Source organism: Phocoena phocoena, chromosome 16, assembly GCF_963924675.1.
Source record: "Phocoena phocoena chromosome 16, mPhoPho1.1, whole genome shotgun sequence".
In the NCBI taxonomy this organism is placed as follows: Eukaryota; Metazoa; Chordata; class Mammalia; order Artiodactyla; family Phocoenidae; genus Phocoena; species Phocoena phocoena.
In genome coordinates, this window is record NC_089234.1 from 29,579,441 (window position 1) to 29,723,619 (window position 144,179).

General features: G+C 44.7%; 2 protein-coding genes across 2 annotated transcripts; one reads left to right on the top strand and one right to left on the bottom strand.

Moving 5' to 3' along the window:
* Nucleotides 1–49,941: 49,941 nt before the first annotated feature.
* Nucleotides 49,942–69,895, top strand: LOXL4 (lysyl oxidase like 4). Its single transcript, XM_065894003.1, has 15 exons — nt 49,942–50,021; nt 54,202–54,513; nt 55,096–55,274; nt 56,196–56,401; nt 57,821–57,859; nt 58,030–58,249; nt 59,031–59,214; nt 59,390–59,544; nt 60,271–60,438; nt 61,494–61,656; nt 63,862–64,105; nt 65,204–65,319; nt 65,932–66,068; nt 66,450–66,561; nt 68,607–69,895. The coding sequence occupies exons 2-15, from the start codon at nt 54,237–54,239 to the stop codon at nt 68,675–68,677; spliced, it is 2,271 nt and encodes a 756-aa protein (XP_065750075.1). The 5' UTR covers nt 49,942–50,021; nt 54,202–54,236; the 3' UTR covers nt 68,678–69,895.
* Nucleotides 69,896–73,072: 3,177 nt separating this feature from the next.
* Nucleotides 73,073–106,628, bottom strand: R3HCC1L (R3H domain and coiled-coil containing 1 like). The gene is made up of 6 exons (XM_065894337.1): nt 104,830–106,628; nt 87,671–87,846; nt 83,021–83,091; nt 82,010–82,105; nt 81,378–81,518; nt 73,073–73,877 (listed from the first exon to the last, which is right to left on the bottom strand). The coding sequence occupies exons 1-6, from the start codon at nt 106,618–106,620 to the stop codon at nt 73,810–73,812; spliced, it is 2,343 nt and encodes a 780-aa protein (XP_065750409.1). The 5' UTR covers nt 106,621–106,628; the 3' UTR covers nt 73,073–73,809.
* Nucleotides 106,629–144,179: the final 37,551 nt, after the last annotated feature.

Sequence of the window (144,179 nt, forward strand, 5' to 3'; positions counted from 1 at the left end):
GCCTACGTAACTAGCCACTCCACGGCTAAATGGCTTAAAGCAACAAGGATTTATTACTGCTCGCGAGACCACGGGTCAGCTGGGCAGATCTGAGCCAGGCTTGGCTGACCTCGACTGGGCTCAGTCTTGCATCTGCGATCAGCTGGTGGGTCCGCTGGAGGCTCTTCACACACGTGCTGGTGGTCGGCTGGCTGTAGGCTGAGGCGATGGGGTGACTGGGCCATGGGTCTCTCATCACCTGGAAAACAACTCATGCTTATTCACTCAGCCGCTCAACAGAGTTCCAAGAGAAAAAGCAGAAATGCACAAGGTGTCTTGAAGTGTTGGCTTATCACTTCCACTGCATTCCATTGGCCAAAGCCAGTCACAAGGCCAGCCCGGGTTTAAGGGATGGGGGAGGAAAAGCCTCCGCCTCTTCATGTGAGGAGCTGAAAGTCACATTGCAAAAGGTGTGGATACAGAAGAGTATGAAGAATCGGGGACATTTAAATCATCAGTTCATCCCGTCCTCACTTCCTCCCCTGCTTCAGTCTATTCTTCCCTCCTTCCCTCCCTCCCTCCCTCCCTCCATCCGTCCATCCAATACACATTGACTAGACACCTACCACGTGACGGGACCATGCCAGGTGTTGGAGGCGTGGCTGGAGAATGTATAGATTGGTGACATGAACCCTAGACTTCGGAAGAAAACCACCACCAAGGCAGATTAGGAGGAGGACTGGTTGCCACAGAGTTGCTTTTACAGGTGTGAATAACCTCTGTCTCGCGGTGGCCACAACAAGATGGTCCTCGGGCAGCTGACTTGTCCACGTGCATTTGCTTTTGCAACCAGGCTGAAGCCACATGCCTGCCCAGGACTGCTGCTGCTGCTGCCAGGATCCGGAACAATTTACGAATTCAGCCTGTCACTGTGCACCCTGCCACGCCACATGTCAATCCAGCCCCAGTGAGGACGTAAACAACCTGATGGGCCCCTTGAGGACTCAAGAGGCCTGGCAGCTTTCATCGGCCACAGAACTCTCCCAGGGTGACTTGGGACAAGGCTGGGACGGCTGGGTCAGGTGCAGTCCAGGACAGAGAGCCCCGTGCGGAGCTGTCGGCAGGGCACCGTGATAGCTCAGTTTTATGAGCTCTTAGATCTCAACGTTTACTAAAATGATGGAGTCCGGCAGGAAGATTAAGCACCGCTGGGCCCTTTAAATCATCAGCACCCACCATCCTGGGGGCTAGATTTGTTTTAGGCCCTGACATGATCTCTGTGTCCAAGACCGAGGGAAATGAGCAGTGGTTAAGAGCTTGGGTTCCTCGCCATGTTCTGTCACTTACTAGCTGTGTGACCTTTAGCAGGTGACAGAACTTCTCTCTGCCTCGATTTCCTCTTCTGTAAATGGGGCTGTGAGCACTTGAAAGAGAATGCCTCTTGAGGTTCAAGCACACTGTTATAGAATCCAGTGACTCTGGGGGCTCGTGGTGGCTTCCAGTTCCAGGAAGAGCCCCTCCACTCCCAGCTCACCCTGCAATGACTTGGAACTACTGGAGGCCTGGGACGCAGGTTTCTGTAGGAGCCAGAGTCTTAACTCTTAATCAGCCAGAGTCAGAAGAGATGCCCTGCTCCATACTTAGACGACCCCGACTCTGGAATACTCTGTAGTCACTCAGAATTGCCTTGGAGGCACTTCATGTGCTAACTTGCCAGGTAACTCTGGACAAGTCATTTAACCTCTCTGAGCCTCTACGAGGTACCATAATGCTCCCAGGGGCTTTGGTGGAACAAATAGTGCATCAGGGATGAAAATCCTTTAGCAATTGTGAATCTCTGTGTCATTTATTCATTTGTTCAACACACTTTTACTCAGCACCACGAACCAAGCACTCTGCCAGGCCCTGGAGAGAGAAAGATGAGTGAGTCTCATCCTAGCCAGACGCTCACAGCCACGTGGAGAAGCAGGCAGTCGACGAGCTCCTCACGGGCACGGGGTCTACAGGAGCCGAAGGAGAGGCAGCAGGTGCGCCTGCATGTCAGGGAGGCTTCACGGAGACGGCAGGAGCAGTTAAAACATGGTGACCCGAAGGGGCCAGCCAGGCCAGAGACGCCTGGAGGCAAGCGTACCCCCAGTCAGAGCAGTAGGGCAGGTGACAGTGTGGCCTATGTGGCCATGACAGGCAACTGCAAGCTGTCTGGCTGGGACCTTATCAGCAGTGAGGAAGGAGGTCAGGATGGGAGAGGAGAGGGCAAGCTCACGGAGGGCCTTGTGGGCCAGGCCGAGGGGGCTGGAGTCTAACCTGAAGGTCACAGGTGTCCATTAGCAGCCGCGGCAGCTGCTCCTGTGGGATCTAACCTGGGCTCACCAGGCGGGAGCAGCAGTGCTGTCGGCCAGGCCCTCCTGAGCGCTTACTCCGTGCAGGACGCCGTGCACCTTCCCTGGCAAGTTCACCTAGAAGGTAGGGTGGCAATTATCTGCATTGTGCTCAGGAAGCAACCTTGTATTTTGCCTGAGGCCATCCAGCGAATCGGAAGCAGCTCTGGCTCTGCCGAAATGCTTTACCTCCTCTCTGGCAGGCTGGATGAAATGCAGCCTCCTCCACTTTCCTGGGACCCCCAGGACAGGTCTCTGTCTCCTCGGGCCCCCAGCACGGGCTTCTCCATCTACACCTGCAGTTTCACACTCCCAGGCTGCCCATCTCCCTCACCGAGAGCAGGCACCTCCTGTTCTGAATTTAACCTCCCCGCTAAGGCCTAGACCGGACCTGCCAGGAAACCCTGTCCCCGGAGAGCACACTTTGAAATCCTCTTTATTGGACTCCTAGTGCAGGAGATTAAAACTGTGAGCTTGGGAGGAGATATGGGGATGTGTGTGTATGTATAGGTGATTCACTTTGTTACACAGCAGAAACTAACACACCATTGTAAAGCAATTATACTCCAATAAAGATGTTAAAACAAACAAACAAACTGTGAGCTTGAAGCTTTTCAGGGCAGCAGCTATTATTTACGGTAATACCATTTTAGAAGATCAAATATTTATAATAGAGTAGACTCCATCATGCTACCCGTTGTCTGAGCTTCTGGGGCTTCTGGAGCTGCATTATGAATGGGCCCAGTCACTAAAATGCTTTCAAAACCATTTGTGCTTCTGGTAGCTCCTCTGCGAGGGGCATGGTGTGGCCCAGTGTGAGAAATGCCACCAAGGGCCGTGTAAGGCAGGATTCCGTCTGTACCAGTGACCATGGAGACGTGCACCCCTAAGCCTATCCCCCCTGCCTAGGGGAGATGCCCCTCCTTTGTTCAGATGCTGGGTTTCCCATCATGACCTTCCCATCATTACACCTGATGTTGTAATTAGCACCTTTCTTCCTGGATTCCCATCAGGGAGTTCAGTGTCTGCCTTCTGCACGGCTGTTTCCCCAGGGCCCAGCACAGGACCTGACACATGGCAGGGACTGAATACATTATAACTGAATGAACAGCATGCCCTAAACTCATAACTTTCTGTAAGAGCCAATTGTGAATCCATTGAAGAGGGATTTTCCTGAATCTTTTTTTTTTTTTTTTTTTTTAGCTGGTTTCTGTGTATGCTTTCTTGTAATCTACTCCAGGTTACAAAGGAATATTTTTTGTCCGCTTGATTTCAAGTCACACTTTCTAAGTCGAAAGTGTATCACTTGCTTACTTGCTTTTTCTAAACCATCTTCTTCTTTCTCATCCTCATCTAATATTAATAAAATAAGAATTGTATTATTTGCACGGTCTAATTGTTCTGTTGATTTTTCTGTCCTTCGCAGTCCAAATCACTACCCCGTTGGTTTTCCAGAAACTTCCTGTTTGAACTGACTCTGACGTGGGCGTGGCCAGTGACCAAGATGCATGCCACACTCCCCTGTGGCTAGTCCACTTCTGGGTTCAGAAGGAGAGCAATGCTTTCTGACAAGAGGTCAGTCAATGTCCAGGCTTCTTGGCCTTTACAGAATGTCGTCTTAACAATAACTGCTGGGCCTCCAGGTCCCTTTTCTAGGTTTTATCTGATAGCTCAGTAGAATACAACGCAGGTCAAGGAGACAATGGCCCTAATCCCAGGAGATTCCCTTCTCTGGAGGGTGCTTCCTAAATCAAGGACGAGAGGTGGGGTGTGTGGACTGTGAGGTTGGGGACCAGTGCCTGTGATGTGGATTCTACACATACAGCATCTATCTGCATGCACTGGCTGGGACAGACGAATCAAACTGTGGCCAGGAAGTCATGAGGCTATGTTTGGCTCATGAAATAATGAGACTGATTTTCTGTGGCTCTGAAGGCCAAAAGAGGTCTTTGAGAGGGTTTTGTATCAATTCTATTAGACATGAAGTCTAATCAAATCCTCTTTGAAAAATTTAAATAACTTACATTTGTCAGTTTGCCCGTACCCGTATTCAGTTTCCACCTCCCAGAATGCTGATGGGTTAGTGACAAATGGCTTCTTTCAAACGTTCTGCTTACTGTGTGTTCAATGATTTTACCCTTTATTATAGATCAGCTGTTCTCAGACTTGTCCCTGTGGCTGAGCACCTGGAAGTTATGGGGCTCTTTGCGGAACACCATGAAATACTGACATATTTAATCCCATTATGTGAGCCAGCAGCAATTTTACTAGCAGAAAATATGACTATATGAATGTGGGCAGTATAACATGTACCACAAACACACGTGTCCTAAAGAAAAGCTACCAAGCTGAGACTGGCTGTGTGCGATTTCTCTCTCATATTTGTTTGCTGCTGGTTCATTCATGCTGTTGTCTCCTGAGGCTGCCCAGCAGTTACGGAGCAGTAGGTACCAAAGTTTTAAGAAAAGAATCAAGAACTGGGATGAGAATACTGAGCAGGGGTGAGCAGGAATCTGGGCCATGAAGGTCAGAAAACCCCTTCCAGACGCCCAGACATGGGGCTCTGTTCTCAGAAGTGTCCCAGCGACTTGGGCAGCCCCCAGCACTGTCCCAGAGCCCTCTAGCTGCTGACACGTCTGGTTGAAGTACTAGATTCCAGGGTGAGTCGGCTGCTGCTGAGCTGATACTGCTGCTAGTTTACGTTCTCAGCATCCTTAAGTCACCCGGGCAAATCTCTTCCTTGTGACCATGACAAGCCAGGTAGACACGACTGAAAGGGTGGAGAAGCAGGAATCAACGGAAGTCACCACATGACCATCCATGTCACCCAGGAGAGGCCCTGTCCATTTAATACAGGATATCTCACCCCTGGCCTAAGCTCGTGCTGCCTGAGGAAGAGGATAAGAGGCTCTTGACCTCTATTCCCTTCTTTCCCTCGACCACCCTGCCTGGGCCTGTTGCCTCTAAAGGTCCTACCTATTTGAGAGCCATGATCTTCGTGGGTTCCAGTCTTCAACCAATGTTTCCACCACTTCGTTCTGTACCCACTGTATCAGTTTCCTAGGGCTGCCATAACAAATTACCACACACTTGGGGTCTTAAAGCAACAGAAATTTATTCTCTCACAGTTCTGGAGACGAGAATCCCGAAATCAGTATCCCTGGGTCAAAATCAAGGTTATCAGCAGGGCTGCACTCCCTCCAAAGGCTCTAGGGGAGAATCCTTGCCTCTTCCAGCTTCTGGTGGTTCCCAGTGTTCCACCAGAACACGTGTCATCAGGTTACATGATTGTGGTATCTGGCCTTCTGGCTCTTATAAGGATTTAGGACCCACCCAGAAAATCCAGGATGATCCTTAATTTGCTCACATCTGCAAAGACTCTTTTTCCAAATAGGGTCACATTCATAGGTTCTGGGGATTAAGACGTGGACATATCTTGGAGGGGGTGGGCCCATTCAACCCACACCCCCCAAGACAAGATCACCCTAGTGGGAAATCTCAAACCAGGCACGAGGCTAGTTCAATTAAATCCCTCCTGGATTTAAAGGGAATTTTAAGGGAATCCCTCCTGGATTCCCTTTCCTCCAATCTGTTTCTTCATCCTCCTCTTGCCCACAGGCTCTCGGCTAAACCGTATGGTCGTGTCTAGACCATGCCTGGACACGACAGGGAAGCAACAGTCCTGCCAGCAGGCAAACCTAAGAGTTACATTTACCTTCATTCCCATCTCATCCTAAGACCAGCACACCTGACCTCTTAAAAGGAAGTAGCTTTTCCATACAGAGTGTGATTTACCCCAAATGATAATTTTTTAATAATTAAAAATTTAAAGCTAGCTCCTAAAGATATGTTCTTTTGGGTATAAGGTTGACAATACGAAAGAAAAAATTTAGAATTGTTTATTTTCTACAATTAGGATCAGAGAGTGAGATTCTCACAAGTTTAATGAAAGCTGAGAATTTCTGGGGCCACTGGAAAGTCTTGTCCCCTCTGCCCCTGGAGAAATATTGTCCTTAAGATCATGAATATAATAAAGCAGGTGATGCTTGAGAACAGAGTTCCACCTCTGGGTGATTCCTCCAGGTGCAGAAAAATGGAAAGACAAGCCCCCTCCCAAGCCGAGCCGGCTGACCCGACCCCCGTCCCCAGAGGAATTCCGCTAGGCCCGGGAGTGAGGGTCCCCAACTTTACCCCATTAATCCCTTTCTGCTTTATCACTTCCAAAATGCTTATCATCTGCCAGAGGGCTATCATTGCATGTGCTGCTTGTCATCAGGCTGTTAAACTTCTTGCTATTATACATTCATTTTGGCCATTTGGATTTTCCATCTCATTGTCTCTTGTCTGCAGTGCAGAATTGTAAAGAATCCTCTGCAACCGTTTCCAATCCCAAGGCGTTTTTTCTCTCCTTTCAGAAGGTGAAACTGAACAGGAGTAAAGTGGCGAGGCTCCCTGTCCTGGATCTCCCCACGCACCGCACGGGCTCAGGGGTGGCCGCAGTGTTTGCAGACGGATGCATCTACAGAGCGAAGCACAGAATAGGACCTCAGGGCATTTCGTAGACAGCAGGGAAGCAGGAAATTTTGACACCGCTACTTGGTGAAACTCAGCATCATTTCCTGGCCCCGAGTCATTAGGAAATTATCTGTTTCTTTTCATGTCTGCGTCTCACCAGACTGAACTCCCAAGGACAGAGATAATAACAGCACTGATAGCCACCATTTATTCAGCCCTTACCTATGTGCCATGCACTGTTCTAAGAATGTAATGTCCCTAATCTCATCTAATCCTCCATCGCAGCTCGGTGAGCTGAGCGTTGCCACTGTCCTCAGTTTGGAGAGGAGGTTGCAGATACACAGAGAGGTTAAACGACTGGCTCAGGGACGGAGCTGGAATTTGAATGCAGTCCAACGTGCTCCAGAGCCTCTGTCTCTTATCCCTGGCACCAGCCGTGGTGCCAGCCACGCAGCAGGCATTCCATACAGTGTGGTGAGAGGAGCGAGTGGGTGAATGAATGAACGCCTGCTCCTGGCTTCCCGCTTTGCCCAGGCTCAGCCTGTACGAGCATCCCCCACCGCCCGGTCCCGCCCCATCAGCTCTGCCCAGCGGGGCGACTGCAGCCTGGCTCTTCCAACCACATCCCTGATCTTTGCTGCAAAGACCTGGGCCTGGTGCCTTCTGTACTGCTATTAGGTACCAGTGTGAGCGTACGATTCTGGAGAAGAAGAGTTGGTCATGACTTTGTCCCATGAAATGCCCAGAGGATGCAGGAAAAAGAAACCTAAATTTTCTGCTGACACTCTGGTGGGTGTGGCATCACAGCTGGAAGGCAGATGATTTGGTTCACCACACCAGGGCTTTTCTCCCTTTCATGGTTACGCTTTTTTTCCCCAACCATCTACCCTTGGGTCTGGGCTGCGAGGAAAGAGGTGGAAAGTAGATGTGAGCAGAGCCCTGGTCCCCCGAGTGTCCCACTGAGAAGGACACGGTGCCCCTGGGTATTTCATGGACTCAGAGCCTCAGAGAGCAGAGGGCTCCTAAGGGTGACCAAGGTGTAGAGGGACAAGGTGGGCTTTGGAGCCAGGCGGGCCTGGCGCCCCCTCCTCGCTGGGTGGCCTTGGAAGAGCCTCTAAACTCCCTCATCTGTAAAAGCAGGACAGTAAGACCTACCTTCACTCTGCGGATTAATAAAACAATACGTAAGGGGCCCACCCGGTTCTCTCCAAGCCTGGTTAGGAACTGGCTGTGTTTCCCCCTTTGGCCCTTCAGTGGGTGTGAAACAGCAGCATTATGCAGAGTGGTGGTGAGAGGCACAGGCCCTGGAGCGGGCATCCTGGCGTGGGTGTCATCTCTGACGCTCACTAGCTGGCTGACGGTACAGGTTTCCTCAGTGCTTCAGCGTCCCCAGCTATATATAAACGAGGAGTCAGTTGCCCTTCCTCACAGTTGTTGTGAGGACTGAACAAGACAAAGGGGTCAATCAACGTTCCTGTAACCAGTAACCTCCCAGCAGCGTAAGCGGCAGTGCCTTTATTACGCCCCCCCCACCTCCTCTTCACCAGGAGGTGGGAAGTGCTGTCACCTGCAGGGCCAGAGTGAGAAGAACCCTCCTCCCTCCCCACTCCTCGCCCTGGGACACCTGACCAAGAAACCTCAGGAAACAATATGAAGCCCTTAGAACGCTGTGGCCTCCTAGAACGTTCAGATCCCTGTCCCCCACCCCCAAAGAGATGCCCCAACAAAGATTCAGAAACTGAGGTCTGGGGCTCTGCACAGACACACCTGGGTGGGAATCGCAGCTCCATTACATGTAACCTTAAGCTAGTGACATAACCTCTCTGGGTCTCAGTTTCCTCATCTGTAAAATGGAGAGAATCTTAGGATCTCCTAAGGGAGATCGTATAGGGTTTTGAGGCTTAAATGAGATAATACACGTAACTCAATTAGAACAGACCTTGGCAAAGGGTGAGCACTCAGCAAAGTTTAGCTATAACCCTTTCTACTGTACAGCACTTTACAGTTTATGAAACTTTCTCACATACATTCTCTTCTTGACAATCCAATCATAATGGCAGACCCGGGGAAGGGGGGCCTTCAAATTCATCAAGCGCTAGACATGCCAAGGCAGGAATTATCCCTGTTTGATAGGAGAACCCCAGGCTCAGAAAGGTCACATGACAGTCCCAAGGCAGGGCCAAACCTGCATGACACCGAAGAGCATCCTTTTAATCACAGCACCAGGGTATTTCCCCACCAAGGAAAAATGGCACCACACCCATGAAGGCATTTAATTTTGTTACAGCCCTAGGCATCTAGGTCACTCCTTTGCATGCACTGGCTCTGCTGGGTAAGCAGCTCTGCTACGTGCCACCCCCAAGAAGAGGCCACTGTTACAAGGCCATGGGTGGTGACATGCTGGAAACAGTTGCCCACCTACAGTTTCATCCTGCAAATAAATGCCTGGATTCTGGCCAGGGACGAGGTGACCTCAGTATAGATGAGAGCAGAGCCCTGTTGACAAACCCCCCAAGCTGGAGGCAGAGGGCCCCTCCTTGGTTGTTTTCCAGTATGTTCTCCTTATTAAAATGCAGGCTGTGTCAATCCCCTGTTGGAAATTGTGCTCTTGCATACGTTATGAAAGCCATGACCATACTCATGTTCCCCAAACACTTGTTTCCAACCCAAGAGATCCCTTTAGCTAAAAGGCACAAAGGCTGAGTAATCCCTCAATTTCAAAAGACACACTTTTAAGAAAGCAGCCAAGTCTAAACCCAAGCATCTGCAGACACATCTTCTCCCCAAGAGAGCAAAGAGTGAGAAAGACCGATAGCCCCAAAAGGTAGAACCTTCTAGTTTATTTTAAAAGATGAGAATGTGTTCATCAGCCTCCCAGCCCCACCATGGAGCTGCCCCAGGCCACCCACTGTGTCCCAAAATGTGTTCCATGGAATATTCTGAGGATGTTCATAAATAATTTACCGGCATCAAGAGAGCATGGGGGGAGGGTCTCCATTGCCAAATAAGTTTGGGAACCTCTGGACTAAAGAAAGTTAAACCAATGTCCTTCCTTCTCAAGCCTTTGAAAATGCTGATGTGGATGAGCTACAAGAGAAGGGTCCAGAACGCAATGCTCCCCAAACATGTTTGGAGACCATCACCCGAAGACTCCATTCAATATGGTGATGCCAGAATCGCCCCCTCCCCCTCCCCCACACCATCCCCCCTCCAGAGAACTCCAAACCTACCTTAAGAGACAAAAGACCTGTATGCAGAAAATTATAAGACACTGATGAAAGAAATTAAAGATGGTACAAATAGATGGAGAGATATACCATGTTCTTGGATTGGAAGAATCAACATTGTGAAAATGACTCTACTACCCAAAGCAATCTACAGATTCAATGCAATCCCTATCAAACTACCACTGGCATTTTTCATAGAAGTAGAACAAAAAATTTCACAATTTGTATGGAAACGCAAAAGACCCCGAATAGCCAAAGCAACCTTGAGAACGAAAAACAGCTGGAGGAATCAGGCTCCCTGACTTCAGACTATACTACAAAGCTACAGTAATCAAGACAGTATGGTACTGGCACAAAAACAGAAATATAGATCAATGGAACAGCATAGAAAGCCCAGAGATAAACCCACGCACATATGGTCACCTTATCTTTGATAAAGGAGGCAGGAATGTACAGTGGAGAAAGGACAGCCTCTTCAATAAATGGTGCTGGGAAAACTGGACAGGTACATGTAAAAGTATGAGATTAGAACACTCCCTAACACCATACACAAAAATAAGCTCAAAATGGATTAAAGATCTAAATGTAAGGCCAGAAACTATCAGGCAGAGACCTGCCTTATTCATCTTTGCTTCCCCAAAGCACTAGGCCCAGCACCCCGTCAGCAGTAGCAGTAATAAAAGTTTGTTGAATTGAATAGAATTCTAAAGCCCCTTAATTCTAAAGCTGTTTGTCAGCAGCTTTTGAAGGACTCTGTCCTTGGAATTCTTGACACAGATTTTAATGTTCTCAAGTGTCCCTGGTTTCTTGGAACAGTTTCTACTTTTGCCTCAATTAAATACAGCTTAGATTCCTGCCCAGGATGTTACTGGTTTCTGAGCACTCCTCTCTGGGATACCAGACCCTTACCCTTAGAGGCAGGAGAAAGGCAATCAGCCCCACACAAGTTCAAGACCAAGCTCCTCCCTTCCGTGGTGTAAGGCCCTGGGCAAGTCTCCATTTCTCATCTGAAACCTTGATTTCAGATGATTGATTACTTGATCACTTCTCAAGCTCAAGCAGAGGATTTAATGAGAGAATGGAAGTGACATACCTGGCATATGGCAGTCCCTTCCTCAATATTAATTCCCTTCCCTATCACACTTCCAAAGTTACAGAAACAGGTTTAGCCTAAAGGCCGGGGAGGGTGCTTGCGGAGGGGAAAATGCAAACGTTTAACAGACAATTATTACTGATGCCAAGGAAGAGCTTAGGAACTTCGACTCCACAAACAGCAAATTTACGCACATCTCAGAACACACAACTCAGACCTAGATTCCCAGCCAAGGAAGCCCGGCTTACAAAAGCCCTCTACTTGAGGGAAGGCGTTTACACTTTGTCAAAACCACAGAATGCCTAGTACTTAGCCTGAGGTTTTAGCAAATAATTCATAACCCCCATCACCAAACTCGGCTTCCCGTTCAGAGCACTTCCACTTATGCTGTGCAGTCCTCAGCTCACAGCCAGCAAAGGGTGATGGTGGGGGTGGGGGGCAAACCTGGCCCAGGGTCCCTACTCAGCCACTGAGTAACTCTGTGATTTGGGACGAGCTAATGTCTTTGAGCCTAAGTTTCCTCACCTATAAAATGAGAATCTTAATATCTACCTCCTGAAAATGTTATTACAAAGATTAAACGAACTAGAGCAAAATGAAGGGACTTTACACACTGCATAGTGCTCAGCCGATGTGGTCTTGGCCCTGCCCTGCTGACAAAGACGTGCGCGGAGAGCCCCTGCTCTTCCCTGACCCTGCTGAGCGATTCTGAAAGGGAACTTCTCGCCCATCCAACCTGGGCACATGGAGCAACCTTCCCTTTCACATTCAATTCCACAAGCGCTACATGAGCACCTACTGTGTGCAAGGTGCCTGGCCAGGCTTGGGGATGACCAGGACCCAGCCCCTGGCTCTCGGGAACCCTGTTCCAAAGGCAGAGACAAGGCACATGCATTCTCCAGAGGACCACAGTGCCAGGGCAGAAGAAAAATGCGGAGGAAATAATTTTAAAAGAAAAAAAGTCTACATGCACAAAATCATTCTTTGAAATGACGTGTTGGGTTAGATATATAGTCATTAATTTACCTCTGTAATTTTTAAGTGTTTTAAAGCACAAAATTTTTTTCCAAATAAAATCTGTCCCAGAGCTCCAATGTATTACAATGACAACAAGAAGGACAAAGAGGCTGTGAAAAAGATAAAATCAGAGTTCCTGGGGTTGAATGAGAGGTCAGATGTCACCCCTTGGACACCCCTAAACCCAGATTGAGAAATCCCAGTCTATATGACAAGAAATCATGGAGCCATTACAAAGAAAATGATCCTATAATGATGAAAAATCAAGAACAAATGCCAGGTGCACCTTGGCTGCTACTGAGTGGCTACACATGTAGGTGTGAGTAGTGGGGTTTCAGGTAGATTTTAACAGTAATTAATTGCGTCTTCTAGTGGGGACTCGCGTCCACTGTTTGGGGCGCGCAGTGGGAGTAGGAAGTAGGATTTCTCAGGTGGGACTGGAGGTGCTTCAGGGCAGGAACCAGCATTTGCAAGTAAAGGGACTAACTGAGCAGAGACCTGAGGACTGCTGAGTCTGGAGGGTTTAATGGAGCACAAAGTAGGAGGAGGGAAATTGGGAGGAATAAGAGGGAGGGAAGTGGAGTGTAGAAGTGCTCCCCCATCACTGGTGTTTTTCTTTGACTTCCAGGTAGCAGAGAGCTGTGCTGGGGGTTGGGAGGGCGTGGAGCTGTCTCTGTTCCCTGGTGGAAAGAGGGTCCAAGGGTTGCCCCCAACATGGTCCCTCGGAGAAGGAGCTCTCCCAGCTCCCCTCTCTGAAGCTGGATTTGAGCCCTCTGTCTCTCCTAGGAGCCAGGGCCCTGGACATCCTTGCCAAGGTCATTGGTGAACCCCGGGGAGCCCTGTAGCAGAGACTGGCTCAGGGGTGGCCATAAGAGGGCAGGAGAGGGCTGGTAATGGGCCTGCGCGCAGCCCCTCCTGGTGTGCTGGCCGGGCCTGCAGCTGGAGGCCCTGGGAACCTGCTCTGGCCTGCAGTCGGTATAGGTGGGGTGTGGGCAGGAGAGGGAGAAGGCAGGAGGAGCAAGGCTAACACTGCCCTCTGGGGACAAAGGCCATGACAAGAACTGGACAACGTCAGACAGACCGGGGGCTGGATTCCCAGCTGAACCACTTCTTGGCTGCGTGAGATTGGATGAGTTAACTGACTTCTCTGTACCTCATTTCCTCTTTGGCAAATTGGGAGAGGTTAATAGCAAAGTTACGGAAGTGTTCACATGAAAGAAGGCGAGGGACAGCCTGTATTAATAATCCTAATACACTGGCAGTGGTTGTCCTACATATGTGTGCATAGACTGAGGGTTGAGTGTGGTCAGGGCTGGAGTTTCTCTCGCCTTTACTGGAAGAAAGTCCCCTGGGGGCCGCTCGCCAACACCTGCAGCCTCCCCAGAGTCTTTCTCTGTGGCTGGACCACACTTCTCTCACCCTCTTTCTCTCCACGCCCATCACTTTCCCAGTCAACACCAGGAAACGACTTGCCCAACCCAACCCCCTGACTGCTAGGAACCTAGCCTCCAACCTGCCGGAATGTGCTACCAGGTGTGGGGTCCCCTCCAGGGTTCCCTCCAGCCTTAGGGCCCCATCTGTGACCTAAGAACCCTGCATGGGTCGCTTCCCCAGAATAAGTTCAGAGTCCAAGGAACGCACGCGTGCACGCACATACACACACACACACATATACACACACACAAACACACAGGGTCTCCAAGCACAGACCCCAGAAGGAGGCCTCTCCAGGGAGTTGCCTGAAACAATCAAGACCCCAAACGTATATTCCTCTACCCCTACCCTTCCCCACTTTGTCCCTTCAGGACTTTGCTCCTTAAAAACTACAGGGTTAGGGAGATGGGCACTGGATCCCCCTTCACTGACTCCCCCAGGGCATGGAGGTGAGGACCACCCTGCGTCACTCTCCTTTGGGTTCCCAGCCCCTAACAGAGGGTCTATCTCTCAGTTCACACTCGATATATATTTGTGGGCCAGAGGTCATCAGATTATGCTCCTCTTACCTTGTGACAACTGGGGGCGGCTATTAGCTTCCCTGAGTCTCACTCACACAGGTGCACCAGCTGCTCAGGCCTCCTCCCCTGCCCTCACCCCAGGTCATGCCAACAGGAGCAGCCAGCCCTGGGTCCTCTCTAGATCCTTACCATCAGGGGGTCACGGACCCCTTTGAGAATCTGACGAAAGCAATAGAACTTCTTCCCAGAAAAAGCCACCATTCTTTTCTACATGCCTTTTTAGAGAACTTAATGGATGTCCCCACCCTCCTGCCCCTGCAAAGGCCACTCATGAGCCCTCCTGGGCAAGAATCCCTGCACCAGCTCCTAGGATAGCTCCCCTCACACTAGAACTGACTCTGCAACCTTAAGCAATTTAGTTTGCCTCTGTGGGCCTCAGTTTCCTCATCTGTAAAATGGTGGTGAGGCTAACCACAGTGCCAGCCTTATGAAGTTGTTTAAGGAGCAGATCAGAAGCACGATGGCTTATTCTTTGGGGGCAGCCTCCCTTCTAGGCTCTGAGGGGGGTGCATAGCCCTTACCCTTGCAGAGCTATTGTTAGAGGTCCAAGCTTCTCATCTAGGACATTAAAAGAAGGACTATATCCTTGTCCCCAATTCCCTCTATCCCTTGAGCTCTCTATCTCTAGGAATGCCACAGTCCACCCAGGCTGGAAGCTTGGGCTCTTTTCTCCCCAGCCCCCCGTAGCCTCTCCATCACCGACGTGCCTGCTTTACCCCTTAGATATCTCTTAATTCTGTCCTGCTCTCTCTCATTCTCTTGTCTGGATGACTCCAACCACCTGCTGTCCACAGCCTTGCCTCCCCAGTTGATTCTCAAAAGAGTATCAGAAGGTGTCCCTAAAATACCAATAGGATCATGTCAGTGCCTTACTTAGCACTCCTCAGTGGCTCCCCATCACCCTCAGAGTAGAAATCACACAGCTTACCCACGGCCCCTGAAGTCTGTCCCACCTCACCAGCCTCATCAGTCCACATTCCCTAAGGCCCTGCTTGCTGCTCTCTCTGGGCCCAGGACCTTTGCACATGCTGCTCTTCTTCCTAGTACGTCCGTCCCCAGCCTTCCTCATCTCCTCCCCACCTTCTCCAGCCAGCTCCTAGGTGTCCATCACCTCTCCACTTAAACCTCACATGCTCTGGGAAGCCCTCCTGTCCTCTCTCCCCAGGGCTCAATTAGGAGCTTCTGCCCTGTGCCCCTCCGCTTCCTCTGTCCCCCTGCCAAAGTACCAACCACTCTCGTTTTAGTCACCCATCAGCCCACTCAGTCACAAGCTCCACAAGGGCAGGGACCAAGTCGGTACTGTGGCAGCCTCAACCCACGGCAGCACCTGGCTTGTGGTCGATGGATGTTCCTGAAGAGGGTGCTGAATGAATGCATGTACACATGGGGTGAGAGAGATACACGGAACAGAAGCCATGGCCTTGGAGGGCTACTGTCCACCCTAGAGTGCTCAGGGACAGTGCAGTTGCCTGTCCCCTTGCCTGCTCCCTCTGGCACGTCCCTTGTCCTATAGAAAACCCCTATCCCAGCACCGAGCTGCAAAGAATCTTGGAATCCAATTAACTGATGTACCAAGAATATCCAGAGCTAACATCTAGGCATTGCGCTGAACTCTCCAGGGGGCACTCTACTTAATCCTCAGCAAAAGCTGTATGAGGCTACTGTCCCATTTCACGGATTAAGAAGCCAGGGCCTGGAGGAGGTAATGGGTTTTGCAGGAATACGCAGCTGGCTCCCACAGCCTGGCTGTTGGATCTGAGAGTCCAATGCTTCTCCCTCCATTCACTCCCTGTTCTTATCCGACCGTGTGTTTCAGATAAGGAAACTGAGAGCCAACCCCTCCGGGACCACACAGAGGATTTACAGAGATCTGGGATTTGCAGCTCAGACGTCCACACTCTGGGTCCAGGACTCTCACCTTCACCACCCTGCCGCCTCTGGGCAGCCCCCAAGCCCAGAGGATGCCAGGAATTTCCTTCTACTAGCCTGCCACCTGGACACCCGGAGGTGCTCCCTGAAAGCTGTGCTCCTCTCCAGACCCTGCAAACACCACAGGCATGTGCATGCACACGAGGTCCCGCATGCCATCCCAGGTTCCTGCCCCCAAGACTGCCGCTGTCCTTGAGCTTCCACTCACGATGCAATGAGCTCAGTTCTTCATGTGGCTTGATTGGGACTGTTTCACAGCCACCAGGATCTCATCCCAAACCCCTCTCCATCCAGTGGCCCTGTTTTGAGCTGCTTCCCCTCCCCCTGTCTTTGTGCGTGCCCCCTCCCCAGCTCCTGCCTGCGCAGTCACTCCCGAGCATGGGCTAGAGGTTTGCCAACTAAACCCTGGGAGCCTGGGAAGGTGCCTGCAGGGGTGGGGGCAGAGAGGGACCCTGTGCCCCTCCTCCACTTCACTCAGGAGGCTCCGCTGTGGATCTGTTCACTTCTCTGTATGCTTTTGTTTAAACAAAGGATTCCTTCCGAATGTGAGAAAAAGCCTTCAAGCCCTCAGCAGGTTCTGTACTCCCTCCAAGCCTCCAGTCTTCACCTTAGTGCCCAGTGAGACAGATCCCATCCTCTCTCCCTTGTTGTCACCTTGCAGATATTTATAGCATTACCCTGTCTACCAGAGAGCGTAATGGGCTTTTTAGGCTAAACCAATTAAACTCTCCTCCCGTAAGTCATGTCTCCTGGATTGCTTCTGCTGCCCTTCTCTGAACTTGCTCTATCTTCATTATCTAGGCTCTTCACGATGGGGGAGGGCAGGGCCTGGGAGTTCACACATTGGTTACTGGAGAATGTCTGCCTCTCTTTCTAGCCTCGCCGGCATTTTTCTGCCCCAACTGCCGCTTCTAATTCCCTGGTGGTGTGGACATGCTCCAGACCTGGGCAATGCTGTCGACCCCCTTGTAAACTGGGAAGCAGAATATACTCAAAGAGGGGTCATTGATCTTTCCCTCCTTTTTATCTTTGCTAGCTCCAATCCACAGCTATTCAGCACCTAAGCCTACAGCAAATGCACTGAGCTGGCACCCACAAAGGGTGAAACGTGCAAAGATGATTGAGTTCTGGGATGTGCCTCAGGCCCCGCAGTCTGATGGAAGCTGCTGCAAAGCATTTCCCAATGGTTGGCTGTGATCCCAAGGGCTCGTGAAGATAGTGCAAGGGACCCACGAGCTTAAAGGTAATGATTCTATGTTCCCCCTTATTTTTTTTATTTGACTTTTATTTTATTTATTTTTTATACGACAGGTTCTTATTAGTTATCTATCTTATACATATTAGTGTATACATGTCAATCTCAATCTCCAGTTCATCCCACCACCACCCCACCCCCCATTTCCCCCCTTGGTGTCCATAACATTTGTTCTCTACATTTGTGTCTCTATTTCTGCCTTGCAAACTGGTTCATCTGTACCAATTTTCTAGATTCCACATATATGAGTTAATATACGATATTTGTTTTTCTCTTTCTGACTTATTTCCCTCTGTATAACAGTCTCTAGGTCCAACCACATCTCTACAAATGACCCAATTTCATTCCTTTTCTTTTTAAAATAAATTTATTTTATTTATTATTTTTGGCTGCGTTGGGTCTTCGTTGCTGTGCGCGGGCTTTCTCTAATTGCTGCGAGCGGGGGCTACTCTTCGTTGCGGTGCGCGGGCTTCTCATTGCAGTGGCTTCTCTTGTTGCGGAACACAGGCTCTAGGTGCGTGGGCTTCAGTAGTTGTGGCACGCGGGCTCAGTAGTTGTGGTGCATGGGCTTAGTTGCTCCGCGGCATGTGGGATCTTCCCGGACCAGGGCTTGAACCCGTGTCCCCTGTATTGGCAGGCAGATTCTTAACCACTGCACCACCAGGGAAGCCCCAATTTCATTCCTTTTTATTTTTTAACATCTTTATTGGAGTATAATTGCTTTACAATGGTACGTTAGTTTCTGCTTTATAACAAAGTGAATCAGCTGTACATATACATATATCCCCATATCTCCTCCCTCTTGCCTCTGCCTCCCACCGTCCTTATCCCACCCCTCTAGGCGGTCACAAAGCACTGAGCTGATCTCCCTGTGCTATGCGGCTGTTTCCCACTAGCTATCTATTTTACATTTGGTAGTATATGTAAGTACATGCCACTCTCTCACTTCGTTCCAGCTTATCCTTCGCCCTCCCCATGTCCTCAAGTCCATTCTCTACGTCTGTGTATTTATTCCTGTCCTGCCCCTAGGTTCTTCATAACCTTTTTTTTTTTTTTTTTTAGATTCCATATATATGTATTAGCATATGGTATTTTTCTCCTTCTGACTTACTTCACTCTGTATGACAGACTCTAGGCCCATCCACCTCACTACAAATAACTCAATTTTGTTTCTTTTTATGGCTGAGTAATATTCCATTGTATATATGTGCCACATCTTCTTTATCCATTCATCTGTTGATGCACACTTAGATTGCTTCCATGACCTGGCTATTGTAAATAGTGCTGCAGTGAACATTGGGGTGCATGTGGCTTTTTGAATTATGGTTTTCTCTGGGTATATGCCCAGTAGTGGGATGGCTGGGTCATATGGTAATTCTATTTTTAGTTTTTTAAGGAACCTCCATACTGTTCTCCATAGTGGCTGTATCAATTTACATTCCCACCAACAGTGCAAGAGGGTTCCCTTTTCTCCACACCCTCTCCAGCATTTGTTGTTTGTAGATTTTCTGATGATGCCCATTCTAACGGGTGTGAGGTGATACCTCATTGTAGTTTTGATTTGCATTTCTCTAATAATTAGTGATGTTGAGCAGCTTTTCATGTGTTTGTTGGCCATCTGGATGTCTTCTTTGGAGAAATGTCTATTTAGGTCTTCTGCCTATTTTTGGATTGGGTTGTTTTTTTTTTAATATTGAGCTGCATGAGTTGTTTATATATTTTGGAGGTTAATCCTTTGTCCATTGATTCGTTTGCAAATAATTTCTCCCATTCTGAGGGTTGTCTTTTGGTCTTGTTTATAGTTTCCTTGTTGTGCAAAAGCTTTTAAGTTTTATTAAGTCCCATTTGTTTATTTTTGTTTTTATTTCCATTACTCTAGGAGGTGGGTCAAAAAAGATCTTGTTGTGATTTACATCAAAGAGTATTCTTCCTATGTTTTCCTCTAAGTGTTTTATAATGTCCGGTCTTACATTTAGGTATTTAATCCATCTTGAGTTTATTTTTGTGTATGGTGTGAGGGAGTGTTCTAATTTCATTCTTTTACATATACCTGTCCAGTTTTCCCAGCACCACTTATTGAAGAGACTTCCTTTTCTCCATTGTATATCCTTGCCTCCTTTGTCATAGATTAATTGACCATAGTTTCCCCTTTCTTTTCTAAATCAACAAAATATTTACTTTTTAAGATGGGATGGTGTGAGTGCTCTGAAGGCGTGCCATGAGAGGGCACCCACCTCGAGTCCACTGAGATCGATAAGTCTGCCCATGACTCAGACTCCAGATCGTTGGCTCGTCACTCAGCCGATCGCTGAAAACCATCCTGGTGGTTTTCACTATCATGCAGTATTCAATTCTTTTTATGTTTAGTCATACTCAGTTTAATTTACACCCAGTATGGACCATTGGTTTAAGACAAGAAGCATAAGGAACTCCGAGATGGAAACACCATATCAAGTTAATGAGGAACATAAAAAACAGAATAATTCTCAAAATTCTCCTAGGACTCCATAAACCAGTGCTAAAAAGGGAAAACACCCTATGGCAATTATAGTCAATTTGGTTTTTTACTTATTAAGAATAAAGATGATCCGCTTCTATAACGCGTTTTTGAAAAGCGCTTACAAATAGCACTTTCAAACTTTCTCTTCCATCTCAATATCCGATGGAAGAGAACTCTTTACATTTAAAAAACTAGCTGATTTTTCAAAACACAAAAATTTCAGTAACTCCAAATAAGAGGTCCTAAGGACGGTTTTTTATACTGCAACTATATTTACAACCTGCATTTTAAAATATATTTGGTCCCCAAATGAAACATATAATATATCAAATTAAAATGTGTCAATAAATCACCTTTTCACATAATTAAAGTAAATTAAACAACATTTATCACTTGTTCAATGGGGAAAATGCCCAAGCTTTAAACATAATGGATATAACTAAAGAGTGATTAAAATAAACTTTATAATACAACCTTTAATAATACACTGAACTAAAATTACATTATTACATTTAAAAATCACTCTCTTACATATCACAGAAAAATTACAAAATGATTTTAAAATATTCGTTAGTGTTGTTCTCTAAATCTTTCTGTTTTTCCTCTTCCTGGTTCCCATGGGAGAGTTGCATTTTTGGGGCCCCTATGGTTGAATAAGGCTGTGTGTTTACTTCTGGGCAATGAGGACAGAGTGGAAGGTTCTATACCTCCCAAAGCTCCTTTCCCTCTGGCACAGTGACTGGCAACATTTGAGCTGGTGGCTGTTCCATCAGCCCAGCTCCCTGAGCCAGAATGATGAGCATAACATCCTGTTGACCCGTAATGGACATGCTGACCCAGCAAGAAAGAAAACTCTTTTAAGCCACTGAGATTTTGGGGCTTGTTTGTCACTGTATCTTAACCAAGCCAGTCCTGACTAATACAATTCCTACGTGGGAATATGTTAGGTTACCTATCACTTTATTCCTAGTGATAGATAATCTCTATCACTAGGAATAACCAGGCAATGGGTCAAGCTTGGGCCTTGGGGGAAAACACACCTATGTCTGAGTCCTGGACTAACTACTTACTAGCTACGTGGCTTGGATAAGTTACTTAACTTCTCTGAACTTAGTTTCCTCATCTTTAAAAATAGGGTGCACCATACTCGCCTTGATTGGCTATTAAAAGATTAGAAATAGCAAGTGGAAAAGGTCTTGCACCAAGTCTAACACATAGACACTATAGAAATAGAAGCCATTATAAGATTATTTTAGTAAACTTCTTTTATCTGCCCAGCACCCCTTTTCCATGTCCCTTTCTTTGGCAAACTTCTCCTCCCCGTCTCTGATCATGTGATTCTAGTGAGGTTGCCAACAACAGTGGCCTGTGCCTGGCTGAAAGGATGTGCGTGTAACCAAGGCCTCATCAGTTCCCTTCCCCATTCACAGTGACTGGTCAAAGGGCTGGGCATGTGACCCAAGAAGGGCCAATTAGGATATTCTGGGGGATTTGATATAAGGACAATGAGAGAGAGGTTCATCCTCCATGGACAGTGACCGATGATGAAATAAGCCTGGCAGTGACAGTGGTCATATTCCCTACTACAAAGAGAAAACTCTTCAGTGAAGAAGAATGAGGTCCCTGTACAGAGAGAAGAGCCAAGAGATGGAGTAACGAGGAGAGAGGTGGAGAAGAAAAGAGAGATGTAGGAGAGGAGAATGAGAGAGACAGAGAGACAGGAGAGAGAGAAAAGAGCTCCCCTCATAGTTGCCCTGTATCCATCCAGCCAAGTCCAATGCTAGCGGCTCCTCTTTATTCCTAGTTACGTGAGTCAGGAAATTCCACTTGGGTTATGTGAGTTTGCATTGAGTTTCTGTTGTTTGCTATCAAAAGCATCCTGATGAATTCAGAGATGCACACATAACACATAAGACATGTGCACACAAATGTAGCACAATCCAGGCAGAATGTAGTAAGCACCACAGAAGACATACCAGGTGAGAAAGGTGAGAAAAAAGATACAGGGGAACGAGCAGTCATGTCTGACTGGCTAAGGTAGATGGTAATCAAGGAGGACTTCCTGAGGGAGGTAGCTTTTCCAACAAAGCCTCGAAGAAGAGTAGCCTGTCAATGGTGTTGTATTTATTATTCTACCTTTTAAGGACCAGCAAGAGTATACCTCTCTTCCCCCACGTCATCTCTTTCCGACCCGGACAATAAAACCAGAAGGCGATGTGAACTTTCCCTACTTTCCCATGACTGAAGATTGAATTCGTGTTAAAGAAAATGTTTCAGAAAAGTTCCCAGAGAGGTTTTTCTTCAGCCTTGCAGCTTCCCCACATCCCCCACCTCCCCGAATACTAATCAGGTGCCAGCAAAGTGGGAGGTGCTAAGGATATACAGGTAAACAAGACTGACTCATACCCCCAGCCTCACGGAGCTGATAGCCCATTGGGAATGGGCGGGGGCAAGACCGCACAAATACTGCTGAGAGCCATGAAAGAAAGCAACGAGGAGAGAGACGGAAAATGGCTGTGGGGTAGAGAGTGCAGGCAGCCACCTCAGATAGGTGGTCCAAAGCTTCGTTCAGGACTGGACAGAGAGAAGGAGACTGTCACTGATTCATCAGGGTAAAGGACCCGCGTGTTCAGAGGCTCCGAGGTGGGGAGGAGCGTATAGTAGGGGAACTAAAAGAAGAGCAATATACGGGGTTTCCCTGGTGGCACAGTGGTTGAGAGTCATGGCCGCTGAGCCTGCGCGTCCGGAGCCTGTGCTCCGCAACGGGAGAGGCCACAGCAGTGAGAAGCCCGCGTAACGCAAAAAAAAAAAAAAAAAAAAGAAAAAGAAAAAAAGAAGAGCAATATGGATACAGCAGGACAAGGATGAGGAGCCTGAAGGGGGACGAGGCCCAAGGGCTCGATCACGCAGCAGCTTGACGGTCATGGAAGGTGACTGGGTTTATTCCGTAGGTATAGGGAGCCCCTACAAAGTTTTAAGTGGGGAGATGACACTTCCAGCCCACATCCTAACTTTTGCCCCATCAGCCCCATGTGGCGGGATCTGAGGACCTCGCTCACCTGGCAGGAGGCACCTCTTGGAGGCCCAGTGCCACTGTCCTGGCGGCCGGCCCCTGTCTTGCATCTCGGGGCTCCAGCTTCAGCCTTTACTTGACCCAAAGCCCATTTTCTCCGAGATTCGGGCCCTCCCAGCTCTCATCACTTCTCCTGGACTGGAGTTGCCAGAAGTATTGCCATCCCCCGCCGCCCCCTCCCAAGCATCTGAATCAGAATCACCCAGAGGAGCTTGTGCAAAACCAGCTGTAGAACCCTCTCCCCAGAGAGGCTGATTGGACAGGCCCGAGGTTCTACGTTTATAGAAGATCTGAAGGCTTTAGAAGAATCCCCAAGTGTGAGGCGGGGCTCCCCCTCCTGGCATCCCTCCCCAGGGCCGACCTCTGCTTGCTGGCTCACCTGTTTGCTGTCCTGCTAGACGTCCAAACATGGACGACCTACCCAGAGTTCCCCCGCCTCTCCAGACTCCAGATAGCCGAGGCCATCTGCCAGCCCCGTAACCTGGTTATTTCCTGCAGGACATCCCCCCGAGTGCTGGACATCTGTCTGAGCCACCAGCACCTGTCATCACTCTGTCCTCCTCTCCATGGCCCCTGGCTGCTCAACTTTCCCCCTTTGCAGCTTGGGATCCACAAGCCCCACAGGCAAGTCTGCTCCCCTCACCACCAGGTGGCTAAGCACGTGGGCTTTATGGCTGCACAGACATGACTTGGAATCCCGGCATCACTGCGGACCAGGTGGGTGGCTGCAGACAGTTACTCTCTTTGAGCTTCCATTTCTTGTCTGGGAAATGGAGCTAATAATAACAGCTTATACTTTTGCTATGAAGATTAAGTGAAAAATACATTTAACAGTTCCCAGCATATAGCCAGCACTCACTAAATTTTAGCTACTATTGCTACTATTACCATGGTTACTATTATTATTCCCGGCCAGGGGTGATCTGCTTGACAACCGCTCTCTTAAATAGTGATAGGAGCCTTCCTCCTGACAGGAGCTTCTTCTCCCTGTTGTCCCTCCCTGAGTGAGGATGCTGGTCCATGCACTGTCATACCTGGTTCAGGAGATGGGAGATGGCAGGAAACTATTGCTCCAGGAAACAGATGTCCCCTTCCCCTGGCTGGGGCGCATGACCTGTGCTGAATTCTCAGGAAGGAGAGGGTCTGAGCCCCTGTCCTCTCTTCCCATTTCTGCTGCCCTGGCACCTCTGTGTACTCCAGCTGGGGGACCAGCTGTCTAGGAGTGGGGGCCACTGAGCTGGGCTGAGGCATGCCTGGTCCTGGATGAGAGAGGAGTGCATTTTCTTCCAACCCAACTGCCTGAGGGTGGCCAGAGAGCTCCAGGGACAGCGCCAAGACAGACACAAACCCACATGTAAGCCATCCCCTTACCTGGCACCTACAGGCCATGTCAGGAAGAGAGCTGCCCAGAACCACACCTATTAGAGTTGGCAAGGACAACAGAGATCATCTCTTTCAACCCTTCCATTGACCAGCTGGGGAACTAACATCCAGAGGGGGAAGGCACTCTCTTCTCTGCGTTCTCAGTGAGGCAAAGCCACAGCTCCTGGCCTTACAGTGATCTCCCGGGGGACTTGCTGGCTGGGCTGTTCAGCCGGGTCATCTGTTGCCTGGAGTAACGGCTCCACACTTGGCTTGACCGGCACTCCCTTCCGGCCATATGGTTGGCCCCTGGTCCCACTCTGTTTACTGCCAGCATTGCCTTCCTGTTTGTTTTCTTACGGGAAGAGCCAGAGGGGCCAGGCAGGGCCACAGCTACTGAATGGCTCTTCTGAGAAGCAGACTGTTATTCCAGCAGCTCTGGAATGTCTAGAAGGATGAAATGGAACTGCTGTTTGTAGCGGTGGGGAGTGACCTGGCCCCTGCTTCAGCTCTGTGTATTATAGGGTCAGAGTTTTTAGACAATGCCAAACTCCAGATTCCAAAGCACGTGTGTGTCATTTTCATGCCTGCGCCTCCCAGCGACCCTGGGAGGTCAAGGTCAGTGGGCTTTACAGCCACCACAATCTGTAGATGATCAGCTGAGTTTTGCCCAGTCAAGTGAGCAGCCCGGTCTACAGCTCCCATACTTCCTGCACTGAGTTGAGGGTTTGGAAACCAGTTTAGTACCACGTTCCCAGGGCCAGGCACAATTGGTGGAGTGAGATCTTCTCTACGCATGGTACGGCAAGTCCCTCAAAACTTATGGGGTTTCCAAATAGAGGACACTCCAGCCTACACAGCATCCTTGCGCAAAGTAGAAAATAGTTCCCCTTCCACGACCTGTTGAGAATTGTGGTAACATATTGATTTTGTTAGTACAAGACACCTGATTGCCAGGAAACTGTCATAACTCATTTACAAATCTGTAACGTATATGATATGAATGGGGCCTCCACAGCCGTGCGATGCATCACCTGCGTGGCAGTGTGAGGTGGCCTGGGCTGATGGTCCTGCTCTGCCTCTTATCTCAGATCCTCCCAAGCTGGCCCCGTCAAGACCTTTGACTGTCTCCTTCCATCCCCTGAACAGTTGGCTCAGCCTGGGATGGACAGCCTGCAGTGCCCCATAAATTCAGACAGTCTATTGATGGGGCCCTAAGTGCCTCCTCCACCCTCCCCAGCACAAAGAAATGGCCTGAGGCCCCAGGGCAGAGAAAGGAGCCCAGGCCAACATCTGCTTGGAACCAGAAGAGCTGGGCAGGAGCCTGAGAGCTGCCCCTGGCAGTGTAAATAGAGGATGCTGTTGGGGGTGATAGAGGTATAGGGAGGCAAGACAGCGTGGGAGAGAAGTAAATAGAAGCACAAAGCCAAATGCGTCCAAAGTGCGTCCCTGCCTCCAGGGTCTCTAAGCTGGGAAAGGAAAACTCTAGCTAACTTCCCCTCCAGAGGGAGAACATGAGAGGGGAGGGCCGGGAGAGCTGACTTCTGGGTCTCATTCTCCTACACAGGCTGGGGAAGAATAGCCTAAACTGTTGGATACTCTCCACCAAAATCTCTCCAAATGGGGGGAGAAGAGAAAAGTCAGACCCGGGCGGGTGCAGTGGTTAGTTAATTTTCCCCTTGCTTTAGGAGCCAGAAATGTCTCTCATTCACCCCACGCCCCCCCCCTCCATCTGGGCCCTCACCCCGGTCACCGCCTCTGGGCTCATTATCTGCCCATTGATATTCAGAATGATTTCATTAACGTCATGGCAGATGCAGTCATGGAGAACTTATTAAGGAAGCTCGAACTGGCCAATGCTTCCCACAAAAAGCCAATTTAAATACCAAGCAAAGGATCCATTCATGGTGTCAAAGACAAATCCCAGTGCATAGGGTCAAAGAAATATCGTTGCTTTTGGTTAATGCAGATGGTGCTGCCAGAAAGCTGCAGTAAAACTGTTAATATCTATTTTGGGAAAACGTGGATTAAAAATAAACAGCCTTAGCTGAGGGCAGACATGTGCCGATGGAGCAAATGTGAAAGGCAAGTGCAAGGATGCTGTCACAGATTTCGAGCCTGAATGATCAAGCTTTATTTGTTCCCTGTACGGTTCATAATTTTATTACACAAAGCAGCCAGTTTGGTTTTACACTGCCAAAGGAGGCTTGGCATGACTAACAGATCATATTTGCCGATTACTTCATCTATGAAAAGGTGGGTTAGCTTGAAAGAGATTAAGTTATTTTCAACTCTTTAAACATGGAGACATGGGCAGCCTAAGTCATCATTCTCTCCCGAAAGCTGGCGCAGAGAAACACTTACGGTGGGTATGGGAGTGCATGGGCTGGCCCAGGATAATCCCTGGGGTCCTGAGGAATAAACCCTCCCTATGTAGCCAGTGAACAGCCTTCAGCCTCCAGAGGTTCATGACAGAGGCTGAGCTACCAGGCAGAAGGGGTTAGGCTTTGTTGGTCCTTGGGAGCTCTCCAGGGTCCTGGACAGCTTCTGCTAAAACTCTTTCTGACCTAGTGGACCCTCAGGCCTTGAGCTGGGTCCACCACCTCTGCCTTCCTGGATTTGCCGTCCAGATACCAGCTACACCGACCATGAACAGCTTGCCAGTGTCTGCATCCTCCTTAGTCTCATACCACATGAAAAAGCTGCGAGGTGTAGTTGGAAGAGGCTAGATTTTCAAGTCAGGCAGACATGGGTTTGAATCTGTTCTACACTCATTGTGTGAGTTGGGAATGTTATCTCTTCTCCTTGAGCCTTGGCTCCCTTTACTGTAAAATGAGATAATAACATTTGTCTTTTAGGGTCGTTGTAAATGTTTTAAAAGTTGGTGGACATAGAACACTTATCTTGTGTCTGGCATAGAGTAGGGGCTCAATAACAAATGCCTAACATTATTATCCAGTCAGCGTCAATGCTGTGCTTAGGCTGCTTTAGCAGCCTGTCAATCCCTGGACCGGTGACCCTTTTCCCTGTTCATGAGTTGGGACTCAGTGGTGGCAAGGATCAGAAAATGGGCATTGGCTTACGTAAGAAAAAAAAAAAGTCGAGGTTGCATTACAAGGACATGGTGGTGTCTGGTGGAAGCCAAGAGCCTGATGCACCGACCTCACCAGGATGCGCCACCATCTCCCATCTCTGCTCCTCTCCTTATTCCATCTGTAGGCGGTTGTCTCTGTTATTCCATCTACCTGGCAGAATATGCCCTCCATCGTTTATGAGTATTCACTTTGTAGGTCCAGAGTAGAGACTGGTCCAGACAGGCTCCATTCTCTCAGTCCCAATTCCAGTTTATTAGAGAGGAAAAAAAAAACCAGATCAAGGACTTCCCTGGTGGAGCAGTGGTTAACAATCCACCTGCCAGTGCAGGGGACACGGGTTCGAGCCCTGGTCCGGGAAGATCCCACATGCCACGGAGCAACTAAGCCCGTGTGCCACAAGTACTGAGCCTGCGCTCTAGAGCCCATGACCGCAACTACTGAAGCCCATGTGCCTAGAGTCCGTGCTCCGCAATAAGAGAAGCCACCGCTCGACACAACTAGAGAAAGCCCACGTGCAGTAACGAAGACCCAACGCAACCAAATAAATAAATAAAAATTAAAAAAAAAAAACCCAGATCGGACCAGTTTGGAATGACCCTTGACCCAAACAAGCCAGACTAGGGGCAGGTCACCCAACAGGAAGATGACTACTGGGCAGGGAGAGCCATTCCCAGGGGAGACAGGGTGAATGCACATCCAGTAGTATCATTTGGATTTCCAGTCCAAACCACTTTCAGATGCTGGTTGATGCATTAAAGCTGTTAAAATGTTGTACCATAGGTACATAGATAATAGATGATGATGATAGGTAGATAGATAGGGCTCTAGGTGTGATAGACACAAAGGTACTTTAGTCACATATATTTTACATGTGTTTTTCTTATCATCAGACTCACGCAAAATAAAAAGCTAATGGTCTTGTCAAAGTGGGACATACCAATGCCGTCTGATAACTCTCACTATGTAGGGGCCGCAGAGGGAAACATTGCAACCTTGTATTTTCACAGAAGACCCCAGAGTCATCCTGTGTCCCTGGCAGGGAGGATGTCAGAGTGACTGGGCCTCTGTCACTGCTCCAGAGGCAGCGTGACCCCAAACGAGATGCTCCTGATCAAGAAGGGCTGGATCCACCTAGAGAGACCCGAATCTAGCATCTGCCCCCATACAGCCTGTTGTAGGAGAAATGTTCAGCCCGAAAATGCCTAACTGCATAGCTTCATCCTCCAGGTTCTTCAAACCCTTCCCTGCATCCTTTTCTCCTACCAATGAGTCCTAACAGCCTTGCAGCAGCCTCTGTTATTTGTCTAGGCAGTGCTTCTCAACTTGGCTGAACATCAGAATCATTCAGAGAGTCTTTAAAATATAAAGATCCTGGGACTTCCCTGGTGGCACAGTGGTTAAGAATCTGCCTTGAACACGGGTTCAAGCCCTGGCCCAGGAAGATCCCACATGCCGCGGAGCAACTAAGCCCGTGCACCACAACTACTAAGCCTGTGCCCTAGGGTCCGAGAGCCACAACTACTGAGCCCGTGTGCCACAACTACTGAAGCCCACGTGCCTAGAGCCTGTGCTCTGCAACAAGAGAAGCCACCGCAATGAGAAGCCTGTGCACCGCAATGAAGAGTAGCCCCTGTTTGCCGCAACTAGAGAAAGCCCGCAGGCAGCAACGAAGACCCAATGCAGCCAGAAAAATAAATTAAATAAAATATAAATAAATTAAAAAAAAATATATAGACAGATCCTAAGACCACTACCCCTCCCCTTCCCAAGGACTGTTTTGAAAGCTCAGTGGTACAGGGTCAGGGGGTAGAGGGACAGAAACTTATTTTTAAACAGCATCCCCAGTGATTTGGATTTACTTCAGACTTGACAGCCCTGAACTAGGGTAAACGGTCTCACGGCGCAAACATAAGTTGAGGCTCTATTGTGCTATGCCCGGGTGTAAAAGCTTTAGATGTGATTTCTAAGAACTGCCTCTGCTTCACTCCTCAAAGGAAATGCTGGCTTTCCTTTTTCTGCACTGGCAAGCTCGCCAGAAAACAACGCCTTGGGGAGCACCCCAGGCTGACCCACAGGAGGATGGCATCTGTACTCTTAAGGGTGTCATCCCATCTTCCCAAGAACCTTCAGAAGAATGGTACCCACAAGCCTGCAATTTGAGAAAAAACAGCTAAATCAATGCCCATGGGGCAAAAGACAGCTAAATCAATGCCCATGGGGCAGCGGGGCAGGGACTTGCTGTGATTATAGGGTTATACTCTGCGTTGAGCCACTGTTTACATAAATCAGCAGCCAAGGCTAATTGCTAAGAGTTCATTGGGAATGGGAAAGAGAGAGCTCCCAGCCCCCCTAAGAGGGACAGAGAGGCCTGGGCCTGGGTGGGAGAGGGCAGTTAGGACCATCAGAGAATCAGGAGAGCTGGACCAGAAGCAGAGAATAAGAAGAAGCTAGAGGGACAGGGAAGCTCAGAGGAAACTCAGGGCTAAATCAGGGGAAGGAGAGAACTAGATGGAAAATGCTAATTCTCAGGAAGTCTAGGAGAGAAGGATACTGCGAAGAAACAAGCTAACCTTAGCTGGCCTGCAAAGACTTGCAGGCTAAGTAACTTCAGTGTAGCTCATGGAGAGAGGGAACTCCCCCACATAGACAGAGAATTTGGCCTTAGCCATGGGCATGTCTCTAACAAGCTGTGTGACCTTGGGCAAGCTGCCTAACCTCTCTGGGTCACGGTTTCCCCATCAGTAGAACGGCAGGGTGGGAGCGGTTGATCCCTATGTTCTCTTCTAGCTCCAAGACTGTGGATGCTGTTGCCGCCGAGCTGGGAAAAACTCATCCCTGGCTGCCGTGTGTGCTGGAATCTCCCCCTCAGCCCCAGTCTGGGCCCTGTGAGGACCCTTCCACCACACCGAGGGGACCACCTGTAATGACCGAGTGGGAGGACGGAAGGTGGCACTGGGAGGGAACCGTGGGAGTCTCAAGCCTGGAGGGGTGTCACGGCCATCTGGGGAGCAGAGAGGCCTGCAAGAATTAGGAGACCTGAGTCCAGATCGATGTTCCCATCGTGGTCTTCCTCCCTCACCACTGAACCCCCCACCCCAAGGATCTCAACGGACCCTGCAAGGAAGCCTAACCACTTCTAAAGACAGAAGGGAACACATACTCTGCTCGTGATCAGGTTACACAGGCTGACCAAGGCATCGGGTTTTTTCGCTTTGGGCTGGAACGGCCTCATTGCAGCGTGGTAACTGGGTAAGCTGGCAGACACCTACGCCTTTGACGGATGAAAAATGACAGTGAATTACAACTTCCTCGCGTAGTCTGTTGGCAGCCGTGGGTCTGTATCAGTCAGTGTCTGGTAGGGTAAACAGAAACCACAGCAGTCATTTTAACAGAGAGAATTTGATCTAGAGAATTGCTTAAACAGGTGTTGGATGACTGAGAAGGAGGAGACAAAAGGGAGGGGAGACACACTGAGAAAACACAGTGTAAGTGCAAGAGCAGCTGCCACCCCAGGGCAGGAACAAGGAAGGTTTGGGGGTGTGGGGGTGCTGAAGCTAAAAAGAGGGGTTCAGGGGGAGGAGCTGGGCCCCGGGCTTCTGAGGAGGGGTGCTGCCCAGCTGGCCTGGCATATCTGAGTGGGCACAAGGAGGCTGATTCTAGAAGTGAGGCAGAAAAGCTGGAAACTGGAACTGACTTCTGCTGCCAGGATGTGAACCGCCGTTGGTGTGAGGGTGACCAGAACAAGAAGCAAATCCAGTCCGGGAGGAGCGAGTCCCAGCTCGCCCCTCCCCCTGCCCCTTGTTTCCCCCCGGCCTCCCCATCAGCAGAACCTACCAGGGACCCGCTGGTATGCAGGGTCCCAGCCTGGGCGCCCCAAAGCCCCATCTAGAAGAGTAGGGCTGGGCTGAGAGCCTACATTTGGCAGCCGTGGGGTCTGCGGCCGGTGGGGAGAGTTAAGAAGGCTCCGGGTGCAGTGTGAACACGAAGCTACAGTCTGCCGGGCGCCCGTGGAACGGCAAGGGCCCCCCAGTAGCTGGGTTTGGGGTGAGGCTCAAGCTCGGCATGGCCATGGGCTGCTAGCCGGCGTCCCTGGAATTCGGGGCCAGACAACCCCATTCTGGAGACGGGAAACCAAGGCGAGGCCGGCTTGCAGGCTCATCGCCTCCACTTCCAGCACCTCTCCGTCCTTCCTGTGGAGGACTCGATGCGGACGCAGGGAGAGAGGGGCAAGCCCCGCTCCAGGAAAATCTCCCCCTGAACAGCGTCCCCTCGGGGGTGGGGGCACTGCCTCTGCCTCCACCAGCTGCTGTCCTTGCTGGGCCTAAGCCACTCGGCCCACTGGAAGGAGGGACGGGAGCGCTTTTTCTTGTCACAGAGATGCCAGCAGCGTGTTGGGGGCGTCGGCCCATTTCCAGGGCTGCAGCACTGTTGGAGTGTGGAGCCTGGGAAGCAGCTGCTTGCACGGGCCAGGCGCAGAAATGCAGCCCAGTGGAGCGGCCACACTGTACCAGGCCGCTGTCCCTCAGCCTCGTCTGCCTCCGAGCTGGCAGCCCAGCCCCCACGGCTGCCGGCACCGCAGCTGCTCTGCCGTGGATCGACGGAACCGCCCTAACCAATGCCTGATGGAGCATAAATACGCCGGTTCCCTTGCTCCCGGAGGGGCTAAGTCTGAGTGGCCGGTCTGTGCTGTTTCCCAGCAGAATTCAACCCCAGATGCCCACGGTGGTAACTCGCTTGGTCATCCTCTCCTCCCTGCTGTGCCCCTTCCTGCTCCGGCAGCAGTGTTTCCTGGGACCACCTCTAGGTCTGCGGGAATGAAGAGACCAGAAAATGGGAAAAAAGGAGAGGGGCCTCGTGTCCAGACAGAAGCCAGCCCCAGGAGAGGAGCCAGCCGGGGACAGTGTGGTGGGCTGAAGCCTCACCCTCTCCAGGCGGCCCCAGCGGCCCCCTCAGGAAGTGTCCGCAGCCGGCCTGCCCTTTGGCGTCTGGCCTGACCCTCAGGCTTGAAGTTTCTCTGAGCAAGCCTGCAGCTGTGCCTGACTGCTGTGTTTTCCCCAAGACCGTCGTGCCCGTATCTCCATGACACCCGGGGCTTTGAGCTCTGAGTGTACTTTTGAAAAGGAAAAATCTGGGTCAGGCAGTCACCATCCAAGGGTGGTTTCAGAGGACTTTCTATCCCCCAAGGCTTTCCCTTTGAACTTAGCCAAAAGTTTCCTCCCAGGCTGATATTTCTTCCACAGAATTGTAGCCCAAAGTGAAAAATGCAGCGCCTCGCTCACCACCAGCGGGTGGGGTTGTTTTTGAGACTGGTGAGTAAGCGAGGAAAAGTACTGGCAGCTGAGAGGCCAGCGGCCCAGGCCCGCCTGGGGTTGCCCCACTCTGTGCCAAGGCCTTGCCTGTCATTCGTGACATGAGCTGCCACGCACGGAGCCCCCGTCTTGGAACCGCAGCTGGTTAAAAGCACCGCCTCGGCCTTTTCTCCTCCTGCTTCCAGTATGGCCCTGTGGTATGTGGGTCACCCCAAGAGCTCCAGCTCAGACAGGGCCAGAGGACACTACCAACGTCGGTGTCACCACCCTGGGGGCCCTGTCCTGCATCCTTGGGTCATCCGTGCCCACGTCCTCCGGGCTCGGTTGGCCAATCCAGGCTGACTTGATTCTGGAAGTCTTTTCCCATTCGTAGGGTAGAGCGACCGGGAGTCGGTGGCCCTGTGTATGTGTGTGATTTGGGGGTAGGGAGTCGGGTGGAGGGTTGACTTCCTTTCTCCAGGACCCCAGCAGGGCTCAGAGGGACAACAGTACGTCAGTCACACCTCAGTCCCCACGGCCACCCAGCTACTCCCCAGCACCCAGAGGAAAAAGGGCCTTGGAGCGTCTCGGCCAGTCCAGAGAAAGCCTTGGGGCCTGCTGCCCTCACACCACCCCAACCCCATGAGGGGGAAGGAGGTGGACACTCCTCCGAGAGCTGAGGGGAGTGCCACCCAATAGGTCCGAGCCCAAAGCAGAGTCAGAGCCAGAAGCAGGGCTCCGTCCTGCTGGTTTGGAGAACAGAAAGGCAGCTCCCACGAGGATAGCCCCGGAACGACCCTCGTCCACGTGAAATCCCCCTTCCTGTGGCTGTCAGAGCTAGATGTGTTCCAGCAGTGGTGGATCTTCTTTTTTATTTTCATTTTGTTTTGTTTTGGGTGTAGAGTTCTATGAGTTTTAGCACATGTATAGATTCACATACCCTCACCACTCTCAGGATACAGGACAGTCCCAGTTCCCCCAAAACTGGTGCTGCCCTTTGGAATCATACTCTCCCTGCCATATCCCCTGGCAACCAATGACCTCCTGCCAAGGTCAAGGTAGGGAGAGGGGAACCCAGTAAACGGCAATGAAAAGGAAGTCTAAGAAGGAATAACGTGGTGGGCCGGGTGCTTGTGAAGCATCTGGGACTTTCCACTAAATCCCAGGTGCACTTAAGGCTGAGAACACCTCAAGTTGAGGCTTCAGGCGGATGCAGGTGGACGTGAGCATCACGGGGAGAGACTGGGCTCGGTCACGGGAGCACTGGGTCTCAGCCTGGACTCGGCTGTGTGCCTGTCGTCAGGCTTCTTGGCTTCCCTGAGCCTCAGTTTCCTGGATTGATTCTTGTAGGCTTCATAAGGGCGCTTCGATTTTGAAGTGGCCAGGCTTTGTACTGAGCATCAGAAGAAGGTCTAAATAAAGGCTTAGGCCCGGCAAGTAGCTGACCTCCAAACCATGCTGAGGCAAAGAACACCTCCTGGAATATTGAGCAAAAGTTACTTTGTAGCTACACAAAAACTGTGCGGCACAGCTCAGATGTCTCTGGTGCTGTGGGAACTGTTCTCAGACTTAGGGGACAGGGAACCCTAAGGGGACAGATGTGATGCAGAGGATGGAGACCCATTCTGGCACAAGTGGAGAGTATATCTATGGTTGTGTCTGGACTTTCTCTCTGGACCGTGCCATGCCTCTGCCCTTGCCTGTCTCCCTAGGTCTGGATCTCAAGAATCTAAGCCTCCGCCCGCCTTCCCAACTCAACAACAGAGGGCTGAGAGCTTGGGCTTGGCACCAGGGGGACCTCATTCGATGCTGAGCCACTCTCTGGCTGGGTGATCATGGATAAATCACTCACCTTCACTGGCCTCAATTTCCTTGGTTGTAAGTGGGGTAATAAGTGTACCTCCATTGGAGGGCTGTTCTGAGGGTCAAATGAGGCAAAAGGTCAGTTCTGTTTGTTGCCTGGTTTTGGTTATTGTTGTTTTTTAAACTTCAGAGATGGATGTTGGACCTCAGATCTCCAAACTCTCTCCCAGCTCTTGTGTTAATTAAAACAGACTGGGTCCTACTTCAGCCATTCTAGAAATTTAAAGTTACGTAAAATTGATTTACTGGAAACAAGAGCTGCTCCGGAAGAAGGGCTAGTTCTGGCCCCGTTTTAACCACTGAACCCAAACTGACTCAGCATCAGTTTCCTTGAGTGTAGAAGACCAGGAATTCCTCAGCATCTCCTCCTCGCAGGTGGAAAGAGTCACTGCTGAGAGGTCAGGGGCCCAGGGCAAGGGCTTCTGGAGGCTGAGCGAAAATGCAAGAGGGGAGCTGCGTGTTCCTATCTCCTCCATCCCCCATCCACATGTGCATCTACCCCTCATAACCCACTCCGCTCCTCAGTGACCCTCCAAACTCATGTTTTAAGTCACAGAAGTTTGCTTCTGGACTTTGTTTCGGCCACATGAGGTGAGGGGACATTCAACCACCCCCGACCTTGTAAATATACAAACAGACTCCATTTTGTCTCAACAGGTACCTGAAAACTGCATGATAAAATGGATCGTAGTAAAGTGGCCCACATTTTCCCAGAGGCCCAGGGTTGTAATTGGTGGTTACTGGTCTGATCAGTGGTGACTTAGCAGCAAATTTATACCACCACCAGCATCATAAAAGCAAATACTGTATGTCTCCATAATCACCTGCAGTACTTCAGTTATGCTCCAGGTCCTATAAAATGGGCATAAATATACCCAACACTTTACTACATGAGAGGAACCAATGGCCTATATGCAATATATGTGCAGCTATAAAAAATACACCCATGTCATAAATTTGAACTAATATTATTGAACTAAACTAATAATATTGAACAAAACCAATATTCCGGCCTTAATGGGCATCAATTAAATATTTAGTTAATGCCAGTTTTCCCCCACTTGCTTTGAATTCCAAATGAATTTGGGAAGGATGATTTCGGTAGCTCAGATCTCTTTTAAAAACTGCCCAGGGAAGTTTGAGTGGTTACCTTTGTCCCTCAATATATATGAAGGCCCCAGAGGCGGCAGCGGCACCCAGCTCAAGGCAATCGGCTCGGAGCTGAGTGACTTTGGTTGTTAAGAATGGTGTTTATCCCACTGGAGAGTATGTACCAAAGGAAGGGCTGCCCCACGCAACACTCCCCCGGCCTCTCCACCTCTGAACTCCGCCCAGTTCCCCAGCGAGGCTGGGGGCCAAGCGCCCGAGCTACGGGAGGGAGGGCAGCTTTACAGAGTTGCCCTGGGAGTGTTGCGAAGGACCATTAACATGAGAATCATGGGAAGTTGGGTAAAATGCAGATGTCTAGGCCTCACCCTAACATCCTACTCAGTATGGCTGTGATGGGGCCGAGGAACCTGCATTAAACCAGACCGTTGGTGACTCTGGTGCACAGCGGGGTTTAAGAATCCCTGAAATGGGGGTCATTCTCATCTCACCCCTCCCGGCCATGCATTGCAGGCCACCACTGTTCCCCAGCTCTACAAAAAAATGGGGCGTCAGGGCCCTCCTCACACCGTGCTGTAGCTACCCTCCCTTCCCTGGAGGTAACCCCATCAGTCATTGGCTGTGCATCTTTCTGGACCACTTTTTAAAAATGTGTCTGCACATTCACATATGGCAAGAAGTTCTTACCATGTGCACCGACGGCACCGCTCCACAGGCATCGGTATGAGGTTCTTACCATGTGCACCGACGGCACCGCTCCACAGGCATTGGTATGGAGCTTGCTTTTTTTCACTCTACAAAGTGCAGGGAAACCACTCTGCATCAGTGCGTGGAGATCGGCCTCATTCTTTTTCTCTTGCACCATATTCCACACCAGGGCTGTGCCATGGGTTATTTCATCTTCCCTCCGTCCTTTCCTGGTAAACTACCATGTTTCTCTGCACAGGTCCTTGGGCTCATTCACAATGTCTCTCTTCCCAGGCCTGGGCCCTGGGCTGGGGGCAGGAGGAGGGAGCAATGGCCTGAGCTGTTGATGCTCCGCACGTCAATGAAAAACCTTTAACTAATCACCAGGCCATTAGCTCAGGTGTTAGCTTCTCTCGCTAACTTGCCCCCGCCCTAACTGAAGGTCCTCTTCGCTTCACACCTGGGGTAACCTCCCAGCTATTTCTCCACTCAGGGGTCTCAGCCTGCGCTGCCAAACTGCTCTTCCTGACCCACCACTTGATCGTTGCAGCCCCACTAAGCCTGCAGCAGAGGGCAGGGTCCCGAATCCACACCCGGGCTGTCGTGCTCCCTCACCCCAGCACCGGACCCTCCTTTCCAGCCTTACCTCCCTTTGGTCCCCTGCACTGATCTGATGCTCCAGACAGGCCGGGAGTCTCCGTGTTCTCAGGCCTGTGTGGGAGGCTGTGGAGATGCCCGCCCGCCCTGTTTGTATCCGCATGGGAATCCCTCTGGGATTGCTCGTAGTGCAAGACTCCCCTCCATCCTTCCCAGACACTCCCCAGGCGCTCATGTCCCCTCCTCCACTGAAGTTCTTCCCTCCAAACAGGGCTGCTCCCTGCGTGCAGGTCTCCTCTTCCCAGCTGGACGCAGCCCCTCAAGGGCAGGATTGCCTCTGTGCTGCAGACATCAGGGCTATTTCAGCACAGTGCAGACGCTCTGGGCCCCGGTGAGCGGGTTCTGAAGGACACGGATGCTGCACTCAGCTCCCTCACCCCTTCCCACTTCCCGCGCAGGACCTAAACCTACTTGCTGATGAGTAAGTACATCTCCGGCCCTGCATCTCCCAAGGTAAATACAACACTCCTTAGCTGGCTGCTAGAACTATCTATACGGAGGTCTCTGTGTGCCTGAAACAGGATATAGAACCTGCTGCACTCACCAGCCTCCGGGGTCTCTGATGCAGCGAACGAGCATGGCCGCCCAACCCTCTTCTCACCCAGCACAGGCCTCTGAAGTATTTTTATTCTCAGCCTCCTCCGCTGAGCCTGTCTCAGTGGGAGTAAGGAGGCTCTCAGCCTACTGGATCAGCCTTACCAGGGCACTCGGCTGACCCAGAACAAATCCATCAACAAACGACGAGGTGCTCACTCCCCATGGCAGTAGTTCTCCACTGTAGCGTACATGAGGTTCATCCAGGGGATTTGTTAGGACACACATGGCTGGGCCTCGCCAGAGTTTCTGATTCAGGAGGCCTAGGGTCGGGCCTGGTAATTGGCACTTCTACCAAGTGCTCAGGTGATGTTGAAGCTGTTGATCTGAGGACCACACTTTGAGAACCACTGCCTTTCAGGGTTTGGAATTGGTTCCTGCTGCCCTAATTTTGGGTCAGAGGAGCCTGAGGCAGGTCCCTGGTTACTTCACATCTGCCTCCAAATCTTGTCTTTTTGCAGACGGTTTTAAGCAGCTGATAGAGAAGTTACCCGGCAGGGCTGGTGGCCAGGCTCTCTGGCTGCTGAGCTAAAGGAGGAAGGGCCATTTTGTGGGGTCGTGATAGAAGGGCTTCAAGGGACTCCTGGCATCAGAATCACCGTGGCTCGAGTCCCCCCTCCTCTTCCCTGGCTCAGGCCCTCTATCCCCTTTATTTCGGTGCTTTGTGTCCTTTGCAAGGTCACAAGACTGTGAGAATCTGATGAAAGCAATAAATTCCTCTCCCTAGAAAAGCTTACATACAGATAATTGTGCATCAGGGGACATCAGAGATACCCCCAAGGCCCGCCAAAGATCTCAGGTTGAGGACCATGCTAACTCAGTGATTCTTAACCTTCGATACCCAATAAAATGTCACCTGGGAAATTAGAAAATAGAGATGCCCTGAAACGCCCCCCTGCCCCCACCACTGCAGAGATTCTGATACAGTGAGTCTGGGCTAGACTGAGGCATGGGTCTTTTTTAACGTGCAGCCAGGTTGAAACGCTGCAACTTGCCTCCTTGCTTTGACCTAGCCCTTCCTCCCCTTTCTACGCTGCCTGTACCTGTGGCATCTCCAGGCCTTCTGCTCAGTGGGGCTCCTGGACAGGCCTGAGCCCCTGTTGCTGCCACGATGATTATGGGTGGATGGGGTGACTTGGTGTCTGTCCAGGGTCACCTCTTCTCAACTGTCATCCTCACAAGGGTTCACGGCCAATCTCGAGGCTGTGTCCCGTCTCTTCTCTGCGAGGGCATCTGGAACAGCGAACTCCATCCTTCCCACTTGGGAACGTCTGTATGCACCATTAACTGGGCCGCTCCTTCCCACTTAGATTCAGATCAGCAAGAGGAGCTGCTACTTTGTCCTGTCGTCAGAAACAATCAAGATGAAAAAGTATCTCAAGCAACCACATGGAAATGTTGGCTTCAGCACAGGGTGTCCACACGCCTGTGAGAGCCCCAGCGCCTGTGGTAGCATGCCAGGAGGACGCTCTGAGATTTCCAGAAGGCGGGGCTCTATCACCAATACCTGGAGACAGCATAGGCGACTGTCACTGATTAAGTGAAATGCTTAAATAGACCGATCACAGTCTAATTATCGCCCATCGCTGGCCCGAGGTATCCTCTGAAGTTATAAAAAACAGTCTGTGGCTTCTCCTTACTCCTTCTGAGGGACTGAGCAGGAGTAGAGATTGGGGGAGGGGAATCAGGGTGGGAAGAGGAACAGGGGGCTGGCTCTTGCCCCTGGCCTGGGCAGCTGGGGTTTCTGCCCGCCTAGCGCCCTTTCCCCTTTGTGGTATCAGCACTCCAGTTTCCCTTTGAGGAACTACCCGCCCCTTCCATTCCAGGATGCCTTGGTAACACTGTCGAAGCGCTCCCTTCCCACCCCACCCCCTTGCCCCTGAGCAAGCTCTGGCACAGAACAGCATCAGCCCCAATCAGACCTTCTCGGGTTGAATTTAAACTTGAGTGAGACGACCTGAGGCCATTCCACGGGCAGCAGCCGGAGTCAACTGCCCTTTCGTTCCTGCTAATAACCAGGTTCCCTGAAGCTGTTAACCTGCCTTTAACCAGCCTGCGTTATTTAGCTTTTCCTGTTTCTTTCCCGTAAGTCCCTTTCTTGTTTAAGTTAGCGGAAGTTGGTGTCTATAGTCTGAAAGGTCAGAAGGATGACGGATAAGAGGCTGTATCCCATGTCTCTGTCAGGGCAGGGCCCGGGCGACTAAGCCACTTCAGGGTTACCGAAAGTGGGGTCACCGTGCAGGTCAGGGCCATATTGCCTCTGAGTCCTTGTGGGATTTTTTTTTTTATTCAAATGGAAAGTCACAAAAGTTATAATCATCCTCATCAGTTCACTGTCCCATGTAGTTAATTTTTTTCATCTTGATCTTTTGTCGGCACTTTGATGAATTCATCAGTTTTCCACTGGAGTTCTGAAAATGCTTGTTCATTCAGTTCAGCGGTCTAGTCAGTTACCAGAAGCCTGTACTTGTCAGAGTCTTTTCCATGAATTCCTTGAAGATGAAAACCTTTTATAGGAACATTTTCGCAGGTCAAGGCCATATTGAATGGGTACAAAAACCACAGATATGGCCAGCTGAGTCACATCAGGGATGAGGTCCATGAGGCCAGCAGACTACAGAGTGGCCACATCCCAGCAACCAGAGGTGACACAGCAATGGGGTAGCTGCTACATCTTTGGGGTACTTGGTCCTCTCACAGCAAAAGTTTTAGTCCGTGGCTGGTGTGCTAGCTTCCCATGGCTGCCGTAACAAATTACTACAAACTAGGTGGTTATAACAACAGAAATTTATTCTCTCACAGTCAGAGGCCAGAGGTCTGAAATCAAGGTGTCGGCAGGGCTACCCTCCCTCTCAAGGATTCTCAGGAATCCTTCCTTGGCTCTTCCAGTTTCTGGCAGCTCTGGTTTCTTGACTTGCGGCAGCCTAACTCCAGTCTTTGACTTCATTTTCACATGGCCTTCTTCCCTGTCTGTGTGTCTCAAATCTCCCTTTCCTTTCTCTTATAAAGACACCAGTCATTGGATTTAGGGCCCACCCTAAATCCAGGATGATCTCATCTCTAGGTTTTTAACCTAATTGCATCTGCCAAGGTTCTTTTTCCAAACAAGGTCACTTTCATAGATTCAGGGAGTTAGGACTTGGATATATCTTACTTGGCCAATTTCACAGGATACAAGGTCAATATGTAAAACTCGATTGTATTTTTATATGCTAGCAAGGATCAAGTGGAAATTTAAAAAATTTTAAGTGCCATTTACAATAGTACCAAAATGTGGAATACTTAGGCATAAATCTAACAAATGTATGTTATATGTGGGATCTTTATGCCAAAAAGTATAAATTACTGATTAAATAAACGGAGACCTATACCGTGTTCATGGATTAGAAGGCCCAATTTTCTTAAAATACCACTTCTCCTTACCGACTTATAAATTCAGCACAATCCCAGTCAAAATTCTGGCAGGCTTTTTTTGGTAGAAATTGACAAGCTGATGCTAAAATGTATACGGAAAGGCTAAGGAATTAGAATAAGTAAAACAATTTTGAAAAAGAACCAAGTTGGAAGAGTCACTATCCGTTGTAAGACTTACTCTAAAGCGATGACAACACAGTGTGATATTGGTGAAAGAATAGGCCAGAGGCCAGGGAAACAGGATAGAGTACAGGGAACACAGCACAGCCCCGTCCGGGAGAGGCGTTTCCTCACTCTGTGGGCAGGTAGCACCATGGAGAGGCGGCATAGCTTACAGTCTGCTTTATGAGCGCATGTTGCCCACACCTTGAAAACTCCTAGACATAAACTGAGTGAGATTGGTTGGAGGGGGGCGGTGGGTGCTGAATGTGTTACCGGAATAATAGAGAGAAGAATCTGGAAAATATGGCCTTTACCGTTACTGTGACCCCAGTAGTACCCTGGAGCCTGGGAAATTGGGTTAAGTTTACTTCTCTGGATTTCCCAAAGTGGCTACATAAATAATAGGTGCTTAGCAAATATCACTGAACAAATAAGTAAATGAGCCATCTGATCCACACAAACAGATTGCACTGGCTGATGGAATTCACATAACTCACATAAGGATATAAATATAATTCATGACTTATATTGAGGGCAGGAACTGGGTCTTTATGCCTTTGTGTCTGCCCCTTGCCTGTGCCTAGCAATGTGTTCTCTGTGCAAATATGACAGATCCATGCCTAATATTTCGTACAGGATAACGCTCCCATCTCAATGAAACATTCAATTAGCTCCGGTTTACAGATCCTTGCCCAAAGCATAAGGCGTTAACACCAAGCTCCCGTCACACCACCTCACCACAGTGACAGTAATTCAAAGAGGGCTGGTGGGCAGAATCATATGCTCATTAATTGGTAATGAGGAGAGGAAATTATTTCCCCTAAGAAGTTAAGTTTCTGCTGATATCTTGGTGGAATTCCTTCTCTCCCACCGTGTTTACTAGCACTCAGTGCTAAAAGGAGACATTATTTATCTACATTTTTTCTGGATAGTTCAGTCAACACTTTAGGGGTCAAGCTGTCCTAGGAAGAGTGGTTTTCAGTTAATGGCTAGGAAATGAAGCTTTTGTTGTACTTTCTGGGCAGTTTCCTTTGTGAACAAATCAACAACCTTGTAACTGTTTAACTCCTCTCTGGCCACTGGTGTATCCAGAATGGTCCAGGACTAAGAATTATTCCTGCAACTCAGGATTCACTGTGCATTAGGAAAGCCAAGACCTACAAGGGGAAGGAGAGGGCATTTGCACGGGGCTCCAGGCCCCTCTGCCTGCCCAGAGCTGATGGACGGCAATGACACCTGTTGGCCAACCCCATTCAGTCTTATGTTCACCACGGCGTAGATTTTTGTGGGGTTAGAGAGATGTTGAACTTCCTGTCATGGAGGAAGATTCTGCCAGAATCTAGATGCTGGCCTGACCTCCCACTCCTGGCCCAGCACACATAGGGCCTCCTAAGGACAATAACAAGGAATCCACCACCACACACGCCAATGATGTGCTCCTCAGGGACACGGAGGTTCTGGCAGAACGCTACATAGGACAGACGATATGGCCCTCCCACCCCACCATGAAGGGACTGAAATCCCTTTGGGAATAACTGCGATATAGAAGACTGTGACCCTCAAAAATCAGCCCGTCGTACAGGAGGGGGTCCTTCATAATGCAGGAGGGACGCTGAGAGGGCTGACCCACCAGACAGGTCTGAGACTCCTAGGAACATGGCATCCACAGGGCCCCAGACTCCGTCAGGCAAACCTTTTCTGAGGGTGTGGTCTAGAGGTGGTTCTCAAATGTTAGCAGGCATTAGAATTATCTGAAGGACTTGTTAAAACACAGATGTTGGGCCGCATCCAGGGAGCTCCTCATGGAGTGGGTCTGGGGTGGGGCCTGATAACTGGCGTCTCTAACAGGTACCCAGGTGACGCTGATGTTGCTGGTCTGGGACCACACTCGGAGCGCTGCCGGGCTGGAGTTGAGATTGCCAGCCTGCTTCCTGCCCTGTCTGGTGTTGTCTGAACAGGCCCATCAGATTAGCCCTGCCTTCTGGTGCGGCTTGTCTCTCACCCCTAGATCCCCAGACTCGCTGGTTGGGCCTTTGACCGCCCTGATGCCCGTGGCTCCCCGTGTCACCTCTGGCTCTCGGCCCCATCTTGGCTTAGCTCCTGCTTCACCCAGGGATTTCCCTTGACCTCTATCGTGGCAGGTCCCACCCTCTGCCCTGGGGCAGGCCTGGTCAGGGAAATTCCCCACGGGACAGCTCCTTGCTGCCCCCTCCTGGCTCCTGGAAGCTGAACATTGGCTGGTGCGTGGAAAATTAACCCTTCATCGTAGTCTGTCAGTCCCAGCCTTGATCTTACATCCTAGCTGGGGAGATAAAACCAATTCTTCACAAAGAACCTTAAAAACGTGTGCAAAGCTCTAGATCAACAGAGTCAAATGCAACAGAATACAAAACCGTGTTTAGGTTGCGTGTACCTCTCTCTGATCTATAGCTCTGTTCCAGAACTCATTCACATTTCTCACTGACGGCCTCAATTAATTCCAGAGATAATCCACAAACGGTCGATCTGGGGCTGTGAGTGGTAACTAATACTTTCGTCTTCAGTTTGGCTCAGCCCCCAAGTAGTCAACGATCTTGCCAAAGGGGCCAAGAAGAGGCAAGGCCCTGGGTAAGGGAGTGTTGTGCAAACTGCGAGGTTCCCGGTCTAGCCCACTAAGGCCAGCTGACCTCATCTGCCACAGGAAACCTGGAGAAGCAATGAGGTTACTGTATGAGTCATTTTAAGAGATCCAGGAAAATAGCACGGAATAAGAAATGGTTTTTAATTTAACTTGTCTGGTGTCACTTGAGGAAAAAGGGGTTCAATTACTGGCGGGTGAGAAGGTCAGCGTAGTAGACTTGCGTGAGGTTCTGAAGGGACCTCGGGGGCTTCGGGACTGTGGCACTGAGTCTTCATTGCATCTCATTTCCCCCAGAACTTATGACTTTCATTCACCTGAGTAGAAGCACGTCCAGGCACTGTGCCCATGTTTAGCTGCTGAGACAGGGAAACCTGGGGTTTGCAGGTGGAACTGGGGGGGAAGAAGGAGAACGGGATGGGGGCATATTCTTAAGGGGCCTGGAGAAGACCCATCCCAGGCCCTTGGCAATGAGAGCGTGGAGTCCTAACCACTGGACCGCCAGGGAATTCCCTGGGGGAGAGTTTAGAGAGGGGTGTGTGGCTGAAAGGGAAGAGGCAGGGAGAGAAAAGGAAAGGGGGGAGCAGGGCGTGGGGAGGGGTCTAGAGGGAGAGGGAGGGAATGATGATGGGTGGGGAGGAGGACGATGATGAGGATGAGAGCCTTCCTCAGCCTAGGACTTAACCTGAGACACGAGGTAATGAGCTGAGAGCACGTATCTTCCTGGGGAGGGAGGTGGCAGAAAAAAGGCTATGGGGCAAAGATGAGGGAAAACTATTGGTATCAAATCAGATGAACAGCCAAACATCTGTGGGAACTCAGGGCCTTTGTGCTGGGGATGCAGAGGTGGAGGTGGAAACGGGGGAGTCTCAGTCGGGCTCTTGCCTTTTAGCAGTTTACTGGTTACTAAGATCCCCCCTGTCCTCGCCCCAGCTCCCCGCCTTTCCCAGGCCCTACCCCCTCCCACCAAAAGATATGAATCCGTGAAGAGTTATACCAGCTCAAGATAGTACCGGAAAGATTAAGGTTCCTACAGCCCAGCTCTAATCAAACCCGCCCCCAGCCCTCCTGGGAAAGCTTCCATGGCCCCATACCTGCCGAGGTAGGGCGGGGCCCACACCTGGCTCTGGGGCTGGATGGCGCAAGGCTTTCTTTTTATTTATTTATTTTTGGCTGTGTTGGGTCTTCGTTTCTGTGCGCGGGCTTTCTCTAGTTGCGGCGAGCCGGGCCCACTCTTCATCGCGGTGCGCGGGCCTCTCACTGTCGTGGCCTCTCTCGTTGCGGAGCACAGGCTCCAGACGCGCAGGCTCAGTAGTTGTGGCTCACGGGACCAGTTGCTCCGCAGCATGTGGCATCTTCTGGGACCAGGGCTCGAACCCATGCCCCCTACTGCGGCAGGCAGATTCTCAGCCGCTGCGCCACCAGGGAAGCCCGGCCCGAGGCTTTCTAAGCAGAGCTTGAGTGACTTGATACCCCATCCGCAGCCCCAGAGCCCACCTCGAAGCCACATCCCCGCCTCCTCATGGCACCTCCTCCCCCCCGCCCCAAGACGGTCCTTAGACTGGGCAAGGACTCCCTGCTTCAGGAGGCATCACTGTGGCCCTTGTCCAATCATGGTCCCCCAGAGGACGTGGCGTTCACAGGGCCAGGGGACGTGCCCACTGGAGCCCACACCCAAGTTCTAAACCCAGGCTCGGGGAATTCTTGCCCAAGAGGCCCGAGCCAGCCCCCAGCCCTTCCTCCTGAGGGTAGACTTCACCCAGGCTGTGCGCCCAGGCTCAGGGGGCCAAAGGGCCACGGTTGCAGAGGTCTGGACAGGGCCTGGTGTGCTCATGTTTCTGTCACAGCAGAAGGACCCTTGCCATGTGGGATGGAGCAGAGGGTGGGAGAGGGAGGCAGGTGGGCCAGGCTGGGGCTCAGGGCCAGGGGTAGATACTCCCTGTAATAACATGTTTGACACAGTACTCCAAGAAGTAGAAAGTTCTGGATTCACACCTGGCCTATTCCAGGGCTTTCCAAAGGTGTATTTGTCAAGGCAGGAGGACAGACCATGTTTTATTTGACAGTGAGTGAGTTTGATTTTTAACTCTTAGATACATGGACATACGGTATGAGGCCCTCTTTGACTCATGCCCAAGCCCTGCAAATGTTATTGAGTAACAGAGATTTCTCGGAAGTTTTCAGAGGAACAGGGAGGAAGACGACATTCCATATCACAAAGCAAAGCTTGCTAACGTTTCCACTGAGCCAGCTCTTCCCTCACATGTCCTCCCCTTACCCAGCAGACCGTTCGCTCCTGTCTCCCCAGGGCCCATCTCCTTGGTGAGACTCTCCAGCCTGGCTAGATCCACCTCCTCGCTCCCCCATCCCTAAGATTTCTTAAGGTCCCCTCAGCTCCCACTCCCCAAACCCCACTCTAAACACAAGCCTAATAAACAGCTCTCAGCAAAGGGAAAACCTGTCCTCTGTTGAAATGGTCTCTCCTCCTTCATCTGTCCTGCTTTTTGTTATCACGGTCTGCTCTCCACCACTGCTGTGTCTTCGAGCCATCTCGCCCACTAGACGGGGAGCAGAGACTGTGTCTTGTTCAGCTCCGTGACTCGGCCAGCTCCTTATATTTTGAGACCATTTATGCAAGGTTTCATGGACGAATTCGTGGAGAAGTTAGAATTGGAGTTAGGCCTGGAGAACAGGTAGAAGGTGGAAAATGAAGTCAGGAGAAGAAAGGAACAGAGGGGACAGGAGAAGCAACAGTGGAGTCACTGTATCCTGTGGGCAACAGCGAGCCACTGAAGATTCTTGAGCTAGGGCATAACAACACATTAGGAAGATCCATCCGCGCAGGATTTACTGAAGTCAGGGTCAGCCGAGATGCAGGGAAGAGAGGAGAGCAGTTTGGCCCTGGGATGTCAGAGGGCAGGAGTGCAAAGGCAGGACAAATGGATGCTGGAGGCCGTACACTGGCCTCAGCAAAATGGCTTGCCTGATGCCACATGGCTCAGTCAGTTAGAACTAGAATTCAGGTCCCCAATTCCCAAGATGCACAATTTCTTCCATACTGAGTCTCAAGGGAGGTGGGGCTGAGTCCCAAAGGCTGCTGAGGAGGAAGTTTTGCCCAGTGGGCATGGCACTGGGTACTCTAGCCAGGTTCTCCCCGGGCGGCTGCTGGCAACGTGTGAGATCACAGCTTTGTGCAGGAGATTCGGGCCTTCCCACTTGGAAGGAAAGGCCAGGCTCTGATTTGGGCAGGGGTGAGGAACACCCCATGGGGAAGGGATTCGTATTAGCTACTGTTTAATCTCTCAGCTCCTCACTCAGAGGCGTGGGCAGATGGCAAAGCTTACACCTGGGGCCCTGGGGGACTGGGTGAGGGGTGAGGGGACATGGGAAATTCCTGACATCTGTAAAGTGCTCCATGACTTTCAAAGCTTTATTCATGACCACCCCACGTTCCCACCTCTCTAGCTAGTGAATCACAGCCACCCTCCAAGGCTCTTCTTCCATGAAGGCTTCAGTCCTCACACTTCCCTCCTCTGTAACCTCACAGCCCTGTGCTTAGGCTCCAATCTACCACTTGCTACCCTTTGCCGATAGGAGCTGTGTGACTTTGGCCAACTCACTTAACCTCTCTGTGCCCCAAGTTCATCATTAGTAAAAGGAGGGTAATGAAAGTATTGTCCACAGGGATTTTAAGATTAAATAAGATGATCCATAGAACAACAGCTCCACACCTGCAAGCTGTTATGATGACGTTGATGCCTCATCTGTTCGGTTGACTGTGGGTCTGTCTCCCCCACCACTCCGCAAATTCCTTGAGGACAGGGATCTCACATCCAGCTTGTCTGCTTCTCCACCAGGTCTGGCTCAAAGCACAAAGCAGCCCATTTATTCAATCCATCAGCACCTATTGAACACTTGCTATGGGTGCTAAGCCCTGTGATAGAAACTGCGTTTAGAGATAAATAAGGAGCTCAAGGGGGGCCCCAGAGTCGAGGTGGACACAGACCTGTATATCAAGAGTGCAGCAGATGGTTTTGGCGGCAGCTGAGACTGTGAGCACAGTCAGGCACGAAGGAGGAAGCGGACAGTCTCCATCAAGTCAAAGCTTATTGAGATGAACTGAATTGTCCCATTTGACCCCCAGAGCAACAGCATTTACGGATGAGGAGATGGCCCTCAGCTGAGAAAATCCCACCGCTAGCACGTCATGGAGCTGGGCCTGGGACCCGAGCCCCTCACTTCTGAAGCAGGGGGCTCACACTGACCCCCTGGGAAGTCCCTCCTTCCACTGCTCCCCAGCCTCAGCCTCTGCCCAGAGACTTGTAGGTTAAAGGACTTCTGGGCAGCATCCGTTCATTCCCTGGGCTCTAGCCCAGGCCAGGCCCTGGCCTCCAGGGTATTTTTAGTTCTGGGCGGCCAGGCCTGGGAGGGTGATTGGCAGCAGATGGAGCCCATGTTTTTCGAGCTTCCCGTGTTGTTCCTGGCTCAGCATGAGAGGTGGCTGGGCATGGGGAGGGGGCCGAGGCATACCTGGCACCCCAGCCCACAGCGGGCTCATTGTCCCTGGGGGAGGGGCTGGGCCACTACTGCTGCCACTGTCCAAGGCTGGAAGCATTCTTTGCTGTCGATTCATCACAGGGTACTCTTTGAGCCCAGTTGGGGTGGGGCAGGGCATTGGGGGGACATCTGGGGCATGGGCAGCCAGGGGTGAACACTAGTCCTCCAGTGGCCAGGTCAGTGTGACCTGGCTGTCACCCAGGAATCAAAAAGGTCTACTTTGCCACCCTAGCCCTTATCACATTCTGCCTTATAGTGATGTTTGCTTACTTGCATCTGCCTCTGGGACCAGACTGGGAAGCCCCTCCCATCCAGCCCCTGCAATGTCTAGCACTCTAGCCCCCTGTCCATCAAGTAGGAGAAAATCAAAGATGTGCTGAATGATGGAGCCTTTGGAAGACCGTCAGGCAAGGTGGGGGGGAACAAGGGGAATCAAACTGCACTGATCTGGGCCTAGGAGGAAGCTGGGAGGCTGGAACTCTGACCATTTTACAGACCGGGGCACTGAGGAACTGGGAGGAACCAGGACTGGGGGAAAGAATCTGGAGGAACCAGGCTGGGATTCAGGCGTCTGGGTGCCCCCCAAAACTGATGGGACTCCCCTCTGTCAGCCCCTCCTACTTTTGTCTTATTCCACCGGTCTCCCCGCACCCCACCCTCCACATACACTCTCCGCCTACGAGCCTGTCAAGGGCCAGGGCTGCCTCATTCAGCTCTGTAAGGGGTTGTAGTGGAGGATTTCAGCTTGTTCCATTATGGTTTATTACGTTGGGAAGCAAGTCGTGTCTCTTGGGGCTCAGTATTCCCAACTGTACAAGGGGTCTCATGCCCCCGCAGTACTCAATAAACTTCGAGGGACCAGGGCAATGGAGAGGACTGCCTGTTACCCCAAAGACAGCACACCTACACCCCACCATCCCGACCTCATCTGAACAGAGCCACCTCGCCCCCGTGCCCGCCCCCGCCGAAAGGAGCCTGCGTTGTCCGAAGTAAACAAGCCGGTGGGACAGTGAGGCGCTACCACGTGAAGCGCGCTGCGCATCTTAGGGACCCACTGAATGTAATCCCCAGGACAACTCTGGTGGTGGCCATACCACCTGGCTTTGCAGAAGAGGAAGCTGCGCCTCCGACAGGCACTCACGAGGCCACAGCGGCACTCGGGCAAACGCAGCCAGCTGGCGCCGAGCCGCAGTCTTTTCCCGGGAACGCCGATCCTCCCACAGTCCCTCCTGCTGTAGCGCGCCAGTTCCCTCCACGGAAAACAGCTGCCCCGACCCCCGCAGCCTAGCGACCCCGGGACTTCCCGGGCCGGCGGGCTGCGAGTGGGCGCCGGGCCGTCCCGGGCCGCGTCCGGGGTAGGGGGTCGCCGGGCCCTCGTGGGGGCGGGCAGGGCGGGGCGCCCGCCGCGTCCAGGTCCGCCCGGGGGCGGGGCCTGCGGGCCTCCGCGGCTGGCGGGCTGGAGGGCGGGGCGGGCGGAGCGGGGCGGGGCGGGGCGCGGGCGCCCTTGGGCCGCAGCTGGATAAAAGGGCCCCAGGGTGCCCCAGGAGGCCCGTAAGCGCTGCCCGGCCGCGGAGCCCCGGCCCCAGCCCCGCAACGTCGCACTCCAGCTGGTGAGCCCCTGCCTGGCCACTGGCCAGGTCTGCCTCTCGCTGTCCTGCCTGTCTGTCCGACTTCTGTCTCTCTGGGGGTCAGCAAGTCTCTGAGGGTTCCTGAAGGCTGGGAATGGCAGGCGTGGGGGTCCCATGAACAGTGAGCCTAGACCCCTAGTCGCTCACCAACCTGCTGCCAATGGAAGTGACCGAGTTGGGGAGCTTGGCCCCATGGCCACCCAGGGTGGTGCGTCGTGGCCTCGGGGTGCCTGCGTGTCTTGTTTGTGGACACGCCGCGTGTAGTGTAGCCATTTCTCTGGCCTCTCCCGGGGCAGGGTAGGGGGAGGCAGGGGAAGGGACAGGTGGGTTCAGACGTCATTCCTGTGACAGGGGACAAAGAGGCAGGGTGGAGCCGGGCTGTCTGAAAAAAACAGACCAAAACTGAGTATGCTGGGGGTCGGGGGGAGACTGGGGACAGAGATGGAGGGTGGGCAGAGGGCTTCAAACTCTACATGTCCTATGCCTGGACAGGTGGACATTTGCTGGCACTGTGTCAGGTCACCACAATCAGTGGTCCCAGGGAGGCAATCAGGGCTGAGAGGGGAAACCCAGCCCCCTCCTCGAAGAGCTAGAGAGAAGAGGCATCCAGTGATTCCGGAGCCTGGTTCCCACCAGGACAGCACCCCAGTGCTCTTTCCTGAATACCCTTGGGCACTTCCAGCCTCTCTAGCAAGGCCAGGTCAAGCCAGGTGCCAGAGTCCCCTGGCAGCACCTGGATCAGGTGCCTCTCTCCTCCAAGCTGGCAGGATCCTGGATCTGCCACTTGGTTGCACTCAGCACTGGCATCCAGCCCAATGCCCTCACACCACGGCTGGGTCATAAATCAACCAGCAACAGGGTGGAATTTCATTCATCTCCCTGCCTCCCTTCCTTCTTCCCCTGCTCCCGTGTCCATCTCTCTCCTGACGGGGAGCCTGGCGCTGGAGCCAGGCTGCCTGCGTTTGAATCCTGGCTGGGCAAGTTACTTAGCTTCTCTGGACCTCGTGTCCTCACCTATAAAGTGGAGACAAGTATTCAATAAATATTTTTAAATGTATAATAAACTTATTGTGATTAACCTGCCCTCCTCCTCAGCCTCACTCTAGCCCTTTCTCCTTCACTTTGGAAAAGATCCACTTTTGAGGCTGTTTCCTTCTCTGAGGGAGGCTTCTCAGCCTGGTCCTCTTTTTGCTCAGCTCTGGGGGAGCAGTTATGGGAGACACTCCCCTGGATTGTGGAGACAGGAAGCAAAGACACCAAGTGCTAGGAAGGTGGGGGTCCGGGCGGGGGACTTAATGGAGGGGGTGGCATTTGAACTGGGTGTGGAAAGATGTGTAGGAATTTAACAATCTGAGATTGAGGGAAGGGGTACCCCAAGTAGAAGGAACAGTGAGAGGCTGGGAACTGAAGGATGCGTTTGGGAAATGTGAGAAGACAAGTGTGATGTGAGCGAAAGCTGCAGAGCACCTGCAGTGGGCAGGAAGGCCGGGAAGTGGGCTCTCCCTGTATATGACTCGGTTCCTGCTGCCGCCCATCCACCTCCTGGGCGGCTCTCATAGAAGGGAGCTGATCTAGCACCAGGATTCTTCAGCAGAAGGCCACCCCTGCCCCCACGGAGGCCCCTTGGAGGGGAGGGGGCCTGTAGGCCCAGGAGTGTCCACAGCCTCTAATAAGACCTTCACAGTACTCTGGGGATGTCAGCCACAGCTACACAACTGACCTGCCCAGCCCACCCCCTGGCCCATATCATAGATGGGGGACCTCCAGTGCCACCCCCTCATTTTAGAGGTGTTGCACCTGAGTCTCAGAAGAAAGCATCTGAATCATGTCACCTGACTGCTGCTGACAGGGAGCGGGGTCATCTCTCAGGCCAGACCCAATGTGACCCCTGGGTCCTAACAGCTGGTGGGCCCTGAGCCCAATCTTTCTATCCTCTCTTGTCATCTGGGGGAGGTCTCTATCCACAGTGACTTCGGTTTGGCTCAGTCCCTAGCTGTCCACCTCCTCCTTAGGGGTGCAGGAAGGAGGGAATGGGAACATCCCAAGCAGCAGAGAGCCTTCTGCATGCGGTGACAGCCAGCAGGGAGCCTCCCCCGGCTCCTGAGTGGGGAGGGACATGAAGAAAATAGTGCTTAAGTCTGAGAAGGAAGTGTCTCACAGGAGGGTAGCAGTACTGGAGACTTGATGTTGAGTTGGGAACGCGGCCTCCATTCCTTCTTTATCCAAAGAGAGGCGGGGACCAACCTAGACCAATGGTTCTGTAGTAGCTGTTTCACTTGCTGTTAATAATAGCTGTCAGATGAGAGCTTGCTTTTCTAAGGGCTTAATGCATCACAAGAATCTTACCCCCATTTTATAGAGGGGATAGACTCTATGAGAAAACGAAATCACTTGAGATTGAGAAACTAAATCACTTGCCCAAGACCACCCAGAAACCAGTTGGTGGAGGCGGGACGTGAACTCAGGCAGCCTGACTCCCAGTGTGTACGCCGAAGCGCAGTGCTATGCCACCTTGCATCCACGCATCTGCAGATATTTACGGGGTGCCACCTACATACCTGGCACTACTCTGGGCACTGGGGGCGCAATACAAAGTCCCTGTTCCCGTGGAACTTCACTCCTGAGCTTATCATGTGCACTCCTAGGAGCCTACTGCCCCCAGCCCTGGGCTCACCAAATCAGGCGGATGGGTAGCTGAAGGGGGTGGGACTGGGTGCGGCCAGGAATAAGGACCGATTCTCAGCCAGAAACCAGCTTGTGGGGAAGGGAATGGCAGGGGGCCCTGTAAGATGCTCCCTACTGAGACTGACCAGCTAAGGAATCCCCCCAAGAATAGCAGTGGCCATGGGAGAAAGAGGGAGTCTCCCTAGAATGAGCTCTTTTAAGACTCAAGCACCAAAGAGGAAGCCAAGGACCCGAACTTTCTCCATCCACTTCCAGGCCAGCCTCAGCTTCCCATCAGCAGTAGAGCTGGCCGTGGAGGAGCTTCAGCACTGATGGCTGCAGATACTCTACCAGCTCCAACCAGGGATGGCCGTCCTCTGTGCTCTTCCCAACCTTGCTCCTAGGAGCAAGGCTGCTAATGTACGAGGGGGAGCCCCCAACTCGTCCCCTGTAAGGACCCAGAGAGCATATGGCAACAGCTTCCTGGAGATGGGAGCCCTCTCCTGTGTATGGTCACTGCCTAAAACCCTCCCAGGGCCCTTTACTTCCTATAGGATGAAGGGCAAACCCTCTGCATGGTGCACAAGGCCCTTGATCATCTGGCCCCAGCCTGTCCCTCCACCTCAGTCCCCTCCAGGCCCCCAATACTGCAGTACAGGGTTAAGAAAGGGCACTCCCTGCTCTTGCACAAACTCACCTCTTTCCCTGTTTCCCTCTTTCCTCATCCTGTTCTCTCTACCTGGAATTCCCCTTCTCTGAAGGGGAATAAGAGAACTCTTATGCATCCAACAAGGCCCTGGTTAAGTGTCCCTTCTCTGATTCCTCATCTCTGAGCTTCATGAGGGCAGAGAGTAGTGTCTGATGTGTTCACTTCTGTGTCCCAGCGCCTGGCCTAATAGTTGGCCTGAAGCAAATATTTCAAAAATGTTCGTTGACTCAATGTACAAATTATGCATGTAGGTGGACCTAGAGGTGGAGCTTGCTGTGTGGCTTGGGCAAGTCTCTTAAACTCTCTAGGTCCCAATTCCTTATGTCTAGAGTCAGGAAGTTGATCCAAATACCCTCTATCTCCTCCAGCTCGGACAGTCTAGCCCTTGGGGGCTCCCCATGACTCAAAGTGTAGGCACCCCCACCTTCTACATATAAGGCGACATCAAAAACAGCTGTTCATTGAGCACTTACCGTGTGGTAGGCTCGCGATAAGCATTTTATGTAGGCACTTTCCATCCATACTTCATTCAACACTCACAACACTGGGAGATAAGGATTACTACCCCCACGTTACAGATGAGGAGACTGAGACTCGGGAAGGTAAACTTAAACTTCCTCAAGGTCATATGGCCAAGGAATGGTGGGTTTGAACCAGATCGACTAATCTCAGAGCCCAGACCCAATCCATGCCACCACATACACACACACACACACACACTCGGAGGGACCTGCGCTACCCTTTGTCTCTGCTAGCAGAAGAGACCCGAGGTCAGGGGTAGACGTGGTCATCATTGTCGCATTTACTCGTTCCCAGGTGCCTTGACCCCAGCGGCCCTTGGAGTCCCCACAATGTGGTCCCTACCAGCTGCCTTCCCTCCTCTCCTGCTCCTCCTGCTGCTGGGCCAGACCCCTCCCAGCAGGCTGCAGTCACCGAGCATGAAGCTACGGCTGGTGGGCCCAGGGAGCAGGCCGGAGGAGGGCCGCCTGGAGGTGCTGCACCAGGGCCAGTGGGGCACCGTGTGTGATGACGACTTTGCGCTTCAGGAGGCCACGGTGGCCTGCCGCCAGCTGGGCTTTGAAGCCGCCTTGACCTGGGCCCACAGCGCCAAGTATGGCCCAGGGGAGGGTGAGTGACCGGTGCTCCCCTGCAGGATGACGAGGAGATGGTAGCGGGCTTCTCTCGGGGGCTGGGCTCCCTGAGGCTCCAATAGAACCTGTCACGTTCCCACCAGTCCTTTAATACCCTGCTCAAGTGACCACCTCTGTGAGGCATTTCCTGAGTGCTCCAGCTGCAAATGACCTGTCCTGCTCTCCCATTCTCACCTGCAGTGAGGCCACCACCATCACCACCGTCACTACCACTCAACTCTCAGTTCCTTGAATATAGCAATCACACACGGTAGGTGCTCAGCAAATGCTGTTGAGTGAATGACTAGATGGACGAATGAGGGAACAGGTAGAGCTAATTAACAGACCTACCCGGCATTTTCCAAAAGCAGATTCTATGGGACCTGAGGCCAAGAGGAGACACTAGTCAGGGATGTAGATACCAAGCTCCCAGGAGAACCAACTCCTCTCTCCACCCCCATTTTCTACTCAGGCTTTGGAAGAGGAATGTTGATAACTGTGGGGTCCTATCCAGGAGGTAGAGCCCATGGCTTGCCTCTCTGTGCCTGTCCCTGAGCATCACTCATCCCCTCCCACACAGGACCCATCTGGCTGGACAACGTTCACTGTGTGGGCACAGAGAGCTCCCTGGACCAGTGCAGATCTAATGGCTGGGGCGTCAGTGACTGCAGCCACTCGGAGGACGTCGGGGTGGTGTGCCACCCGCAGCGCCAGCGTGGCTACCTTTCTGAGAGGGTCTCCAATGCCCTTGGGCCCCAGGTGAGAAGGCCGTTCAGGCCCTGGCCTGAGCTGAGGAGGGGGTCAGGGGACAGAGGGCCTCCAGGTGGTGAGCCTGGAGGAGAAAGGAGAAGAAAGGGAGCAGAGCACGGGCTGAGAAGCATCCCTGGGGCCCTGAGGTCTGCTTGTGGCCTGGAGCGGGTGCATGGGTAGAGGGCCCCAGCTTGAGAAAGGGCGGGCAGGGAATCAGAGGCTGGGCCCGCTGGGAATCACTGAAGCTGCTCCCCACGAGGGAGGCAGCAGCAGGTAGGGCTTGCCTCACCCACAAGGCCCGGCCACAGTTGCTGTCTCTTCCTGGCACAGACAGCTCCAAGCTAAGAACAGCCCAAGCCAAACAGCAGGAGCAGGCAGGGCAGGTCTCTTGACTCTGCTGTCTGCTGCCAGACAGCCTCAGCCTGAGGACAGCTGGCCGCGGCCACTGAATGGGGCGGGCCCTGACGGGGGGCTTCGCACTGGCCTAAGTCATCCAGGGTTAGGGCGGGGGTCTCGTGGGCCAAAGGATCCTGCTGGTGGTCTCAGGCAGCTGGTCTGTGCCCATCCTCTGCCCTCCCCAGGGTGGCATGAAGAAGGCCCCCTTGTGCCTGGTGGAAGCCTCCCAGACTCCAAGGGCTCCCATCCTGACCCCAGGAGAGCGTGGATCTGCTTGGTCCTCTCTGGAGTTGAGGAAAGGACCCTAAACAAACCGAGCTTCTGCCTAATTCTCACTGTGTGGCTTTCAGCAAATGCCTCCCCATCATCCCCAAGGACGGAGCCACGTGGCCTCCGTTTCCTGGCCCGTCCCATGAGGGCGCTAGGTGGGGTGATCTCTAAGTGCTCCGAGCCCCAGCTTTCCCACGTGAAGACCTGCAGCGGGCTCAGCGGGGGCAGGAATCCTGGGGCCCACGGTGACCATGCATCCCACAGGGCCGGCGGCTAGAGGAGGTGCGGCTCAAGCCCATCCTTGCCAGTGCCAAGAGGCAGAGCCTGGTGACCGAGGGAGCTGTGGAGGTGAAGTACGAGGGCCACTGGCGGCAGGTGTGTGACCAGGGCTGGACCAGGAACAACAGCAGGGTGGTGTGCGGGATGCTGGGCTTCCCCAGCGAGGCGCCTGTCGTCAGCCACTACTACAGGTAGGAGGACGGCTGGCTGGAGGGCCGCGCGGAAGGCGGGGTCGTGGAAGCGTCTGAGTGTGTGTGCGTGCGCGCGCGTGTCTGTGTGTGACGTGGGACCTTGGAGACTGCAGTGAGATTGGCAGGAGTAGTGTCTGTGGGAGGACATTCAGCGGGTGTTGGGATTGGGAGGGAAACAGGCCCAGTTGGAGCAATGTGCCTGGGTTTGCTGGGTTATGGATCCCTCAGTCATTAAGACAAGAGTGAGGATGAACTTGGAGACCCTGGGAAATTTCTAGAAACAATCAGAAAATAAACATCGTACTTGCCGATCAGATAAAAAGAATTGACTATAGTACAGAGTACTCCCCAAGTGAAATGTAAACAAAGGTAAAATTGTCCCAGGTTAAAAAATTAGACCTAACTCGTGAAGACAGAGTGCTGCCCACAAGTACAGATGGCCTGGGTTCTGGTCTAAGCTTTGCCAACAACGAGCTCTGGGCCTTGGTAGGGTATCTGGGCCTCAATTATCCAATCCGCAGGGAATTGTCTGAACTTTGTCTCAGTGAATTTCCTCAACTGCGATCCAAGCCAGGCTCTGACTGGGTTGCGTCCAAGCCAGGCGTGGGGTGGGGCGGCATTTGGGAGAGGAAACATAAAAATATTCTGTCAGAAACGTGACAGAACTGTCCCAAGATTGCATTAGCCTGTAAATGATGACGAGTCATAGTTCTACCAGCTCTGTCAGTGAAAACTTCGTATGTTTCTCATCAAGGGATAAACCTCCCACGAAACATCTGAGTCATCTACCCTTGCCCATCCCCAGTCACTTTTAGTTGGTCTGTCCAGTGTCTCTGACTTAGATGACCCTGGTTTCCAAGGCCGGCCACGTGGCCCCATCCTTGGGGATGACCGGGATCTGGGTCCCTGACTCCCTGCTGCCCGGTAATTGCACATCTGGACCTGGCTGGCTTGCCTACCTCCCCTGAGGAGGGCAGCCCTGATTATAGCCTCAGTATCTCTGCCTGGGCAGCTCCCACCAGAAAGGCCTTCAACTTCCACCTGTCCCCAGAGGACTTTCCCCAGGGCCCCTTTTCTCCGGTTGCCCCCTGAAGGCTGACCTTCATCTGGACTGGGGGAAGGGCGAGCTTGGAGCTGCCTGCCCCAGGGCAGCCTGGTGCAGAAGAGACACCCACTTTGGGCTTAGTCAGGGGAACTTGCTTGCCCTGCTTTCCTTCCCTGTAAAATGGAGATCATCGTTATCTGTGGGGTGGCCACTCTCTCAGGACTGTGGTGAAGCTCAGCATTGAAGTAAGATTAATGAACAAGTTTACAAACTGTGAGTCTAGTACAGACTCAAGGACAAGTATGGAGAGGCAGGGTGACAGCGGGTAGGACTTCTGCACCCACTTGACTCCCCGCCTGTTTGTTCCCATCCAGGAAAGTCTGGAATTCGAAGATGAAGGATCCCAAGTCTAGGTAAGCAGCACCCTCAGGGGAGGGTGCAAAGGGGTGTGGCATGAAGGGCCTGCTTCCCCTCCCTTTTCCTCCCCTCCAGTCCCCTCTCCCCGCCCCAGCGCCTTGGCCTCCCTGAGTCCTGAGCACAGCCCTCAACCCCTCCCCTGCCCTCAGTCTCCCTTGTCTTCCAGACTGAAGAGCCTGACAAAGAAGAATTCCTTCTGGATCCACCGGGTCAACTGCCTGGGAACAGAGCCCCACATGGCCAACTGCCAGGTGCAGGTGGCACCAGCCCAGGGCAAGCTGCGGCCGGCCTGCCCGGGGGGCATGCACGCTGTGGTCAGCTGTGTGGCAGGGCCCCGCTTCCGCCCTCTGAAGGCGAAGCCCGGGAGCAAGGAGTCCTGGGCAGAGGTGGGTCCCATGCAGGCCTGGAGGCACAGGCCCCACCCCACGGGGAGGCGCTGATGGGGAGGCAGGAGAGGAACGGCGCACCACCCCTATCAAGGGGGCATCAGTTCAGACCGGGAGGAGGAGAGCAACTCACAGAACGTTGAACTTTGGGATTTACTTAAAAGCGACATTTATAACCCTACCATAAATGGAAAGCTGGCAACTATAATTACATTGTAGCTACATCCCATTGAGGGCCCCAGGTATGGAGCCCAAGCCTGGCCCTTCGTTATAAAAAGCAATGAGCAAGTGCTGGTGAGGCACTGGGGCAGGGCAGCACCATGTGAGGCGGTCTCCTCGATGAAATCGGAGCGGGCGGGAGGGCGTTAGAACGGAAGTGACTTGCCCACTGTGCGTTTCATTGACACACGTCCCCACGGGTCTCTAAAATCATTTCACAGATCTGCTGCGGAAGTGTTGCTCTGGGTTCAGCCCCAAAGGACAAAGCAGCAGTGAGGCTGGGCAAGAGGAGGGGACTCGCCTAGTGGGCAGGTGGCAGGCTGTGAAGCCCAGGGACCCCCAACTCCTAAGGCTCTTTTGTTAGGGCTGGAATTTGTGATTACTGTGGCCGCTCTTTGTCACGGAGTTAGGGGGAGGTCGAGAAAGAGCTTATTCAGAGGAATAGCCACAGAAGTCAGAACTCCAGGCCTTGGCTCTGCCTGTCCTGAGGGGGCTCTGCCGGGGGTGTAGCCCCTACCCCTGCCTCCTCGGCCCTCCCTGAGGCCGGGTTTTCTCCCAGCAGGAGACGAGGGTGCGCCTCCGCTCGGGGGCCCAGGTGGGTGAGGGCCGGGTGGAGGTGCTCATGAACCGCCGGTGGGGCACGGTCTGCGACCACGGGTGGAACCTCATCTCCGCCAGCGTCGTGTGTCGTCAGCTCGGCTTCGGCTCTGCTCGGGAGGCCCTCTTTGGGGCCCAGCTGGGCCAAGGTGAGCGAGGAGGCCCGGGGTGGGGTGGGAGAGCCTGGATGTGCCACCGGTCCACCCTCTGGTGGTCCTGGGGTGCCAGGGCCCAGGCTGGTTCTCCCCTTCTGTGGAGGGGGAGCTGCAGGTGTGGGGTTGCGGAGATGGAGCCTCCCATGGCCTTTCTCCCTCCCTTCTGCAGCGCTGGGGCCCATCCACCTGAGTGAGGTGCGCTGCGGGGGATATGAGCGGACCCTCAGTGACTGCCCCTCCCTGGAAGGCTCCCAGAATGGTTGCCAGCATGACAATGATGCTGCCGTGAGATGCAACATCCCTAACTTGGGCTTCCAGGATCAGGTGAGCCTTGGGCTAGCCTGGGACACTGCTTGGAGCCAGTGGGGAGCGGTTCATGAGAGGCAGCGGGTGCTCTGGGCCCCAGAGCCTGCCTGGAGCCAGCCTGGAATGCCCTCTCCTCTGGGAGTCTCCCCTGGCCTGGCCTACTTCCCCTCAGGGCCAGGTTCTAGCCTTCAGAGATGTCAGAATATCAGTGGGACTCTTCAGGTGCATGGGCTCTCCCACCCCACCCTCTCAGGTCCCCTGTGAAGCTGAGAGAGACGGTGCCTAGGGCAGAGGGCCACGGGACGTCAGCACCCGGGAGTGGCACTGGGAGGCTGAGTGGGGTGGTCAGAGTTCAAGGGTCACGCTAACATGGACTGTGGGCAAGTCTCTCGCCTCAGACCTTGGTTCTCTTCTGTAAAATGGGGTCAGCTGTCCCATAGGGTCGTTGTGAACGGGACGATAGCTATGAAAGCCCTTGGCAATAGGCACGTTGTCGTCAGTGGTAGGACTTCAGGTAGCAGGAGGGCAAGTACCAGAGTGAGAGGCCCAGGTGCAGGCACTCAGTCAGATTTCTCGAGCAGGCAGGGACGTTAGGGACTATCTGATAAAACGTCCTCACTTTACAGAGGAGACTAAGCCAGAGAGGGGAGCGTCATGTCCAGGGCTGCAGGTTTCCAGGCCGGCAGCCCTGAGCTCTCCCCTGCTAAGGCGGCCCCGCCCCTCACACACCCCTGACCATTGCAGGTGCGCTTGGCCGGCGGACGCAGCCCCGAGGAGGGGGTGGTGGAGGTGCAGGTGGACGTGAACGGGGTCCAGCGCTGGGGGACCGTGTGCAGCGACCACTGGGGCCTCCGCGAAGCCATGGTGGTCTGCCGACAGCTTGGTCTGGGCTTTGCCAACCATGCCATCAAGGTAGGTCCTTGCTGTGCTCCAAAACTTCCTGTGTTAAAGCTGCTGACCCTTCATTCATTCACTCAACAGTTAATTATGAGTGAAACGATGTGCCAATATAATGCTGGGTGCTGGGATACTGTGGTGAACAGGACACAGTTCCTGCCTAACGGAGCAGTCAGTCGCCACGTACAGTCAAGTGAGGGATGCAGTCATTCATAAAACGTTCACACAACAGGCACATAATTGTGTCTGTAGGAAAAATGAATAGAAGTGAGCCAGACGAGGTGGGGGAGGAATAAAGAGCCCACGCCAAGACCTTGTGGCCGGAGAACCCTTGACTCTGTTGAGGAAATCAGGGGCCGGGCGGGGGAGTGCGGCTATCAAGAGGGGGTGGTGTGAAGCGCCAGGGTGAAGGACGAGACGGGCCACACCATTCAAAGCCCGCAATGCAGATTTTTAAAAGATTTCTTCCTTGCTGTTCGGCAAACAGTTGGGGTGGAGATTAACATGAGTACGGAGAAACACACTATTGCAGTAGCCCAGCTGAGAATGGTGCTGGCTTGGACCCGGGGAAACAAGTGGATAGATTCAAAAGATATCAAGGAAACAAAATCAAGAGGCCTGGGGCATGGCTGCCATGGAGAAACCTCTTCAACTTCGCCCACACTGGCCTGCCAGGCAATGCTGGGCATACTTCACCCGGGAGAACTGGGCTCAACCCCGAGCACAACCGACCATCTAGGGTTGTTTGAAGAACAGCTGGGGAAATGGGACAGGCCTGAGTGAACAGGAAGGGAACAGGACCTTCCTCTTCAAACAGCTGAGGTCTGCCGTCAGGGAGAGTGATGGCAACAGGGCCAGTGGCGGAAGCCATAGTAGTGGATTTTTGCCTCGACACATGGAAGGCATTTCTAATACCAGAGGGGTCCAAAGTAGCATCACTAAAGATTTCAGGCCAAGGCTGGGCACAGCCCGGTGTGGGTGGTCTGATGGGGTCCAAGCCTCAGATGGGAGTCAGGTGACTCTAAGAGTACATCTCAGCCCTGACTGGGTGGTACTGGCTGTTTTCTTAGGACACCTGGTACTGGCAGGGGACGCCGGGGGCCGGAGAAGTGGTGATGAGCGGCGTGCACTGCTCAGGTACAGAGCTGGCCTTGCAGCAGTGCCAAAGGCACGGGCCGGTGCACTGCTCCCACGGTGCAGGGCACTTCTCAGCCGGAGTCTCCTGCACAGACAGTGAGTAACGGGAGGGGCCGGTGGGACAGGCTGGCCCGGGCTCCCCTAATTTTGCAAGCCCACACCTCCTGTCTTCAGGGAGGGCCCTGAGTGCTGGTCCCAGCTCCAAGGCCAGCAGGGTTAGGGAGTGGAAGGAGGGCTGCATGCAGAACACCAGCTCCGCCACTTACCACGTGCGTGGCCAAATCACCTGCCACACGGGGATACAAACCCTGCCCTGCCCATCTCATGGAGTTACTGTGAGAATTAAAACAGAGAATATGTGAAAATGTAAGGATACACAACAGTGTTTTCCAATCGTTGCGTCACGACCAATAGTTAGAAAAGACAGGATAGAAAACAATGATGTAATACATTTAGTAAGGGTAATGTTTTTCTCTTGGAATTATTTATGTGTGTCACAACATTAAATATATTTCTTACTACAGTCTGTAGTAAGAAAAGAGTTTGAAAACTGTTGTAGAGGGTATGGAAATGTGAGGACACATGGGGCCTACGGTGAGCTGTGGGACTTACCCAAAAGACTTTAGGTCAAGACCATTTTGAGGCATCGGTCTGCCCCACACCCCCAGATTCTTGGGGTAGAAGCATCTGTTTGACATCTGCCAACCTGGTCTGGGCCAGGATAACCGTATCCAGTCCAAAGGCTGCAGGCTGCCACCAACCTGAGTGGCCACTTGACCTTCTTCCCAGCCAGGCTTCAATGCCAAGACATCCTTAACTCTTGTCAGCGAGCTCTAGGGCTTCCTCTCTGTCCAGCGCACGCTGGAAGAGCACCAGCCCTTACAACACACCCTCCCCTGCAGGGCGATGGGGCTTGCTCCCAGCACACTGGGGCCTGCTTCCCCGTCTCTCCCCTCCCAGGAACCTGTACCGCTCTGTCCTACCGCCTGGAGTGGCAGCTCTTCTCCTAAATGCATTTGATGCTTCACAACGGCTGAGTACAGACAGCCGACCTGACATCTCTGTGGTCATCCCCATTCCTCCTCTGTAATTTTTCTCCCTTCTTTCTTGCCTTTACCCTCTCTTCTTCTCTCTGAAAGCGCTCTTTTCCCTCAGGAATTCTGGGGTCTGTCAGTGGGCATACCCTTAGCTCTCTCCAAAATATGCCTCAGGAATTCCAAGAGCATTTAGTGGTAGTACAGACACCATCCAGCAGACAAGCTCCCACCCTCGACGCCTGTCCCCTGAAATAAACCTGTGTTCCCGTCTCACCACCGTCAGTGCAAGGCTCACCCATATGATAGCTCTGCCCCAAATCTAAAGTGTAACCCAGTTTTTGCATGAACAAACGTTGAGAATTGGCAAATTTCTCTCTTGACGTTACATGCAAAAGCTGTGCATCTCCTCATTTCTGTACTGACACAGTGAGGGACAACACGCTGGCTTCTGAGGAGGGTAAGAGCCCCCGTGACAGGAAGGGAACGGGAGAGGCACTGAACAGCTTATGGAGACACAGGCTCTAGCATGTTGGATTTTTACGCACCAGAATGTCCACGATGCCTCGGAGGAGAATGCACAGGATGCCCTGGTAGGAACACCCCTGATAGCAACCAGGGTAGAACAGGAACCTTGGGAGAAGCACAGGCTTAGGAACTGCAGCAGAATGCACCAGAACGGCAGAACCCAGGGGCAGGCTCGGCGCTTAACTCTACCAGCTCTCCAGCCCTCTCCCTCTGCCCCTCGCATTGCTGGAACTGAGGCCCAGAGAAAGAGTGAGCTGAGGTAACAAGCTAGGGGTCAGCAGAGCTTACTGAGGGGTTATATGAGCTAGGCTACAGAGGCACTTATGGGCTGAAACGCATTCTACAGAAGAAATACTAGCTTACATCAACTGCATGCTTACCGTGGGCCAACCATGATCTAAGCACGTTACAGGTACCATCACACTAATCTTCTCCTCCTCCTCCCCGTCACCCAGATGAGGAAAATGAAAGACAAAAGGCTGAGCAAGTCCCAGAGCTAGTTAATGGTGTAACTAACAACCAAGCCAAGAGAGGAACCCAGGCAGTCTGGCCCCAAAGCCAGCAAGCTTAGGCTAAGGTGATAGATCTTTCCTGCTATTAGAACTCACATCTCCTGACTCCTAAACCGCCCTACTCTTCCGGCACCTCCAATAGAGCTTAGTCTGGAGGCAAGGCTGTCCCCTAGGCCAGGGAGCCAAACCGGCTGCCTTCCTAGCCTCTGGGTCTCCACCGTGCCCAGGTGCTGCAGACCTCGTGCTGAACGCCCAGCTAGTGCAGGAGACGGCCTACCTGGAGGACCGCCCGCTCAGCCAGCTGTACTGTGCCCATGAAGAGAACTGCCTCTCCCGGTCCGCTGACCGCATGGACTGGCCCTACGGACACCGGCGCCTCTTGCGCTTCTCCTCACAGATCCACAACCTGGGCCGGGCCGACTTTCGTCCCAAGACAGGCCGCCACAGCTGGATTTGGCACCAGTGCCACAGGTTAGTGCCTGCTTAGGCCTCGGCTCTAGGGGAACGAAACCAGGGTCCAGGGAGCCAACCGGTCTGGTCTCTTCCGGGCAAGCCTTCCTGGGAGGGGCGTGCGCTCTGGGAAAGAGCCTTCCTTCCTAGACGCCTCACTGGCCTTGCCTCTGGGCAGCAGTGAGGAATCCCAGGAGCATCAACCTGCCCTCTCCATCACTCCGTCGCCTGCCCAGGAGGTACCCACATGTCCATCTCCACCACAGTGTCCAACAGAGCAGTCCTTGCCAGCAGAGCTGGTCTCTGTTAGAATGATAGTGGACAGTTTTTCTGTTGGCCCTGAGGCCTTGTCTTTAAAAGCCAGGTGAAGTGGGGACTCCTAGAAACCTGGAGACCCAAAATAGCCATCCCATCCAGGATGCTGGCTGTGCAGAAAAAGCTTGCTGGTTTCTGCAGCAGCAAAGCGAGGCCCGCAAGGAAGAGCTGCTGGCACTGGAAGGAGACAATGAGCGTTCTTTCCTATCAGGAGCCTCCAGCCCAGACAGAAGGAGAGATGATGTCTGTGACAAAGGCAGAATGGAAAAGGGTGTTTTTTTTCTTCAGGACACAGCCGTGGGTGGGGAAAGCTGAGAGGAACAGGCGGTGACTTTGGGACTTGGCCTTGCTGAGAAAATAAGTACCTTTCCCGGCAGCATGAAGAGCTGTCATTAGAACTGGAAACAATGGTAGCAATTTGGGCCCAGGCTGGCAGGGAGCAGAGGAAGCATCCCTCCTCACTCAGCAACTCCGCTCCTGGGCTGGTCCCTGGACGTGTCTCTTCTTTCCACCTGCAGGCCTCAGGCCTTGTAGCCAGGCAGCCTCCTGGAGCTTTGACCTCTCCTCACCCGGGTGAGACCCTAGGTGACGAGGGCAGCTGTCTTGCTGCCTGGCAGGGGTGCCAGGAAAGTAGGCCACGGGTCACACTCATCTTGGGTTTGGGGGAGAGAAGGGCACTGCCCTGCTATTGTAACGTTCCTCTCTGGGTAAGGATGGGGCCTAGTGCCTCAGCCTTCCCTACCAGCTCCTCTGGGAGGACCCTCTCCTGTTGCCGCCGGCCGGACAGCTCTGCCCCTTTTGCAGGCACTACCACAGCATTGAGGTCTTCACCCACTATGACCTGCTCACTCCCAATGGCTCCAAGGTGGCTGAGGGGCACAAGGCCAGCTTCTGTCTAGAGGACACAAACTGCCCTCCAGGTATGTGGTTTCCTGTTGGCATACCCTCCTGTTCGAGTCCTCGGCCCCTTTGGGCTCAGGATCCCCTCCGCCCTGCTTAACAGCCTCAGGCAGCTGGAGACTCCAGCCTGGCAACAGTCAGCACTGAAGGCGATTCAAGAAGATAAATTTCTTACGCTCTCTACTTCCTCTGCATTCCCGACGTACCGTGTACCACTTTTGGAATGCGTAACGCCTTCTTTTGGATAATAGTTGCAGACCTGTTTCACTTCTAGGTCCTTTGGGGCTTAGCATGGATTGAGAGTCTGATTCCTATTCGCACACCCCCAGTTCCTAGCCCTTAGAAATGGCATGGTAAAACACTGGCTCTCCTCAGGGTTGTATGGGCAAATGAATCAGCGTAGTAGGGCTGGAATCTTCTAATCACATTTCCTAGGCCAACAGGAATTTCCACTAGTGCATCCAAAGAAATAATCTCTGTCACAGATGGGCTTTGCTATGGTGCTGGATTCACGCTTAGTAGGAATTCTGGCTCCAACAGGCAAGATATTTAGCTGAAGCCCAGGCCCCTAGTCTGATTGCATTTAATTGGCAATTCAGGGACTCAATAACTGTCAGCACCCTCCATTACAGGAATGCAGAAGCGCTACGCATGTGCCAACTTTGGGGAACAGGGAGTGACCGTTGGCTGCTGGGACACCTACCGGCATGACATTGATTGCCAGTGGGTGGATATCACAGACGTGGGCCCTGGGGATTATATCTTCCAGGTAAGTGAGCTCAGGGATTCCCCACAGGAGTTCCATTTCTTCCAGATGTTTCAAAAGCTCCCTGAGGTCAAATGAAGAAAGAGAGCTTCATAAATAGGATCTCTGACATGTCTGGCGCTTGAAGGAGCTACACCATAGGGGAAGGGATCAGAATCCGGGACCTAGGTTTGAGTCCGGATTCAGTGAACAAGGGGCACGTCACAACTCAGTCCCCATCTATAAAATAAGGACCTTAATGCCTACTTCCTGGGGTGGCTGTAAGGGTTAATGAAGAAGAGGAGCACAGTTTGCAAGACTACATGAAATGTAAAGGATGTCACAGCCACTGTCAACTCAAGAAGCCAAGTCACCTGTTTTCAGCTGGCCCATCTCTCACTCCAGGTGGTCGTGAACCCCAAGCTCGAGGTGGCAGAGTCCGATTTCTCGAACAACGTGATGCGGTGCCGCTGCAAATACGACGGGCAACGGGTCTGGCTGCACGACTGCCACACAGGTGACTGCGGGCCACTGTGAGACCAGCCCTGTGCGAGCTCGGGGAGCTGGAAGACCCTGTGTCCCTGTGTGTGACTTCAGTGTGTGTACAAGGCTGGGGAGGGGACAGAGATGAATTGCCTTTGACAACTTCATAGAAGTTCATAGATTTCTGGAACAAGCTGCATCAGCCCCACCCAGTAACTATTCCTACATCTCTCTTTGTCCTTAAGGTTGTTTGGATTGTAATCTCAGTCTGCCATCTGTCCTGGAATCTTACCTGTTACTTCAGGCCATGTCAGGATTTCCCCTTTCCAGTCTGTTATTTCTCCCCTTCCTTTCATAGGGTCTTTCTTAGTTGCCTCCATCCCAGGCTGACTGCCTCACAGGCAAACGTAGAAGTCCCCCGGATCCGTGTTGCTACCGCCAGCCCTGATCACTGCTTACAGGACGTGGACCACGGAGAACAGGGCTCAGGACACTTGCAGGATTGGTAATTTCAGGCAAAGAAGCAACAGTCCAGTGGGGAGCAGAGTAAGGAGGTGGCTGCCTCACTTGCCCGTACAGAAAGGAAGCAGTGCCTCTACCTTAGAGTTTAAAGTGCTTGTATTTGCTGTGGGGTGTGTGCAGTCACTCCCACGCTTTGCACACAGAGGGTGGAGGTGTGTTCATTTATTCCACAAACATTTATTAAGACCTACCTCTGTGTTGAGCACTGCCAGGCACTAGGAACATAAATAGGCGTAACAGGCAGAGCTAAGTGTCAGGTAGGGTAAGCAGACATGCAAAAGGGTAACTCCAGTCCTACTGGGTACCCCAGAGCGCTGTGAACTACTGCTGAGCAAGCAGAGCGCTCTCCCAGCAACCACCTGGAGGCCAGCCGAGGTTTCTCACAGGAAGGGACATCTGAGCTGGCTGCAAGGAGAGGCACAGGTCAGAGAGGGGACGAGGAGAAGGCGCATAGGATTTGGCTTCAGAGGGCTTCACTGGGCACCAAATCCAGTTCCACCACCTTCTGGCTTTAAGACAGTCAGGAAATCTCCTCCTCAGAAGTTGTCTCTTTTGTAAAATAGGGCTATGCAGTCACACCTACTAGAGCTCTTTGCAGGGAGCGTTACGGTGGCTCCTGCTGAGAGAATGGACTTGATCCCGTGGGCTTCTGGGAACCACTAACAAATTTCAGCCAAGGAGGCAGGAAGATCAGATCAGATTTTCAAAAGATAACTCTGGCAACAGATGGAAGACAGTGAGTAGAGGAATGTAAGGATTTGAAAATCGTGAGACTGCGTAGATTCCGCTGCCATTAAGTGAGACAGGAGCGTGAGAGCGATCAGGGGTTGGAACCTAAGGCTGCCGGCGTGGAGGCACAGCCTCCGTGATGCTGCTGGCAGGCTGCAAGGGGACCAGGGCAGCGAGGAAGGAAAGAACACTACGCAGCTCTGACCCCTCCAGGGTCCTTGCAGGAAACACAGGCCACACCCAGGTGCGAGCAGGAGGTTATTTAATGAGAGGACTACACTGAGGTGTGAGTGGGACTAAGGAGATGAGGAGTGTTGAGATGTCCAGGGACACGCAAGGGTGGAATGTTGTTATCACCTTGGGCTTGAAGGGGCAAAGTGTGTCCTGGAGCCAGGCGAGCGCTAGCACTGAGGAGGAGGGAGCAGCGGGCAGGAGACCATCACTGCACAAACAGGGGAAGAAATGCCCCGGCCTCTCTCCTTCCATCCTCTAATCTCGTGCTGTTTCTTCCCAGTGACCTACATCAGTCGGCAGTCTCTAGGGGTCAGGTCTCCAGGGCATGAGAGAACAAGGGTAGAGAATGAACCTGGGGAGGGGGCGAGGGAGAGTGACCAGCACAACCCTTTCCACTCAACAGCCTATCTTCCCGATGTCCCTGCAGCTACGCATCTGTTAGCATCTATTTCCATAAAACGGACTGTTCGTGCCCACGACTAACCTGATGGAAAGGCTGAGCTGGGCAGGATGTCTTGGTGTTTGTGAAGTTGTCAGGGAGGGGATGAGACTCCGGTCAGGTCGACTACTTACCTGCCCTCCTCTGGTCCGCAGGGGACGCACACCGAGCTAACACAGAGCACTCCCCGGAACAGGAGCAGCGTCTCAGGAACAACCTCATCTGAAGGCACCCCTGCGCACCCCCAGCTGCTGCCCACACACCAGATACCTCAGCTTATTGGAGCCATGCCCTTCACAGAGCCCTAACTCAGAGGGTAAGGGGCCAGTGCCAAGGGGCACCAAGAACCAGCTCAGGAAGCCTTCTGATGGCAAGATCACCACACCAGGGCGGCACTGCTCCCTCAGGATGGCTCTGGGTCTATCCCCTGAGGGCCTTTGGTCTCTGGACTATGGCCTTCGGGCTTTGTTCAGCTGAGCTCCTCTTCCATAGGAGACCCAGTCCTTCCCGGATCTTGCCCGAGTTCATGGTTCAGGAGCTGTCAGTTCCTTAGGAATGGACTGTGGCCCAGTCCCCCATCTAAATGGTGCTTTGCACATGTCTTGGAGGAGGACCGAAATACACAGGAGGAGAGGTCAGCTCTCTGCTAGGAGCTCTGTGCAACACAACTTGTATCAAAGTCACAACTGGCAAAGAAGCTGGTGAATTCAGTCCCTTGCTTGATAGGTCCGCATTCAGAATTCAGCTACCATACTCTCTAAGAGTCTGTTCTTTAGTGCCCTTACCTTTGTCCTACTGTCCATACGGGTGTTTCTAATATCCCTGGAAGCTCAGGCCTCAGGCATCCCCTCATCTCCTGACGGGCCCAAACCACCAGTTACTGAGTGCTTGAGACGGGGCAAGATTCACAGGAGTGGCCAGATATGGTCTTCCCGCAGAGCAGCAAGAGGAGGCCGAACATAAAGAGTCCCGGGTGCTGTGGACCCCAGCTGCTGCCAGGCCCTCTGCCAAGGGAAGAACACTTGCCCTGACCCCGGCAGGCAAGGTCACTGTGCGCCTCAGGACCGGCCTAAAAGGTCGGGTCCCCCAGGCTTCTGGAGTGAATTTTGGGTTGAATAAAGTTTTGCAGTGGAAAGAACGTGGGTCAAACAGGCCGCTCATCTCTGCAGGAAAAAGAAGACAGGTCTGGTAGAGTGGAGGACAGGAGACTACGGAGAGGTCAGAAGGGGAACATTTAATTTAGTTAAGGACTAAACCTAGGAGAGGCCACCATCCCTGCCTGACCTGGCTGTTGGCAGGCCCTTGCTCAGGTGGTATAAAATCCCATGGTCTTCCTGGACATGATTCTTAATCCTGTCTCCACTAAGACACACTTGCGAGATGATCCTTATAGGTCTGATGCCCTAATGCCAATAAAGGTTGCTCACTATGGACTGCTACAAAGACAAGACTGGCTGTGATTCTTGGCAGTTCCCAGCACCCTGACTCTACCCCTTTTCACTCCTGGTGACCTGGTTACTAAGATGTGTGGAGCCCACATACTACTCACAACAGCCCCACTGCACTTCTCTGACATCAGCCCACAGTCTGCTTCGCAATTCCCTCCCTAGGCTCCGTGGTGAAACATGGGTTGGAAAGGTTAAGGGATGAAAAGTAGGAGGAAAGAAGAAAAAGTCCAAAGATGGTAAACTTTTACAACCAAGGCTGCAAGGCCAGAGCGAATGGTGGTAGATGGGGCAAGATTACAATAGTCCTCCCGTCCTCACACATGAGAGCTGCCCTTCCTTAGCCGGTAAAAAGGGACCCGCTCTGGGGTATCCTCTGTGAATACAAAGAAGCGCGCTTTTCCTTCTCCTCTACCATCCCTCTTCTCAACTCCCTCACCTCCTTCATTCGGGCAGAGGGAGCACTATACTTTGGCATGGCAGTTTAGGTAAACAAGGGAAGGACTGATTTCCTGTTGGATCCAGCAAACATCTCCCAAACAGTAACAACATTATACTCGCACATGCACCCAATGGTCTGTGAAAGAACGCGTAGCTGGCGGGGGAGCGTGTGGTGACTGATGACTGGATTCAGGCAGGGAGGTTACCCACAGCTTCTGGCTGGATCCAAGTTTCCAAGAAGGCCAGAAAAAGCAGGCCAGGCAGCCAGCCACCGGCTACGGTCTCAGTCTTGCTGCCCACATCACACATTTGATAGGTGCAACCAGTTCTAATTCTTGGAAAAAGCTATACAAGGGTTGTGCTGTTACACCTCTGACTTGAAAGGGAAGGATATGGGAAGATGCGGCTGGCATGACTTGTAACTAGATGAGGAATGTTAACAGAATAGCAACGACCAAATTCCAGACAGAACCAAAAATGATGATTTTCACCTCGGCATTCTTGTCTGAGAAACTGAAGAACTAGGAACCTCAGCTTACCATTCAGATGCCTAATTTATTCCTATTCCGCAAAGACTTCCACTCCATGAGGAGTATACTGGAACTCAAGGGGAATGTATCTATCTACTATAAATTCCAGGTGATACTGGGATTCAGAAGTTCAACATACATGAAGCAACATATAACACACAGCAGAGTGCGTTAGCTGTCTCCTCAAATATCTACCAAAGGAGCCAGTGGCAGCTACAGGGTGCTCTCCAGTTAGCTCAGTGTACAAAGGCATGGTGTAGATATGACCAAGGATCTGATTCCTGTCTGGACAAGCTCAAGTAGTCCGTGCTGGGTCAGGGCAGGTGCTCTTTCTTACCTCCAGCCAGTATACATCAATTCCAGCTACTGGAAAAATACAACTAAAAAGCACATTCTCTACTAAGGGCCGATGCAGGAGCACTCCTTAGCTTTCAGTTTTGGCTAAAAAAATCCTTTCTCTGGATCTACTTATAAGGATAAATCTGAAAGTTAGAGGTGGCTGACTGTTATCCGAAAAAAAGTGTAAGTTACTAGCCACCAAGTACACAGCATTAGAATGAGGACAAAAGTAACTTCTTGAAATTATGAGTACTACAAGAAAACTGGGTAATAAACACGGGACTATGTGTTACCATTAACAATGCCCTTGGAAGCCAAAATGCTGCCAGAAAGGGGAAGCGCCCTCAAAGGAAAGTGATAGGAACAATCACTTTTTTTTTTTTTTTACCACCCAAGGCCATTCTCAGCCTTGAAGAATCAAAACAGAGCAAAGGTCTACCTCAGAGGTATACTGTTCAGTATGAAACCTGGCTAGTTTCCTGCATTTCCTTTCAAATGCAGCCATACTGTTCAAACAGACTTCCCTCTGTTCTACGATGACAGCACAAGCTGTACAGCCAGCTGCCCTAAGCAGTGCTGGGGCAGAGGGTCGAGAGGACCTAACGACCCCTCCAAACTTGGAATGGAGGTATTGAACATGAACAAGGGACAGTTTCAGAACAGACAAAGGATGAGAAAAACAATGCTGAGGAACTGTAAGAGGGCTCTAAGACCGAAACAGTGGCAGGGATCAAGACCCACGGCCAGTGTCATTTGAGGAACGTTTGGACGGGGCCCCACTACACCATCTTCTAGGCAATGCTAATAATCCATCATTGTCATGGGCACTAAATCATACAAAAATGAGGCTGCTGCCCTCATTGAAAGCACAATGAGACATCATTTCTTGCTCTCTCAGCATCTGGAGGTCTACCACTACGATTTCTTCAAAAACACTGAGAATGCAGATATGAGAAGGATAAAGCCTGAGCTGACTGCTCTGACTTGTCCACGTCTTTTAGGAAATCTCTTACTGCCCAGAGGTGTGTGTTTGACTCGCTGCTCTTCACTATAATGGACGAGCTGGTATGGCTTTTGCCAAATGCCTCTGGCAAAGGCGGAGAAGATCATACCAAGAACATGCTGTGTGCCAGAGGCCTCCTGCAGGATGTCAGATTGGACAAAAATGGCAAAAGGCAAGAGGGTGGGGTGGGGATGTGCAAAGAGGACAAGAAGGGGAGAGGAGCCACCACATTAGACCAATCCCAGGAGAGTGCTCTGTAGACCAATCCCAGGAGAGTACTCTGTAGACCATTCCCAGGAGAGTGCTCTGTAGACCAATCCCAGGAGAGTGCTCTGTAGACCAATCCCAGGAGAGTGCTCTGTAGACCAATCCCAGGAGTACTCTGTAGACCAATCCCAGGAGAGTACTCTGTAGACCAATCCCAGGAGAGTGCTCTGTAGACCAATCCCAGGAGAGTGCTCTGTAGACCAATCCCAGGAGAGTGCTCTGTAGACCAATCCCAGGAGAGTACTCTGTAGACCAATCCCAGGAGAGTACTCTGTAGACCAATCCCAGGAGAGTGCTCTGTAGACCAATCCCAGGAGAGTGCTCTGTAGACCAATCCCAGGAGAGTGCTCTGTAGACCAATCCCAGGAGAGTGCTCTGTAGACCAATCCCAGGAGAGTGCTCTGTAGACCAATCCCAGGAGAGTACTCTGTAGTATACTCTGGGGCACAGAGGTGAGCAGCAGTCTACTGCTCATCAATAAAACCAACAGACCCACCGAATCCATGCACAGCATTACAGGGGTGAAGATAAGGGAAGAACTGCTCTCTAATTTCTTTAGGGGCATGACAAAACTGACCAAGAGCAGAGTGATGTATGTCATAAAATGGGCTTTAATGTCTTTCTCTTACAACGTGGTAGTACTGCTTAAACTGGAACTGGCACACAGCTCCCAAGACCGGCTTCCTGTAAGGAATGAAGCGGGCGTGCCCCAGGCTGCCATGCGGCTGCAGCAGCCCCAGGCACTCAGCTTAGTACAAGCTCTGGAGTCCAAATACCTACACCTGCTGCAGTTCACCACCTCTGGGGTTCTGGAAGCGGCAGTGCAGATTCTGTGAATACCAAGCACTCCAGATACCGTTCCATCTCCTTGTACTAACAGCTCCCTCCCCTCTGACCGCCGACCTCACCCGCCCCCTGCAATACTGCTGTTCTCAGCTTTGTGAGGTACTAAGGAACACCCTGCCTTTGCGGTGCCTTAATCTCCTATCATCACAGGTTTGAATCCTCTGTTTTGCATTTGCTTAAAACATCTTGGAAGTGTGACTTGCCCTGTCCAGAGGACTCCTGGAAGTCACATCTTCCAAGTTTCTTCCTAGCTGATGGCTTCCTTCCACGTCCAACACAGTTAAGGCAGTTCCAAAGAACTGCACTTAGGAGTGAAGACAAACAGGAGTCTGTCTTCCTCCTATACCTCATCAGCCCTTGTCTTGATGGCTTATCTCTTTCTTTCATTAACGTGCACGTCTGCATGTACACAGAGCTCTGGAAAAATCCTCTGAAGACTGGAAATATTTTCTGAATTCCTGGAATTATCCCTGTCATCAAATGATGTTCAAACTGCAGACTGGTCTCTGCCTTCCCAGATGTCTTCCCGTTGCTTGGCTTCCAATTGTTTTCTCTCTGAAAATAAGGGCAGTGTTAAGATGGTTAAGTATAACTTCACATAACCAGTGACTTTCGCTTAATCTGAATTACAAGGCGAACTTTAATCATGAGACAGGTGAATTCCCTAGTTTTCTCTTACCTGATTCCAAGAGTCAATATCTTTAACTTTCCAAGTGCTTTGTAAGTGGGAACAATGTTTCTCTTACTATATAATAAATAGAGAAAGATCTGTGGCTAACAGAAATAAAAAGCATATGGAATAAGTCAGAACCGAGCAGGATCCAGATTTTTGTCTTGCTGATAATATATTTATTTTAATTATCTTTCTAAACTGTGTTAGTGCTTCAGTAAAATTGCCCATTATTCCCAGTCTACTGATCTATATACATATTTCAACAGGCATCAAGAATATGTTTCAATATTTTTCTTCTACTTTCTTGCTCAAATGGAAATAGTAGCCACTGGGCTTTAGTCATATCTCTCTACTACAATTCTACAAAAAAAAAAAAAAAAAAAAAATTTCACAGGAAAATCAAATTTCAATATTTTCAGAGCACTTTCAGGAGCCAGGAATCTTCTGGAACACCAATTCCAACATGGAAAAATGACCACATATAATGGAGGGAAACTAAGAACTGTTTCTAAAAACAAAAAATGCATAAATCTGGGCAATCCATCTTCAAATTTTAACACAGAAGCTTAGTTTCCATTTAACACTTTCACCAATACCTGAGACAATAAAGACCATACACGGTGTGGTGACCCAAGTACTTCACTAGGTGCCACAATACCAGTTCTAATTTCATGGCTAGTCAGTCATTGATCTTGACACCATAAAATGTAGATGATTAAGCCTAAGTGCTTCCTTCCAAAGGCAATTATTTCGACTAAAAGATTTTGCAAGTCATGAACCAGGGGGATTACAGAAATCAAGGTGAGTTTAGAGTTAATTCTTGCTATTCTGACATATCTTTCCAAATCAGCAGAATCCCTTACGGAATTCCTATACTGTATTTGACTCAACTTTAAGGGCAAAGAACTTGATAAGGAAGCTAACTGGCACTTGGAAATGTGAGAAAGAGAAATTTGCTGCTATTTGGGCACCATCTTGTGGCATTATCTGAAAATAGCAGCAAAGTTACAAAAGGCAAAAAATGGGGGTCAGTAAATTCCAAACTGAAGGCTCAGTGTCATGTGACTCAGCTTTAAGGCAGGCTTAAATTGGGTTGAGATTCTCCAGGGAGATAGCACGAAGGATAACTGGCTTGTCTAAAGGATTCTGGGATTTCTTAGGAAGCCTGACTGTGGTTCTGATTCTTACAAACAGAGAAAAGTTAGGAGAGGATCTAAAGGCAAAGGCAACCTTGGATGAAAACAATCAAAAAGTGGTCCTGGGTTCCAAGAAAAAGTGAAGAAACTAGAAAAGTGAATTGTTAGAACTCAGATTTTTCAATAAACTCAGAAACTTAAACCAGAGAGGCAATATGGAAAGCTTTAGGAAAAGAAATCCGGGAGCAGTAGAAAAACGAATGACTGGTCCATAATCCACGATTTCAAAATCGAAGTAGCACTGAAAAAAAAAGTTTTTTGTTTTTTAAAAAGTTTGGGGTCAAAACTCCTTTGGTGGTAAATATAACCTGAAAGGACATAAGGCCACACAAATATTAACGCTAATGTGTTCGATTTTGGTGTTATGAAACATGTATTAATATATTATCTTTCTAAAATTGGAAAAGTTTAGAATTCTGAAACATTTCCTACACTAATGCTTTCCAACAAAAGACTGTAGATCTGTATTACCAAATATATGTAAATATAAGAGGAAATTCTGGTGGTAAACCATATGATAAAGTCAGCAAGAACAGAGAGACAAACTGAGAAGCACAAAGAAATAGTGAAAATGTGAGGCTTAAATTTATAAATATAGAACATGAACAGAATACAGAAATACAGGTTAGGATGAGACCTAAAAATATTTTCTTCATCTTAAAGAAAAAAATGGAAGCTTGGAGGTGTTAAGTAACTTGCCTAAGATTACATAATCAGTGAAAACCTGAAGCTGGAATCCAGGTCCTTAATTCTTAAATCAGCATACTTTCTACTGTCCTGACCTCTGAAGAGAGGATCTGAAAATATTTACACAGAAAAGGAACAAATGTGGGAGAAAAAAAGTATTTTGCAAAAGATAAAGAATAAACATGTTTCCCCTTTATCAAAGAGAAAAGAAAGTAGGTAACAGCTGGCAGACTGTATTAAAAAAGCTCCTATTAACTTTAACTCCACCAATTACAAAAAGTAAGAGAAAGCCCAACAGCAGCCATAAGGGCAAGGAACTAAAGAAGAATATAGTGTCAGCATGAAATGACTAACCTAAAGCACTAACGTAAGCTGGCCCTGAAGACTTTTATTTCTCAGTACAATATATAAATTGGCAGAAATGATTACATTAAATAAGTTGACTTCTCACTGAGGGAACAGAAAGTGCTAAAGATGAAAAAGGGGCCAGTTTGGTGTCGTGTTTACAAAAATAAAGAAAAGGGATGGAAATTAAAACCTTCAAAATTTACTTCTACACCTAAGAAAATAATGAAGAAAAATCATCACAAAATCCACTTGTAGCCACCTACAGAGTAATAATCAACCTGAAGACTTGAAGTACAAGTCTGGTCAAACTAACCTAACTGCCTTCTTTTACGGACTGACAGACCTGGTAGATCAAGGAGAGGTAACATAAATAACCTCTTCGTTTTAGATTTCAGGCTTACCAAGTATGTATTAATCATTAATATACTGGGAAAAAATAGTCTGGCTCACGTAAGTGTTAAGGGAGCATTTAACTCTAGAGGGTGGAATGATTATCAATGCATTAAGTATAACACGTGTTATTTACTCAGCAATAATTGGTGAAATGGTCAGTCAGTCCATAAACATTTTCATCTCTGATATATGCCAGAGACGTAAGTTTACTAAACAGCAGGTGACACCAAAAATATGGATAAATACTGCATCCCACAGAAAAAGGTCAGATTAAAATGAAAGGAAATGTGGTTAGAAATGAAGGGAACTTCACGTCCAGGGAGAAAAGACACCAAGAAAATGCCGTAAGACCTAGATTATGAGTCAGCAACGCAGCACTGTTCTTGAAGGCAGAATAATGGAATTCCTAAAAAGGATTTCAGAAGGCAGCTGACTGTGATTAAATTTTTATTACAGTTGACTAAGTATCCTATAGAGATGATTTTACTTTTAAGTTCTCAGTGATTTCATTAATCAAACTAAGGGATCAAATTATTGTTTACATAACTCTGCCTCTCAGGCCTATGACCCAAAAGATGGCCTTTCAGAACCAGCCAATTAATCATATACCCCCCAAGAATAAAATGGAACAAAGTTATGAAATAAAATTATGGCAGGCTTTGAAAATGAGAGTGGCTTATTCTGAAAACTTTGATTCCAACTTTAGGTGGGAATCAAATGTTCTGATAAGTGGAACACGGGGAAATTTTACACGTATTCCTGAGTCTGGTCTTTAAAATGTGGTTTTATCATTTAGTGTGAATCCTTGATTTAAAACGTGATTAAGTCAAATACAAAGTACTCAAGGACGATCTATGTTTTCATTTCCCACTCTTAGTATAGTTCTAATCTGTCATGCGCTCTGCTAGACTAAAAGATCTATCTGTTCCTCACACTCAGGGACTTGTGACTAAAGCTCTTATTTTCCAGATATATAAAATATGATTTGCTTAAAATGATTTGAGTACTTCCTTTTTCTCGATTCTCCCCAGAGTAGCTTTAATTTCTTAATCTCCTTTTTAAGGATTAAGACAAAGACTTCTCAATAAAAGGGTAAGAAGACCAAAGTAGGGTAAAGGAAGTTATCAGGAAAGTATTTATACCTCAAAATCCCAAATTCCAAATTCAATAATTAGAAGGGTTCCATATGTAATGTTCAACGCTGGATTTTATAAAGAAAATCATGGAGGACTTGAAAGGGTTCAGAGTAGAATCATGAGTGAAATAAGACATATGAAGAAAAATTAAGAGTAACAAATGTCATTCATGTATTCAGTCAATGAATATGCACACTGAGTATCTCTTTATGAACTAGGCACTGTGCCAGACAGCAGAACTCTTGAAGTGGGAAAAAGAAAGGCTAGGAAATTATTCTATAGTATTATTAATAAAAGTACCTATATCAGGATGGCACAAAGATTTCGATTTCTATTTCTATGCTAATTCTGATCTATTGGCTACGGTCAAGTCAAAACTCATCAAGAGTGTCATGACTGATTAGCACTGTCTGTCATGGATAATGAATGGGGAGCAACAGTACATAGTACACATTTGTCATTACTGGCTTATATTATTATAATGAATACTAATTTCCCAAGAGTCACATAAATAATAGTATTCTAAATACGTAAAGCACCTTTTAAACATTTTTATACATGTTAACTTATGTTGCTCAAAAAATTCTCCATGGTTAGGTAAGTCAGGCATTGCTTTCACTTTGTTGGAAACTGGGGCACAGAGAAGTATAAGAAAATTGCCCATGGTCATATAGCTAGTTAATGGCAAAAACTCTATTATAGCCCAGATCCTCTCACTCCTAAATGATCTGCCCTGATCTTTACAGTTAAAGGCTGTTAGAACAGAATGATGTCCATATGTTCCTGAATTTCTACTAAATAAAAAAGAAGAGGAAACTGTTGTACAGATTTAAGTTAGACCTATGGAAGAATTTTCTGACAGTAAAAGCTCTAACCATTGGAAAGGATAACTAAAAAGAAGCCTGTCATATTTTATTTCCTGAAGACCTTAAAATGTTTTTTTTTTTTTGGAAAAAAATGTTAATTACCCCAAAACTCCTTCAAAAGGGATTACACTATTATAAAAGGAACATGGGTTTTAATTAGAGAGGCCTAGGTTCAAATGTCTCCTTTCAATTTACCAGCTGGGTGACCTTAGACCAGCTACTTCACCTCTCTGGGCCAGCTCTAAACTGGAGATAATACCATCCCCATCCAGAGTTATCATAACATGTTGTATTGCCAGGAATTTCCTTCCAATCCTTTTAATTGCAAAAACCTCTATGTGGCTTTTAATCTTAAAATCTTCAGAACTGAAAAGAGAGGAGAAACAACTGCTTAAAGTATCAGGTTCATACTTTCTTTCTTACTCAAGGCAGATATCCCCACCAGACTGCAAGTCTTAAGGAGAGGAACAACATCTTGCCGTTTCTCTAACTCTCCTAATTAGGGAGCACAATGCCTTGCACAGGGTAGGTACACAGTGAATTCCAAATGTAGTTGATAGTGTATCACAGGCAATTGAAAATAAAAAGAGTAATGACAAGAAAAAAATATGTACTGGAATCTGTGCTGGACTCACCATAAAATGATATTTTGCTACTATCACTAAAAACAGCAGCAGCTCATATTTATCACACACTTATTATAGGCCTAGAGAAACAGGAGGGAGAGTGTTCCTATCGGTTTTAAAGATGACTAAGTATCTTTTGTGGATTATCTCACTTGATTTCCATTTTATGGATGAGGAAACAGGCCTCCAGAGAGTAAGTAATTTGCCTAAGGTGACATAGCCAGTGAATGGCAGAGCTTAGATGTAGACCCAGGCAGTCTGATTCCAGAGTCTATAATGTTATTTCCTATGCTGTACTGACCCCTTTCCCTCCAGTGGAAGAAGAACTGGAACAGAAGTATCTGTTCTGTTTAATACCTAAACAGTACTTTTAATTTCCACAGAAAAAAAATCTTTAAGTGAGAAGTCTTGGGCTCCATGCAATTACAAAAGTATATGCTCAATGCATAAAGAAGCCAGAAAGCTATATCAGGAATTTTCCATACGCATTTTCTCAGATATAAAGAATGGGAGAGTTCTGAAACATAATAAAGGAAGAGTCCTCTATAACCTGTAAAGATTCAGGACCAATGGATAGGAGAAACTTACCACCGTGGGTCTCTATTCACAACTAAACGCCTTCTTTAAAAAAGTAAGTAACAGGGTACCCACTTAGCCAACAGCCTCATTTTTAATTTCATCACTGAAATGTCCTTTGCATAGCTGAGCATTTAAAACAAATTCAAGTGGAACAGTATGCTGATGTGCCTACAGAGAAACAGAGGGGGATACTCAAGTGATAGCCATACAAAACTATTATTGCAGTACCTGTAGAAATACAAGTGATATTACACACATAGGGAAGCAGGAAACATTGCAAAAAGAATCACATCTCCTTTTATAGATACCATTGTTATTACCCTCTTTTGATTTTCTGAGATAACTGTGGTTATCACAGAGAAATCATTTTCCTCAGAGATAACCAATTAATAAAGGGTTAAGGACACTGCACATTCTACTTTAATCTAGCTCTGACAGTGCCATATATAAAAACCAGAGGAATCTTCCCCTGTTTCTATAGTCTGTAGGAAGCCTTTCAGTCAAGAATGCATGGAAAAAATCAAAACTGCCTCATTATAATCATTAAGGTTTCAAAAATGAGTTGGGTTCAACTCTGAAACTCTAGCACCTGCCATGACACCCTCTGTCACTGGTTATCTGGCCAGTGCAGCTGAGGGTCTGCAAGCTGCCTGCTATCACCAAAGCAGAGTGGACAGGAAGTATTAATGGCCTTGTTAGACCGGCAATAAACAAGGAGTTTGAAACTTCCATTCGTTTAATGGAAAAATGAAGTTACTTTTCGGTAAGTGGAATTTTCAGAATAAATTGTCTTCACAGATTCCACAGATCGAGGGCTAAGGCAATCAGACTGTCTAAAGCCTGAAGGCTGATAAAAAGCACTTAAGTGCTAACCGGAGTCCCAAGCCTTTACGTACAAGTCAACAGCCTATAAAGGGGAGAGAGACATTTAACCTCAACTACAAACTATAGGGAAAGAAAAACCCTGCTTGTGGATCAGTTGAAATATTCTGAGGACTCTTAAGTACTGGAAAATAATCAGAAGATTAGGCTAACCTGGATGTGCTCTAATGGAGCCACTCAGGACTGTCTTTAAAGAAAAAATTACCTTCTACAGTTATTATCATCAATGTCAGATGCTGGCTTCTCCTTAATTTGTCTTCTATCTAAGATCTAAACCATCTGATAATATCATGGCAATCATGGCCCAGTAAAACCACAGCAAATAATGTTTTCTGCCTGGGAGACTATTATGTCTTCATAGGAATATTTTTCTGAGAGTCGGGAGCAAGAACTATAGAAATAGCCATGGATAAGCTAAAAGGACTGAACCTATCTCTTGGAAAACAACAGTAGGAACATGGATTAAGATGCCTTGGTGTGGAACAGGCAGACAAATTCTAAAATGTCTTCCTCCTAAATATAAGGCATGAAAACAATTCCAATGTATGTAGGAGGCTTCTAGGAAATGGAAATGCCAAAATGGAATGGGCTTCATTCTTTTTTTTTTTAACACATGCCTTATAGTGAACTCTAAAGGGACTAAAGAAAACACCATCAACTTAAACTCACCGCGGGCTTCTTGCAGTTTCTTAAGTTCTGCTTCCCGTTCGGTTTTGCTTTGCTTACTTCGAACCCCAAGGGCACTGATGACTAACCTTCTGGCTAGGGCTGCTGAAGTCTCAGGACGCTCCTTTGCTGGCTGGAGAAACTCTGAATGGGAGAAAGGGAGGGAGCAGGAGGGAGTAAGGAAGAAAAAGCACTCTAGCTCCAAGTGATTTAACTCAGTAATTAACATACCAAATAGACTAACAAGGGCTGTATCAGCAGTAATTAATACAAGCCTGATAGATGAAGAGCAGAGGAAGTTAACATGGCAAAGCACAAACAACCCTGCCTTCATTATCTGTATTAACACAATTTCTTACAGTGACTCTATCAAACAGCTAAACACAGAGGTAAACTAGATAAGGATGTCATCAGAAAATGGTTGCTGCATTGCTTGCAGTTAGTATCTCCCACTCTCTCCAAGTGGCTACTCCAGTGCTATATTTCCAACACAGCCTTTTCTCCTTAAAATAATATTTCCTTTAACACTAAAAATAAAAGTGATATGTCCTTAGAACTCTGGATGCTATACAAGTGCTGGAAAAAACAATACCACCACTATCAACAAGAAGAAGCTCCTGAGATTATAGGCTTACCAGCATAAGCTCTAGCTTTGGCCTTGGCTGCTCTCGTGGCCTGCGACAAGGGCCGGATCTTCACCATGGTATGTTTACTACCCAGAGCATCACGAGCTGTTAAGAGAATAAATATAAAGAAGTAGAAGACATGAAGAAGAGTGATGTAAAAAAAAAATTTAAGGCTAGTTCTTAAAAGTATTTCCTAGATGTTATGCTTTATTTTTCATCATGAGCAAAAGAAATGGTAAGCTCTAGAAAATCCGTAAGGAACAAAATGGCAGCGATTATTTTAGAACAGGGATCAGTAAACTATGGCTTTGTGACCAAATCCAGCCAACCACCTGTTTCTGTAAAGTTTTACTGAAACAGAGCCATGCTCATTCATTTGCATACTGTCTAGGGATGCTTTCTGGCTACAACACAAGAGTTAAGTAGTGACAGAAACCTTATACCCTAAAATATCTACTATCTGGCTCTTTACAGAATAAGTCTGCAGACCCCTATTTTAGGTGATTCAGACAGGAATCAACATCTCTAATTTCTTTGAATGCCTCTGCATCAGATCTATCATGAGGCCAATGATATAAGTGAAAAGGCTAAATCATATATTCAGAAAGTAGGTATTACAAATGCTCACTGGACAGGTTAAAGGGCTACTGCAAATTCATTTGTCGGGGAGGGGGGTAGAATCAAAAATATTTTAAGATTTAGTCATACTGGTTTCTTAAATCTTTACCTATAATCTGTCTATGCACTATCATAACTGACAGCTATGCAGCAAATAACCTTGGAAGGAGCTCTCTCTCCAAATACCATTGGATTAGGATAAAAAGGGAGAGGGGGAGCAAATGGGTACCAAAGTAACATGCCTCAAAAACCTCTACCTGCCAATTATCTGTATTGACTGAATAAAATGTCAGGTGGCTGGAACAGAAAGCAAATAAGGACAAGCAGTCCTTAGGAGACTACTTGTAGGAGAAAGTAGGAGAAAACGGACAACAAGCACACTGAAATCCATTGGGTGAATACCTGTAATTGGACTGGAGAATACTCCTAGGGCGTGTGTATCATCCACCCATTTAATATCAAATCCTTTCTTTCTGCAACAAAAGAACAGAATTTTATTCCTTAAAATAAAATTTACTTTTAAAAAACATCTTTCAAATAGTCTCATAAAGCATTTCATGATGAGATAGAAACACTCAACAAGCACACAGGTGGAATGGGGATAATGACACACAAAATGGCTTGGGGTACAGAAGAAGCCACTGAACTTTAAAAGCAATAATACCATCATAAAAAACTACCTGGGAGTATTTTACACTGTAAGCCAGTTTACAGACATCAACTAATTAATCCTCACATGTTCCCTGGGGAGGTAAAGTATTTATCACACTATTTACAAGAGATGTTTTTAGGGGACTGGAACTAGAAGAGGTGGAATGAGGAAGCATAGGAGGGGTAGAAGAATATTAGAGGAGGAGGTAGGCAGGGAAGGTCACCTGGATTTAATGCAAATGTAGGCTCAAGGACAGAGACAAGACAGAGAGGAAGAGGGAGACAGGTCATTCAAAGCAAAATCAATCAATCAATCAATCAATCAATCAAATAAGGGAGAAAAGGGACAACTCTAATCAGAGAGGCTGACCTAGTCTTTCTTTCCAGTTGTAGAAGTGAAGTAAGAAAGGGAAACTCAGGTTCTGCCACCTTCAGACCATGGGCGGGTTTAAACTCTCTGTAAGCTAGGTCTGCTCATCTGTAGAGATGGGTACAGTTCCTTCATAACAGAGTTGCTGTGAAGACGGAAGTGAGATCATCCATGACAAGGTAAAGGGCACCATGTTGAGCACTTAGTGGACATCTAATAAATGAATAGTGCCCATTATTTTTTATTATTAATAGCAATATTCATCAGGAAGATGATTAATATTGATGAAGATGTGATTAAAATATGAAGTTGACTCTGGTGTTTGACTCAACAGGCATTATTATTATACGCTTTTGCACCATGACCTTTTCTTTTTTTTTATAAAGCACTATAAAGGAAAAAAAAGGCAACTGCTAAAATATCTTCCCTCTTTAACAACTAGTCAAGAAAAAATTTCCTTTGAAGGAAAAAGGAATAAAGAGGCTTTGAAGGTTAGTTAGACAATTTCCTGAATGTAAGGGTCAGTTTGACCATGGCGTAAAATGACCACAGGGGTTGAAGACTATGAGAAAGTTCAACAGTGGAAGTCTGTATTATAAGATAGTTGACAAAAGAAAGAGAAAAACTTAGATGGGCTCTGGAGGGCCTTTTAGACTTCAGAATTTCATAACCCTTTAAAATTTTTTCCCCTTTTGAGAATGTTTTCCTGTTTCATGGAAAAATGATCTGCAGGTAAGATTAGGAAGAAACAAAGCAAGGGAAGTTAATAATTCTTAAGAAATAACTAATCTTCAGGAAATTCCAGACATCAACAAAATCAATCCTTGGTCTTAAAAGTCATCATTATTAATGACAACCTAAGGTAGTTCTAATTTTGGATTTAATCTCATTGATGCTTTTTAAAACCTATTATGCACTTTATCTGGAACAGACCCTGATACCGAGTCTTAACATAATTGTAATGAATCTACACTATATGTTTAGTGTAAGATCTATGGCAGAGAGTGTTAACTGTCCTCCATGATCTAGTCACTCCTCCTCTCTTTTAGTTACATAACTGATAAGTGCTACTCCTGTCCCCTCAACCAACAAAATTTAAGTGAGATACCTGGCTACTAGTTTTGCCTGTTCTAGAGCTTTACAAAAAAACAGGGTGCTTGTTTTTGTACATAAAGTTTCAATGAATACAGCCACACTCATTGTCTGTAGCCACACCTGTTGGCTATGGCTACTTTTGTGCAACGATGGCAGAGTTGCCTAAAATAATTACTATCTAACCCTTAAGGAAAAGTTGGGAGCTATACCCTAATTCAAGATGTACATGAACTGAATTTTAACTTTAAATTTGTATATCAGACAATAGACCTGGTTCATTGTTAGATCTGGTTCATTGTTAATGTCAGGATTGGAGCATTAAAGTATAATCCCTTCTTGGTAATGACTTTCTTCCAGACCCTGAAAATCTTTTTCTTAATAACTTATTTTTGGGATTATTTCTTTATTCCTGAAGCTTATTTTTTCTTATAAGCTAAAGATACAGAGGTATACTTCTGACTCTTTTACCTTCTCATACATATGTATGAATTACATACATATATAAGAGGTAGTGCAATTATTCTCAAACCCACTTATATCAGTTTTAATTTACATTTTCACTACATAATTTAATGTATTAAATAAAATTAAAATGATGAAATATGAGTGTGAAAAAGAAAAGTTGTGTCTATGGTTTGGAAGACTAGAGAAAGATAAAGTCACTAAAAAAACCAAAACAGCTATTATCAATTATGTTTGGGCAAAAGAGCTTAAAAAAAAAAAAAAAAAGAGAGAGAGAGAGAGGGAATTCCCTGGTGGTCCAGTGGTTAGGACCTGGCACTTTCACTGCTGTGGCCTGGGTTCAATCCCTGGTCAGGGAACTAAGACCCTGGAAGCCATGCGGCACAGCCAAAAAAAATTTTACAAAGAGAGAGAGAGAAAAAACATTTTAACCTATAAGGAATTTGCACTCAGGTAACTCTGAAGGGACATTAAAGTTCTTGCTGGAAGACACAGGTGATATCAGGGTGACATATAAGAACTCAATAGAAGATAGTCTGCCATCAACAGACTAGTTACTTAAAAAAAAAAAGGCCTTGGCACCACATCAAAGACTGGCAAGTAAATGGACATTTATATGTACTGTTAAAATAAACTGGTTGAGACGTATAACGATCATTTTTTTATCATTCTCTACTTGACTATTTCTATCTCGGTGGTCAGAATAACCTCAAATCAATAATTTAATTTACAGCTCTTTTGGACTGTAGGGCCCTTGGTGCCCAGCAGAAGAAAACACATATCCTCTCAGGAGATATCCTCTTCTTTTACTGTAAGCCTCAATTCTCATAAGCAAAATTCCAAAGGAAATGGTCAGCTGTACAGTTTTTTAGAAAAGTAACTAAACCTCCAAAAAAGAAGCAAGGCACTATGAGTGAGAATTTGCAGAAAGAGAATTAAAAGGACTTAAGGTAAAGAAATTACCAGACATAGACTATAGAAGGTCTATGTTCAATATACTTCTTGAAAATATTTGGAGAAAAAAAAGAAACTAATGACCATGCAGATTTGAAAAATAGAGAACTTTGAAAAATGAGAAACATAAAATGAAATTTAAAAATTCAATGGACAGATTTAACAGCAAATTAAACACAGCTGAAGAAATCAGAAAGCGGAAATTAGAGCTAAAAAAATTACTCAGCATGTAATGGAGACAAAGAAATGGAAAATATGAAAGAGATAACACAAGGATTAAATGAGAAGGTTTAATCTACGTTTAACTGGCATCTTAGAGAATATAAAAGAGACTAGTACAGAGGCAATATTTGAAGAGAGAATGTCTAGTCTTCTCCAAAACCAATGAAAAATACAAGCTCAATAATAATAATAACAAAAGAAACACAAAGCCACATCATACTGAAAATGTACAATACCAAAGACAAAGAGAAAACATTAAGAGCACCCAAAGAGAAAAGACAGATTACTCTCAGAAGCAATAGTCAGACTTTCAGCTGGCTTCTCATCCTATACTAAGAAAGCCAGGAGAAAGCAGAATAAAATTTTCAAGTTTCTGAGAAAAACAATTACCAACCTAGGATTCTCTACCCAGCAAAAATGTCTTTCAAGAATGAAGCTGAAATAAAGCCATTAAGAAACAGCGACGATGATGACAACAAAACCCAACTGAGTGTGTTACCAGAGACTGTTACTAAATTAAATACTAAAGAACATGTTTCATGCAGGAGGAAAAAGATTTCAGATGAAAGGTATAAGATGCAAGAAGGTATAAATGAAGAATACAGAAAGTGGATGAATCTGAATGCTGATAATATAAAACAATAATATAACATCAAATGGAATTTAAAAAGAAAAAAAGATTCAAAATACTAAATCACAATAGCGTATTAGTTGGAGGTTCGTGAGACACTGGAATGGAATTGGGGAATGGAGTTTAAAACCCTTAGAATGTTTGGAAAGAGTGTAAAAATATTAACTTTAGCCATTGATAAATTAAGCAGGCATTTTATAATTTCTAAAGTAACCACCAAACAATAGAAACAGGATCATTTCCCAAAAATATGGAAGGAGAAAAAAATACCTCATCAATCCAAAAGAAGGCAAGAGAAAAGAGAAAAAGATGGGACAAGTAAACACACAAAAAAAGATGGCAGGCATACATCCAAATATATCAATAATTACAATAAATATAAATGGAATAAATGTACCATGAAGACAGATTCCAAAGTCATTATTGATGACATTCTTCTTAAATGCTAAAATGGGGTCTAGAAAGACTATTTAGCATTTTTTAAAGGAACTGAGAAGAAGAGTGGTTTGATACGGATTTCTAATGGACTTGGAAAAGACAATAAACAAACTTGATGCTAAAGTAAACACCGGAAATAGAAAAACAAAAAAGATGATCTTTCAGAAGACATTTTAAGAAAACTTCATTCCACCTTCCCTAACATCCCCAATCATTTGCAAGTACTTACTGATAAGTGCAGAAAATCCGTAGAAGATCTTCAGTACGAAATTCTTGGGGGAAGTCATAAATTTCAATGACATGTGGGAATTCACAATCACTGAGGTCAATATCAGGAACTTCATGGTTGTAATAATCAAATATAGGTTCTTGGATGCTTTCTCTATTCTTCATATTCCCTGATAACTAGAGAGGAGGAAGCATATATGTGACTGTTACATCAAGTCAGAGCATTGTAAAATATCCTCCCATATATAAACAATCCTTTTTGTCTCCATGTTCCTATTCCTTAACCTTTATCATTTGTCTCTGTTCACGAACACAATAATGACTCGGCTCTATCACCCAGCTTATATTATACTTGTGGAATACTTTGATTAATGTGGTGAGTTATGAACAACACATCTTAGAAAATGAATTTCAGAAAATAGCTGAAGAGATGAATTAATAACATTTGTTTTATTTGAGCTTATTGATCAGACCCATAGTTTTGTTTCTGAAAGTGAACAAAAACAAAACAAAATTTTTAAGAATAAAAACACTTTGTTAGTCTACCTTTCGTTGACAGTAGCTTACAAAGAAATTTGTTATGACAAATGTAAGTGGCACAAGTAATTATATTTAAGTTCCCTAGTATGAGAGCTACCTAAAGGAATTTCCATAAAGCAGGTTAATACAGGAATTAATAGTAATGAAGAATACTTAAAATTCTACTATTCTATGGTGTGCAGATTAAATGAGATGATGCAGTAAGTGCTAGCACACTACGTGTCACCTAAGTAAGAATTCAATTTCAACCCAATTTAAACATATTTTAACTAGGTGCTAAATCTATTATAGGCCAATCACCATGTTATTTCTACCCTGCTTAGGATGTAGAAATCAGGAAGAGAATATTCCTCACACCGTAACAATGAGAAAAGACCAACTGACCTATAAAATCATAACTTTTCTTGAGTTTACCATACAGCTGAGTATGCAACACAGAGTACACAAGGAAATTGAAATCCACAGGATGACATGTCCCTCCAAAGAGAAACAGAATATATAAACTGTTTTGCCTCTGGCAGATCATGGGAAGAAGTGGCCACCACATGAGTGGGCAAGAAGATATCAGCTAAATGTTTAACAAATTCTTAAAAGCCTAGAGTGGACTGGTGTATCAGTTTAGAATAACTCAGAGCCCCAGAAAGGAGGGTAATCTGCAATTACTTGCAAGTCCATCCTTATGCCAGTGCCACACTGTCTTGATTACTGTTGTTTTATAAGTTTTGAAATCAGGAAGTTTGAGTCTTCGTACTTTGTTCTTTTTCAAAATCATTTTGGCTATTCTGAGTCCCTTGCATTTCCAAATGAATCAGAGGATCATTTTGTCAATTTCTGCAAAAAATACAGGACAGCTGGGATTGAGCTGGATGTGTTAATCACTTTGGGTAGTATCTTAACAATATTAAAGAAGAGAAACATGGGATGTTTATTCAGGTCTTCTTTAAATTCTTCCAAAAATGTGTTGTAGTTTCAGGGTACAAGTTTTACACTTCTTTTGTTAAATTTATTTCTAACTTTTTAATGCTACTGTCATTGGAACTATTTGCTTCATTTTTTAATTTCTGGCATGGACTTTTTGAGTTACTTTGCAAAAACCAAACCAAACAAACCACTGCATGTCCATGCATTTATAAATTGGGGCTAAATAATGCATTGTGAGAGGTAAACAATGCCTAACTACAAATACCTTGGAACTATAAGAACTGATTATAAAGAGGAAGAAAAAAGAGAGGCAGGATAGTCTGGCAAGGAAATTTGATTATGGCCCTTTGCTCTAATCTGGTCAGCAAATTTGAACTTGTATACTTCCATCCCATTTTTGAGGTAATTATTAAACACTTCAGCTTCTGATACTGATTAAATGCAAAGTGTAAATAATAGCAAAACACACAATTCCTACTCTACATTTCATGGGAAAATAGATATAAAGCCTACAAGTAACATACTCCTGACTAGTTTTTCCTATAACACTCAAGACTCCACTATTATCAGGGACTCCTAACTTTTCTTAAGAGGAGAAGAACTTTGTTTCATACTCCCATGGTACTGATATTGTTGGAATCAGCTTGCATGTCTACTGGCAACACATTTTTGGGGGAGGTAGGCTGAGAGGTAGCAGGCCATACTATTAATGGTGTTTTCTCCTGAGAATTTCAACAAAACATTCAAGGGGGCCTTGACAGGGTAAAGAGAAAGGAATACGTGGCACAGAAGGGGGAAATGTCTAAGAGAAGACAATATGGTATAAAGTGAGGATCAGAGCATGATTGTGAGAGGGGAGTGGGGGCGGGCAGGGTAGAGACCACTATCAGACAGGGGTTAGACACAGTAATACAGATGTATTTCAGGAAAGGCCCTAAGATTTGATGCAATGACTTTTTTGCAGTAGACCTGTACTGTCCAACACAGTAGCTGCCAGCCACATGTGGTTACTGAGTACTAGAAACATGGCTAGTCTGAATTGAGATGTGTTTTATGTATAAAATACACATCAAATTTCAAAGACAATACAAAAAATAAAAGATCTCACTAATAATTTCTTATATTGATTACATGTTGAAATGATATTTTGGATATATTAAAAATACGTTCTTGACTTTACCTGTTTATTTTTACCTTTTTAAATGTGGCTCATAGAAATTTTAAATTATATACATGGCTCACATTTGTAGTTTGCATCATATTTCTACTGTAGACAACTGAAACATTTACTGTTGAGAGTCACATGTATTGAGACAATACTTGTCACAACTGTCAATGTGAAACCTTCATATTTTATGACCAACCTTCATATATTTTTCTTTCATATGGCTAATAAATGTTTGATAGAGCAACAATAGAGGGGAAAGGTTTACAATTTGATACATTCTAATCCATTACAGTCCACAGGAAAGGAAAGTTTGCAAACAACTCAGCAAATAATTTTGAGTTATGAATCACAAATATTTTATGATTTTTACCAAGGGCCTGCTTGCTGTTTATAAAGCATAAGTGAAATCTGAGTATTCCTTCATATGTAGAACCTGCTTCCACAAAATCAACTAAATTAAATTATCTTCCCAAAGTGAGGGTTTTAAGACTCTTATAAGCCTAGTAACCTGCTCTTGAAAACAAGTCTAAAAAACAGTACCGCTTCAGAGCTAGGGACACATACAGACTGAAAATGAGGGGATGGAAAAAGATATTCCATGAAAATGGAAATCAAAAGAAAGTTGGAGTAGCAACTCTCCTATCACACAAAATAGACTTTAAAATAAAGACTATTACAGGAGACAAAGAAGGACACTACCTAATGATCAAGGGATCAATTCAAAAAGATATAACAATTGTAAATATTTATGCACCCAACATAGGAGCACCTCAATACGTAAGGCAAATGCTAACAGCCATAAAAGGGGAAATTGAGAGTAACACAATCATAATAGGGGACTTTAACACCCCACTTTCACCAATGAACAGATCATCCAAAATGAAAATAAAAAAGGAAACACAAGCTTTAAATAACACATTAAACAAGATGGACATAATTGATATTTATAGGACATTTCATCCAAAAACAACAGAATACACTTTCTTCTCAAGTGCTCATGGAACATTCTTCAGGACAGATCATATCTTGGGTCACAAATCAAGCCTTGGTAAATCTAAGAAAATTGAAATTGTATCAAGTATCTTTTCAGACCACAACGCTATAAGACTAGGTATCAATTACAGAAAAAAATCTGTAAAAAATACAAACACATGGAGGCTAAACAATATGCTACTAAATAACTAAGAGATCACTGAAGAAATCAAAGAGGAAACCAAAAAATACCTAGAATCAAATGACAATGAAAACATGACTACCCAAAACTTATGGGATGCAGCAAAAGCAGTTCTAAGAGGGAAGATTATAGCAATACAATCCTACCTCAAGAAACAAGAAACATCTCAAATAAACAACCTAACCTTACACCTAAAACAATTAGAGAAAGAAGAACAAAAAAACCCCAAAGTTAGCAGAAGGAAAGAAATCATAAAGATCAGATCAGAAATAAATGAAAAAGAAATGAAGGAAATGACAGCAAAGATGAATAAAACTAAAAGCTGGTTCTTTGAGAAGATAAACAAAACTGATAAACCATTAGCCAGACTCATCAAGAAAAAAAGGGAGAAGACTCAAATTAACAGAATTAGAATGAAAAAGGAGAAGTCACAACTGACACTGCAGAAATACAAAGGGTCATGAGAGATTACTACAAGCAACTATATGCCAATAAAATGGACAACCTGGAAGAAATGGACAAATTCTTAGAAAAGCACAACCTTCCGAGACTGAACCAGGAAGAAATAGAAAATATGAACAGACCAATCACAAGCACTGAAATTGAAACTGTGATTAAACATCTTCCAACAAACAAAAGCCCAGGACCAGATGGTTTCACAGGCAGATTCTATCAAACATTTAGAGAAGAGCTAATACCTATCCTTCTCAAACTCTTCCAAAATATAGCAGAGGGAGGAACACTCCCAAACTCAGTCTGTGAGGCCACCACCACCCTGATACCAAAAGCAGACAAAGATGTCACAAAAAAAGAAAACTACAGGCCAATATCACTGATGAACATAGATACAAAAATCCTCAACAATATACTAGCAAACAGAATCCAAGAGCACATTAAAAGGATCATACAACATGATCAAGTGGGGTTTATCCCAGGAATGCAAGGATTCTTCAATATACGCAAATCAATCAATGTGATAAACCATATTAACAAATTGAAGGAGAAAAACCATATGATCATCTCAATAGATGCAGAAAAAGCTTTCAACAAAATTCAACACCCATTTATGAGAAAACCCCTTCAGAAAGTAGGCACAGAGGGAACTTACCTCAACATAATAAAGGCCACATATGACAAACCCACAGCCAACATTGTTCTCAATGGTGAAAAATTGAAACCATTTCCAGTAACATTGGGAAAAGGCAAGGTTGCCCACTCTCACCATTATTCAACATAGTTTTGGAAGTTTTAGCCGTGGCAATCAGAGAAGAAAAAGAAACAAAAGGAATCCAAATTGGAAAAGAAGAAGTAAAACTGTCACTGTTTTCAGATGACAAGATACTATAGATGCTACCAGAAAACTACTAGAGCTAATCAATGAATTTGGTAAAGTAGCATGATACAAAATTAATGCACAGAAATCTCTTGCATTCCTATACACTAATGAATAGGAATAGATGAAAAATCTGAAACACTCCCATTTACCATTGCAGCAAAAAGAATAAAATACCTAGGAATAAACCTACCTAAGGAGACAAAAGACCTGTATGCAGAAAACTATAAGACACTGATGAAAGAAATTAAAGATGATACCGACAGACAGAGAGATATACCATGTCCTTGGATTGGAAGAATCAACACTGTGAAAACGACTATACTACCCAAAGCAATCTACAGATTCAATGCAATCCCTATCAAACTACCAATGGCGTTTTACACAGAACTAGAACAAAAGTTCACAATTTGTATGGAAACACAAAAGACCCCGAATAGCCAAAGCAATATTGAGAAAGAAAAACAGAGCTGAAAGAATCAGGCTCCCTGACTTCAGACTATACTACAAAGCTACAGTAATCAAGACAGTATGGTACTGGCACAAAAACAGAAATATAGATCAATGGAATAGGATAGAAAGCCCAGATATAAACCCACACTCATACAGTCACCTTATCTTTGATAAAGGAGGCAAGAATATACAATGGAGAAAAGACAGCCTCTTCAATAAATGGTGCTGGGAAAACTGGACAGCTACACATAAAAGAATGAAATTAGTACACTCCCTAAAGCAATACACAAAAATAAACTCAAAATGGATTAAAGACCTAAACGTAAGGCCAGACACTATAAAACTCAGAGGAAAACATAGGCAGAACACTTTTTGACATAAATCACAGCAAGATCCTTTTTGACCCACCTCCTAGAGAAATAGAAATAAAACAAAAATACACAAATGGGACTTAATTAAACCTAAAAGCTTTTGCACAGCAAAGGAAACCACAAACGAGACGAAAAGACTATAGCACGGTGGTTAAGAATCCACCTGCCAATGCAGGGGACACGGGTTCGAGCCTTGGTCTGGGAAGATCCCACATGCTGTGGAGCAACTAAGCCCCTGCACCACAACTACTGAAGCCTGCGTGCCTAGAGCCAGTGCTCTCAACAAGAGAAGCCACCACAATGAGAAGCCTGCACACCACAACAAAGAGTAGCCCCAGCTCGCCGTAACTAGAGAAAGCCCACACGCAGCAACGAAGACCCAATGCAGCAATAAATAAAATAAATAAAATAAAAGAAATAAATTTATCAAAAAAAAAGAATGGGAGAAAATATTTTCAAACGAAGCAACTGACAAAGGATTAATCTCCAAAATATACAAGCAGCTCATGTAGCTCAATATCAAAAAAACAAACAACCCAATCAAAAAATGGGTGGAAGACCTAAATAGACACTTCTCCAAAGACACACAGGAGGAATTAGAGAAATGTACATCAAAACCACAATGAGGTATCACCTCACACCAGTCAGAATGGCCAGCATCAAAAAATATACAAACAATAAATGCTGGAGAGGGTGTGGAGAAAAAGGAATCCTCCTGCACTGTTGGTGGGAATGTAAATTGATACAGCCACTATGGAGAACAGTATGGAGGTTCCTTAAACTAAAAATAGAACTACCATATGACCCAGTAATCCCACTACTGGGCATATATACCCTGAGAAAACCATAATTCAAAAAGATACATGCACCACAACGTTCATTGCAGCACTATTTACAATAGCCAGGACACGGAAACAACCTAAGTGTCCACCGACAGATGAATGGATAAAGAAGATGTGGCACATATATACAATGGAATATTACTCAGCCATAAAAAGAAACAAAATTGAGTTATTTGTACTGAGGTGGATGGACCTAGAGTCTGTCATACAGAGTGAAGTAAGTCAGAAAGAGAAAAAGAAATACTGTATGCTAACATACATATGGAAACTAAAAAAAAACCCAAAAAACAAATGGTTCTGATGAACCTAGGGGCAGGACAGGAATAAAGATTCAGACCTAGAGAATGGACTTGAGGACAAGGGCAGGGGGAAGGGTAAGCTGGGATGAAGTGAGAGAGTGGCATGGACTTATAAATACTTCCAAATGTAAAATAGATAGCTAGTGGGAAGCAGCCGCATAGCACAGGGAGATCAGCTTGGTGCTTTGTGACCACCTAGGGGGTGGGATAGGGAGGGTGGGAAGGAGATGCAAGAGGGAGGGGATATGGGGATATATGTATACGTATAGCTGATTCACTTTCGTATACAGCAGAAACTAACACAACATTGTAAAGCAATTACACTCCAAAAAACATGTTAAAAAAAAAAATAGTACCTGACTTGCTATGACATAATTGCCTGATTCCTATTTGTAGAAGGGGACAAAAAGGGTGCAGAGAGCAGAAGGTCAACTAGGCATGGATCACTGAGCTTTTTATTTTTTGTTTGATACTAGGTTCTTCAAGATACAAAAGGAAAAACAAAAAGTTCTGAAGTCACAAGTTACTCTCTACAAACAAAAAATAAATATATGCTACATTATTTGGGAATAAAGTTATATTTATATCTGTCAGATGGGCATGTTAGATCAGCTGCTACTGTTATCCCAATTATAAGGATGGAAAATTACATCACAGAGAGACTAAAGGACATCCCTAAGGTTACAAATCAAATTACTGATAAAGTTTGAATCATAACTCAGGTCTCCTGACCGATAGTCTAGTATTCCTTCTGTAACATGATGAAATGGCCTTACAGTGAACAGAATCAGAAACGGTGGCTATATCAGTGTTCAGGACAACTAATTCCCTCTGATTAAGGATTTATGGATACAAGCAGTTCTGGGAGGAAAGGAGGGATGGAGGGAGGATCAATGGCAAAGCTGAAAAGAACTCAGGGGTGCTGATTTCTTTCCAGTCCTATATTCAAGACACCATATAGCTTATAGATTAAACTTCCCATAATACTGCTTTGATCATGACGTTCCTTTGATTAAAAATCTTCAATGGCTGTATTTAAAGCTCATAACCTGGACCCAACCCACCTGTGGTTGGCAGAATGACGGCCTCTCAAAGATGTCCATGTCCTAATTCCTTCAACTTATGAACATGATACATGGCAAAGGAGAATTAAGGTAGCAGGTGGAATTAAAGATGCTAATCAGATGACTTTAAAATAGAGAGATAATGCTGGATTATCTAGGTGGGCCCAATATAATCACAAGGGTCCTTAAAAGCAAATTGTTTCAGAAGAGTCAGTGTGTCAGAGTGAGGCAATATGAGAAAGACTTGGCTGGCCACTGCTGGCTTTGGAAATGGAAGGGGGCCATGAGCCAAGGAATGTGGGCAGTGTGTAGGAGAAGCTGAAAAAGGTAAGAAAATGGGTTCTCCCCTAGAGTCTTCAGAAAGGATCACAATCCTGCCAATACCCTAATTTTAGTCCTGTGAGACCCATTTTGGACTTCTACCTACAGAACTGTAAAAGACAAATTTGTGTTGTTTTAAGACAGTAGTTTGTGGTAATTTATTACCTCATTAATAGTGTACTAAAATATATACATTTCTAGCTTTATGTCATGTCATCCCTTAAAATATGCTACATTCCAACCAAAGAGTAATACTATGCCTAAACACATTTTGCTTCTTCCTGCCTATTGCTTTGATCACATTATTTTTGGTCACATGTATAATCTGACTCTTCCTCTAGACTTCTACAGCGTTTACCTCATCTGCACTACTTTTACAGTACTCAGTGTATAACACCCTATATTAATAAGACCTGTCTCTTCCTCCAACCTCAACCTGACCACCTAACCAACATTTAATGTACATTGAACATAACATTAGAGAAAGAACTTGAACAAAGAATTTTAATATGTAATAAAGTTATAAGAATGAAGAAGGTATTACCAGTGGATAGAGGGGAATGAACTTTGTTTCGTTCACTGCCCAAGTAAAGAAATTATACAGAGAAAAGTACCATAGGCAGAAGTGTGCAAAGGCATGCAAGGAGTGTGGTATTCATTAAACAGTTCAGTGTGGTTACACTAAATAATGTGAGGGCTTGGGGGAGTGCTATGGGCTTAATTGTGTCCTCTCAAAATTCATGAGTTAAAGCCATAAACCCCAGTACCTTAGAATGACTGTATTTAGAGATAATGCCTTTAAACAGGTAGTAAGTTACAACAGGGTAGACCCTAATCTGAGTGGTATCTTTATAAAAAGAGGAAATTTGGACACAGACACAGAAGGAAGACCATGTAAAGACACAGGGAGAAGACGGCCATCTACAAACCAAGGAGAGAGGCCTCAGAAGAATCTAACTCTTGCTGCCACCTTGATCTTGGACTTCTAGCCTCCAGAACTGTGAGAAAACAAATTTCTGTGGTACTTCGCCATAGTCAGTCTGGGGCACTATGCTCTGGCAGCCTTAGCAAACTAATACAGGGAGTAAGGCTGGAAAGAAAGGCTGGAGTTTCAGTCTCCTCATCAATATTCTGATTCTATAATTTAACTACAAGGGATGTGTCATATTTATCCCTATATCCCCCCCCGCACATGTTACCTTGCACAAACTGGGTGTTCAAAAAATACTTGTGGAATGAATAAAATGCACATGCCCCAAGTTAATTACTTTGTCCAAATGCATGCTTATCAAGACTGATTCTATATAGAGCCCCCATCAATAAGAACTTGATTTATGAATATATATTTTTTAAATGATTCTGGATGGCATTCTGAAATTTTGGGGGAAAATGACACTTTTTAAATTTCCCTTTGCCAATAAACTTTAATTGTTCTGGCTATATAAATCATGCAGAAAATCCAATTTAATAAATTATAAAAGGAAAACAACAAAATTTCAAAACAGATCATCTAAACTTCTGATAGTGACAAATTCAGGACCTAAGCCTGGGAACGTTCCATATTTTTTACAAGCTCTCACAGCCTGGAATGCCTTGTCTGCTCCTGATCCTTCTCTTTTAAGACCCAGCTTCAATCTTTATCTCCTCTTGAAGCGTTCCCTATTGACTCTATTTTGATGGTTTCTCCATTCCCTATACTACCGTATCATAACTCTTGGCAGTTGGATATATACCGTATTTCATCAGTTCTAAGATGCACATTTTAACATCTCCAACACCAGTATGCATCTTAATCATGCATATTGTCACTGCTTGTCTGAATATGAATGAGCACCAAAAGCACCAGTACCAAAATTTGCACAAAGGGTGGTCAGCAGGGTGGAAGAAAATCTGAATATAAGAATAGCCCTATATAAGTGCAAAGCTGGCTTAAGAATCCAGCAACAATGATTTTTACTTCTTTTATGTATTCTTTTAAGAAATGCTGTATTGTCAAAGTTGTTGATGGAACAGAAGATGGTAACAGGCTGGAAAGACATCAGTATCAATGACTGAGTCAAAAAATTATTAGGACTTCCCTGGTGTTCCAGTGGTAAAGAATCCACCTTCCAATGCAGGGGACATGGGTTCGATCCCTGGTTGGGGAACTAGGTTCCCACCTGCCATGGGGCAGCTAAGCCTGCACACCACAACTTCTGAGCTCACGTGCCTCAACTAGAGAGCCCAGGTGCCACAAACTACAGAGCCCACGTGCCCTGGAGCCTGCACGCCACAAGTAGAGAAGAGAACACCTGCACATCACAACTAAAGAGAAGCCCATGCTCCACAACGAAAGATCCTGCATGCCTCAAATGGAGATCTCACGTGCTGCAACTAACACCCGACACGGCCAAAAAAACAAATAAATAAAATTAAATTTTAAAAAAAGGAAGAAAAAGGAACACTTGGGTTCTAATTCAAAAAAAAAGAAATCATTAGAAAGAGTTGGACTATAAACACACAAAGTTTTAGGAAATGAGAACCAATTTATTTCACCTACATTTTCTTTATGTAAGAGATGATGTGATAAAAAAATTTGTCTAATTAAGAGCTCTTTCAGTATGTATAAAATTAAAATTCTAAAGGGTAAGCATTGTGTAAAAGTTTAATTTCTGGGCTTCCCTGGTGGCGCAGTGGTTGAGAGTCTGCCTGCTGATGCAGGGGACACGGGTTCGAGCCCTGGTCTGGGAAGATCCCACATGCCGCGGAGCAACTAGGCCCGTGAGCCACAACTACTGAGCCTGCGCGTCTGGAGCCTGTGCTCCTCAACAAGAGAGGCCGCGACAGTGAGAGGCCCGTGCACCGCGATGAAGAGTGGCCCCCACTCGCCGCAATTGGAGAAAGCCCTCGCACAGAAACAAAGACCCAACACAGCCAAAAATAAATAAATAAATTTATTAAAAAAAAAAAAAAGTTTAATTTCTTTCTTAGTGATACATAAAATAATGGTATATTTCACAATCAACAGCATTTTCAATTCAATGAGATAGAATACTTCTTTATTTTTTTCTAGACATTTCTGAGAATAAGTTTCATCAGCTCCACAAGACTATAAACTCCTTAAACATTCTTATCCTTCTCTTTTATCCCTCATATCACCAATATCAGAGCTGGGCACAGTATAGCTGTACAATGTCTGTTGATTGGCTGAGAGCTTTAGGTAGAGGCAAAGGCTTACTGTCATGGAAAAAGCCCAGGGTTAGAAACCAGGAGACTGGGATTCTAGTGCCAACTCTGGCACTAACCTTAGCTAGGTCAGTAACAACCTTTCTGGGCCTTACTTGCCTTATCTATAAAGCAAGAGGTAAACATAAAACATTACGTTACAGGTCCCTTTCAATGCTAACATTCCACTTTTTTAAAAAAGACATACAGTTTTCTCTCTTAGACAGGTTAAAGTTCCAGGTCTTAGTCCTTATTGTTCAAGGCCTATGTTATAATCCTGCCTCTGATCTTGGAAGGTAGGAATAAGAACACTTCTGTAGGTACTTTTTTTTTTTTTTGCGGTACGCGGGCCTCTCACTGTTGTGGCCTCTCCTGTTGTGGAGCACAGGCTCCGGATGCGCAGGCTCAGTGGCCATGGCTCAGCGGCCCAGCCGCTCTGCGGCATGTGGGATCTTCCCGGACCGGGGCACGAACCCGCGTCCTCTGCATTGGCAGGCGGACTCTCAACCACTGCACCACCAGGGAAGCCCCAGGTACTTTTAATTAAACATAATAAACCATTTTAAACTATAGTTGTGGCTATAACAAATTTAAATATTAGGGATATCAGGTTACAGGGACATGGACAACAGAGACTTGACCAGGAGTTAATGGTATAACATTACTGCGGTTGCTTCAAATATCACCATGTCTATTCACATAATTACTTACCGAATTAACCCATATAGGTAATTCTCAATTATGTAGGTTAGGTTATTCAAACCTTTTGCTTCTATTTTCTCTTCCACTATTACCCTGTAGCTACTTAACTGCTTACTAACTCAGTTTCTACTCTTCAGTAGAAACTGAAGAAAGTAAATTTTTCATGTTTGTCCTTGGTAATGTGAATAAATCAAAAGCTAGAATTAAAATGTTTCACCCATTTAACTTCCTATTTTTGGCAAATAGGGAAATAACACTATCTTTTAAAAAGTATTTCAAGCCTTTTCAAATTTTTCATGACCTAAGTTCCAACACATCCAAAAAGAGTTCCCTTAAAAGATAATAAAACTACAGTGTATAATATACCGCATAAGTTATGGCTTTCATCCCTTTTCTATACTGCTTTGGGCATAAATCCTTTACAACAGCAGAAGGATAAATTCAGACTTTTAAACTCCAACTTTTTTTAAAATTAATTTTTATTAGAGTATAGTTGCTTTACATAACATTTTATACATTAAATATAAGAGTAGATAATGTCTTCAGTGGTGTTTCCTATCTGCAAATAAAGTTATCTAATATATCTAGGCTATGCCTCCACTGACCTTATCAAGAAACCAAGGCCAGAAATGCAAACTCTGACTTCATAAAATTTATTAACACAGAATGAGTAGAATGCCATTCAAGGTGCCATCTAAAGATTTCTCTAGGGACTTCCCTGGTGGTCCAGTGGTAAAGAATCCGCCTTATAATGCAGGTTCGATGCGGGTTCAATCCCTGGTCAGGGAACTAAGATCCCACATGCCGCTGGGCAACTAAGCCTGCGTGCCACAACTACTAAGCCCGCGTGCCACAACTAGAGTCCACATGCCGCAAAGTTCCAGAGCCCACTCGCTCTGGAATCTGCGTGCCACAAACTACAGAGCACATGCACCCTGGAGCCTGCGTGCCACAACTAGAGAAGAGAAAACCCACATGCCACAACTAGAGAGAAGCTCACAGCCCGCAACGAAGAGCCCACGCACCACAAGGAAAGATCCTGCATGCCTCAACGAATATCCCACGTGCTGCAACTAAGACCTGACGCAGCCAAAAATAAATAAATAAATCTTAAAAAAAAATTTCTCTACAATAGGTATCAGCAACATCTCAATATCACTGATTATCATCAATGAGAGAAATCCATGGCCATAGCTTTGGATTAAGGCACAGTAAAAGAGAAGGAAGGGCAAAAGTGATTAAGAATGCAGAAAAGGAGAACCAAAGGAAGTAAGAAAAAAGAAAGCTACAATAATGAAGCATGTCAGATGATCACTTACTGACCCCAGTGCCAGAGGACAAATTTGAGAGCTCTAGTTTCCTCTAATGAATAGTAACATATGGTACACGAATATATGGGCAGAGACCAAGTGAATATCCTGAACCAACTTGGACTTGGCTCCTATTGAGACAGTACAGAAAGGCTAATATGGCAAACTGATGCTGGCATTCTTGGGAAGATGCTATCCAGACTGAACAGTGAAAACACTGTGGCAGATTAAATTTTAGTCAAGAGGAAGACTGAGAAAGCCGGGGAGACATATCTGGATTTCCTCGTCTTCCCAGCATGGTTGGGAAGACCAGATGGAAAGATACCACTGATGAAGTATGAACATGAGCAGGCATACACAGAAGGAAGATGGTTTGGGAACGAATGGTGTTCCTTTTCTCTTTTCCATGGTCATACCTTGTTAGCAACCTTCTATAACAAAAGGAAACTCCTACCTAAATATTTACCGCTATCTAAAAACACATCAGGACCAGAAATGGCCAGTGAAGGGACCAGATGTCAGTGTCTATCAACATCAATGTTATGCTGCTGGTATCTTACTAACCCTCCTACCAACAGGTTTGCTGATCAGTACAGGAGGCAGCAGAGGAAGTTTTATCTAGACAACAATAATTCCTGTGTGCTGGTACCAAGATCTCAAAGGGTTAAAAGAAGTCATGCCAACATCCTTTTCTTTATCAATGATCAACTTCAATTTCTGGGCATCCCATACCACGGTTTTAGGAGATGTGTAATCTTTGGAGACTCATCAAGAGTTGCAGTTCTGGGAGCTCAACAATGACCTAACCCCTTCAGGCAGTTTCAGAAGTTCAAATGTCACAGGAAACTGCTTCACATGCCAATGGTTACCACACCCTGTTCTAGAGCATACTTCCCTGCCTATTAGAAGTACTAGGCATACCTGTACGGCTAGCCATTGTCAACAAAGAAATAGGCCAGCTGGGAAAAGAGCCAAAAATCTTTGGTTGGAAAGTTTTCAAGGTAGACAGACACTCTGGTTTAGCCTTTAATAACGTACATTTGGAACAGTATAAATAATAAATTAGGAGTAATAGTCACCAAAGCTATTAATGTTCTTGGATTTGTGACATCTTTTAATAACATTATTATTATCACATCTTCTGAAACCCAGAGCACAGGAGGCAATAGCTTGGAGTTGGATCCATTACTTGCATTCTCAATCCAACTTCTTTCTTGCTCTCATCTATCCTCATGCCTCCACACAGACTCCAATCTCTACCAAACACCTCAGAAGATATACAAACGCAATACGCAGGCACTGGCTGTCATCAGCTTAAAACACTACCTGCTCCGTTTTCCTGCCATTCCCAGCTTTAGGTCAGGCTAGTGTCCTCTGGCTATATTATTATGCTTCTCAAAAGACTCAGCTGCCTAAATTCTTCTGCACCTAAACAGTGTTAAGAGCTGAACAACAGAGTTGCACACCTAAACCTCCCTCCCGCCAATACAGAAGCCATATCCCTAAGCTACCACACGGAATCCAAGTTCCGGCAGCAATGATGTTTTGAAAGCTCCTGGAGGCTAACCTAAAAAGGCAGAAAGCAACTCTGCCCTACTGCCTACGTCCATTCAGTAAATATTTACTAGGTCTACCATGTACAAAAGGCTCTGTGTCCCATGCCCTTCTTTTGTAGGAAGCTGTTTCTTCTCTCCCACGTACACCTGTGCTCTCCTACCCCCTTAAGCAGTCCCTTTGCCAACTCCTAAGAACACTGCTTCCTTCCCCAGACTAAGGCCTTCTCCCAATGCCTGGATCCTTAATAACTTCTCTATATTCACCTAACTTACCATATTATTAGTACATCTTAGCCTGATTTGGGTCTAAAACCTCTGCTGAACAGTGTTTTGCTTTCTAATTATGAGCTGACAGCCACTTCTGGTTACCACACTCACATCTTGATATAATTTAAGTTTGTATGTTGTCTTTGAGCTGTGATTCTCACTTTATGTGCATCAGAATCATTTGAAAGTCTCGTAAACATAAAGACAGCCTGGCTGAAGGGTCTGCATTTCTAACAAGTTCCCAGGTGCTGCTTATGCTGCTGGTCCAGGGACCATACTTTGGGGAACTATCACCTTTGAGAAGCCGATAAAAGTTATGAAAAACTGCACTTACGTATAAAAGTTTGCATGCAATTTCAAAGGATTCATGAATGTTAATTTGTAGGTGCCTTCTGCTCTATATTCTTTTAAGAAATGTTTAAGACCTGCTGTTTCCTGACTTGCCCATAAGAAGTACTAACTGTGGTACAAATGTGCATGCAAACACCTCCTAAGAATAAGGAGGAAGTGCATGGTACTGGAAAGTCAATTCTGTCCAATGCGCTGCCCTCTTCAGTCTCAGGTGTCTCTTTTATACATGCTTGTGAACATTTTTCTGTACTTCTGGTTCAACTCTCAGAATCAAAAGACTCATCACTTAGTATTTAAAAGGCTCTATGGAGTCACTCAAACAAAACTATTTTATAGGGGAGGAAGTGGTCTGGTAGAAAGAACATAAATACTGGATTAAGACAGAAGTAGATTGAAATACTGATTCCGCTTGTCTTAAAGATACAACCATTAACCTTCAATTTCCCCATTTACAAAACTGGAGATTTTATAGGGAAAATCACTTTTTCCCTTTCTGGGCAAAGGTATAAGGAATAAAAGGGGGAATGATTCTACTATTCAAAACCAATGATTCTTATTTATGGTAAGGAATTTAAATGCTGGAAGAGGGAATGTCTAAACTAAGAAAATGAAAAAAATTGAACTAAATAATTTCTAAGATGCCTTCAAATCCAACATTTTGTATTTATGAACTCTAACTAGCCAGCATATTCAACAATCATTTACTCTTCAACTCAGCACAAACTCCTTAAAAAAACAATCATACCTTCATTACACCCTTCCCTTCCCTCTATAGTGTCTAACATCATTCCAACATCTGCTGCAAAAATAAAATAAATATGAATAATAAATTATTCTTCTCCCCTCCAACAGGCCAGTGTGAAATACATCTTGTCAACACAGAAAAGCCCCTTGGAAGAAGCTTCCCTCTGTGTCTTCTCAACAGTTAGCCAGAATCCATTAAATGCATCTTTAACCTATTCAGTAAGGTCTCTCAGGATTTGACTGTAATAGATATAGTTCAACACTGTATGCTTTGTTTCTTAAAGATCTATCAGATATTCTTTTCTCAATCTACAATCCTATTACTGGGTTGGCCAAAAAGTTCGTTCAGGTTTTTCCGTAAGATATTATGGAAAGACCCGAACGAACTTTTTGGCCAACCTAACAGTTTCTTGCAAAACTGTTACATTGGATGTCATGTGTGTGAATGTATAAATATGTCTATCAAAATTACCCCCAAAATCCTAGGTCCTATGAATTGATGAACTACCTAAGAGCCAACCAGTTTCCACTAAAACATACCTCTTGTAGAAGACGCGGGTCCAGGCAGTCACCATCATCATTAAACATAGACTCCCAGCTCTCTTCAGTAGCAGCACTTGCTTCTGTGTGAGACGTATCAGCTGCTTTCGATTCCATGGATGTTTCCACAGATACTGATTCTATATGAGGAAAGGTTACACCAAATTCTGTAGTCTCTGAGCCATCTTCTTTTGTTTTGAACTCTTCAGCAGTTTTAAGTTCATGCAATGCCTCTGTTATATCACCAGTACAATCTTGATCACTGCCCAAAGCACTGTCCGAAAATACTTTTGTCCCATTTAACATACTGAGCTCAGAGTCCAAAAAAGTGTTACAATTACTACCAGCAATCTTCTTTACAGGTAAGGAGGAAGCACAATCTGACAAGCTCTCTATCAACTTTCCTGTTGACTCTGTGAAACTAGGTGAAACGCTCTCAGCATAAATATCTGAGCAAGCAGTCAGGTTGCTGAAATGTTCAGTGTCATTCCCCCTTTTAGCTGCATGAAGAGGGGATGTATCTGCACTTATTTCTAAATAGTCTGAGAAACTACTTGTGTTGCTACAGGCCTCATGAGCTACTCTAACAGCAACTACAGTTATTTGATCAGATATGATATCTGTAATGTCCATCATACATGTCTTATTGGTAATGTCACCTACACTCTTAGACCCATTATTTGTATATGTTTCATGAGCAAGGACAACTGTATCAGAAGATTCACACCTTACACATAACTCATCAGCAGTGCTGTCATTCTCCTCACACTCTCTAATCATTGTTGGATCAAAAATGCCATTTATGCTCTCTAATTTGCTGACTATAGTCATCTGATGAGAGATGTGACCCACAGTCTCAGGAATGGAATCTATACCTTTCTGACCCAAGATGAAATCTGTACTGTTGGCTGTATCACCAACATTCTCAGCATCCAAGTCTATGCAAGTCTGATCAATGATACCAACTGGACTTCCAGGAACAGAATCAGTGGTGATGCCTCCACTGCTGCACTTCAGCATTCCACCAGATGTCTGCATGCCTTGTTGTACAATTCCAGAATCAGAGCTTGGTTTTACTGGTGCAATCATACTCTCAGGTTTCACCACAGAACTAAAATCTCCAGGAAATTGGGATAGTATCTCTGCAACCCTGGCTTCAGTTTCCATTCTGCTTTCCAAATTTCTATCTTCAAATGTTTCCCCATTTAGTTCATGCCTATAGAAATCACAGAATTCCACATTTTGGAATGGTTTGTTTGGAACCTGAGCCTTACTGATTTCTGAACAAGACTGAGATTGAAGCAACCCATCCTGTTCTGTCACATCTCTGGTTTCAACCTCCAAACACTCTACCTTCTTTGGTTTAAAATGTCTTTGTAAAGGTACGATAGGTATAATCCCAGGATTTGGGACTCTTTGCTGATGTCCTTGGGATAATATTTTTTTGGATTCTGTGGTTGCCCTCTTAGTACAAACACTATCTTTATTTCTTTCTTGAAGCCACGCATCTTTATTAAATTTTGTTGAAGCTTTCTTTCCTTCCCTACGATTGTGTTCCTTTTTATCTGGATTAATACTTAGTCTTTGAGCCTCACACTTGTCTCTAATGATTCCTTTTTGAGAGAAAGAATCTTCCTTTTGTTCTTCTTTCACCACGGAGTTAGGTGGACCACAGCTTTTTCCCTCATCACCTGATTTGTGCACTACTATACTCCTTCGAGCTTTGGGTACATAAAGTGCCATGTCAGGCCTCCTGACTCGAACTCTGCATCTCTCTGCTTCTTGCTGCATGGCACCACCTCAATCTGCAAGAAAAAAGAGAGAAAGATTCAATTACCAAAAACTAATTACAATGTATTGAGCCAAGAGATTTTAAAAGACTAGGTAGAGGGCCTACTAATCCATCCTATAGAAACCCTTAAGTTAAAAAAAAAGTAAAACCTGCCATAAAATAATTAATGCAATCAGGTAAGCAACTAAGGAGAGTAAATTCCAAAATAACTCACGAGCCCATGAATTTTATCCATATAGCCTCTTTCCTCTACCTTCCAAGTTCTCTCTACTTTTTAACAAGTAGCTTTGTCTTCAGCTGAATTAAAACAGATGAGAAAAGTGATTATAGGCTATCAGGTACTCATAAAACACAACCATCTTAGGAGCTCAAAATTTACACTGAAGAATACATTCAAGGAGAACCCCTAAAAGAACATTTGTTCAACATAAATATATATACATAAATATGATTTTAAGAGTAACATATGAATGAGAGTAACCTGAATGTGGGCTAGAAAATGAGACAACTAATCATGGACTGCTTTCTAGAAGATGCTGCTTGTGAACTATGATTTTTAGGAAAGAAACAGGTAGTGGGAAAGAAAAAGTCATCATTCTATTAACACTGTTTAATCAAGTGACCTACTATAAATTTTTCTTCCTTCTAGTAGCAATAAAATGGGTCTGGGTAGGATAAAGGAGGGTGGAGGCCAAGGAATGTGATGGGACAACTCACTGGTAACTCCCTGACAACCTCTACCATGGTTGGTCGATGGAATTTAACAAGGAGAAAAAATTTAACAAAGGTTAAATAAAACTTTATTTACTATCTACAAAATATGAGGAAATGTACTAGACAATCTCATACTGAGTTATTCTTTTCATCTTCAAAATAATACTGTGAAGTACATACTAGTTTGCCCAGAGCAAAGAGAATAAGAAGGTCCTACACATAGCAAAGAAACACCCATATACACTCAGAAGCACCCACTGTTAATATTTCACCCCATACCTTTCAAAGGAAAAAGACAGTAAGAGGGAAAGGCTAACAAATCCTGTCCACTCTATTACAGATCCCTAAAATTTCACCTGATCAGAATACTTCCTCAGCGAAGAAGCTCCACTTTCATGGCCAGGCAATTTTCTTTTCAGCCCAGGGATATACCATGGCCCTGATCATCAACTGTCTCCAGTGATCCACCTGTCCCTTTTCTCTTTTGATGTCTTAATTATTATCTAGCTCATCATTCTGCATGGCTTTTCTATCTTTCCATTTGTGGAAGAATATGACTTCAACATTTAGCCATGCCAAATCTTTTTAAAACGTCTATTTTTCAAAATAGAAGTACTAAAGTATATTTCATTGGAGGGGATGCCATAGACACAATGTATCTTGATCTCAGGTAGCAAAACACCTGACAAAATATATCATGATGAACTGTAAGATGGTAAAATATGGGCTACTAAGAACTGGTAGGTGGACTCACAATAAAAAGTAATGATAGTGGGTAGAAGCAAATTTAGAGAGGGTTATGTAACAGAGAACTATGTCCCCATTGCCCTGTAAAATTCAACATTTTAAACAATAATATGGATGCAAACAATGAACACAGTATTTATCGAATGTGAACCGACACAAAATCGACAGGATTAATAAATAACAAAAATGATTAAATTACAATTTAGTATCATTTCTATAATCTGGAATGCTGTGCTGAAAGCAATATGAAGACTAGGAATGAATAAATACAAAGACCTGCATTGGGTTAACAGAAAAAAAAAAAGAATCAAGCAACACAGAATAAAATGTATAATTTGCACAGAAAAAAAAAAAAAGATCTGAAGGCTTTTACTTCATCTACAAAGTCAATAAAAGCCAAAAGATAGTGATGTGGATGTTTAGAAAGGCAACAGTCTTAGATTACAAAGTCTAGAAAATATACAACACGAGGTATGGTTAAAGGAACTAAAGGTATACTCCTTACCCAAAAAGGTCTAAATGGAAACATCCCAGCTACCTTTATACGTGCAGATTGGTTGCTCAGAAGTCAGTTACCAGAACCAACTGGTAGAAATTAAAAGAAAACAAAGTTTACCTCAATATAAAAAAGAACTCTACTTTTAGAGTTCTCCAACGCCATTATCAGGCATTCTGTCTCTAGAATAATTTAAATACAATCTAGACGATGGACTAATACTAGAGAAAGAATTTCTGTCTGTAAGGCAGATTGGTCTGGATTAATTTTAAGTGTTCTTCAAACTCTAAATTATGATTCTATTTGTCATACACAACAGACATATATCAAAGGCTTCAAATTTAAAATTATTTTGTGCTACAGCAAATGGCTTTTAAAACTCAACCTTCTTTTTTTCTTAGTTAATGTCTACATGTCATCATGGTTATTTCAAAAGCTGAATAACAGTATAATAAATTTATATTATTATCTATTTCTTACCAAAGCACTGAATTCAATTATGCCCATCCAGCACTGTGGTGGTAAATGTTTAGCAACTGGCTTTCCAAGTGTAGTCTGGAGTATTATTTCCACTTATATCAATGATGTCACCAGTGTGAGTGATGTGACTTCTTTATGGAAGTGGATAATTATTTTTGAATGAAAGAATATATTCTCAATTTTTTGAGCTATGCACAATATAATAAATAGCTAAAGACATAGCACTTTTGTAAGTCAGCATTATTACCATTTCTCCATCACTTTAAGTCTAGACAATCAATAAGCAATAAATCAAACTGTGGTTTATGGCATTTGCTGATCTCTGTGATGTAAATATTTCTACCGTGGCTAATTTCAAGCTACCAATGTGGTGTTATCAATGAACCTGGAGGTGGGAAAAGGACACACAGTAGCCCACCATGACACAGTATTTCAACCATAAAGGTACACTATACATAAATAACTTCAAGAGCACAGATCATAGTAAAATGAAATAATTAGGAAGTGATGAATTTTAAATATTTATTAACTTTTTATAAATGTCACTTATTTAATAATGAGCTATAATTTAATTGTTAATAATGGATAGGTTTAATAATCAGTTTGAAAAATTCCTAAACAGTTAGCTCTTACACCAGTAGAAGATGCTCCAATACACCACCACTGGCTGTTTTGTTAAAATCAGTATCCAAAAAGATCTACACACTGCATTGGTCTTTCATAGGTGCCTGTTGCACTGGCTTTGTTTTTGTTTTCCCATCTTGCCATTCATTTGTTAAAGAAACTGGGTTATATGTCCTTTAGAATTTCCCACATTCTCGAGTTTGCTCATTGTACTCTTTAGCATTAATAAGTTTTTATATATAATCTCTGTGCTTCCTAAAAAGTAGTGGTTGATCTAGAGTCTTGATAAAATTGGGGTTTAATTTTTTTATAGCAAGAATATGTCATATGTGGTGCTATGAACTTCCTACTGCATCACATCAGATAGCAATAATGTCTGATTATTTCCTTTTTGTAATAATACACATTGATCAGTGGGTTCAGGTCCATCAGTCTGAACCGTCCACTATAAAGTTCCCTCTCAGTCTTTTACCCAGTGGTTTTAATAGCTTTAGAGGAATACTGCCAAGATACACTGTTTCATCAGGGTTTGCAAAAAGATGACATTCTAATTCTGACATTCATTGTGCATTTGTTAGCTGGAATTCTTTTACAGTAAACTTTCCCTCATCAACTATTTTGTGATTCTGAGGTACAGTTTATATAGATAAGACAGAATATTTGATTATTTATTTACCAGTTTCTGAATGAATTGGTTCCATGACCAACATTTTGTTGTTGTTGTTGATTTTAACAAAACAAAAAAACCTCACAGATTTTCATTTATTTTGTTTCAATCCAGTGCAATAATTATTCCTCTTGAAGCTCAAACTATCTTTGGCCAATGGCAGCCCCTTCAAGGTCCTTTCTACACAAGCCCAAGTTATCCTTGATAGTTCCTTGCTTTGTAGTATGACAGCTTGTCATACTAGACCAGAGCTGGAATCAGCCACTTTTTTCAAGAAGCCCTAGTTCACTTTAGTGAAAAATAGTATTTTAACATGGGCACTACAGGAATTCACTGCTACTTGGTTAGTCACTGTGTCTAAGCCTTTTCAGATCTCATAGTCAATCTTACATTGATTTTTGCAATGACATGATAATGAAAATACATATTTCCATGCTTTCTTCATCTCATAAGTTATTTAGAAGTGTCTGCCAAATGTATATATATATTTTTTTAAATTACTTTTAAATTGATTTCCAACTTAATTACACTGTGGTATAAATGAGATCAAGTCTTTAAAATGTGTTGATTTTGTTTCATGGTCTAGTAAATGGTCAATTTTGGTAACTGTCTCATCTGTGCCTAAAAATAATGTATAACAGCTAAATTTTGGGGTTCTGTGTATGTGTATTCATAAAAATCAAGTTTATTAAAGTATTGTTCAAATCATACTATTTACTGTCTGTGCTTAATCACTGCAAAATATGGATAAAATACCCACTGTGTGTGTGGATTTATTGATTTCTCTACATTTGTATATTAATTTTTATATAATTTGTCAAAGTAATGTTATCAGATACTTACATTTAGGATTGTTCTGTCTTCCTGGTAAATTGTTACTTTTGCCATTATGAAGTGATCCCTTCTACTGGTGACCCTAAAGGGGATCCCTTCTATTGGCAGGGTTGGGGGGGGAACGACCCAAAAGTAATATAGCTATAGCAACTATATTACTTAGTTAGGTATCTCTTCTTATCCTTTTACTTTCAGACTTTCTGTGTCATCATGTTTCAGGTGTCTCTTGCAAACAGTATACAATCAAATTATGAATTATTTAATGTCTGTCAAATTGTCAATCAAATTTGACATTCTGTCAATGTCAAACTGTCAAATTTAGTCAATTAACATTATTGTGATAATAGATACATCTGCAAGTATTTCTACCTTTTTATTTTGTGCTTCCTTTCCATTTATCCTACTTTTTGTAGTTTTCTTCTTTTCCTGCTTTCTTTCAGGTTGATGGAGTTCTTCTTCTACTGCTCAGAAAGCTCTATACTATATTCCTAGTCTGTTATCATTTTATCAATAACATGAGTACTTGTCTAAATATCTCAAGTTGATCATTATTTGTATCTGTCTCCTAGACAACTGTACAGTGGTTTTATTTTACAATCCCTTCATATATACTCTTAGTTTTTGTCTGAAAATATCTTTACATTGCTCCCATTCTTTAATGGATTTTGACTTCTACTGTTACTGTTAAGAAATCTGTTGTCAGTTTGTCACTGATTTGTAAGTGGTCTCTCTTTCCTCTCTGATGATTCTCAAGATATTCTATTACGTGTATGGTGTTCTCAAGTGTGTACTATGTGTTTTAGTTTGTGTTTTGTATTATTTTTCTACTGGGATAACACCATGCTTTTGAATTTTACCAGTTCTATTTATTCAGGGCAGTACCTTCAGATCCATCTTCTAAACCACTAGTTTTCTCTTCACATTTGTCTATTTTGCATTCTATCCTATCCAATCCGTTTTTTTTTTTAATTTTAATGACTAAAGTTTTATTATAGAAGTCCTATTTATCCTCCACCCTGCCTCTGTTCTCCCTGGCCTCATGTTTTTAATAGTTTTGTTGTTCTTCTATTTGTTTTCTTCTTTTATCTTTAATCATTTTTAACATTTCTATTTTATTATTTAATGTTCATTATTATAACTGTGGCATTTATTTTTAAATTAATTTTTAATTGGTTTTAATTATTTAATATTAAATATTTATTATTCAATAGTTCTACTTTGTGAAGTTCCTGAGGATTTAACTCTGCTGTCTCTTGTGTCTCTGACTTTTACTTAAAGCACTGTCTTCTTTTGTTGGTGGTGGCGGTGCTGTAACTTTGGGTAGTGAGTTCAGCATCAATGCGCCTTTATCAGTGGGAATTCCATACAGCCAGACTATAAGTATTCCTCTATACAGTGATTCTTCATTAATGTGAATTTTTAAGTTTGAAGTTTTCTGAATGATGCAGTAAATATAAATATGAAACACAAACCCAGATGAGAGTAAAACAGTAGCTATACAATCTCAGGAAACATTCCCCCCTCACTCAGAACCCAGGTGAGAACAGACAAGCGTCCTTATTTTCTTTCTGTAACTCTGAATAATTTTTTTTCCCTCGTCTACTCTTTGAATGAGGGTATAACACTTTGAGATTTAAGGCTTTAAGTGGTGAACTCAGTTCCAACTCATCTCTCTCAGGCCCAATGCCTCCACTCTTATTTCCCACATGGCTATTAAAATCCAAGCCTCTTAGTTACCAAGAACGTCAACATTAGTAAAATAAAAAATAAATAAAAACTGTAAAGAAAATCTAAATAGGGGAACTGTCTTAAAATTACAGCCCATCCACATAATGGGTTGACATCCAAAACATAATACTAACTGAAACAAGAAAATTACAATCCAATTCATTTTTTTTGTTTGTTTGTTTTTGCACAAAAGTGTACCATCAAGTATAGGCTATGGTTCCCAGCCCAACGTTTGACTAGCCCTTATATCAGACAAATTACTTAATTTTATTGTGGCAGAAGTTACCACTTTAAGCCTTAGTTTACTCAAAGTATAAAATGAGGATAACAACAGACCTATTTCATAGACACATTGAACAGATTAATTAAACGATGCACATATAGAAACTTGCTAGTCATGTTAAAAGTCTCAATAAAAGTTAGCTATTATTTAAATAGGCAGTTGAGTTCCTTAAGTTACAAGTTTACACAAGGAATCAAAAGTCCTTATAATACAATAATATTCAAAATGTGCCTTGATCACATATAAAATCCATTTCTACTTGACACTAACATCTACTGAAACTATGTATCCTGGCTTTGCCCATCAATCTCTCACTAATAGTCTAATGTTGTAAGCATCCAATAATACAAAGTAAACACAATGCAATTCAATTGTAAAGTGAAAATACAAATATTGAAAAGAATGCAGGATTTCATGAAGTCTATAAAAATACTGAAGGAAGTACTCATCTCAGAGCAAAACCCTTGGGGAATGAAGTTCTGGCAGAATCAAACCAGTGAACAACTGAAGAAGGGAAGATCTAACAAGGATGATGACAGGACAGGAATCAAGAAAGGAAATGTCAAGGGCTAAAGAAAACTCTCTTGAGAAACTGTTAAAGCTCTCAACAGTTTTGGTAAAACTGAAGCTCTTGTCTAATCTGTATGATAAATACTAAGAAAATCAAAGTAAAGGATGCTATCAGACTATCACACAATTTTAGTGAAAAAAAATTATACAAAGAAAGCACTTATATCATTCTTTGTTAATTCTAAGAATTAGCACAACTGTAATTACAACCTCAATTTTATTAAATATGTGGTAAAATAAACATTTTCATGTCAGAAAAAAAAAACCTAACAGGTTTTTTTCATTAATAACTATGAAACTTTAGTCTCCATTTTAAATAGGTCCACTTTAAGACATATTTTCGAAGTACCAATTTTCTCATTTAACAAAGTTTTCTCATAAATATATATTCCTAAGGGGAGAAAGGCTATCATCTAAACTGTTAACAGTGGTTACATCTGGGAGAGCAGAAAATGAGAGAGGGAAAAGAATTAAGAATTACTATCTTTTTATACATTTACCTCAGTTTGTTTGAATTTGTTACAATAAATGTAGTTATTTTTGTAATTAAAAACAAAATCACTAAAATTTAAAGGTATGCTATTGCTTTAGTATAAGAGGCCATTACCATACATTGGTGTAGGAGAAAGCAAAGGTAATGAAAACTGACAAACAGATCTTTATTGGACAAAATTACTGTAAGTAGGAAAATGATGAATGGAGAAAAGGGCAACTCTTTAATATACTTCATAGGATAATAAAACAAACAGCACAGAAATTACTTGACATTGGAAAGATAATCTCACAAATGTTGCAGAACGCTGAGCAACCTCTACTTTTTGGTCTAAGAATAATCTAGAACTACATTGTCCAATACACTAGCCACTATCCACATGCAGTTACTGAACACTTGAAAAGTGGCCAGTCTAAATTAAGATGTGCTGTGCTTGTAAAATATCTCTGGATTTCAATGATTTGGTATAGCAAATAAAAAGTAAAATGCCTCATTAATATTCTTAAATTGATTATATGTTTAATAATACTATTTTGTATATAATGGATTAAATAAAACACATTGAAAGTAATTCCATCTGTTTATTTTTATATTTTTTAATACGGCTACTAGAGAATTTAAAATTACATACGTGGCTCATATTTTTGGTCTGTGTTATATTTCTAATGGAACCGTTGCACTAGTCTAAGATCTTGCCATGTCCTTAATGCCACAAGAACACAGTCTGGCTTTTCCTCTTGTGTCTTGCCTGTTTCAGATTTTTTCACTTTCAGCAAAAAGGGAATGTACCAAACCAAGGAATCAACTAAAACATGAATATAGATAAGCTTATCTCTGCACAAACAATTTAATTTTCCCAAATTTCATAATGATAAAAAAAATAAAGCATCAGAAGAAGTAAAGTCTACTTATATTTCATAAATCAGAAAATAAGACTGATTGGACATTCCCATGTGGTGAAATCTACCCTCAACAAATTTAGGAGCATTTTTTCACATATGTTTAAAACTGTGCAGGGCCTTAGATTTAGAATCATTTAACAACTGCCTTTGTTTTACTGGACTATCAAGAGCATTCACATTCTCACTGGTCTACTTAGAAGTGGGCAAAACTAAGAAGCGCCAACATCCTTCAGTTCGGTAGCATATATGTGCATCTGTAAAGGAATAAAAGTATCCTAAAAGCAGATTTAGTACGTTTATAATTAAATGTAATATACAAAATATATTAAGTGACACACGTAAACCAATAGATTTCTGAGCACTAAAATATAATTATACACTTTTAACTTCTAGGCATCCCCTCAGAAGATTCACTGTCCTTCACTCCCTAATTTCATAGTCTGGTGAATTGTATCACTATCAACCCAGCAGTTCAAGCCAGAAACCTGGAAGTCATTATCTATGACATTTCAATCAATTAACAAGCCCTGTTCATTCTACTTCTATACTGCTTCCTGTGATTTTCTAAAATACAAGTCAGATTTGGTCATTTCCTTGTTCAAAACTCTTCAGTGGCTCTTTATCACGTACATAAAGTATCTTGCATAGCAGATTTGGCCCTACATGATCTAGCTCCATTGCCACACTAAAACTGCCTAGCTGCCCTCAGCGGGCTGTCTCAACTCCAGCCGCTCCTAATATCAGACTTTAGAGTCCATTGATTCCAACTCCTGACAGTACTAGAAACATGCCCAGCTGCCTTCTCACATCTCTGTGATTTAAGACACATTATTTTCTCAGTCTGATGTCTGCCTGATACTCTCATACCTGCCCTTCAAATCTCACCTTAAAGGTTACCTCCTCTATAATTTCATCACTGACTCCCTGATATACTACGGTCCTGCCCATAAGTTCCCACTACATATCATTACAAATACCTTCATTAAAACAATTATCATATTGCTTTTACAGGTATGTGTTTGAATGTCTGGCTCTCTTCTAAACAGTAAGTTCCTTCAGTGTAGGGTTAGTGTCTTTTTGTCTCATAGCACTGCATTTGGCACTAAATAAATATTATCTGTTAAAACGTGGCAAGTAAGACTTCTCAATAGGTGATGCTCTCCCAACCCCCAGTTGAGATTTGGGGTCCCATTCACTCCACAAACATTTATTGAATACCTAGTATGTGCTAAGTCCCCTCTTAGACACTGGGAACACAGCAATGAACAAAACAAAGTCTGGCCTCATGGAGCTTACACTGTAATGGTGGAGATAAAAAATAAACATTTAAATATATATTATAATGTTTGACAGTGGTAAATGTGATGGAGTAAAATGAAGGAGGGACAGGAATACAGAGTGATGGGTGTGTGGCTATTTTAGAAGGGAAGACCATATGGAAAAGTGGGGAAGACCACTCTGAGGATTTAATACCTGAGTTTATACTTGAGTTGAATCAATGAGTCACAGAAATTATCTGGAAAAGAGAATTCCAGGAAAAAAAGAAGAGCAAGTACAAAAGCTATGAGGCAGGCCAAGCTTGAAATGTTCCGGGAATAACACGAAACAAGTGCAGTAACAGAGCAAAAAGGGGCACCGAAGTTGGTAAGACAGCTAAGGGCCAGAACAAACAGGGACCTGCAGGCCAAGACAAGGTCTTTGGATTTTATTTTGAATGTGTGGGGAAGTCATTGGAAGGTTTCAGCAAGAGAATGACAAGATCTCACTTAACCTTTGCTAAAGATCATTCTAGCAAAAATGTGAGGAATTGACAATAACGGATAAGAAATGAGGAGGAAAATCTGAAAGTCTAACAATAGACATGCAGCAAGTCTAGAGTAGTAACAAAGGAGGTCACAAGAAAAGGTTGGATTAATCATATATTCTGAAGGCAAAGCTAACAAAAATTTGGTGGTATGGTTCTATGGGATGTAACGGGAAGAGAGGAGTCACTTTGAGAGTTTCGGTCTGATCAACCTGGGTGATGACGGTTAAATTTACTAAGGTAGGGAAGACTGGGGAAGGAAATAAGAAAAGAGGAATCAAGAGTTGTGACATGGACACTTTAAATTTGAATGCCTGTTGGACATTGTACAGTTGTTAAGGAAGCAACTGGAAATATAAGTCTGAAGCTCAGGGGAGGTGTAAGAATTGGAGATAAAAATTTGGAAGTCATCACCATAAAGATTCAAGCCAAGAACAGAAATAAAACTACCCAGGGAGTGACAGAGAGAGAAAAGGCTGGGGGAATTGAGTCATGGGGGAACTACAACTCTAGAGGTCAGGAACGGGAGATGCAGCCAAGCACAGGAGATGGAGGAAGAAAATAGGAAGAAAACAGAAGCATGTAGTATCCCAGAAACCAAATGAAGGAAATTTCTTTAAAAGGCAAGAGTAATCATTTGCATTAAATGTTGAAAAGTCAAGTAGTAAGAACTGAGAATTTTCTACTGGATTTGACAGGATAGAGGTTGCTGGTGACATTGGAATAGTTTCAGTGGAGTTGGGGAGATAAACACCTCACTGGAATGAGGTGAGGAAGAATGACCCAATAGGAAGGGAGAAACTGATGATGAAAATAAGAGATGCGGAGTTTAACTGTAATAAAGGCATATTTACAATAGTTTTTAAATCCTGTAACAAAAAGTTAGCAATTATAAGATTAGAAATTCTGTCAATACCAGCTTTGTCATATTATTAGAAACACAAGGGGAGTATTAAATAGAATATGGTACTCTGAATTGCTCAAATATTCACCTCAGGACAGTTAAGGCACCTTGAGCCTCAGTATTTCATATATAGATTAAGCTTACATACTCAACATCTTTCTTTAAAGTTTTTTTTTTTTCTTTTTTGTGGTACGCGGGCCTCTCACTGTTGTGGCCTCTCCCGTTGCAGAGCGCGCAGGCTCAGCGGCCATGACCCATGGGCCCAGCCGCTCCACGGCATGTGGGATCTTCCCGGACCGGGGCACGAACCCGTGTCCCCGGCATTGGCAGGTGGACTCCCAACCACTGCGCCACCAGGGAAGCCCACAAACAACAGTTTGAACAACACTTCACCAAAGAAGATATAAAGACCAAAAAATGCTCAACATCATATCTCAGTAGGGAAATACAATTCCATTTATATGACTTCTGGAAAACGCAAAACTTTAAGGACAGAAAATGTATCTGCAGTTGCCAGAAGCTCAGGTTCAAGTAAGGGGTTGACTACAAAGGGGCACAAGGGAATTTTTTGGATCGATGAACTGTTCTGTATATTAACTGTATGGGAGTTATATGACTATGCTTTTGTCAAAATTCACAGAATGTACTCTAAGAAAAGTGAACTTCATATAAATTATATCTTAATTTTTTAAATGAAAAATAATCACATTCTCTAGAAATTCCTACCAAAACATAGCTGACCCCCCTGACTCTTTAATTTTTGATTCTTGCCTTTAAAATATACCTATTTTATACAGTGAGTAAGCAGTGCAGCCTCAATGATGTTATATTAGCATGACTAAAGATCAATTTCGCTCAGGATTTCAGGCTACAGTCTTTCCTAATTTAATTGTGCAGTCATTACTTAAAACTTCCATTGTCTTCTCAACTTTGCATGAGTAAAAACTGTAAAACTTGGTCTCCTTTGACTGTCAACTCTATTATTTACTCCATATATAACCAAAACACAATTCTTTGCATTGCATTCAGGGAGATATATAAATCTGGATATTCTGATTCTGAACAACCTTAGAAAAGAAGGGTGTATTCTAAGATACTCTGGCAATTCCAAATGACATTGGCACATGAATATATAATAATTTTTTCTAAAACACCTTTTTTCATAATTCCTTGCTCAAAAACATTAGTGATTCACCAGAGTCACTAAACTTAGCTGGCATTCAAGGTTCTCCATGATTTGGTGTCAATCTGCTGTTCCAATCATATTTCTACCACTCTCAGACACAAATCCTCCATTCTGTACCAAATGGCCTCATGATCTGTTCATTCCAAATTCTGAAATATCCTCCATGAATTATCTCAGCTTAAACACTCCTAGTTACTAGTCATTCAAAAGACTTATGTCTTTATTTGAAGACACGCTGATTTCACCCTTCTGTGAATTCACGTACATTCATTACCTATGGTATTCATTTGTCATTACAAACAACCTTATGTTCCTGTTTTACTTATGAATGTCATTCTCATACTCTATAATAGTTTCTTGCAGGCAGATACTGTTTCTCAAATGCTTCTTGTATCCTCAGGAATACAAAAGGTACTCAACAAATATTTAGAGAAAAAAATTAATGTGGAAGTTAATTTTAAATTAATTTTAAATCCCTTTAATTTCAGATTAATTTTAAATTAATTCAAAATACTTACACAACGTTCTGGAAAAGCTTACTTTATAGCTTGAGAGACTAAAGCTAGGGGCACTAGACTTTGCTCCCTGAGGTTTGCTGCTATATCACATTCATCTTCATATTTCCAGAGTTGAATACAATGTCTGACACATGGAAAACGCTCAAATATCTAAATATTTAACTAAATTTCACTTTCTAAGGCCACAAAGTAGGAAATGGAACCCTGGAGTTCTATCCCAATCCCCCCAAGATTATATTAGTGCCTTGAAATGTTCTCTATTTCTCATATTTCTTCAGATTCTCCCTGAACAGACTACAAACATCAAAAAGACAAAACTGTGCTTTCTCCCCTCTTTAAAGCTCACAGAGCAATTATTACAGGACATGCACAGTAGGGCAGAAAATATTTCTGTCCGATTTCTTAAAAGTAACAGAAAGGCAGCTTATATATACTTCTCTGCCCCGTGAAAAAACATACCAGTTACTACTCTTCCTACTAGGAAGATTTATTTTTTATCATCTTTAGCACAAATTCTAGAATGCTATCTGCCAGCTCCCATGCCCCAATAAATATGCATCCACAAGCAATTATGGAGATAGATAGCTTATGGGGAGGGGCTACTCTTTGGTCAGGTCCCAATGCTGGCCTGTGGTTAGGTGGAAGGGTAAGTGGGGGTGGGGGGCGGCCCTGTGATAAATTACTGCCCACTCTGCTTAGGGGTATTTATCACAGCCCGCTGTCAGGTAAATCACTGGAAAAACACCTCTTCGGTAATTAATGTGAAGTGACGGATGGACAGCCCCTGGTCCCATTAATCAGGAACATCAGCAGCCTACTGAGATTATGAATGTCAGGATGCATAAACTGCCGGTGGATCAATAGGCCCAGGAAGTCATCCAAGGCTCTCATTTCCGAGGCATCTCCGGTACATTAGGCTCCCTCGACCCCTCCCCGAGTCTAAAATGAAAAGCAAGGCTTCAGAACAAAGGGCAAGAGCTGAGGTCTAAAGTGACCACTGAAAGAAAACAGTCAAAGAATGTGGCCATGGCTAAGGAAGTCACCAGGATAGGTAACATGAGCACAGAGCTATACTGACCAAGAGGCTCTCAGAAGTCTCAGTGCACTGGAAAAGCAGGGAGATAACAGTTAACATTCAATACTCAGAGTCTGATTATCTATTTTAGGGGTAATCCAGCTTCTTGCTTCTAATCTTTTACCCTTTTTCCTGTCCACATTTTCCTTTCTTTCATATTGGCACCACTAATACAGAGTAGAGAGAAATAAGCAATTTCTGCTATCTAACAACCTAGGTAAAAATTTCAATTTTAGAGGAAAAAGAATCTGTATAAAATAAAATCATTGAATTATCCCTGAATTTAATTTAGCCTCATCCCTCATTACCATGACGAACTGAGAATTGCCAGCAGAAGTACCCACAGTGTTTACAATTGAGAAAAAGGTGATCTTCCTGATTCATTAGCATTTACAAAGCCGCCTGCCAATATACGACATGGGTTAAAGGCTAAACTGTGTGGTAGGATTCCAGAGAAATTAAATCAGCTCTTAATTCTATTTCTTCTCCAAGTCAAACAAAACATTCTCCATCAAAAGAGTCTGCTCAACTTGTAAAACAGAATGGACCTGAAAGAGAATTACTGTTTGCTCGTCACCCAAAGTTTAGTCATATTTGTATAGGAGATTCGGCTGTTCTTCAGCCTGGTACTGAACACACTCTAGGCTGGCAGCGGCGGGAATGTGACTGCACTTGCTGTCACATCCCGCCAGACCCCAGCGCGGTGCTCTGTGGTCAGACTAAGGCCAAGGATGCAAGCGTTGGTTACAAAGTGTCTCAGAGTTACGGCTGCCTGTTCCGCTAAATGTCATTTCATCCTACTGATGGATGGATGGACAGATGGCTGCTTGGTGAAAGCAGCATTATCAGGCAGCTTCTATGAAGCCTCTGAATGATGGATAGCCCTCTTTCTACTTTCTCCAAACCACCATCGATCCAAGCCATATTTCAACGGTCAGAAGCCCAGTAATATTAAGACACGCAATCAGGTTAAGTTACTTGCAGTGTAAACCTTTAGAACAGAAATTCTAACACCTCTGCTTTGCTGTCAGGAACTAGGCTGAAAATGTTACAGTCCATTCTTTCTAGCTGCTAACCCAATGAATTCCAACGGCTCAAAGCCCAACAGCTGGGCTCCATTCCTAGGAGCACTTGAAAAGCTAACTTGCCTGCCAAATTTTTTACTAGCCAGTTCTGTGAAATGAATTCTGCAGTTGTAGTGAACAGATCTGTGACTATGCATATCCAGTGGAGTGTGAAGCTATTAGAAGCATACAAACCATGCAGAGTTTGTCAGTGATATATAATCACTAGCCTCAAACGTGTGGTGCCCTGGATATACCAAGTTGGCATGACTACCAACATCAAGGAGGGTGATTAAAACCAGGATAGATTAAAATTTTGTCTTTTGCACATAATCCTAAAATGCTGTTTCTATCTAGCTCGCCTGGCTGGCTTCTACTCTCTTGTGTACATATCAAATCATAAGTACTAATCCTTGCCTGTTTTCACAAGCACACTTTTACATCCACTTGTCTGTCACCTTCTAGACACTTATCTCAGCTTGTTTATTTGGACTACATGCCCTCTTTGTTCCTTCCATGTTATCCTGTGCCCTCAGACTCATACAACTGGACTCTATATCAAAGTTACTTCCATTCATGTGGTTAAAGAAATGGACTCTGAATCCAGCTTTGTGATATAGATTCCTAGACCCCACATGCCCTCTCTTTCTAAGCTCACTCATCCCCAGATGACTTCTCTAAATGCTTCACTATCAACTATACCCCAAATCAGCTTGGCTTGGCTCGTGGTCCTGCCCTTCTTGACTGACTGGCTGCCACTCTGAGCTAATGTTCAGAGAATTTGTTTGTATTTGTTTTGGGGGTTAGAAAAATGTCTCAGTGGAGTGGCAATTGTCGTTCTTCTTGCCATAATGGTAGTTTACTTTAATACTTTAATATTTGTGCCTTAACAACACCTATAGTTCTATTCCTAGCAAAAAGAAAAAGAAAAAAAATCATGTGCTATTTTTATAACATATTGCTTAATTATAATGTCTTATCAAGAATAGCAGTGTTGGGTGGGAGGGAGGGAGACACAAGAGGGAAGAGATATGGGAACATATGTATATGTATAACTGATTCACTTTGTTATAAAGCAGAAACTAACACACCATTGTAAAGCAATTATACCCCAATAAAGATGTTTAAAAAAAAAAGAATAGCAGTGTCCTTCACATAAACATTAAAGAATTTTTACAGAATCTTAAATTACATTATTGAAAAAGACTGTATAGGTCAGAATTCAAATAAAGAAATTGAGGATCAGAGCTTGTAATGTGCATGGTTAGATAGATACTAAGTAGCAAAGCAAAACTGGAACCCAGATTTCAATTAAAAGTATTGTGCTTATTTTATTATATTTCTCAGACATCCCACTTTCATCCTTGGGATTTCAGAGGGAGTGAGGGTAATAAGGACTGAATGTCATTTGTATGTGTGCCTGTGTGTTTGTGGGGAGGAAGGTGTCCACAAGTAATTTAAATTTAGCCACTCATACTATTGTGCTTCCCATCAAAGTTGCCAATGGGTCATCTGAGAGTCACTCTCTACCTTAGAGAACAAAATTAGATGAATCCCTGACAACTAGAAACCGCTACCTTTCTCTTCTCCCTTCTTTACCTAGAAGGTTGAAAAGAAAAAAAGCAGAAAGATGTCTAATTCAAGTAGAATCGTAACAGCAAGAAGCTCCACAACTTAAATTAAATGGATAGAGGAGCAATGTGTCCTCTTAAATTTCCAAGGTTGTCACATACTGGTCAAATACAGAGCACAAGCTGACTGATTGGACTTCACCCTCTGTTGGTGAAAATGTGTCACTGCTGCATTTCCTGATTGTCAAGCTACTCCATACAGATCTTTATACCTTACAGCTAGCTGAAAAAGACCTTGGAAAATCATGTCCTATAACCTCCTCATTTTAAAGATGAGGAAACTGTTTGAGGAATTTACTTAAGACTTGTAGCTGTTTGAGTGGTAAGTGAGACCAGAGCCCAGATCTCCCATCAACTAAACTAAGTAGTTTGATCACCATCATAGCTGCCTTAACCGGTTTTCCACCTAGTATATATACTCAGGATATACTAGCTGAGCAAAGTTTAATCAGGAAGTCAATTGTGCTGCAAAAATAATCACATAATACACATCAAAATACAAAAAAAAATCACATAATACACATCAAAACCAAATATATTATTCACACTAATGCACATCTTCATTAGTAAATGATCAGGATGACTTTTCCCTCCCATTCCCACAAAAATGTCCTCGAACATTGGACAAGAACTCTACTACAACTATTCTTAGGACCAGACAAAACATTTCTCCTAGGAATTCAAAAAAAGGCAACTCCTCAGAAAAAATAACTGGTGGTAGGTGAATAATAAGGAATGACAATTCTTTAAACTCTTATTTTATTTCTATATACGCCCTAAGTTCATAGAAAAGCTGTTTTATTTGCATTAACCAAATACACGTTAGAATAATCAATTTATTTACAAGGCTATCTCAAGCCAACACAAAGATCCTTTCCTTTCACTAAAAAGTCTTTTTATAGAGTTTCTATTTGGTTAAGAAAGATCTATTAAGCAATAGATTAAGCAAGAGAACAGTGACATATTTTTCAAAATCTGCTGTTGTGAATCACATCTAATTACGTTTTCTGTTCCATTAAGGTGTAGGCTCTACAAGCGAAAGTGAAGTAGTGGCAAAGTAGTACCAACAGTAGTAGCAGAGGAAGAGAAAGAAAAATTAAACAGCTACCTACCATTCAATGAAGACTTAGATATGACAGGGACCGTGCTACATATTTCATATATCTAATTTCTCATTTGATTCCAACTATAATACTATGAGGTAAATACTATTACCTCAATTTTACAAGTGAGAAACCTGAAGCTTAAATAACTCAAGATCACACAGCTTCTAAGTGTTGGTTAGGATTTCAAAGCCCCTGCTTTTAACTACTACACTAGATTGCCTGATATTCAGCAAGATGATCTCTTACAATCATCTATTAATTTCATAAATATCAACAACTTGCTTAGAATCTGTATAAATGCATAGCAACCAAAGAGAGCTCAAAGACTGCTGCAGTAAAACAGGAAAATCAACTAGGATAAGAATGAAAGATTAATGCATTCATGGCATGACTACTCCCAATAACCTTCCAGACTTAAAAGTGCTGACAATAATAATCTACTACAATCTCTGAAACTTCCTCATTCACCTTGCCTCATCCTCAAAGCCATATGGTGAAGAACCTCACCAGGTGTCAGGAGAGGAACTCCCTCTCTTCTATTCCCCGTAAGAATAATCTCTATACTTCTTCCTGCCAACTGCCCTGACCATTTGAAAACGTTACCCTTCTCTACATACTTCCCTTTCTCCAGAGGCACATGAGAACACGGGAACAATGACCAGTGAAACTGATGACACAGTTCCTAGACTGCAGGAGCCTTCAAAGCAGAATATAGGGTGCACTTTCAAATCTGAATCTAAAAAGAAAAGAAACTTGTACATAAAATACCTGCTGCAGAAGGTATTTTCAGATGTCATCTTAAACAGAATATAACAGTTACAGTATTTTAATATTAGTCTGCTTCAGGCATTTACAGCCTTCGCCTCTGCGCATGCAGTTGAACAAAGAATATAGCTTGCATAACTGGAAGAAACATTTCACAAAAAATGTGAGTATCAAGACAATGAAAGATGATTGTCTGGATAGATGATTCCAATGGGATCTTGAGGGCCCCAAAATATGTAAACAAACTATGGCATGAAAAGGTTTTTCTTACAACATAACACAATTCACACTCCCAACTTATTTTACACTCCACTGGCCACAGTCGCCATGCATTGGCACCAACTGATTTCATGCTTTACAGGCTGGGAAACAGTCCGCAACTTAGTCTCTTTCACACTCCACTGATGTGGTAACCCCATGGCTCACCAACTTAACTGTTCCAAATTTAATGTTTGCACCTACTGTTGACCACCTCAAAAGGTAGTCAGATCAAAGCTTTAATATAACTGAACAACAGCAATATAATGTGTAACAGAAATGTAGAGAGAAAAGTCTGCTACCAGCTCTGTATATATACCTGGTGGTAGGGAGAGGAGAGGAAAACTCCCTCCTAAAATTTCTTTCGGGGCTTCCCTGGTGGCGCAGTGGTTGAGAGTCCGCCTGCCGATGCAGGGGACACAGGTTCGTGCCCCGGTCCGGGAAGATCCCACATGCCGCGGAGCGGCTGGGCCTGTGAGCCATGGCCACTGAGCCTGCGCGTCCGGAGCCTGTGCTCCGCAACGGGAGAGGCCACAGCAGTGAGGGGCCCGCGTACCGCAAAAAAAAAAAAAAAAAAAAAATTTCTTTCCCTCACTATACATCTGGAGGTTGGTCTGTCCTTCTAGACTTATTTGAAATTAGTTCCTCTCCTGGGTCTCTCCTGGGTTGCATTGATATCCTGTACTTGACAATAAAAGAGTTGAAATGAATAAGGCTTTCAGGGCTGTGCCTCAAACCTGACATACATTAAGCTTGATTTTTTTCCCCTTTAGGATTCACAAACTAAAGCTAATAAACCATTAAGTAAATTTTGAAAGTAGAGACTACTAGGCTTAATCTGTGCTAAGTGTCTTATATATGTTATCTCATTTGACCCCAAGTACATTCTAAGAGGTAGCTATTATTTTCTCAATTTTACAGATGAGAAATCTGAAACTTACTTAAGATCACACAGCTTCCAAGTGTTGGTTAGGATTTCGAAGTCCCTGCACTTAACTACTACAGTAGACTAGAATACATACCTTCTAAAAAATGGGGTAAAATAAAGCATAGCATAGTTTTAAAAAACAGAAATACCAAAGTGCAATAATAACAAAAGAGAATAATTGTAAAGGAGATGGAGTACTTATGTTAGAGATATAGTTACAACAACTCTATGTCTCCTTCCTCTTTGTAGCTACAGTACCAAATGTGAAAGCCAAATGTGGCTAAGAAACTGAGACACCAAAAGAAGCAAGCTTCATTTTAAAGCAGGCAAAGAAAACATCAGATAATTAATAAAAGCTTCTCTTATACGCAGATTGAAAGTTTACTAATTAGAGTTTCAAGAATAACAAACAATTATCTTAGAATACAGTGATATCTTCAGAGAACTGCCCCTTTAAGGATCAGGAAGACTGTACAGAGTGCTACAAAAGGTTTTCGAAGTAGAATAATCTACTGAACAAACATGGCTCAGGTACTAAATCCTATTCTAATCTATTATTTTTATGATACAAAAAGCAAGATAAATGTTAAAGGTTGGTAAAAGCTAACAATAGGTGATGGTATTTTCTTGCAGCAAACAAATATTTATTAAGTGCACATATTGTACTGAGACCTATGCTGGGACAGTGGAAACTGTAAAGTTGGACCACAAGAACATGGTTTGAACCACATGAATAATGTAGCCTCCTCTTTAAGTTATCTTTACTCAATTGGGAAGATAAGAAATTTTAGAAAAACAAAAAAAGTTGTTTTAAGGTAGTATATAATTGCCAAACAAAGAGAAAAGTTGTAAATGATAAAAAGAGAGCTATCACTTAGGGCCTGGAATAGCTGAAGAAGATGTCAAAAGGTAGGAGGAACTGGAAGCTGGTTTGCAGACTGAGAATTGAAGGGAGATATTCCAAGTAAAAGGAATAGCCTGAACAATTTGAAGAGGCAGTAAGCAAAAAGCATTATTTTGGGACTTTCCTGGTAACACAGTGGTTAAGAATCCACCTGCCAATGCAGGGCACACGGGTTCGAGCCCTGGTCTGGGAAGATCCCACATGCTGCCGAGCAACTAAGCCTGTGTGCCACAACTACTGAAGCCCACGCGCCTAGAGCCCGTGCTCCACAACAAGAGAAGCCACTGCAATGAGAAGCCCGCACACCGCAACAAAGAGTAGCCCCCGCTCGCAGCAACTAGAGAAAGCCTACGTGCAGCAACGAAGACCCAATGCAGCCAAACATAAATAAATTAAATAAATAAATTTTTTTTAAAAAAGCATTATTTTGGAGACAGCTATAGAAACTACTAGAGCCAAAGGTTCAATATAGGAAAGTGTGGAACATTCTGCCAGAAAGATTGTTTTCAGCCTGGAGGGCGTTCAACACTAGGTTTAGACATTCAGTACCCCAAGCAATGGAGAGTCAAGTCTAGACCATACAGACAATTCCTGAGAAGTGATATTATTATGACTGTGTCTCTAGTTCTCCATACCTTCCCTTACACCATCTGCCCATTCATTTACCCTGTCATCTTTTTTAATAGGCACCATCAGGTAAAGGTGATGAGACAGCACACAATGTTAAGACTGACATCTCTCTTATGCTTGCTTAACCCGATGGTATCAATGAGCAAGTGTAACATTTAACCAAAACCCAGAAACAGGATCAACAGGAGGGATGGGCTCCAAAACACTGTGCCCCAAGTCTAATCCCATACTCAGTAACAAACATTACATCTAGGGGAGCAATCAAATACACTTATTTTGTATAACCATTCTCAGAACCAGAGAAAGAAGTGAACCAAAGCCTGCCCCACATCATATTCTACTCCACAATCCAAATAATACCCAGAAACTCATGCCTTGATACCTGATGAAGACTCCTATAGTTGGCCAAGTGTTTCTGAAACAAATAGCTGGTGATATATGGATATGTGTATAAAATCTAATAAACAAATAAGTAACAGGATATACATTTGTCTGAGATAAAAGCCCAGTCATTTTGGATCTAGATATGGTAACTGGCCTTACTACCATTGCAACAGTTCCTAGAAAAGATAAAGACCCATCCCCATTACACTGATTTTTATAGTTTCATTTTCCAGCATGAAGTGATATTTCTAGTCTCTTCAAAACTTTTCAATCCATCCAATCCCTACTCTCATCAATAGAACATCTAACCTTACAGTTTTGAAGACAGAATAAAACAATAACAGCTTGAAAGGAAAAGTAAAACACACTACTTCTACCCCACCAAAACCAACTCCAGCTGTTCGTTTCACAATTGTATCAGCAGAGCTAACAAGGAGAATAGCTACCATTCTAATTGCCCACAGAACCTGAGATGCTTTGCTCTTCTCTCATTTCTCCCCCTTCCCATCTCCTCTGTAACTTGCACACGACCACCTCACTCTGCTGTCCATCCTCCCCAACTGCTGCCCAACAATTCACAGGCTGCCACAGATTGTCAGCACTGTGTTTGGGGACTTGAGAATTACCCCTGTGGGACAGCTCAGTGTGTTAGGACAGCATTTGCCCGGACACAATGTCGCTCTTTATAGCCAGTTGCAAATTAGTTTCTTCTTAAAAAAAATAATACTCTCAATAAGACAGGTACAAGGAGATTTTAAATAACCAAGATTAAAACTCACTTGGTTTGCTCTGAGATCTGGGCCGTTTCAGAGTCAGGTACAATAAAATCCCATGCCTCTACTCACACGAGCCATGCACATCATCTAGGAACATCTGAAGTCAGCTTTCCAATGCTAACAGAAGCAAAGAGGCTACCAAAAACCATATCAAAGGAGAATCTTCCTTCCCCTTTTTTCTGTGCCTATGGCTCCTCATCCTTAAATTTTATTTGACAGTACTTTGTTTTAAGCTCAGCTCTCGATATCAACATTAAAAGGAAATTCTGGAAATCACCAGTATCGTTTCATTATAGTTTCCATCCAATTCTTTGCCATGTGCTTCAGCAGCACACAAGTACAGTCATCTTCTGACAGTTGCTGTGCCTGACCCTCTGAAAAATCCTTCATCCCATATATCAGCTTCCCGGTTGCCACTGGCTACACATGAGAGTCAGAAGCTGGAACAGACTGAAAAGATCATCAGAGGATGTGGGGAAGAAAAACCTCTCACAAAACAGCAGGTCATATCAACTTAAGTCTTCTTAGAAAAAAGAATTAAAAATAAACACCTATACAGTAATATTTTAAAAATTAAAATCAGTTTTACTAGTTATCTAATTAGTTTTCATTTCTAAGTTCTTTGATAGCATTACTCATTCTGCTTTATTATGCTTTACTGAGGATTTAATTGCCCACCTAGTCTTCCCGAATCAGTTCATCAAACCTCTACAATAAAACTGCATCTTTGCTGCTCCCTAACTGAACTACAGGGAAGCTAGAGCTGGACAGGAAGGATGTTAATTCTCAGTTCTTACAGTAGAAAGAGACTGAAAAGAGCAAAGATAGTAATTCAACTTTGAGAACTAATTCCAGTATTTAACCAGCCCCTGTTCTCTCTACAACAAAACCAAAATTTAAGAAAGACAGTAAATAGAAGCAAGAAAATCTTCAAAAGACCTTGAATGCATTTCAGGATATTGCCACTTTCAAACTTGTTTTACATGAGAGTTACAAAATAAAATGACACTTAAAAGAACAAAATATAAGCAAACAGAGTAAATAAACAATATTTCTAAAATATACATAAGTATAGTTAACTGACTTACCAAATAAGTGACATTTATTTTTTGAATAATAAAACTCTAGAACGTGCAGATAGACCGTGTCTGAGGCAAATGGTACAAAAAGTTCCCTTCTGACAGATAGCAGCCTCACCTGGAAAATAACAGTAATAAAAGTTACTTTTATAAATATATGTAGTTACCACTTCTTTGACACCTGTCTGTGCATTTAACTTTCATGATCTCATTTCATGAATACTAACAGTTTAACACAATGATTTACCATAGAAAGTGCATTGAAAATAAACACACACTTTTTAGAAGCTCAACAACAAAACAGAATAAGGAAATGTCATCTCTCATTCTCAGTCCTCTGAGAACTAGTCTGAGGGGGACAAAACATCTACTAACTGCCATCAAAAAAAGAGAGACAGAGAGATAAGAAAATAATACAAATGATCAAAACACAAAAAGATGTTCAACTTCTAGTCATTACTATAGTTCTAACTTTTAGGATGGCACATGGTGGATGTTCAGTAAGAATATGCTGAGTGGGGCTTCCCTGGTGGCGCAGTGGTTGAGAGTCCGCCTGCCGATGCAGGGGACACGGGTTCGTGCCCCGGTCCAGGAAGATCCCACATGCCACGGAGCGGCTGGGCCCGTGAGCCATGGCTGCTGAGCCTGCGCGTCCGGAGCCTGTGCTCCGCAACAGGAGAGGCCACAACAGTGAGAGGCCCGCATACCACAAAAAAAAAAAAAAAAAAAAGAATATTTTGAGCGGATGGCTGGATGGATGAATAAAAAATAAACCTTATCAGTTAGCAAAGAAAAAATAAATCACATCAGTTAGCAAAGAAATCCAAAATAAATATATTTTTTTACCCATCAAACTGGTAAAGATGAAAAAAAGAGCAATAAGGTCCTGTTTTAGTAAGTACAGACTAAACAGGACTCCACCCTGTTCATGGAGGTACACATTTTATTAATGTAGAAAGCATTTTAACAATATTTCAAAATCTTTTATATATCAAAGGACCTTTGGACCAGGCAATTCTCCTTCAAAGAATGTGTCATAAGGAAATAACTGGATTTCTACAGGATACTTATTCCACAACTATTTATAATAGTGAAAAATTATAAATAACTTTAATGTCCATCTATATGGGCCAGGTTAAATTATGGTACATTTATACTATGGAAAACAATACAGACATTAAAAAGAATAATGTGGGGCTTCCCTGGTGGCACAGTGGTTAAGAATCCGCCTGCCAATGCAGGAGACACGGGTTCAAGCCCTGGTCCGGGAAGAGCTCACATGCCGCTGAACAACTAAGCCCGTGTGCCACAACTATTGAAACCCGCGCGCCTAGAGCCTGTGCTCCCAACAAGAGAAGCCACCACAATGAGAAGCCTGCACACCACAACGAAGAGTAGCCCCCACTCGCCGCAACCAGAGAAAAGCCCGCGTGCAGCAACAAAGACCCAACACAGCCAAAAATAAAATAAGTAAAATAAATTTATTTTTAAAAAAACAATAATGTAGTTCTACAAATACTGGCATAAAAATCTACAAACCATATTAATAAGTTTTTAAGAAATGGAGAATTTAACAAGAAGTGTTCAAAAACAATATAAAGAAAACTTTAAAACATTCCTGAAAGACAAAAAGTAGATTTGAACAAATGGAAAGATATTCCTCATTCTTGGATGGAAAACTCAACATCATAAAGATGTCAGTTCTTCCTAAATTAATTTATAAACTTAATGTAATCCCAATAAAAATCTCAATATGAGCAAGCTTTTTTACAGAGACAGACAGCTGATACTAAAATTCAACAGAAAAATAAACTTGTAAGAATAGCCAATAAAACATAAAAAATTTTAAAGCTAGCCCTTGATATACTATCAAGCCTCTATAATTAAAAGTGTGATAATGATGCAGGAATAAACAAACTGGTATAAAAGAACAGAAGTCCAGAAATAAACTCAATGGAAACTTAATATAGGATAAAGGCGGCATTTCAAGATATTGGGCAAGATTGTACTTTTTAAAGAAAATATATTGAAACAAGTAATTAGCATCTAGAAAAAGATTAGTAACTCATACATTATGCATTAAAATAATTCCAAATGAATCAGGGATCCAAATGTAACAACTAAAACCATACAAGTACTAGAAGAAAACGTGTGTGAATTCCTCTTTACCCTGGGTAAAGGGAAAGGTTTTCTAATTATAACCCAAAATTCAGATGCAACAAAAGACTGAAAAATTGGACCACATAAAAGCTCAAACACATGCACAGATGCACAGACACACACACACACACACACACACAGTAAAAGACAACTGACAAACTGGGAGAAAATATGTGCAACATATATCACTATAAACAGCTAATATATATATATTTATTTATATATATATATATTTTTAAAGACACTTAAAAATTGAGGGAGAAAACATCAAAAACCTGATAGAAAAACGAATTTTAAAATACAAGACAATTCACACAAAAAGATATTAAAATGGCCTTTATATATTCTATGAAAAGATCATTAACTACTACTAAGTGAATATTAAAACTGTATCGAGATACTATCTTTTGAACTATAAATGGTTAGCAAAAATTTAAAAGCATACCAACATACTCTGATGATGAGGCTGTGGGAAAACTCATGCACTGCTGGTGGGAATTCAAATACGTACAACCCCCACAGAAAGGGATTTAGCAATACTTAAGAAAACTATATTTGCTTTTAAACTTTTGACCCAACTCTCCTATTTTAGGGATTTACCCAAACATACATTTCCAACGTACAAAAATATATATAAACAGGGTTATAAACTGCAGCAATGTTTATAAATTCAAAATACTGGAAATGGGGCTTCCCTGGTGGCGCAGTGGTTGAGAGTCCGCCTGCCGATGCAGGGGACACGGGTTCATGCCCCGGTCCGGGAAGATCCCACATGCCGCGGAGCGGCTGGGCCCGTGAGCCATGGCTGCTGAGCCTGCGCGTCCGGAGCCTGTGCTCCGCAACAGGAGAGGCCACAACAGTGAGAGGCCCGTGTACTGCAAAAAACAAACAAACAAACAAAAAACAAAACAAAATACTGGAAATGGCCATAGAGAATGGTTAACATCCTCACAATAGAGTACTATGCAACCCTAAGAGGGAGGAAAAGACAAAGGAAGGGAGGGAGGGAGGGAGGGAGGGCGAGCTCTACAAATTGATACGATATGGATACCAAAATATATTCAAGTGAAATGTTAAATTAAAAAAGCAAAGTACAAAAGACTATCTATAGTATGCTAAATTTTGTGTAAAAAGTTAAGAAATAAGAAAATAAACGTGTATCTCCTCATTCCTGGGGGAAAAACACACAAGAAGGATAATTCAGAGAATAAGATTGGTTACCTATAGAGGATGGGTGGAAACAGGGTGAAAAGGAAGAAGAAATGGGTGACAATGTTTTGAGTATATATATATATTTTTTAATACAATTCTGACTTTTGGAACCATATTAATGTTTCACATGCTCAAAAATAAATAAGATCAATTAGGATGGGGAGAAAAACTTAGAATACAATAGAAATGAACTGTACTTCAAATAACTAACATAACCACGTTGTAGGAAGAATGTTGGGGAGAGAAAACTAATCCAAGTAACTTTTGAACATGGTTTCTTGCTCAGTGATGTCCAATAGAGAGACAATGGATGCCACATATGAAATTTAATATTTTCTAGTAGCCACATTAAAATAAAAATAGGTAAAATTTATTTTATAAATTTATTTTACCTAACATATCTAAAATATTTCAACACATAACCACCATATTATTTAAATATTAATGAGTATTTCACATTTCTTATTTCATACTAAGTTTTACTAACTTTACAAACTGTGTACAGTTCACACTCACAACACATCTCAATTCATCTGGGTTAGTGGCTACTTTATTGGCCAGTGGAGATTTAGACTATACGCCCACAGGCTACAGGAAAAAACTATAAACAAATATTGAACTCTACTTACTAGGTGTCTTTTAAGTAGTGGTATGAGTTAGCAATTCTTAAACTATTTTCTGGTATTCCAGGATTAGACCAATAAGTAAAAACATGAATAATGGGGGCAGGTTTCTCACTTTTGGAACAGGGAGTTATAAATACAGAATGAATAAACCCTGTAGTGTTGGACTGGAATCAGAGGTATCAATATAAACTCATTGCTTTCAGTAGACAGATAAAGATGTATATGAGCGTGTGTGGACACACACACATATCACATATTTCTATTTCCTAGATGTCTACTCAAAGGGCCTAAAGGCAATGATACTGACACCCAGCAGCACTGTCAATGGACATCTAGAGTCCAGATCCTGGCTTACAGAGTCATTCTCTACTAAAACAAACCAGAGCTCTTTGAGGAAATAACTTATTGCAGGACTCAGGCTGGGAGAGTGCAAGATAAGCCTAGAACATCTTGTGGTAAAAAGTGGGGAAGTGCTCCAAGAATGACAAGGGCAAGGCAAAAGGAGAAGGAATCAGCCTGAATGGGGCTCCCACTGGCCAAATCAGGAACAGCGTCAAAATAAATAATGAAATAAAGTATTATAAATAAGTGTATTAGACATGATGGAATTAGAAAATCGACATTTAGGAACCATCATGAAAATGATTCAGGCAGAAATCACCAATGGATACTAAAGTTAGTGAGTAAAAGTTCAAGGAGTAACAGGATATTTATAAAATCTCAAAGTATTTTTGCAAAGATGCCTCAAAATTACAAACAAAATGTCAATGCACTTAATCCCACTGAACTGTACACTTAAAACTGGTTAAAGTGATAGTTTCTGGCCTTACATTTCTGGTCTTTAATCCATTTTGAGCTTATTTTTGTGTATGGTATTAGGGAGTGTTCTAATCTCATACTTTTACAGGTACCTGTCCAGTTTTCCCAGCACCACTTATTGAAGAGGCTGTCTTTTCTCCACTGTATATTCTTGCCTCCTTTATCAAAGATAAGGTGACCATATGTGTGTGGGTTTATCTCTGGGCTTTCTATCCTGTTTCATTGATCTATATTTCTGTTTTTGTGCCAGTACCAAACTCTTAGAGGAAAACATAGGCAGAACACTCTATGACATAAATCACAGCAAGATCCTTTTTGACCCACCTCCTAGAGAAAGGGAAATAAAAACAAAAATAAACAAATGGGACCTAATGAAACTTAAAAGCTTTTGCACAGCAAAGGAAACCATAAACAAGACCAAAAGACAACCCTCAGAATGGGAGAAAATATTTGCAAATGAAAAAGGATTAATCTCCAAAATTTATAAGCAGCTCAATATCAAAAAAACAAACAACCCAATCCAAAAATGGGCTGAAGACCTAAATAGACATTTCTCCAAAGAAGACATACAGATTGCCAACAAACACATGAAAGAATGCTCAACATCATTAATCATTAGAGAAATGCAAATCAAAACTACAATGAGATATCATCTCACACCGGTCAGAATGGCCATCATCAAAAAATCTAGAAACAATAAATGCTGGAGAGGGTGTGGAGAAAATGGAACACTCTTGTACTGTTGGTGGGAATGTAAATTGATACAGCCACTATGGAGAACAGTATGGAGGTTCCTTAAAAAACTACAAATAAAAAACTACCATATGACCCAGCAATCCCACTACTGGGCATATACCCAGAGAAAACCATAATTCAAAAAGAGTCATGTACCAAAATGTTCATTGCAGCTGTATTTACAATAGCCAGGAGATGGAAGCAACCTAAGTGTCCATCATCAGATGAATGGATGAAGATGTGGCACATATATACAATGGAATATTACTCAGCCATAAAAAGAAATGAAATTGAGTTATTTGTAGAGAGGTAGATGGACCTAAAGTCAGTCATACAGAGTGAAGTAAGTCAGAAAGAGAAAAACAAATACTGTATGCTAACACATATATATGGGATCTAAGAAAAAAAAAAAAAGGTCATGAAGAACCTAGGGGTAAGACGGAAATGGAGACGCAGACCTACTAGAGAATGGATTTGAGGATGTGGGGAGGGGGAAGGGTAGGCTGTGACAAAGTGAGAGAGTGGCATGGACATATATACACTACCAAACGTAGAATAGATAGCTAGTGGGAAGCAGCCGCATAGCACAGGGAGATCAGCTCGGTGCTTTGTGACCACCTAGAGGGGTGGGATAGGGAGGGTGGGAGGGAGGGAGACGCAAGAGGGAAGAGATGTGGGAACATGTGTATATGTATAACTGATTCACTTTGTTATAAAGCAGAAACTAACACACCATTGTAAAGCAATTATACTCCAATAAAGATGTTAAAAAAATAATAAATTAAAAAAAATGGTTAAAGTGATAAAATTTTGTTATGTATATTTTACAACCAAGAAAAATTATAAAAGGAAAAATAGTGGAAAACCTGGCAGATACTACCTTAATGAAGTGATCCAAGATCACATTACTAATATTTCAACATCCTGTGCCTCCTGACATGATGCCCTGAGAAGCATAACATTACTCCTGTGGTACTTGTGCCAGAAATGGATAACCTGAATCCAGTCACGAGAAAACAGCAGATATACCCAAATTACAAGCACTTTACAAATTAACTGGCCTGTACTCTTCAAAAATGTCAATCTCATGCAAAAACAAAGACTGAGGAAATGTTCCAGATTAAAGGAAACTAAAGAGACATGACAACCGAATACACTTCATGAGCCAGAATTTCCTTCTGCTATAAAACAGTACATTATTGGGACAATGAGTGAAATGTGAAAAAGTCTGTGGACTACATAATAATATTAAATCAATGTTAATTTCCTGATATTGACAACTGTACTGTGCATTCATACAAGAATGTCCTTGTTTTTAGAAAATGCACTCTGAAGTATTTAAGTACACAGGGGAATAGGTCTGTACCTTACTCTCAAACAGTTCAAGAAACAAATATGGCAGGTTGGGGGGAAGAGACGGAGAAAGGAAATACAGTAAAGTGGCAACATTTGGGGTATCTGGGTAAATTTTTTGTTCATTCTTGTAATTTTCTGTAGTGTGAAATAATGTCAACATAAACTAAACAGAAAAAAGATGTTAGCACAGTACCTGGCACATAAATCAAATACATAAATCAAAACAAAGAAAGACACGGGATATGGAAAACAGGATATCCAACACAAGAGAGAAGTGAAGGAATATTGGTGAATGGGAATTCCAGGATGCTAACTGTGAACTAGAAGTAGAATGCAACCATTTCAGATTAAAGCTTTGTGACAGAGACAGGCATGTTGAAGGCAGTCATCCCCAGGCTCTCCGCCATAGTACCATCTTTTTAATACAACACAACTACTAGAGGATGTGCTCCACTCAAGCAAGAGGGTAAATGAAGAATGAAGATAAGAGTTCCAACAATATTGGGAATCATACCCAAAACAGAGAAAAGTCTAAGGATGACAACAAAGGAAAATCATCCCAGGAAAAGAGCTGTGCAGCAGGCCCAAACAGTAGGCTCAGACAGGAGGACAAAGAAAGTCTCCAGAAGAGAAATTTCCAAGAATTTTTTTAAAAAAGAAAGAAAAATTGAAATGACAGATTACTGTCACTTACCTTGTGGAAAACTGCACTTAGAGGCCACTATTTAAGACACTATAAGCAAATAAAATTTGCACAGACATAATGTAAACACAACATTAACTATTTGATTTAACCAAATATTGTAACAGAAACTGGGAGGCCAGGGGAGGAGTAGCAGTGGTGACTGTGGTTTAAGAACAATAAAACAGGGCTTCCCTGGTGGCACAGTGATTAAGAATCCGCCTGCCAAGGCAGGGGACACGGGCTCGAGCCCTGGTCTGGGAAGAACCCACATGTCACGGAGCAACTAAGCCCGTGCGTCACAACTACTGTATCTGCGCTCTAGAGACCGTGAGCCACAACTACTGAGCCTGCGTGCCACAACTACTGAAGCCCGCGCACCTAGAGCCCGTGCTCTGCAACAAGAGAAGTCACTGCACCGCAACGAAGAGTAACCCCTGCTCGCTGCAACTAAAGAAAGCCCGCGCGCAGCAACGAAGACCCAATGCAGCCATAAATAAATAAATAAATAAATTTATAAGAACAATAAAACTTTATCATAACAGAAACACAACATATAATGAATAAATTGGTGAATCAAAAGACAGCATTACACACATATTATTTTAAAATACGGAGATTTGTAAATGCCAGAAGGAACAGCTTAAGGAATTGAAAGTGGTTACCTTTAGGGAGAGGACTAGAGAGAATGGGCAGGAATGACACAGTAACTATTCACTGTATTTTGTTATAAACCCTTTTTAAACTACATCTATTTTAAACTATATGTCTGTTGACAAAATATAAATAGCAACATATGAATTTCTTATCTTAAATATATTGTTCATCATTCAAACATATAAAAATAAAACATTTTCAATTGAAAGGGACAAAAATCCTAGGGAAAACATAGTCTCCTTTTTGTTAGAAGACCGTCATATTTCCAACACTAAAAGAACATAAACATACAAAATATAGAAGCTTTAAAAATAAAAAAAAAACTCTAAAGCAAATAATTACCAATTTAGTGGATAGAGAGAATTCAGTCATGGTAATACTAGGAAGATTGTAGGTTACTTACAAATTGATTAATGATCAGGACAGTGCAAATAACACATTTAATTAAATATGCTCATTTATCTATTTTGGGAAGTATTAACAGCAGTGAGAGAGAGTGGTAATATAAAAGGACAGAGACAGATTAAAAACAGTGGCCCAAAACAACCAAATTGGAGAGTGGATAGAAGGCTAGGTAAATTAGAAGCTGAAAACAAATAAAGAAAGATATCAGAGGCTTAATTATCATCAATTTTACTGCATGCTGCTGCCATATGAAGAAATTCTGGCAAACACTAATGTTAAGTGAGAAGATATATACATGTATATGTCACACGTATATATACATACCCATAATCTTTTTCATTATAAGAGACTGATAATCCTAATTAAGTAGGGATTCATGAAGGGATTATACCCTAAAAATAAAGTACTGTTGATGCAATCTGATAAGAGTAGTTTCATACTCATAGTTTCGCCAAGTACTGAAACTCTTATCAAGGATTACCAATAATGAATTAAACTATCCTAAAGACAATTAACTCTGTTATCTACCTGATAGTCCTCATCTAGCTACCCTTGGATTATCCTTATTGTTCCTGTTTTTTCCTCCCAGGCACTGACCGTTCAAAATAGTTTACATTTCCCAACCTCTCCTGCAGGATGATGTGGCTATGTGACCAATGGAATATGAGCAAAAGTGGTACATATAACTTTTAGGAAGTATCCTTAAAGGGAGGGAGATATGTTCTTCTCTTCCTCCTTTCTGTTGGTTCGAACGTGGATGAAAAGGCTGGAACTCCAACAGCCATCTTAGACCATCAAGTGAATCCATGCACAGTGGAGCAACAACATGACACCATGATAAACCACAACAGTCCTAGACTACTTCTGGAATTCATGACATCAAGAGAAATGAAATCTATCATGCTTAAGTCTCTGTTATTTGGTTGCAAACAAGTCTAATCCTAATTAATATAACCTCTATACTAATGTACACTCCTTGTTTTCTTTTGTTCTCTAAACAATCTTCCACTGCCCTTCTGCCAGCTCGTTTTCTGCCTCCCACTCCCTTACTATGAATATTCCCCAATATTCCATCCTTGGTCTTTTCTGCTCTCCTCTCACTAAGTTCTAGGTCAAACATTCTATAAAACCTCATCACTATATGTCTGATCATTTATTTGAGCTCTACTTCTATCTCCAGCTGTCTATCATTCCATTTGTACAAGACATAATTAAACAGGAACACAAGTGATTTTTAAAACAAAAAAGATAAATAGCCAAAGTGGTAGTGGTAGCAGTAGTGGTAGTTGTTGTGATGGTAATAAACAGCTAATGTTTACTGAGCTCTTAATATTTGCCAGGCATTGTTCTAAGAGCTAACCCTCACAATAATCCTATGAAGTAGGGCATATTATCACCATTTGAGACCCAGACAAGTTAAGTAACTCAATACACAGAACTAATGCACTAAAGAGATCATTCAAATCTAGGCTTCCGGAACCCACCCTCTTAACCAGCATGCACTAGCACCTTTTCTAAGGATGCTGTCACAGCTTTTTAAGGCTGTCCTCATTAACGATGACAGTTATTTAAATATCCACCATGGTAATAAATTTCATGTCTCTGCAGATTAACTTTTAGGAAGTGTGAAATATCACTTAGAAATAACAATGGTAGATCAGATGAGTGATCAAGCAAGATAATACTCTTGGGCACAAAAGATATGACCATCAAGTAATGAGCATGGTTTTCTTATATGGTTCTACTGGTTCTGAAAGCAGTTCCAAAAGACAAATTCCAAAGAATATTTATTTGCTAAAATAAATGCATGGTCTTAAAAATGGATTACTTTCAAAGGGACAGCATTCATTTATATTATTAAGTTCTTTATTTTTAAAGCACCAGATTTTTTCAACTGCCACTCAAATTATCCAATACCTAAAACTTGTATTAGCAGTTGAACTCATTATCTTTCTCCCTAGACCTATCTGAGATCCTTTCTCAGATAATGTCATTATCAAGACACCACAACAGGGACTTCCCTGGTGGTCCAGTGGTTGGGACTTCGCCTTCCAATGCAGGGGGTGCACGTTCAATCCCTGGTCAGGGAGCTAGGATCCCGCATGCCTCGAGGCCAAAAAACCAAACATTAAAAACCAGAAGCAGTACTGTAACGAATTCAATAAAGACTTTAAAAATGGTCCACATCAAAATAGATCTTTAAAAAAAAGACACCTGGGGCTTCCCTGGTGGCGCAGTGGTTGAGAGTCCGCCTGCCGATGCAGGGGACACGGGTTCGTGCCCCGGTTTGGGAGGATCCCACATGCCGCGGAGCAGCTAGGCCCATGAGCCATGGCCGCTGAGCCTGCGCGTCCGGAGCCTGTGCTCTGCAAACAGGAGAGGCCACAACAGTGAGAGGCCCGCGTACCGCAAAAAAAAAAAGACACCACAATACACTTGATTTGTCAGGCTCAAAACTTTGAGGTATTCCGACTCTTTCAGCTTTTCTAACCCCATTCTTATTCCTCTTCCTTCACAAGAGCTATCATGTTTTCTATTTCCATATTATTCCATGATTGTCCTATTGAGATACCCTACAGCCACTCCCTGCTTGAGGTTATCCCACAAAGCTACCAGGACAACCTTTCTCAAATACTGTTTTAATCATATGACTTTCAACAAAAATACCATCATCTATAGGATCAAATCTAAGTTCTTCAGCCTAGCCTCAAAGCTTCCCATTAATTCTTCATTACCCCCACAGACATGTAAACCTGACAAATCACATCTCTTTACTACTCATCATCATTAGTAAAATCAAACCTTCCATTTGTGCAATATTTTTAAAATACCCTTTTTGTCTCATTCAGTTCACATATATTGTACTTTTTGGCTTCTAACGTCTCATCACCCTATGTGGAATTTTCTTCTGTCCTCTCAAGTCAATTTGTCATTCTATCACTTCCTTCAAGATCCTCCTCTTCCATGAAGGCCTAATAACCTCAAATAGATACTGCTATATTTTGCATTCCTCAACATACAGTTCATCTAGTAGAATGCGAAGAATTGCAAAGATTGACCGGACCATGTAACAAAACAGACAGCCCAGAAATAAACCCACACTTATATGGTCAATTACTCTATGACACTGGAGGCAAGAATACACAGTGGGGAAAATATAGTCTCTTTAATAAATGATGTTGGGAAAACTGGACACCCACATGCAAAAGAATATAACTTGACCTCTTTCTTACACCAAATACAAAAATAAACTCAAAATGGATTAAAGTCTTAAATGTAAGACCTGAAACCATAAAACTGCTAGAAGAAAACACAGGCAGCATGCTCTCTGACATCAGTCTTAGCAATATTTTTTCGGATCTGTTTCCTTGGGCAAGGACAACAAAACCAAAAATAAACAAATGGGACTACATCAAACTCAAAAGCTTTTGCAAAGCTTTTGCAAAGCATCAGCAAAATGAAAAGGCAACCTACTGAATGGGAGAAGATATTTGCAAATGATATGTTCGATAAGGAGTTAATATCTAAAATATATGAAGAACTCGTACAACTCAATGTCAAAGATTTCACAGCCACCATGCTGTGAAGAAGCCCAATTAGCCTATGTGGAGAGACCATATGTAGGTATTCCAGGGGACAGTCAACTTCAATCATGAGGCACATGAGTGGAGAAGGCTCCAGATTCTAGTTTCCAGCCACAAAATTACCACCAGCTTTCAAGCCTTTCTAGCTAAGGTTCAAGCCATCTCCACACTGCCCTGTCTGAATTCTGGCAGAATCCATAGCATAATAAAATGCTGTTTTATTGATACATCACTAAATTTCAGAGTAGCTTGCTACATAACGAAAGCTAACCAGAAAAAGCACCCTTTTCCTAGTTCAGTAACTTCATATTAAACACACACACACACACACACACACACACACACACACACACACAGCCTAAAATCAAGCTTTTCTCAACATTAAGGAAGATCCAGTCTGCCGATGAGAAATTGGACAGAACTATTTAAATAGGAAAGTTTCTAATTAGAGAACTTAACAATTCATCTCAAATATATTCTGAGTACTTACTATATGTAAGACACTTGGTTAGTCTAAAACACAAATATGAATAACAGATAGCCTAGTTATTAATCTAACCTAGGGAGGTAGGAAATAAAAATAGGTACACAAATACTACAGTTTATGGAAGTACCTAAGTGCCAAAATAGGAATATAAAGTTAACTCCACCACAAATAGTTAATTTAAAAATGATTTTGGGGACTTCCCTGGTGGCACAGTGGTTAAGAATCCACCTGCCAATGCAGGGAACACGGGTTCGAGCCCTGGTCTGGGAAGATCCCACATGCCACGGAGCAACTAAGCCCGCGTGCCACACTACTGAAGGCCGTGCGCCTAGAGCCCATGCTGTGCAACGAGAAGCCACCACAATGAGAAGCCCGCAACCAAGAGTACCCCCTGCTCGCCACAACTAGAGAAAGCCCACATGCAGCAATGAAGACCCAACGAAGCCAAAAATTAATTAATTAATTTTTAAAAAATGATTTTGGACTTATAAACAGCTTTTTGGTTCTGTTAGGAAAGAAGAAGAACTTTAATAAATACCTAAAAAAAAAGACTGTAAGTAAACATGAAAAATGCAGGCCTCATTATGTGTTGCTTAGATTGCGAGATTATGAGTTTTGTTGTTCTTTAAATTTTTCTGTATCTCCCAAGTTTTCTACAGTAAGCATATATTAGATATTTTTAAGAAAAAATATTTCTAAAAAAGAAAATAATCATTTTATTTCATTTTTTAAAATGTGTTTAAACTATACTATGAAGCGGTCAAGTAAGTAGTCAACAAGCCTGTAACAAAAGTTGGCTTGGTGTTTATATGTTTAATATGCAAAATAAAGTTAGTGCTTAAGGGAAAATTTTAGTGTAATAAAAACTGCATAAACATGTTACTTGATTTACTATTAATATCTGCATTTCTTCCCTTTCCTGGCTAATTACAAATGTCTACAAGATCTCCCCAAATAACAGACAAAAACTAACTCAATAAGCTCCCATCTCTTGGTCATGCCCTCCTGGTTGTTCCCCCTCACAGTCTCTCTTTCTCCAGCTCCCTCCCTGCATCCACCTGTCATTTCTAAGTCAGCCCTTCTCTCTACATCTCTGATTACCCTTCTTTCTAACTCTAAATGCCTCAGTCTGACTGTCCCTCTGTGTTTCCAATGTCCCCTCTCTATCTCTGACTGACCCTAACTCTCTGCCTTTGGTGTGTGTGTATTCCTCTTTCTATCTCTCCTAAGTGACCCACCCCAGTGTGTGTGTTTTCCCCTCTCAGACTCTGCCTTTCTATAAGTC

Coding starts and splice junctions, on each gene's coding strand:
- LOXL4 (XM_065894003.1), top strand. CDS start 54,237: ATGTGGTCCCTACCAGCTGCCTTCCCTCCTCTCCTGCTCCTCCTGCTG. Junction 58,250..59,030: donor GCAAGGAGTCCTGGGCAGAG/GTGGGTCCCATG, acceptor TTCTCCCAGCAG/GAGACGAGGGTGCGCCTCCG. Junction 61,657..63,861: donor CGGAGTCTCCTGCACAGACA/GTGAGTAACGGG, acceptor CACCGTGCCCAG/GTGCTGCAGACCTCGTGCTG.
- R3HCC1L (XM_065894337.1), bottom strand. CDS start 106,620: ATGCAGCAAGAAGCAGAGAGATGCAGAGTTCGAGTCAGGAGGCCTGAC. Junction 82,106..83,020: donor ATTCTCCAGTCCAATTACAG/GTATTCACCCAA, acceptor TTCTCTTAACAG/CTCGTGATGCTCTGGGTAGT. Junction 81,519..82,009: donor CAAAGCTAGAGCTTATGCTG/GTAAGCCTATAA, acceptor TCTCCCATTCAG/AGTTTCTCCAGCCAGCAAAG.